This window comes from Mesocricetus auratus, unplaced genomic scaffold (assembly GCF_017639785.1).
Source record: "Mesocricetus auratus isolate SY011 unplaced genomic scaffold, BCM_Maur_2.0 Super-Scaffold_100007, whole genome shotgun sequence".
In the NCBI taxonomy this organism is placed as follows: Eukaryota; Metazoa; Chordata; class Mammalia; order Rodentia; family Cricetidae; genus Mesocricetus; species Mesocricetus auratus.
Window position 1 is genome coordinate 58739774 of NW_024429191.1, and position 121896 is coordinate 58861669.

General features: G+C 44.7%; 3 protein-coding genes across 14 annotated transcripts; 2 read left to right on the plus strand and 1 right to left on the minus strand.

Annotated features, from left to right (window-relative positions):
* The first annotated feature begins 8683 nt into the window (after positions 1-8683).
* On the plus strand, positions 8684-61825 carry Rhbdl3 (rhomboid like 3). Of its 3 annotated transcripts, XM_040749280.1 has the most exons (9): positions 8684-8815; positions 10225-10248; positions 27973-28131; positions 29868-30092; positions 37011-37159; positions 38500-38612; positions 44437-44537; positions 53970-54030; positions 59353-61825. In XM_040749280.1, exons 1-9 carry the CDS (start codon positions 8705-8707, stop codon positions 59622-59624), a joined length of 1215 nt encoding a protein of 404 aa, XP_040605214.1. In that variant the 5' UTR covers positions 8684-8704; the 3' UTR covers positions 59625-61825. The 3 variants fall into 3 exon arrangements, with proteins under 3 accessions (XP_040605214.1, XP_021086791.2, XP_040605213.1); XM_021231132.2 differs by lacking the exon at positions 44437-44537; XM_040749279.1 differs by lacking the exon at positions 10225-10248 and having other exon boundaries at positions 8685-8815.
* Positions 61826-68976: 7151 nt separating this feature from the next.
* CUNH17orf75 (chromosome unknown C17orf75 homolog) lies at positions 68977-84238 on the minus strand. Of its 2 annotated transcripts, none has more exons than XM_040749278.1 (10): positions 84049-84238; positions 82931-83011; positions 80360-80485; positions 77907-78050; positions 77052-77109; positions 73180-73299; positions 71422-71486; positions 71155-71309; positions 70165-70268; positions 68977-69342 (listed from the first exon to the last, which is right to left on the minus strand). In XM_040749278.1, exons 1-10 carry the CDS (start codon positions 84186-84188, stop codon positions 69136-69138), a joined length of 1200 nt encoding a protein of 399 aa, XP_040605212.1. In that variant the 5' UTR covers positions 84189-84238; the 3' UTR covers positions 68977-69135. The 2 variants fall into 2 exon arrangements, with proteins under 2 accessions (XP_040605212.1, XP_005077037.1); XM_005076980.4 differs by having other exon boundaries at positions 71155-71291; positions 84049-84236.
* Positions 84239-93863: 9625 nt separating this feature from the next.
* Positions 93864-115341, plus strand: Znf207 (zinc finger protein 207). 9 transcript variants are annotated; one of them, XR_005878337.1, is made up of 14 exons: positions 93864-94040; positions 95896-96022; positions 98144-98282; positions 100069-100236; positions 100347-100422; positions 100880-100927; positions 102336-102406; positions 102805-102962; positions 104103-104195; positions 105062-105304; positions 105827-105986; positions 106115-106298; positions 106516-106600; positions 109150-115341. XR_005878337.1 is itself a non-coding variant. In XM_040749282.1 (13 exons), exons 1-12 carry the CDS (start codon positions 94000-94002, stop codon positions 106273-106275), a joined length of 1485 nt encoding a protein of 494 aa, XP_040605216.1. In that variant the 5' UTR covers positions 93864-93999; the 3' UTR covers positions 106276-106298; positions 109150-115341. The 9 variants fall into 9 exon arrangements, 6 of the variants coding, with proteins under 6 accessions (XP_040605216.1, XP_040605215.1, XP_005077034.1 ...); XR_005878338.1 differs by lacking the exon at positions 106516-106600 and having other exon boundaries at positions 109150-109204; positions 112987-115341; XR_005878339.1 differs by lacking the exon at positions 106516-106600 and having other exon boundaries at positions 109150-109204; positions 112990-115341.
* The last annotated feature ends 6555 nt before the right edge of the window (positions 115342-121896 follow it).

Sequence of the window (121896 nt, forward strand, 5' to 3'; positions counted from 1 at the left end):
GAGCAAGTTCCAGGACAGGCTCCAACAAACAAACAAACAAACAAAATACACACAGAAATCTATCTCCCAGGTTCTGGGGCTAACGTGTATGTGTATTCTCATTTGGTTTTTATTTTTATAGATACAGCCTTCCTCAGAAACTCCCTTATTCCACAAAAGATGAGACTAGGAACTGTGCCTTCCCCCAGAGTCCTAGGGCTAAATAATGACAGAGCTGGAACAAGAACACAGCTCTACTGACCCGTTTTCCTGCTGTCAGGCACTAAGGAATCATATCCTGAACTGCATTTTCTCTGTCCTGTCTGGGAAAGAAGGCTTATGGGTAATGATTAGGCTTCTGGGCTAGCATGAGAGAGAGGAGGGTTAGAGAGACAGCTAGTGAATCTCAGAGCTCAGAGGGAGGTCATGGCTCATCTAGTCCAACCTCTGCATTTGCAGATGAGAAAATGGGGACTGGTGCAAATGAAGAGATTGCCCAAGGTCACATGGCAAGCTGGTGATAGAGCTGAGCATTCACGCCTCCTGATCTCTGGAGCTATGCTCTTGCCCAACTGCTACACTCCAGAGAGCTGAGAGTTAATCTTCAGTCCCGGAAAGGTGGATGGCTTAGCCCTCCCAACCAGCTGCTCTCCAAGGGGTGGGTCCCTGGAGACCTTGCCTCTTCTAGGCTTTTCTTCCTTCTCTTGGTGGCACCATGCTTAAGTAGGGTGTGTTGTGCATAAATAATAATGAACATTCTCCTTCCAGGGAGGAAGGCCACGTCTGGGCAGGCAATGTGACAGATGGTATTTGCAATGCACACTGAGGAGTTCCCCCAGAGCCATGCCTGGGCCGTGTGGATGAGACATGGAAGAAGCAGAGTTAATGCCCACTGCCTCGCTCCCTCCTCTCCTACTCTCAGGAAGCTGCTGCTGCTGCTGCTGCTGCATTGCCATCTGCAATGTCTCCTAGGTGCTAGCTGGCTCTTCTGTTCCTAAATGTGAAGGTTCAGGGTGCTTTCCCTCAGCTGCCACTGCTGCTTCCTTGTCATGAAGCCTGCCTTGTGCACTCCAAGCCATTCTTCACAGAAACCTGCACTGGCATTCTCCCTAAAAGGAGCCTGGTGAAGTCCTGTTACGATACACTGACTCTGAAATGCCATCGAAGGCCTGGCGGAGTAGAAAACAGATAGACTCATTCATTGAGCACATATTTTTGTGTGTCTGTGTACATGCACGAATGTTGTTGGCAATTGAACTCAAGACCTTGTGCGTGTTGGGTAGCACCCTACCACTGAGCTACATCCCCAGTTCAGGGCATCACTATAACTTAGGCTGGCCTTGAACTCACTCTGTAGCCCAGGCTAGCATTGAAGTTGGGATCATTCTGCCTCTCCCTCCTGTTTGCCTGAGTTACAGGTGTGTGCCACCACATCCAGCCTTTTTGTGTTCTTTCTATGTGCCAGGAACCAATTAAGACACTACAAACGGTACCAGGTCCTTGTCTTTTTGAACAGTACATTCTCTAAAGATTAACCACAGACCTTGTAACTAACTGTTCTTGGTTCTCCAAGATCCCTATCATTTCTTTACCTCTGAAGTCTGTTGAGCAACTGATACCTGGCTCTGTGCAGTGGTATATCAAGGGAAATAACCCCTGTCTTTCCACACATACCATCTAAGAAAAACAAGACAGAGGCTGAGACAAGAAGATCATAAGCTCAAGGCTAGCCTAGGCTACACAGGAAGATTTTGAGAGAGATAGGTACAAAGTGCAGTCTGGTATACAGTGGTATGCACTGATGACCCCAGCCATCAGGGACACGAAGCAGGGGGATGTGAAGTTTAAATCCAGCCTGTTCTACATAGTGAGATGCCACATCCTCCGTCTTCCTTCCTTTCTCCTTCAAGAAACAGACAAGTGACGATGTTTGCTCCGTAGTCAGGGACACACCCTAAGTTTCTGTACCTAGACCAGCCAGCCCTATTTGGCACTCTGAGCCTCTCAACCTTGTTGCTGGTTTAGGCCAAGGGCATTTATACCATCATGGACTGTAGGTTGTACTGTTTGTTTATTGGTTCACTTATTTGTTTATTTTTGTTGCAGTGCTAGGAATTGAGCTGTATATCAGGTCAGAGCTCAGCCGCTGAGCCCTAGACTTTAACTGTTACAATGAACAATTTGGTGAAAAGAATGGGTATTCAAACCTCCTCCAGTTCCAAGGGTCTTAATGTCCCTTTGGTAAAGGGGAGGCACCTTTCTGAGGATAACCTGAAATGACAAATCAGGAAGCGTGTTGAAATAAAGGCTCACACACACACACACACACACACACACACACACACACACACACACACACACACACATGAGTGTATCATTATTATTATGCAGAATCATCTTTTCTCCATAACATAAAACTTGTCTTTTGTTGGAGGCTGAGAGTAATAACTATGTAATTAGACTTTCTGTCATATCAAGCCAGGCATGCTCTGTTTTTCATTAAACAGACATTTGTTTGGCTTCCACCGTGTGTAGCCTTGTGCATTGTGATGGATGTGAAAATTGAATAAACCATAATCTTCTTCAAAGAATGCACACGCTGGTATCAGGAAGGTAAAACTTAGATTAATGCAATGCAAGGTCAAAGGATGGAAGTGCTTCCAGGGAGGGAGGGGGAAAGGCCCACCTTGGTGAGAAGACAGGGGAGAGGTTTGTTGGGCCTCAGGGCTTTCTCCAGAGGGTCAGGCAACAGGATAGGACCTTCATTCAACAGATAAGACCTAACCATTGCATAACCAAATGTCACACAGAAGAGCTCCAGCCAGGCCCAGAAATGGGACCCTGGGGACCAGCCAACCCCCAAGGAGATGGCAGGGAAGGAAGGTGAGATGAGGCAAGGCAGCTGGCAGGGGATCCGAGTGTGTGATTAGATCAGTTGGGGCTGGCAAAGTTTCCTCTGTGCCTTTTTGAGCTCAGCCTTTGGGTGCCCGCACCTCTCTTTGAAAGGGTTTGGTGTCTGTGAACCTAGACATCTTTCAATAATGATTTAAGTTACTGAAAAAAGTGAGGGCCCTGGAGTGAAGAGACGAAAGGAAAGGGAAAAACTCTGCTTAGCAGCCTTGTTCTGTTTGATCTCACAGACAGCAGGCAATAACGGAAGAATGCTGGAGTTGGGGTTGGAGGGTGGTTGGATTCCAAGTGATGGCCTCCTCCTGGAGCTTGGTCTGCTGTTTGGACTTGCAAACTTCAAACATGACTCGGGGATTCCTGGAAGACAAAAGAATTCAGGGCCGAACCTTGGATCTCAGTCAAAAATAACTCATGTCTTCATTTCAGGCAGGCAAAGGCGGCAGCCCAGGCCTGGCTTGCCAGCTCCTCAGAAGACTGGAGCTACAGGTGCGCTGAGAGGGTCAGCTTAGATTTGGTGTGGAGAGAGAAGGAGCCTTGAAGGGGTAGGGCCCTGGCTGAAGATGATAGGAAACCCACATGTAAGAGACTGTGATAAAAGCTGCCCTTTTCATCCTGCTTCTGGGTGCTGCCTGCCATTTGCTCTGAGTGTTAATTATATCCCTTAATGTTCTTGCCCTGGCTTCTCATTAACTTTAGGTATCCACAAACAAACTACTTGCTTCTATGCCTCTTCCTCCCGTTTCTCTGGGCTTCCCCTTGCCCTTCAGTACAGGGGTTGGAGCCCCAGGGTCTTATGCATGCTAGGACAGTACCATGCCAATGAGCCACAATCTGAGTCCCTTCGGGCTTTTTAATGACAGCCAGACTGTTTTAGCACTAAGGCCAAGTTTTTCTCCTTGAGAGGCTATGTTTGAGAGACAGCCCCCTGACATTCTCCCTGCTATATTATGCCACTGGGTTGTCATTAGAGGGTGGTCTAATTTTCTTCCAGGAGGGCAGGCTTGCCTCTTTTCTAACAGTTTGTAGTCTCAGCACCTTGGCCAGGGTCTGGCAAATAATGGACACTCACAGCATGTTAGTCGAAGGTGCTATTGAGCAGCTGCCAGCTTAATCCTCCTAAAATGCTGCCTGGGTTAGAAGCTTCTCCATCACCTGCCGGGCAAGGGCCAGTCTCCTCAGACCGCATGAAGGATTTTTTCAGTGCAGTCCTACACTGACTGGCTTTACCAGCCTTATTTGTGTCCATCCACTTAGCTGTTCCCACAGTCATTCCCTCCATGCAGGAACCTTTACACATGCTATCCCAAAGCTGCCCCATTCTCACAGCTCATCTCAGCGGTACTTTCCTACCCCCAAGCTTGACCTGCTCTTCCCAAGTGCTATGATTTGGATAATAAAAACTCCCCAAAGGTTGATGGATTAAAGTCTTGGTCCTAGTTTGGAGCTCTTGGGAACTTTTAGGCATGGAGTCCTATGGCAGTTTGTTGTGTTCTTGGGGCTCATTTTTTTGGTTGCAAGTTCCCAATCTCTCCTTTTCTTGTTCTTCCCAGCCATTAGGTGTCCAGTTTTACTCCACATACCCCGCAATGTGCTGCCTTTCCATAGCCCCAAAGCAACAAGCCCAAACAATAGTGGACCTCCAAAAGTGGTGAGCCAGAATGCATCTTCCCTCACTTCTATTTTTGAAGACAGAGCCTCACCATGTATAGCCTTGACTTGCCTAGGATTCACTGTGTAGACCAGGCTGGACTCACACTCATAGAAATCACCTTGCCTCTGCCTCCCAAGAGTTGGGATTAAAAGTGTACACCACCACACCCAGCTAAGCCTTTTTTCTTTATAAGGTGTTTGTGTCGGATACTTTGTTACTCTGGCAGAAAGTTGACTAACATACTCAGGACTTTACCTTCTTCTCAGTTGTTTTAGTCTGTTTTGTTGGGAACTTCAAAAGAGGTCATGGAGCTATGGGTACTTAGCGGTAGAGGACTTACCTAGAATGTATGGAATCGAGGGTTTGACCACAGTAACACACACACACACACACACAAAGGCCAACGGCTTTGTTTGCTGTCATTTGTCACTAGACTCTGCATGGACTCAAGGCAGATTCATGTATACAGTATGCCCCTACCACCTATGGCATGCTGTTGCATGAAAGTGGCCATTCCTTTCTCTGTCTTTATCAGAAGTTCCAGTGCTCTGTTGGCCTCATGTTGGAATGGGACTAAAGCTACCAAATTGACCTTCTATTCCTTGAAGGTTTCTAGGCATGGCTTCAGGCTCCAAGTCCCATTGCCTGCTGGGGGGAGGGGTAGGTGGTAGATTCCCCTGGACTTAAGAGATGGATCAGATTGTCTGGGGAAGCTGGGCATTCGTAAGGACAAAAGGGTGAACTCAGATTTACAGAGATTGGGTGTCACGGATGGTCTTAATGGTTTCCAAGTCCAAGTAGTCCTTCTCCTTCCAACAGAGGACTCCTTCTGGGGTGAATCCTGGAGAGACTCCAGGGTTCTTTCCTAAGGAGCTTGGGGAACATGGGCAAGGTTGAGCACCTGTTCCTAGGGGCAGCAGATTGTATGTATTCTCAGGTCCTTCTCCCCTTTGTCTTAACTGATGATACTCATGTGACCTCTTTTATGGACAGTACCTGTCCTCAAACCGAATTCCCTTTGAACTACTGTTTGAAGGATTTATTTATTATTGTATGTGTGTGAGTGTTTTTTATCTGCATGTATGTGCATGTACCATGTGTGCAGAGCCCATGAAGGGTAGAAGAGGGTGTCAGATCATCTGGGACTAGAGTTACAGCTATGAGCCACCAAGTGGGTGCTGGGAATCAAACCTGAGTCCCTGGAAGAGCAGCCAGTGCTCTTAACTGCTGAGCCCTCTCAGATGAGGTCTTACAGCCAGGCCTGATGTGCAGATGTATAATCCCAGCCTCCTGAGAGACTGAGGCAGGAAGATTCACAAGTTCAAGGCCAACTTTAGCAATTTAATAAGACCCAGTATCAAAATAAAAGTGAAGAGAGGGAAGGAAGAAGGGAGAGAGGGAGAAAAAGAGAGAGAGTGCTATATTGCCCTGGCCTCTAAATATTCAACATCTTCTGGGCTCAAATAATCCTCCTGGAATCTGGGTGTCAGTGAGGAGGCCTAGGTAATCTATTGAGCCTTGGGCAGCAGATCAGTACCCATCCCAAGTATACACACGGACTTTGGACTCCCATAGAACAATGTGAGGTGCACTCTCACCCTGAACTCTTGGGGAAGGGTCTAGGCCCTGCCCTATATGAAATGACAGACTATGGACACCCCCATGGAGGGCCTCACCCTCCCTGGGGGAATGAGGGGATAACTGGGGGGGTTGGGGGAGGGCACGGGAGGAGGGGAGGGAAAGGGAGAGGGACCTGGAACTGACTTGTGAAGCAACCTTGTTTCTTATCTAAATTTAAACTGGAAAATAAAATAAAAAAAATAATCCTCCTGCCTCAGCCTCTTAAGTAGCTGGGTCTGAAAGCTCCTGCCATTGCATCCAACTAGAAGGGATTTTTTTTTTCAAATGTTACTGCCTTGCTCACTGTTCTTCCATGCTGCCCTTCCAAACTCCATTTTCAGGAAACCAGCAGCCCTCACATCCCTGTCCCTCTAGGCTGGCCACTTCTACTGATGTCTTACTTTAATGTCCAACCATGCCAGACCCCTTGCAGTCCCCCTCCTATGCTGCATGCTGTCTCCTCTGCCTGAATTGCTGTGTCACCTTCCCCATGGCCTACTTATGAAAGCACTTTCTTTGGGAAGACCTCCTGGTTCCTTGAAGACCCCTCCTCTTCCTTTCACCCTGTATGACGCTGAGCTTATGGCTGTGCTCCACCCATCCCCACCTCCACATGCTTGCCCAATCAAACCATTTATAGAGGACAAAGTGTGAGTCTTACTCATGTCTGTACTTTCAAAGATCTCCCCTAGTATTGAATAAGAACTCAATAACTGTTCAGTGGTTTCATGGAGCCTGCAAAGGTACCTTCCCTAGGAGGGGGTGACTGAGTTGAGTGTGTTGCTATGAGCTGTCCCACAGGCTGGAGAAGAGAAAGTACGTGAGGAACAGCTGGGAGTCAGTGGGTGCTGGGCTGCTGGACATCTCGCAGAGTGGCCATCTCTTCCATACACCTGCCTCCGTGTCTTTCCAATTCCTCTGCAACCAGGCTTTCTGAGCTATCTCTGCTGCGGAAGTCTGAGTGTTAACAGAGTCAGCACCATGCATGTTATATCAAGTCAACGGTAGCAGGGCCAGGAGAGGCAAGGACCGTGGCCTCCGGGCCCAGCAGCTGCTTATTCTTGTAGGCTTCTTTTCACAAAGATTCCAGCCTCTCTTCTGTCCCCTGAAGGCTGTTTTCAAAATCACACCCCCATGCCGACAGTTTTATTTACAAGGAAATCTTGGCAGGATCTTGACTTGTTAGTAGAGTAGGGATGGGGGAGGGTGGTAAGAAACAAAAATAGTTGAAATGATCACACTTTCTGAAACCGAGATGAAAATTGGTGTCTGTTGCAAACTCACCTAATTAGGATGGGACTAATTTTCTTCTGTGTTTAAGGGGAGTAGTCTTTGCTGGGCGAGATGGTCACAGGTTGGATCCTGGGGCTTTGTGATGAAGTTACATTTGTCTTATGAAAATGAAGGCGTTAATTACAACTCCTGCTAATAAAACAGATGCTTCCCTCTGACAGGAGGTTGAGAAGGGTGAAGCTGATGGGAAGAGGCTAAAGGGCATAGCCTTGGTTCTATATGTGGACTGCCTGGGGGACTGCACCAGGAATGGGTCCTCCAGCCTTCCTTGGGGAGCATCTACCCCAGCCTGGGCACTGGCACAAATTATAGTCATTCCGGAAGGCCGCCTTTTCCCGCAGGGAAACTGCCCTCCACTCTTCTTTAAAGATCTATTACTGCTTTGCTAACTTCATTCCTGATTTTTAGTTTTAGTTTTTCCTCCCTCTCCTGCCCTTCTCTCTGGCGGGGCGCTTTCCTGGGTTTAACATGGTCAAGAGGCATGAGCAGGACTTGCAGCTCTCGATGGAGGTAGGGCAAGGTTAGGGTTTGGGGTCCCAGACCCTCTGACTTTTCTTTCTTACATTCCTAGGCTTCCCCCCCCCCAAGAATCCGAGACGGCAGTGAATAAAGGACGTGAGGGTGGCTGGTGGGACCCACTCCTCATCTCTCACTCTCAATTCAGTCCTGGTTAACCCTGATGTGGCCAATTCGTGGGAACCTCGCTTCTGATTCAGTCACACAATCTGCCGCCTCCAAGTGATGGTCAACCAGGTGCCGAGCTGAGAAGGCTGAGGGTAGGTAACACAGTCCCTATCCCTGGGAGAGGAGCAGCCGCTCGCTGCCCGCCCCGCCGCAGCCTGCCCTCCCTCGTTCCCTCCCTCCTTCCCTCCCCGCGGGCGGCCTGGGGGGCGGGGGCCCCGCGAGCAGCCCCGCCCCCGCTGCGCGCCGCCCCGGAGTAGTCCGTGGGGAGGAGGAGGAGGCTCGCGCTCAGAGCGGGGGCTGCGCGGAGCGGGAAGGAGCGCGGGGAGCTGTAGGGCCCGGCCGGCCCAAGGGCGCCCTCGCCTCGGACCCGCGGCGGAGGCGGAGAAGTTTGGCGGCTCGGGGCCCGGCGCCCCGGGGTCGCGGGGGCCGCGGCGAGGGCGGCGCGGAGAACAGGGCCATGGGGATGAGCGCGGAGGTGGCGAGGCGCGCAGCGAGCTCCCGGAGCGACGCGGCCGCTGTGGCGCAAAGTTAGCCCGGCGCCCCGGGACGAGCGCCGCAGCCTGGGCCATGGGCGAGCACCCCAGCCCCGGCCCCGCAGTGGCCGCTTGTGCCGAGGCGGAGCGCATCGAGGAGCTGGAGCCCGAGGCCGAGGAGCGACTGCCCGCCGCTCCAGAAGACGTGAGTGCCCCCTCCTGTGCCCCTCAAACTTTCTGGGGGTAGCCACGCGGGGAGCCGCCGGGGCCTCAGCTCCTTACCCTGGGGGCAACTTGGAGGCTTCAAGGTTATGTCACCGGAGCGTCCGGGATGAGCTAGGGGCCCCCGCGCGTAGGAGGGTTGGGTCTCCCTAAATGAACCGGCGCGTTCCCAACCCCGCTCGGATTCCCACGGCTTCCCTGCGGGACACAGCCCCGGCAGCTGCGTCGGGAACCTGTGGGCAGCGGGAACCCCCTCCCCGCCGCTGGTGCAGTGCCCGGGACACGGCGTTTTCCTGCAGAGGCGGCCGCGTCATTGTAGTGACTCCCCCTCCCCTCCCCTCGGCGACCTGCGGACTCTGCAAACCCCGGAAAGGAACCGACGCCCCAGGCTCTGGACAGCGCAGATCAATCTGGAGACCCCCCTCCCCTTCGCGGCTCCCAGATTAGCTCCCGCCCGGCATCTGCCTTGTCGCGACACTGATTGAAATTCAAAGTGGCCTTAGTCCCTGAACCCTGCCAGAGCTAGGAAAGCCAGAAAGCTGGGACGAAACGCTCCCAGCAGGGGGCTCAGGAGTCCTAGAACACGTCGGTGCCAGGAATGGTCCCATGGGGCAGGCTAGAGAGGGGCTACCCCAGAGGGTTTCTCTGCCATCTGCTGCTCAGATCTCTAGTCCGGTTGTCCTCGGATCCTAGGTAGGGAATCTGAACTGGGAGGCTCTGGGCACTTGAGTTGTTAAAACTACTCCCTCCCTGCACCCTGCTCTGACCTGTCCCTCCCCTTGGGTGAAATTAAGCGGGGAACCCCAGCCTACGGAAACCACAGCCAGCAAATCTGAATGGACCGGGAGCCTAACATCTCTCCCGCGTGTGTGGTCAAGCCTGTCACTTTCTCTTGGCCCTAACTCCTGAGAGAGTCTTATGTACTCAGTACTTACACTCAGTCTTGGAAGCATATTGGGGAGCACCCACACACACAAAATCAAGCAGGCAAAACTAGTGCTCAACGATAGCCTCCAAAACAATACAGAGAAACCCTGTCTGGTAAAGACAAAACAAAAACTAGTGCTCAAGCAGGGGTAAGTCTCTTGAGTACAGTCGGCCTCTGGGTGTGGATGTGGACCTGACCTTTTGGTAGCTGAAGTTATCAGAAACCCTGAGCCATGGTTGGGAATCATTCCTGCATCTGACTGTCCCACCCCATTGCCATTCCGTACTGTGCGTTTCTGCCTTTGCTCGGCTGGGGAATTTTCGGTGTTCTTCTGGTGGGCCCCTGAGCCTGCTGGGCAGCAGCTGGGAGGTGAATGTTGGAAACCTCAGGGGTCTGCAGAAACCTTGGTGACAAGTGCCTTTCTTTCTCTTCTTCCTCTCCTGCATGGCCTCCCTCTCTACCAGCACTGGAAAGTCCTGTTTGAAAAGGTATGTGAGCAGTCAAATCCCTCCTTCCCTCCCAGCCCTGCCTGAACCGGTGTCAGTCTCCCTGCTTGCTTGCGTGGGCTTCCCTAGCTCTGTGCTCCTAAAACGGTGACGTCCTTTGAAGGCGTGGCTTAGTATTTTCTAGGGCGGAGCCACACTGCTCTGGGTATCCAGAGACCAAGTAGGCTCCCTAGAAACAATCCTTTCCTCTCTCCAAATTCTTCTTGTATCATGCCTGGATTTACACCACTTAGGAATTGGACAACATGTATAAAGTTTTCTATATGCAAGTGCGTTGCAGAAAGCGGTGGGGGAGGTGCTTAAAAAACCATCGAGCTCCCTTTCTGCTCCTATTATGAAAAATGTTGTGTGTGTGTGTGTGTGTGTGTGTCCCGCCCCCCCCAGTAACATAAAATCTCTGTCATCCTTGAGGAGGAAGGTTTGTTCACAAAATGGGTTCTTTTGAAGGCTAATCTTGTGTCTCATTCTGCAGTGAGGATTGGCCAATGCTGAACCATTTACAAATGAAAAACAGTATGTGATTATTTGTAGTGCCTGGAGTATAGGCGTGAGGAATGGAGTTAGAAACTGGAGATGGACATTGACCTTCATCAAGGAAATAGTTCTTTTTTGCTTGGTACTTGGGTACTATTGGGTATTTCCATGCTTGTACCGTAGTGCAGGAGAAAAGATAGGAAGGTGTTCCAGTGTGGGTGGATACTGCACACTTCAGTCACAGCCCAGGGTAACTGTGCCACGAAGTTTGTGCAACTTGAAGAAATATGCTTGATTAAGCTAGGCATGGTGGCACACACTTGTGATGCCTACATTTGGGAGGTAGAGGCAGGACAGTCAGGGTCATCCTTGGCTATAGAGCTACTTTGAGGCTAGCTTGGGTTAGTGAGTAGGGAGGTGGGTACGAAAAGACATCTTGACCCAGACCTTTGTTGTAGGTGGAGAAGTTTTCAAAAGCTTCTGTCGGCTTCTTAATGTGTATGGGTGTTTTGACTGTATGTGCACCGTCTATGTGAAGTGCCTTCTGAGGCCAGAAGAGAGCTTCGGGCCCTCTGGGACCGGAGTTACTGGTGCTTGTGAGCTGCCATGGGGTTGCTGGAAACGGAACCTGGGTCCTCTAGAAGAGCAGCCATCTCCTGCTCCCTCCCCTCCTTTAAAGCAGGGTTGTTGTAGGATCCAGGTGAGACAGTCGATGTGGGATACAGGATGACAGAACTGCAAACAAGCAGCTCGTGTTAGCCAGCTTTCCACTGTCAGTATAGGAAGAGAAGAGATTTGGCCTGTAGTTTTGGATTTTTGGGGGGCAGGGGGGTGTTTCTTATTTTTCTTGACAGGAGACAGGGTTTCTCTGTTTAGCTCTGGCTCTCCTAGAACTCCATCTGTAGATCAGGCTGGCCTTGAACTCAGAGATCTGTCTGTCTCTGCCTTCTGAGTGCTGGATTAAAGGAGTGAGCCATGGCCTGGGTGGTTTTAGAGATTTTTCATGATTGGATGGCCCCTGCAAGCAGTAGACCAAAGCAGAAGTATGTAGTGGAGTGAAAGCTACTGGTCTCTTGACCGTAGGGCCAAGAGAGGGGAGAGACTGGAGTCTTACAGCTCCCTTCCAGACACACCCAGTCATTTAAAGGCTTCTTACTTGACCCAGTAGTTCCAAGCTAAAGATCAAACCTTTAACACATGTCACTTTGAAGGTGAGGTTAGAAAGGAGAGATATGGTGATAGGAGACTAGGAAGATATTAACAGACCCGGGTACCCGAGGGGAACCACATCCCCAACTGAGACTCTGAACTTAAGGGGAGAGGAAAAAGTGGGGGTGGGGTTGACAAAAACCAACAGCTTTAGTTACAGAAAAGTTTAATGTGGGGAGCCTGCCAAATGCAATTGCCCCATGGGACTGAACATGTGGGCTTATGGGGGAAAGAGTCTGGGTGAGGATTTTGGGGGATGTAAGCCCTGCTGCCTGGCTCCCATCATGAGGGCCACCTACTCTCCCTCTGGTCCCTAGGAATATCCCAGCTGCCGGCCTGACATCTCCAGGCAGGAGGGAGCCATGGTACTGCCACTGTTACTCTTCGCACCAGGCTGCCAGCCCTTCACACCTCCCGCCAGATTTAGACTGAGAACCTAGAACAGAGTGTATCTTTCTTTCCTCTGTGTCTTTCACATTTGACTAATTTACTTTGCCAGTTGCTATGTGTGTATTTACATTTTAAAACAAACCATTTGGGTGAATGGAAGAGAACTTCCAGAGGGAAGTGTGTGCAGCTGGAGGGTGTGTGGCACTCAGTATCAGCCATCAGTTGATAAAATCCTACTGGAGGCAAGTCCTGGGCATCGTGTAGAACATCCCCCTGCTTCTGGAGAGGCCCACTCAGAAAGCCTCCTAGACTGGGGATGTAGCTTAATGGGAGAGTGCTTGCCTAGCATGCACAAGGCCCTGTGCTAGATTCTCAGCACTGCAGAAATGAAAATAAATAAATAAAAGGAAAACCAATCAGTCATTTTGACAGACAAAATGAATTCTAGGAAAGCAGCCACCAGGTCTTACACTGAGCCATTTTTCTCTTGCAATAAGTTCTGTCTGATTCCTTCTTCCTTCCTTCCTTCCTCCTTCCCTCCCTTCCTTCCTTCCTTGGTTTTTGGAGACAGGGCTTCTCTGTGTAACAGGTCTGCCTGTTGTGGAACTCACTTTGTAAACCACTTTTCTTTTTTAAGATTTCTTTTATGTTATACACATGGTTGTTTAGCCTACATGCATGTCTGTGGACCGTAGAGTCCAAAGAGGGCGTTGTTTTCCTGGAACTGGAGTTACAATTGTTAGATGCCATGTGGGTTCTGGGAATTGAACCCAGGTCCTTTATAAGAGCAGCCAGTGCTCTTAACCACTAAGCCATCTCTCTAGCTCCATGCCTGAATCCTACTGTTTGCCCCTCACAAGGCATCTAAAGCCTGATCCTGCCTGTGGCTCTTCTGTGTTTTAGGTTCACTGCTTCAGAGCAGGGCTTTGGGCTCTGTCCCATGTGCGGGCCCTGTGCACTCACTGCCCTGACCTTTTGACCCTCTCTAACAGGGCTAAAGGAAGAGCTGGTGTGAAGCTCCTTCAGTAGACACTTGGCCTCAGGCCCATATCAGGTTTTTTCCAAAGCAGGTTTGCCTTTCCTGCCTCTGTGTCTGCCTAGAAGTAGGATTTTGCCATTGGTGAACTTGGTGACCACTGGAAAGAAAGTTTGGCTGGAGATGGCAGGTAGGTTGCCAAGCATTTCCTACAAAGGTCAATAGTCTTGCTAGGCTATCGGTTGCCAAGCATTTCCTACAAAGGTCAATAGTCTTGCTAGGCTATCTAGTTAGTGAATTGATGAGTTAGTGAGACATGGCACCTGTCACAGTCCCTGCAAGCCCATGGCATCCATGAATTCACCTCCCAGAGATTGTTAGTGATGTTGTTAGGGATAGAGTCTGGGCCTTGACTGTAACGTCTATTCTTTCCCACCAGCTGGCCGGGTCCCGCCACTGTCTCAGCCCCCAAATAACACATGAGAAACTGTATTAATTATGAAGCTGTTGGCTGTTTACTATGCTTTCTCTTTCTTTCTTTTTTTTTTTGTTTTTGTTTTTGTTTGGTTTTTTGTTTGTTTGTTTGTTTTTGAGATAGGGTTTTTCTATGGCTTTGGAGGCTGTCCTGGAACTAGCTATTGTAGATCAGGATGGTCTCAAACTCACAGAGATCCTCCTGCCTCTGCCTCCCAAATGCTGGGATAAAAGCCGTGTGCTATGGTTTCTTAATGGCTAGCTCTGACTTAATTATTAACCCATAATTACTAATATATATATATATATATTTGTTTTTTTTTTTTTTTGTTTTTTCGAGGCAGGGTTTCTCTGTATTGTTTTGGAGGCTTTCCTGGAACTCGCTTTGTAGACCAGGATGGCCTCGAACTCACAGAGATCCACCTACTAGGATTAAAGGCGTGCACCACCAACGCCCGGCAATATATATATATATTTTATAAGATCTTATCTTACCAAGCATGCAGCCTCATGTGTCCTCTCTTACTGGGATCACATGGTGACTCTACTCTTGACTACATTTCCCAGAATCCTCCTCAACTCCTAATCCCACCTGTCTTGCTTCCCTGTTGGTCAACAGTGTCTTATTTATCAACCAATAGGACAAAATATACACAGAAGGACTTCCCCCATTACTTGACAACCCTAACAAGCAGGACTTGGCCACTCACCCTCCATAGGTCAGTTAAAACAAACACACAGTAAAAAGTAGAGAAGGGAGCTTTATTCAAGGTGACCACCTTGGGAAGAGCAATAAAGAGATCTAATGTTCCTCAAGTTCATCTTCTGTGCATAGACATTTGGGTTTCAGTATTTATGACAGCAAGAAATATGCATAAGTAAGCCATCATGGTCAAGGTGTGTCTAGTTGTAAGGACTGTGTCTTAGTTAGGGTTTCTATTGCTGTGAAAATACACCATGACCACAGTAACTCTTACAAAAGAAAACATTTAATTGGAGCAGGCTTACAATTTTAGAGGCTTGGTCCATTACTGTCACGGCGAGAAGCATGGCAGCATGCAGGCAGACAGATGCTAGCGAGGGGCTGAGAGCTCTACACTAGATCTGCATGGGGAGGGAGAGAGAGAGGGGAAGGGAGGGAGGGGGCCTGGCTTGGGGATTTGAAACCCAAAGCCCACCCTCAGTAATATTCAAGGCCACACTGACTCCAACAAGGCCACACTGACCCCAAAAGACCATATATCAAATGTTTGGTCACCAGGGAGTAGCACTATTAGGTGTGGCCTTTCTCATTGGGACCAGACTTCAACCTTTTCTCCTGGGAAAATTCCTGAGAATTGGGAGCTGACCTGGTTAGGGTTACTATTGCTGTGATGAAACACCATGACCAAAGCAACCTGGGAAGGAAAGGGTTTCTCTGGCTTACACTTCCACGTCACTGTTCATCACTGAAGGAAGTCAGGACAGGAATTTAAGCAGGGCAGAAACCTGGAGGCAGGAGCTGTTGCAGAGGTCAGAGGTCATGGAGGAGTACTAACTACTTCCTAGCTTGCTCCCCATGGCTTGCTCAACTTACTTTTTTTTTGTCGTTGTTAATAGAAATCAGGACCACCTTCCCATGGGTGGCCCCACCTGCAATGGGCTGGGCCCTCTCCCATCAATCATTAGTTAACAAAATGCCCTACAGGCTTGTCCACAGTCCAGTCTTGTTTTTTTATTTTAATTTTAATTTTTTTGTTTTTTGTTTTGTTTTGTTTTTTGGTTTTTCGAGACAGGGTTTCTCTGTATTGTTTTGGAGGCTGTCCTAGAACTCACTCTGTAGACCAGGCTGGCCTCGAACTCACAAAGATCCACCTGCCTCTGCCTCCGGAATGCTGGGATTAAAGGCGTGCGCCACCGATGCCAGGCCCACAGCCCAGTCTTGTGGAGTCATTTTCGCAGTTGAGGCTCCCTCCTCTGATGACTCAAGCTTGTGTCAAGTTGACATAAAACTAGCCAGCACAGTAGCCATCGTTTCAGTAGACATCCAAAGGAAGGGGTGCGAAGTTCCCTTCAGAACAGCTTCATTCCCGCTGTAGTTACAGAGGTCAGAGGCATTGGAGCCTGGAGCCACCGGGGCAGGGCATGTCTTCTTTTCCCTTCTTGGGTCAGGGAACACCAGTGGTCATCTGTTTCCCAGGTATTGGAGGCTCAACTCCTCATGCCGTGTGGTTCTTTAATATGCAGGGAAGCTTTGCCAGCATGAAGCTGACTGGACCTCCAGGGTGAGAAGCCACCAAGCTAGCCTTCTGTATTAACCCTTCACGTAAATGGTCAACATGCCTTCTGGGGATTGGTGGTGAGGAGATCAGACCACCCTGGTCTTTTGGAAGCTTCTCTGTCCCTACAGGCCTGACCTTTTCTAATGTGGCCACAGTGACACAACAGGTCCTGTCCCTGACACTCTTCATACTAAAGGGAGGAAACTGGAGGCCCATCAGCCTGTCTACCTCATGTCTTGTGTGTTCATTTCCTACTTGAATCTCTCCAATAGGGAGGTTGTCTTTTCATTGGTGGTGGGGAGTAGGAGGCATCTGGAGAGGTTTTCCTAAATATTTAAACAGGTTTTTAAGTTACTGGGCGAATGAAATGGCTCAGCAGGAGAAGGCACTTTTGTCTAAGACTAATGGCCTGAGTTCAATTCTTGGAACCCACATGGTAAAAGAGAAGAACTGACTCTCAAAAATTGTTCCCTGGCAGGGCGTTGGTGGCGCACGCCTTTAATGCCAGCACTCGGGAGGCAGAGGCAGGCGGATCTCTGTGAGTTCGAGACCAGCCTGGACTACCAAGCGAGTTCCAGGACAGCCTCCAAAGCCACAGAGAAACCCTCTCTCGAAAAACCAAAAAAAAAAAAAAAAATTGTTCCCTGACCTTCGTGTGTGCACTGTGTCACATGCCTGTCCACAAAGAGTACTTGCAGTAAAGTTAGCATAGGACTAGCGGTATCATTGAGAGGCAAAATGTTACATAGCATGTGTGAAGCCGTGGGTTCGAATCCATAGTGCTGCAAACAAACAAATTAGTAGTAATAATAACTAAGGGCTCTGTGTTGTTATAATCCAGTATCATAGCAAAAATACCATATTTTTTATTGCCAAGTCATTTGGACATTTCTTTCACAAATTCCTTCTGTGGTTTTAGATCTGAGACTGCTTCTGTCTCTCCCCTAGTCTCTTAATTAATCCACTCTTCTATATGCTACTGGAGTTTAGATATGTGCTTGAGAGATGCCACGTGGGTACTGAGAATTGAACTGGGGTCCTCTAGAAGAGCTCCAAGTGTTTTTAACTGTTGGGTCATCTCTCCAATCCCAAAAGTCACTTTATTCTTGAAAGTTGAATTTAAAAGTTTAGATTTATGGCTGAGCAATGGTGGCACACGCCTTTAGTCCCAGCACTGGGGAGGCAGAGGCAGGTGGATCTCTGTGAGTTCAAGGGCAGGCTGGTCTGCAGAGTGAGTTCCAGGACAGCCAGGACTGTTTCACAGAGAAACCCTGTCTCGAAAAACAACAACAAAAAGTTTAGATTTATGTGTGTATTTATTTGTGGGAGGCGTGCACATATGTACATGTGGAGGTTAGGGGACGTCTTGCAGGAATTTGTTTTCCATTCCTTGGGTCCTGGGGATTGAACTCAGCTTGCCAGGCTTGGCAGCAAGTGCTTTAACAGCTGATTGAGCTGTTTCCTAGGTCTCCCCAAACCACTACTGAGCCCAAAGGAATTTTCTGCTTTTTTCCCCAGTGTTCCCCGGGCCTGTGGGTCTTCTCTTGGCCAGACCCAGACTCTGACCTCATTAGTAGTTTTCCTGCAAGCTGGCTGCAGGTGTGGGGGTGGTCATGGTGCATTGGTAGCTGAGAGGAAGTACAGATGAGACAAAACTGCTGAGTGGATTATGGATGAGCTACAGAGAAAAATGCCTTCCCCAGAGACAGTCACATTGCTCATGGCCCCAGAACACATGATTAACCAGCAGAGCAGGGGTCTCAGAGAACAACAACACATGATTTAGCAGGAACCCACTCTTTTTTTTTTTGTGAATTATGATCCTAAGAACAAAGAAAGTCCAGTTCCACAAGGAATGTGATGATGGCTCTATCCCAGAGAAGGGGATTGACATAAAAGACATGAAATTTCATTTACAGTGCAATCTGTGAACTTTAAAGTTCAATGGGTCATCCTACAAATATATATCCATTGCAGGATCTGTGTTAGCCAAGATTCCTCATGATAGGGCTATGCCACAATCTGTTATCTGTTAGGGAGTTCACAGACACTTGGAATACTTTCAATGACCAACTCTTCTAGGAAGATGTGTGTGTGTGGTTTTTTTTTTTTTTTTTTTTGGAACCCACTCTTGACCTCTGCATCTCAACTCCTTATCAGGTAGCCTCCAGGACTATGTCCCTGCCCTGCTTCTACTCCAGTGACCCGGTAGATCATGATTCTATTAACTCTTTGACCCCTGACCACTCACAAAAATGCATTTAGCAGTTGAGCAGCAGGGCCAAGAGATCCTAGTTTATGTACTGCCTAGTGAGTAATAGATCCACAGAAGTTTGAATGAATGACAGGTCAAACTACAGCCCCGGAGGTTAGAAAGATGGCTGAGTTGTTATGACTCTAAAAAAAAAAAAAAAACCAAAGCAAAACTATAGCCCTGTGTGTATTATTTGGGTCTAAGGTCTCCATCCTCTCCAGGAGCATTCCTTGACCACAGGGCTCCATGATCATGTCCATCCTCTTTTCCTGCCACTGTGTAGCTCCTGCTCCATTAGGGGCCACAGATTATTAGACAGTCGATGGAAGTATCTTGTCCAGTCTGTTCATTCTGCAAGTGAGGAAAGAGGGTCTGTTGGTATGATGGTGTCTGAGCTCCTGTGTGCTTGCCACCAGGTATTGCAAACTCCTTTCCTTTGTTGGTACCCTGAATGGTAATGGAAACAGGTGGAGAGATGACACCCCAGTAGCCTGGCAACAGTGGGCAAGCCAGGCAACCTTCCCAAGCCACAGACTTTTAATGGAAACCATAGACTAATAGCTAATCCAGCATTGTTGGGAGGATGGTTGGAGTGTGAAGAGCTCTTGGCATTAGTAGGAAGCACCAGGTAAGTACTTTTTTGTTACTGGCATGAAGTGAGGCCTGTTTCCCAGATGGGTATGGAAGTGTAGTGCATCTGAGGCTGGAATCAAAGTGTCCAGATTCCTATTCCAGTGAAGCTCCTTCCTCGGACGGAAGCTGAACACCACATCTCCTGCCGAACTCTCCAGAAGGAGTCTTTGGACATGGCTCTCTCTCTGGTACATGTCTGCTCACCTGGCTTGTTTGTGCACTACAGGGTCAAAGGTGAAGAGCCAGGACAAGGTATTTAGCCACCATATGGGCAGGGCCAGGCCTCCTCTCTTCCTGTTTGGCAGTTCTTACTGACCCTTCCATTGATGGCATAGTGACATTAGACACAGGGTACTTTCTTGTTGTAGGAATGGAATCAGTGTGTCTTGATCTGTAAACAGACATAATCCCAAACCCCTTTTGAAGATTTTTGTTTGAAAATTAGTCTCTGCATGGCTCACTGCCATTTTGAGATAATTGCTGTATAACTCCTGCTGACCTGAAATTTACTTAATATGCTTCAGCCTCCCGAGTGCTGGGATTACAGGAATATGCCAGGTCAGATTCCTTTGAGAGAAGAAACACAAGTGTCAACTGTGTGTGCACATGTCTATCATCTCATCTCACTTTAATTTCTCAGCAAACCCAGAGGTGAGGCTGTTGTATTCCTTGTATTGTTTTGAGACAATGTCTTACTTTGTTGCCTTGGCTCTATATGTAGACCAGGCTGGCTTTAAATTCACAGTGATCCACCTGCCTCTGCTTCTCCCTCCCAAATGCTGGGATTAAAAGTCTGTACCACCACACCTAACTCCCTGTCCTCTTTATAGAGGAGGAAATTGCAGACGCGGAGGACAGTGCTTCCCTGGAGATATGGAGCAGATTGGGAGCCTGTGCGGTGGGTTTGTTTGTCCACAAAGGGACTGTTCAAGGCTCCTTCATTCCATTTGCCTGCTCCTATTCTGCCTCCCACCCCCTCCTCTGGGCTGTTCAGCTGTCTCTGTTCTGGGGACTAGATTGATTCTGGGGGTTTCTAGGGAACGTAACAGGGAGCAAGGATTTGGGCAGAGGAGGAAGGGCAGGGCAGATGTCAAAACCCCTCCTGGTCTCACCTCCTCCTGGCTCTCCTGCCTGCTGCTCCCTGGAGGCTTCTGGATTTATGGCCATGACTTGGCTTTGGTCCCTGGGTAGCCTTGGGTGGCTGGGCCAGATGATTCAGTCCAGGTAGTACATCTATTCCGGATCCCCCCTGGGATAGTGCCTCTGAGTCACAGAGTCTGTGACATGGCCAGGCTAGAGGGAGAGCTGTCTGTGAGCCTGGCTGAAAGCTTTGGGGTGGTGCTGAAGGAGCAGGGTCTTCTGGGGCAGGCTGACAAGTAGAAGGACCAGAGCCTGGTAGAGGGAGACTGCTCTCGCACGTCAGTGTTCTCCAGTCACACTTTCCCTCATTCTGGAACAGGCCAGTCTCTTCCCTCCTCCAACTGTTAGCAGAGAAGGTGGTCTTCTGGAATGTTGTTAGTCCTGCCTCCCTGACTAGCCTGCTAGCCTCAGCCATTTTGATTTGGCTCTGCGACCCCATGAAATGAGAGGAAGGTGTTCAGGAGCCTACATCGGGGTTGGTGCCTGGAGAGGCCTAAGCTGCCTCCTCTAGCTGCCTACAGTGGCAACTGAAAGAGAGGAGATCCCTGGGGCTCCTCATGGCTCCGTGTGGACAGGCTTGAGGGCAGGAGGGCTAAAACCTGGTTTTAGGACCAGTTCCTTTCCACTCAGACTTAGGCTTGAGGTCTGGAGAGAAGCACTCCTTGCTCACCCTGGAGCAGGTCAGGTGGGACATCTCTAAGGACTTCAGTTTCTCTATCTGTTAAATGGGACTAATCACTTAATTGTGTTCTGAAAGTCAGTGTTTTGAAGAATTAGAGGAAGAAGGTCATGGAAAGGGACAAGGGATAGATACTGTCCGTCCGTCTCTCTCTCTCTCTCTCTCTCTCTCTCTCTCTCTCTCTCTCTCTCTCTCTCTCTCTCTCTCTCTCTCTCTCTCTCTCTCTCTCTTTCTCTCTCTCCTTTCTCTCTGACTGAATTAGTATCCTCATTTGCAAGAAAAAAGTAGGGAAAAAAAAGCCCCCACTCTCCCATTACTGGCCTCTTGACCTTGCCAGCTGCAGCCTGGACTTTTTAATTTATGGGGCTGTAAATATCCATGAATGGACCAGTGTTCCCTGGTGGGCTGTGGCATGCTGAATGGGGATAGCTCTGTTGAGCCAGGAACTCCCCGGTAGCCTCGTTAATTTGCTCTGCTGAGAGGCCCAGGAAAAAATAAGGAGCTGACAGATGGGGGATACCCACCCCGCAGGAGGGCAGCTGCCTGCATCTTACCCTGCCCCAGTACACATACCCTGTGGCCATTTCCTTCTGGACAGACAGGAGACACTGTAGGTGAAGATAGGAACTTACCCAGGTGCTAGGTTCCCATGTTCTAGACCAGAGGTTTACACAGGATGGCAGCTAGCTTGTTGACTCCAGGTGTTGCCTTTGGAATCTTTTGAGTACTTGCAGTTTCTATTCATCTCGATAGATGTCAAAGGACAGGGTCTTCCCAGGAGCCAGACTTGTGACCGTCCCAGAAATGCAGTCTGTGCAAATCACACATGCATAATAGGTAGGAACTAGACTTGTCCCCATCTCTCCTGCTTTGAGAATCCTGGGACATTCTGAAGCCTGGGGCAGCTTTCTGGGTGCTAGCTGGGACGCTGTCCTGGGTGCTGAGCAGGCAAACCCCTTGCTCTGTCTGGTCCCTGAGAGCTCAGCTCTGTGGCCCCATGAGCCAATCGTTGATTTCTCAGCCTCTCTTGGGACCTGGTGTCCCCAGTTAACCTTCTAGCTGGGACTAGCTCCCACAAACTTCTCATATCAGCTGCCTGAAAGCCTGCAACACTCAAGAGCTGGAGGCAGAGTGGCTGCTGGGGTTTCATGAAGGGAAGCATGCTTGTACTGTAGACTTGTGATTGTTCCTAAAGGTTCCACATATTGTTAATGGGAAAAAGTAAATGCTCTGGTCAAATGAAGTTGGTAGGAAAATGTGCGGCTGGACCAAATCTATCAGGCTTTTCCACTGCTGGGCCCGGCAGAGCCCTTTCTTTGGGTGCTTGTATCACACCCTTCTGTGAGGGCTTTCTAACCACGGGGAAAAAGAGAGTTTTTGTTTAATGCCAGATTTCCACCTGTGCCCCCCCCCCTGCCACCACACCCATCATCATCATTCCATCCCACAGCCGTCTGTCCTACTCTCAGAACCCACTGTACTCTCATGGACCACCTTGGACGATCCTGTCAGAAGGTAACTTTTGTACAACTGAACAGGACTGAGGAAAGCAAGAGAGGGCAAGGCTGGAGGGAGGAACCTCAAGTTATTTCTCTCTTGGCCACTCGCTCACTCTCTAACCTTGAGATATTCTCTCTGGCTATTTTTAGTCTCTGCTTTCTTACCCATCCATATAATGAGGGTGATGCCTGGGCCACAGTGGATCCCTAGCAAACATGGGAGATAGATGAGTGGATGGATGGATGTGTGGATGGATGGATGTGTGGATGGATGGATGGATGGATGGATGGATGGAAGGATGATGGCTGGCCAGAGTCTTTTGAACTCTTTAACTATAGTACCCCAGTAGTTGGAGGAGGTCCAGGCTCTCTGCTCTCTAGATATGAATTTATCTAAACAAATCTGTTCAGACTTGAAAAGCTCAGCCCTTCCCACCTGACTCCTGGCCCTGAGAAGTGGCTCTCATAATAGTAAATACCTTGTAGGTTCTTGTAAGTATAAATAGAAAGAAAGGAGACCGTGGAGTTTTTCAGCCACGATAGGACACCTTAGAGTAAAGGAGGCACGGTGATTCCGTGTTGGAGAATAGTTGTGAACTGGTATGGCCTCAGAGAAACCAATGTGGACGGTGAGCTGAGGACTCAGGGAAGTTACTACCTGATACCACATGCCTCAGCTCGTTATGTTGTGTTGTTCAGCTGGGAAGGAGACAGGAGGCCAGGACATAAACAGGCTCAGTGGAGCTGCTTGGCACAAGGAGGGGCCTTAGAAGGCCCTCCCAACTGCCTCTGGGTTCACAGGCCTCAAAGCCCCTGAGCATTCTGCAGTGCCCTATAGGTTCCTTCCAGAAACTTGGGGGCTTTGTTCTTGTTTTGAGGGTTTTTTTTTGTTATTGTTTGTTTTTTTGAAACAGTGGTCTCCTGTAACCCAAGCTGACTTCAATTTGATATATAGCAGAGGGTGACATTGAACTTCTGGTCTTCCTGCCTGTCTTCCAAATGTCACTGTTAGAGGTCCTCACCATTATACCTGGATTCCCTTTCCACTGTTTGAATCCAGATTTATGAGATCCAACCTTCTAACTTGCTAAATGGTTCCAGTACCTTCTCACTTCTCATTTACTCTTCAGTGGTACTGGGGCTCAGAATAGAAGGTCAGCTGCCTCCAAAGGCTTAATGGGCTATGAGTTTCTCCACCCTATCCTTGCTTCTATATCCAGGGATGGATATGGCCCCTTCCATTCCCACAAGAAGGCAAGAAGGCAGAGCTCCTACTAATTCTTTGATGGGGAAACTGAGGCACTGTAGTTGATAAATATCTCCCCCCCCCCGTCCTAGCACAGCAACTGGGGGTGAGCTCCTACCTAAACACATGGAGAATTTGGTGAATCATTTCCCCAGACTAAGTGGGCTAAGTGGCCTAGGAACCATCAGAGGGTGGGAGATGAGAGATGGAAGGGTGTGTGTGTGTGTGTGTGTGTGTGTGTCCTCAGACAGGGAACAGCAGCCACCTAGGGGATTAGCAGCCTATGAGCAGGGCACTGGTGGGATTAAAAGTCCCCTTGGAGCCTGCAGAAGCTCTTTTCAAGGCTGAGGAGGGAGGGCTCTCTGGCCTCCTCTGTGGTCAGCCTCCTGTGCGTTGAATGTGCCCCTACCCCCCTGCACTCAGTGCACCCCTGTCCAGCCCTGGGCCCTCTCCTGCAGGTCAGGACCCACTTTGACTACTGCCTTCTTGCCAGACTTCTGCCTCATTTGCTAATATATCCACTCCTCCAGCTGCACTGACTGACCATTCTAGACTAGTCCTGCGAGGCTGCCTCCAGCCCATACCACCCCAACTCATCCTTCGAGCAGCCTTGGAGGGGCAGCTTCAGGGGCTCTAACATCTTCTTCACAGGGAAGTTGTGTTGAGAGGATTTGCTCTGCCTGTGTCTCCCTCCCCGCCACTTTACTGCACTCCTAGTGAGATCTCACTCCCTATAGGCCTGAGGGCAGCTGGCAGGTAGACAGACCCCCATTTGAATAAGTGATGAGAATAGCCCCTGGTTAGCAGCTGCCCCAGGTTGACATCAGCCCACCCAACAGATGGGCCAATCAAGGCAGAGCTGTGTAAAGACAGGAGTGTGGTTTTTGCTTTGCTCCCTGCCATCTTGAGGGACACAATCTCAGTGAGAAGTCCTCAGCTTCCTTCTTTCCTCTTCTGACTTCTGTGCATGGTACCCGCTCCCCCGCTCCTCTTGTCTCCTCCCATCTCTTTTGTGACCTACACCCTATTGTGTGTCCTATGCCCATTGCCAGCTCTGCCCTTGCCCTCGTTGTCTGAGGTATTTGAACCCCAGCAGCCAGTCTGGCTCTGGCTCCCCCACACCCCCAGTCATCCTGAGTCCCTGAGGCCTCATTATTAGGGTAGTGGTGATCCTCCCCCGCATTGTCTGGCCTATCTGGCCCTGGCACGAAAGGTAGAGTTTTGGCAGAGAGCAGAGGCTCGGCATGATTCCAGCGAGTTCTCTGCAGTGTAGATAGAGCCTGTAATGTGTTTGGGGCTAAGAGGCCTGGGGAGCCACAGGGCAGCCCCTGTCACTAGGACAACAGCAGGGAGGCCTGGAGGGGTCGGGAAGGAGGAGAGCAGGTGGCTCTTTGTCTGGTGCCTGATCCCAGCCCCTACATCTTCCTCTGCAGGCAGCAGGCAGCCCTGAGGAGGCCCCTGGGAAGGGACTGTGGACTGTGTTCCCAGCATGTGCAAAACCACTGGGCTTCCTCCCTTAGTAAGGCAGAGGAGTTCCCTGATATGCAGGGGACCCTTGACCCCTGCAGGACGCAACAGACATCTTCCCAGGATCTACAACCCAGTCCTGAGGTCAAATGGCGTGAGTGCAGTCAGGGCCAGGCTAAACAGTCCCCATGTAGAGAGAGAGTCAGGACTGGCCCTTGTGGATTAGGGTAGTGGTCTCCTGCACCAAAGCCCCATCGACTGTTAGCAGTTTCAACCTTCCCTCTCTCTGATCCCCTCCCTCTCTCCCTCATCTCCCATCTCTGCCCAGTTTTCACATCTGAGCAGCAAGGAGGCCAGGCTAGCTCTGTTTGGACCCCTTTCCTACTGAAAAAAAAATCTGTTTAGGGGAAAATGGAGGATTCCTGGAGCTCTACCTCTCCCTGGTTAAGAGTACCTGTTGCTCTTCCAGGGGACCTGGGTTCAATTTCAAGCACCCACTGGGCAGCTCACAACCATCTGTAACTCCAGACACACATGTACTACACAGATACACATGCAGGCAAAAATTCATACATATAAAATTAAAAATAAATAAAATAAAAAAATAAATTCTCTACATAAAGAACATTAAACAGTATTTGGCTCATGAAAACATGGCTAATATTTGGTGCTATAACTCTTTTAAAAATTATATTTAGCCCGGTAGTAGTGGCAGCACATCTTTAATCCCAGCACTTGAGAGGCAGAGGCACGTGGATTTCTATGAGTTCAAGGCAAGCCTGGTCTACTGAGTGAGTTCCGGGACAGACTCCAAAGCCACAGAGAGACCCTGTCTCGAAAAACCAAAACCAAAAAACAAAACAAAATTATATTTAATTGGACAGTGGTGGCACATGCCGTTAATCCCAGCACTCAAGAGGCAGAGGCAGGAGGATCTCTGTGAGTTCAAAGACAGCCTGGTCTACAGAGTGAGTTCCAGGACAGCCAGGACTGTTACACAGAGAAACCCTGTCTAGAAAAATAAATAAATAAATTTCATTCAGAGTGTGGGTGTGGGTATAATGTTTCTGTGTCTCTCTGTGTGAGAGTTAGAGGACAACTCAGTTCTCACTTTTCTGTTATATTGGTTTTGAGGATTGAACTCAGATCATCAGTATTAACTGCCAAGTGCCTCTATCTGCTAAGACATCTCCTTGCCCCCCCCCTTTAAGTCTATTATTAGCTAGGTGTGGTGTCACATGCCTTTAGTCTTAGAACTTGGGAGACAGAAAGGCAGAGCTATGTGAGCTCAGTACCAGCCTGGTCTACAGAGTGAGTTTCAGGACAGCCAGGGCTATATGGAGAAACCCTGTCTCAAAAAACAAACAAAAAATCTGTTGTTGTTATTACTATTACTAGTATTATTAACCTGTGGCAGGGAGCTTGTGTGGGAAGATCAGAGGATAGCTTTTGGGAGTCAGTCACTCCTCCCTCCAGCGATCGAACTCAAGTTGCTTAGCAAGGACTGTTATCTGTTGAGCCATTTCATCAGCCCTGATGTTTTTAGTCATGAAGATCCTTTTAAATTTCCTGAAATACTTGGTGGCAATAAACAAATAGGTGTCATGTACACCTGATGTTGGGGAGGAGAGTGTGATCTGAACATGGACTTTCTTAGAGAATTCTCCTAAAGAGTTCTGGGGAGAGCTGAGGTGTCCCTGGCAGTGACTTCTGGTTGTCAGTCTTAGATTGTCGAGACACACTGTATGTATAATCTGCTTTCCCGAAAACCCTTTGTTAGCCTTATCCATAGAAAGGGGCAACACGGTTTGACCTTCCAGCCTCACCACTATACGTTCCCAAGGTCCATTGCAATTTAGCGCCCGTATCCCTAAGTGGGTCAGGATCCCCTTTGACCAGAGTACTTTTGGTAACACAAGAGATAGGGTGTCATTTTCTGGTAGGGTACAGAGGGCCGGCTCTGGGTGATGAGCTCTGTGGAAAAGGAACAAAAAGAGATAAAGGCCTTTTCTCCCTGAACCGAAGAGGCTTCTCATGGAGAATTAGTACCTGTCTGTTCATCTGAACATCCCATTTATCCATCCAACAAATGTCAATTAACTGCCCATAAGGCGGACGCCGTGACAGGAGGCACTGGCCTGGGAGGAGTTGCAGCCCTGTAGCAGTCGTAGCTACAGACAGGTTGGGTGGAAAGCCTGGCTGCTGTCTAGGGCACAGGGGAGTTTCGGGGACTCAAGTGAATGGTGTAATATACGCATGTGTCCACACAAACACAGAAGCGCTCACCCCCAAAACCAAACAGCAGAGAGCATGTCTTCAGTGAGTCGGCCACCCATGAACGGGGTGTGAGCAGGACCCTGGGACTGGCCATGAGGAAGCTGGGTGTATCTCCTGCACAGGGGAGGCTCGGGTTCTTTTGTTGTCCCAGAAGTCCTTTGTCTCCTCCACTTAACTGAACTCTGTCCCAGCTTTCCTTCCCACCATTAGGAGAAGTGGAGGCAGAGGCCTGGGGGGAGAGCTGTAGCTGGATGATAGAGTACCAGTACCACTGAAAGGAAAATCAGCTGGCCACGGTGGTGCACACCTTTAATCCCAGCACGCGGGAGGCAGAGGCAGGCAAATCTCTGAGATCGAGGCCAGCCTGGTCTACAAGAGTGAGTTCCAGGACAGCCAGAGCTGTTGCACAGAGAAACCCTGTGTGGAAGAACTGAAATCATTATCATCAGCTGATAGTGGTACACAGGCTTTGCAGGAAGGTTACTTCTAGAAACAAAATAAAAGACCACAAGAGAGTAAAGGAGAGGGGCTTTCTTCCTCCCTGTCTCAGTTTGCTTCTCCTCAGGAGGCTGTCAGATTGGATGGTCCTGACTGTGTCCTTAGAAATGTCTCCATGGGCCCTTGTGGGGAGAGGATGGGGGTGGGAGGGAGGGAGGTCTGGGCCCAACATCAGCACTGGAAGGGATGGTACCCCACTGACTCCTCTGCTCTCTGTGCTTCACCTCAGTTTGACCCTGGGAGCACCGGCTACATCAGCACAGGAAAATTCCGGAGCCTCCTGGAGAGCCACAGCTCTAAGCTGGACCCACACAAAAAGGAGGTGCTGCTAGCTCTCGCTGACAGCCATGCAGATGGACAGATCTGCTACCAGGACTTTGCCAACCTGGTGAGCATTCTGGAAGGGGAGGGGCTTAGACACTGGAAGTGGTTTAGGCAAAGGGGTTTCTTTTTTTTTGTTTTTGTTTTTCGAGACAGGATTTCTCTGTATTGTTTTGGAGGCTGTCCTGGAACTTGCTCTGTAGACCAAGCTGGCCTCAAACTCACAGAGATCCTCCTGCCTCTGCCTCCCGAGTGCTGGGATTAAAGGTGTGCGCCGCCAACGCCCAGCACAAAGGAGTTTCTTGACTGACAGCATTTGAGCAGCCACAGCTTCAACAGGTGAGAAGACACCACAGTCACTGAGGGAAACAGCTCTCACCTCAATGGAGGGGTAGGACATGGTTTGTTCTGGGGCAGTGTGAGTGACCATGGCCTGAAACCCTGTGAAATACCGTGTTTCCAGGGCACAGTTTCATATAGGCTTTTATAGTCAAAGAACAAAGACAGTTATAAACCAAGACATTTTTTAGAAACACCTTAAGTGAAAACTTCAGAGAAATGAGTTAAACAAGATGGTAGTTTTTTTCCTATAGACTTCAGATACTGACACACACACACACACACACACACACACACACACACACACACGCACACACGCACACACACACACACACAAATCTCAGGTGCTGCCCAATAACATTCTTAGCATTTGGATTGATGGAAGCTAGTGGTTTGCTAGGTTAATAAATTCCAAAAGGGTTAGGTGTGGTGGCATATGACTTTAGCCCCAGCAGAGGCCAGCCTGGTCTACATAGTGAGTTCCAGATCAGCCAGAGATACACAATGAGACTCTGTCTCAAAACAAAAACGAAAACAAGCAAAATAAAATAAATTCTGTTAATTATAGCATGACAAGAGGCCAGAGCTCTTAGAACTGCTGGTGATTGTCCCTATTCATGGGAAGGTTCATGAGTCCTGCCCCTTGTCTCTGTTACCTTTGGTAGAGAAACAACCCCCCCCCGCCTCCTGGGGGTTGATGCTGGTCTTTCAGAGGGTGCTGTAAGTGGGTACATTGGGCTTCAGGTGGCTTAGGCAAGCCGCATTTCCCCACTTCATGGATGGGACATCTATTCAAGCTACATGAACTAGCAACCACCAGGTGAAGCAAATGGCTCTCTGGGGGCCAGGCCAAGACTGCTGAGGGCATGACCCAGTCTGAGCCCTGGGCTCAGCAAGTATCATATGTCCCAGGAGACACTGGGGTGTCATGGCTTCCATGACATTGGGTTGTGATTCTGGCAGTTTCTAACAGCTGGCTGACCAAGACCTACTTGCACCTCCCCAAGCTGGTATGTCTGAGGATGCTCACACACCACTGGTCTTCACCTGGCCATCACCTCCTTCAGGAAAGCCCTTGATGACCACCTTGAGACACATTGGCCCGCATCACATGCCTTCCCATAGCAGCTGTCACTCTGAACTGTGACTGCTGATTTCCTCTCTGTCTGCTGACCACCGGCTGCCATGTCTGGGGATGGGAGAATAAGGAATGAGTGGGTAGGAGGAATGTATGAGTACAGGCCTAGGTTTGAACCTGTGTCTTCTTAGGTGCTCTCTGTACCTCAGTTCCTATTAGGAAGATGATCTGTGAGGTCAGACGTCCACACAGTGGCACTCAGGAAGTGCTACTCAGAACACAGAGAAGAGGGTGTAGGATTGCTCTAGGGAACACACAGGCTGAGGTGTGGGTATGGTGCTCCTGCTGCAGGCTCTAACCCTCTCCCCACCCCATTTCCTGTGCAGATGAGCAACAAGAGATCCAACAGCTTCCGTCAGGCCATCCTACAGGGCAACCGCAGGCTGAGCAGCAAGGCCCTGCTGGAGGAGAAGGGGTTGAGCCTCTCACAGCGGCTCATCCGCCATGTGGCCTACGAGACTCTGCCTCGGGAGATTGACCGCAAGTGGTACTATGACAGCTACACCTGCTGCCCACCGCCGTGGTTCATGATCACAGTCACCCTGCTAGAGGCAAGGACGAGGGTAGAGGCGGCTTTCTAGACCTGGGGTAGTGTCGGGAAAGGATGTCAGAGGTTCTGAGGGGAGAGGGAAAGCAGGACAATAACAGTTGTCCTGTAAGTCAGAGCCTTGCTGGGGAACCCCCAGGGTTATACCTTGGACTGCAAAGACAGTCCAAAGTTTGGGGGCTTTGGTGTGTGTGTGTGTGTGTGTGTGTGTGTGTGTGTGTGTGTGTGTAAGTGCACATGAGGGAGTGTCCACTGAAGCCAGAAGAGAGTGTCAGATCCCTTGGATGTGGAATTACAGGCTGTTACCTTGTGTAGATGCTGGCATTATAACTCCTCTGGGAGAGCAGCAAGGGCCATCTCTCCAGCCTCTTGTTTGCTTTCTGGATTTTTTGTTTTTGTTCTTGTTATTTGTTTTGTTTTGTTTTTTGTTGTTTTGTTTTTTTGAGACAGTATGTTACTCTATTCTCAGGCTGGCTGGATCTCACTAAGTAGCTCAAGCTGGTCTCTAACTCTTGATCCCCTAGGCTTGGCCTTCAGCTCCCAAGCTGGCATATGCCAGTTGCCTAGCCTACGAGCTATCAATGCGCAGTCTCCCAGGCAAAGATTACTTGAGGCAATTTTTTTTTTGCTGCAGCAAAGTCCCCATATTTCTTCACCCTTCAAAACAGCAAAACAATGTGACAAACTCATGGATTTGGGGATTTAGCCAGACAAACTCCATAAAGCCAATTTATGTAAATTCCTCCCCTGGAAGACTAGAATGACAGCTGTTAGCCTCTTGGGACTTAATTTTCAAACTGTAATGCAGGAGTTACCAGAGCTTTCCCATGCTATCACTGGAAGGACACCTCCATAGAGTGAGAGAATAACTGGGGTGCTTCCTGAACAAAGATGTGCACACTTGTTTATGAACAAGAAATGAAGTTTTTGCCCGGCGTTGGTGGTGCACGCCTTTAATCCCAGCACTCGGGAGGGAGAGACAGGCGGATCTCTGTGAGTTCGAGGCCAGCCTGGTCTACAGAGGGAGTTCCCGGACAGCCTCCAATACAATACAGAGAAACCCTGTCTCGAAAAACCAAAAAAAAAAAAAAATGAAGTTTTTAAAGAACATTTCCTCTTTAGGGAATCTGCCATACGTTGTTTAAAAAAACTACAAGCCAGTTCTTCTCAAAAACAAATCATTTCAACCAAGAGCCATTCATTTTTCCCACGATATATTGTGTGTGTGTGTGTGTGTGCGCGCGCGTGCGTGTGCGCACATGTGTGAAGCTTGTGAGTAAGAAGAAAGCTTCAAATTCCCTGGATCTTTTTTTTTTTTTTTTTTTTTGGTTTTTCGAGACAGGGTTTCTCTGTGGCTTTGGAGGCTGTCCTGGAACTCGGTAGTTCAGGCTGGCCTCGAACTCACAGAGATCCGCCTGCCTCTGCCTCCGGAGTGCTGGGATTAAAGGCGTGCGCCACCAACGCCCGGCTCCCTGGATCTTGTTGACAGTTGTGATCCTCTAATGTGAATATTGGGGATTGACCTGGAGTCCTCTGAAGGAGTAGCCCTTCTAGCCGTACTTGCTATCATACAAAAAAGCCTGCACTGACTCCCCAGGTGCTCCTTCTGTGTCTTGCCCCTGTGTAGTGAAACTCAGTTCTCAGTTCAGCAGGAACCCCAATAGCCCAGGCCACCTCTGGCTCCTGTAGGGATGCCTGGCTTCCCTTTGGCATTTTCAGTCCCTGGCCATTTCTCCTCCAAGGCCATTGCCACCTCTTCTGCATGAGGTCTCATGATGCTCCTTCTTCCTCAACTGGCCGGGTCACTCAGTTTAGTGGCATCCTTTTTTTTTTTTTTACTAAATCAGAAGTAATTGGTCTGGCTGGGCTTGGTGACTCATACTTGCAACCCCACAAAGTGCCACCATGAAATAAAGGACAGGCTGAGCTACATAATGAGATCTTGTCTCAAAAAAACAGGACTGGAGAGATGGCTTGGTAGTCGAGAGTATTGGTTGCTCTTCCAGAGACCTGAGTTTGATTCCCAGCAACTACATGGCAGCTCACAGCCATCTGTAACTCCAGTTCCAGGGGATCCAACTCCCTCTTCAGGCCTCTGGATGGCACCAGGCATACATGTGGTACACAGATATATGTGCAGTCAGAACATCTACAGACATGACATAATAAAAAAAATAAAGAAAAATATTTTAGCTGCACAGTGGTGGCACACCCGGGAGGCGGGGGGGGGACGACACAGATCTCTGTGAGTTTGACTCCAGCCTGGTCTACAGAGCGAGTTCCAGGACAGCCAGGGCTACACAAAGAAACCCTGTCTCAACCCCAGCACCCCCAAAAAGAAAAAAATATATGTAAGAATTTCTAAAAAACAAAACAAACAAAAACCAGAGACAAATGAAAACCTACACTCTCTGTTCTGCAGGTAGAAATCTGTTGTTATGGTTTCACTACAGCACATGCTGCAATGATGTTTTTCTGAGATTTTCTTAGATATGTTCTTCTACAGCCTACTGGGTGGGACTATTTATTAATGTCTTTTTGAGGACCAAGAATAATGAGATACCTTGGAGGCTTGCTTGTTGCCAGGACACCTGCATGGCATTATGTAGAAAAAAAAACAGTGTGTGTGTTTGTGTGTGTGTGTGTGCGTACATGCATGCGTACATGTGTGTATGTGTGTGTGTGTGTGTTAGACAAGCACACTACTGCTGGTCTCTATTCCCAGCTGCCCAAGCAACTATTTGGAGAACAATAGGGCACATAGCCTTTGTAGTCTAAAGCTATGTCCAAGCATGCTCCTTAATTATAGCTTCCTTCCCTGAGTGTGTGCTGCCTTGAGGTGCCCCTTTATGTTATATTATACTTGTTTGCTGTTATTGTTATTTTGTCGCTTTGAAGTTTTAAATTACATTTATTTATTTGTTTACTTGCTTTGTGTGTGGAGAGAATTCGTGTACAGTGCCTGTGTTTATGTGAGAGGACAGCTTGCAGGAGTCTGTTCTCTCCTTCAACTATCTAGACTCTAGGACTTAGCTCAAGTTGTCAGGCTTGTTGGCAAATGCCTTTACCCATTGGATCATCTGTCCCATCCCCACCCCCACCCAATTTTTTAAAATATCTCCTTTAGTTGTTCAAGATAGGGTTTTTCTATGAAGCCCTCCCTGCCCTGGTCCTTGCTTTGTAGACCAGGCTGGCTGACTTGTCTTCAATTTTTATTACATATATTTATTTTATGTGAATAAGTGTAAGTATGTCTGTGTAACACATGTGTGCAATGTCCACAGAGGTCAGAAGAGGGTATTAGATCCTCTAGAGCTGTAGTTATAGATGGTTGTAGCTTGCCATGTGGGTGTTAGGAACTGAACCCAAGTCCTTTGTGCTTTGTTTAATTAATTAATTAATTTTTTTTAATGAGTGTATGTTTGCCTGAGTGTATATATGTGCTGGCAACCCATTTTGTTTTTTTAAGAAAGAACATACTGGGGCTGGAAACATGACAGTGGTTAAGAGCACTGACTGTTCTTCCAGAGGACACAGGTTCAATTCCTAGCACCCACATGGCATCTCAACTGCCTATAACTCTAAGATCTGACACTCACACAGGCATACATGCAGGCAAAACACCAATTCACACAAAATAAAAAAATCATAAAAAATATATTTAAAAAAAGAAGGGCTGGAGAGATGGCTGGACTGGAGGGATGGCTCAGAGGTTAAGAACACTGACTGCTCTTCTCTGGAGGTCATGAGTTCAATTCCCAGCAACCACATGGTGGCTCTCAACCATCTGTAATGGGATCTGGTGCCCTCTTCTGGCCTGCAGGCATACATAGAGTGCTGTATACATAACAAATAAATAAAATCTTAAATAAATAAAAAGAAAGAACATACTGGTGCAGGGTGTACTGGTGCATGCCTTGAGTTCCTTCAGTTGAGGCAGAGACAGGCAGATCTCTGAGTTCAAGGCCAGCCTGGTCTATAGAGTGAGTTCCAGGATGATCAGGACTACACAGAAAAACCCTACCTCCAAAAAACAATAAAACAAACAAACAAACAAATAAATAAGAAAGAAGTAAAAGAAAGGGTTTCACTTTTTATGCCAGTTACCCTCAGACTTACAGTCCTCCTGTCCTGCTTCTGGAGTGCTAAGACCAGAGCTAAATGCCACCACTCTTGGCTGCAGTATCACTTTGAAGCTTGTGACCCCTGGACAGTCTAATTATTGGCACCCTTTTTCAGATACAGAAATCAAGGACCAGTTAATTCGAGTAATTTGCCTAAGTTGCTCCAAAGGATGTCCAAGACTGACTTGGATTTTAAAACTATACAGCTATATGAATTTAAGTCATTGATACAGAAAAAAAGGGAACTCAAACAGCTGATTTAACTCTCTTGGAGACCAACGCTTCTGTTTTCCATAGAGCTCTAGTAGTTGGAGTCTTTGATTCCATAACAGATAGAAAATGAAGGAACACGGAGCTGCCAGCCAAGCCCAACGACAGCAACACTACAGAAACCACAGCTGGCAGCAAGAGAAGAAATTCAGGGACATTATGTTCGGAAGGGAAACCCCACCCTCGTGGATTTCTGCACTTGGTAGCCCGGCCTTACTTTTGTCTTGCTTTGTTTTTTGAGACAGGGTTTCTTTGTGTAACAATCCTGGCTGTCTTAGAACTCACTCTGTAGACCAGGCTGGCCTCAAATTCACAGAGATCCACCTGCTTCTGCCTCCCGAGTCCTGGGATTAAAGGCATGCGCCACTACCGCCTGGCACCCAAATATTCTTTTTTTTTAATAATTAATTTTTATTTTATGTGCCTTGGTGTTTGGGCTGCATATGTAAGAGTGTCAGATCTTGTAGCTACAGACAGTTGTGAGCTGCCATGTTAGTGCTGGGAATTAAACCTGGGTCCTCTGGAAGAGCAGTTGGTGCTCTCAACTGCTGAGCCATCTCTCTCTAGCCCCTCCCCCAACATTCATAAGTGGCTTTGCATATGCTCTGATTATGAACAAAAGGACACAGTGATTATTTTTACAATGAGTTCCAGATAAATCATCAGAATAAATATTTTCTAGGGCCTGGGTAAATATACTTAGTCATCTGAACAACAACAACAACAAAAAAATCAACATATGTGCTGCCTAGGTAAAGATGCAGAAGAAACCAGAGACTGTGCTGTTGATGTGAGTGTAAAACAATACAGCCACTAGGAAAGTTGTCTGGCCTTTCTTCAGAAAATGAAGCATGGGGCTGGAGAGACAGATCATTGGTCAAGCACTGGCTATTCTTCCTTCGATTCCCAGCACCTGCTACACAGTGGCTCACAGCCACCTGTAACTCTAGGTCGAATGCATCTGATGCCCTCTCTGGCCTCCTTGGGCACCAGTTACACACGTGGTGTACAGATGTGAATGCAGGCAAAACACTAGCACCCATCAAATAATAACTTGTTTTGTTTTGAGGTGGGTTCTCTGTGTAGCCCTGACTGTCCTGGAACTCGCTCTGCAGACCAGGTTGGCCAGGAACTACTCAGAGAGATCCACCTGCCTCTATCTCCCAAGTGCTGGGACAAGGTGTGTGCCACCTCATCTGGTTTCAAATAATAATAACTTTTAAAATTTAAACTTAAGATTACAACATAGTAACAATTCCACTTCAGAGTTAAAAGCAGTGAATAGAGGAGCTACTTGTCCACTTTTTCATAGAGATACTCACAATAGCATAAAGATGGCAGCAATCCAAGTTCCCACTGGCAGAAGAACACGTTGTCAAAGAGAGGCAGATACATACACTGGAACTACTTAGTTCCGTCCAGCGTGTTAGGGTATTCCTGTGATTTTAGTACTTGGGATGCTGAGGCAGGAGGATCATGAGTTAGCAGGCAGTCTGGGCTGTATAGTGATTCTAGACCAACGTGGGCTACCTGGTAAGACCTTGTGTCATAAAAAGAAGAGGGGAAAAAAAAGAAACTGACATGTGATAAAATCAGGTCACCCTTGAGAACATACACTTTAAAATCAGCCAGTGACAGAAGAAGACCTGTGCATCCCATCAGCAAAGAGTTCCTGGTCATGGGTACAGAGTTTTAGTTTTGCAAGGTGAAAGGAGTTCTGTGGAGAAGCAATAAATAGTGCCTGTAGCTCAGCAAGGATACAGTTGGTGCCATTCAGCTGTATGGTGAACACTGGCTAAGATGCGAAATGTAGGCTAAGATGGACAGCTGGGGAAGGCACTTGCGGCCAGGTCTGGCAATATGTGAGTTCAGTCCCTGAAACCCACATGATGGAAGGAAAGACCCAAATCCTGCAAGTTGTCCTCCGATTTCTACAGGGTACCATGGCACACAAGTGTGGGGGCATACACCACACACACACACACACACACACACTAAATAAATGAAATATAAAAAATTTAGCCAAACAGTAGTGGCAAATGCCTTTAATCCCAGCACACAGAAAGCAGGTGAATCTCTGAGTTCAAGGACAACCTGATCTACAGAGCAAGTTTCAGGACAGCCAGAGCTACAGAGAAACCCTATCTCAAAAAAAAAAAAAAAAGCAACAACAAAATTTTAAAGCTGCTAAATTTTATGTCTATTCTACCACAATGTCTTTTTTTAATTTCTCTCTTAAACCAACCTATATGAAATGGGAGAGTGAGGTTTTACTAGAATTAAGGTTTAAAATCATACCCACCAAGGAAGCATAGACAAAGAGATCAAGTTACCCCATTGCACAAGAGTATCAGGTGGAAGTAGCATAGGGGATGTTTTCTGATAAGTGGGTGCTGGCTATGGACACCTTTCATGCAGGTGGGATTGCAGCCTGTTGCCATGTGCCCAGTGCCTGTCGGGAATACCCTCCTGAAGGAATCCCAGTCTTGTGCCTAGTAACTGGCCCCTCCACTCCATGCTTCATCTAGGTTGCCCTTTTCCTGTACAACGGGGTCCTCTTGGATCAGTTTGTGCTGCAGGTGACACATCCTCAGTACCTGAAGAACTCTCTGGTATACCACCCTCAACTCCGTGCACAGGCTTGGCGCTATGTGACATACATCTTCATGCATGCAGGGTAAGTATGTCTTTTCACAGTTCCTGCAGAAGTGTGAGTGGCCTGGTTACCTGGAGTGAAATTATTACATATTATATGTTACATATGAAATATATACATTTTATATATAAAACATTACATTTACATATGTATACTTTTAAACTAATTTTTTTTTTGAGAGAGAGGGCTTCTCTGTAGCTTTGGAGCCTGTCCTGGAACTCACTCTAAAGACCAGGCTGGCCTCAAACTCACAGAGATCCACCTGCCTCTGCCTGCCAAGTGCTGCCATTAAAGGCATGCACCACTACCGCCTGACTTTAAGTAATTTTTTATAGTATTGAGGATTGGATTTAGGGTCTCTGGAATGCTAGACAAGTGCCCTAAAGCTGAACCCCAAACTCTGGAATTAAGTTTTCGATTTACTTTTATTGACTTGGATGCAGATCTGAGATAGCGTCTTGAAACTCATTCAATACCAGACATACTGCCAGTGTGTGTGCTAAAGGGCAAGCAGAGAGTGGGATGCTGAACGCCAGCAATGAGATTGACACACACACTTCACAGTGCGGTTCTACGCACTTCCAGACACACACTTCACAGTGCGGTTCTACGCACTTCCAAGAGGTAGACTGAAGTGTTCTGTGCTTCCTAGTAGCCAAAGCAAAAAGGGTCATGTGAACAACCAGCCACCAGAGTGGTTCATAATTTGTGTGTGTGATTGTTGCCACAAGCCAAGTAAAGGACTAATTTATTAGAACTACTTATTTCCCATCACGGTCTGTTCCAGAGGAAGAAAGCCTGGGGTCTCTCCCCTAGCCCTGAGAAGTTTGGAGTGAGTAGAGTGGACGGGCCCCTTCTCACTCCGGAAAGAGAACTTCTCTCTGTAAGACTTAAAGAGAAAATGTTGCATTGCTAAGTTACAAGAGGTCTCTAATGCTTTGAGATGTTTTGTGAGCACTTGTGATCTCAGGCTCCATAGTGCTTGTCGGTATGGTGAAAGATTGGAGTGAGCCCAGAGCCGGTGAGTGACTCAGGTCAAGATGATCAGACACCTGGGCTGTGACTTCAAGCTACTCACTGCCACTCTCTGAACCTTGGCATTGCCCATGTTAACCCCTGGTGCTGCTAGGTCCTGGGCATGGCTAGTCCTTGTCACCGCTGCAGATGCAGACTGTACCTGTCACCACCAGGTCCCTTATGTGTATTCTGTCCCCTCTGGAAGGAATTTTTTTCCATGACAGTCGTCCCTTCCCCAGCCCATGAGCTGCTCAAAGGCAAAGGTATACCTTGTACCCTCTGGCTCCCCAGTATCTTGGCACGCAGTATTTTTCAGGTGAGTTAATGCATGTGGTCTGTCACAGGGTAGAACACCTAGGACTCAATGTGGTGCTGCAGCTGCTGGTAGGCATGCCCCTGGAGATGGTGCATGGAGCCACCCGAATTGGGCTTATCTACGTGGCTGGTGTTGTTGCAGGTAGGCTGATGGGCCCTGTGGTGACCTTCCCAAGGGAAGGTCAGAGGAGATCCCATGGGTGGTACATCTCCAAGGTTCCTGACTCTGGATTGTCCTCCAGGCAAATTTCACATAGCCACCCAGACAGGGAAGTGTGTCCTGGTAGTGGGGCAGACCACATGATTTGGAACAGAACTACTGACAGAATTCCTGTAGACAGCCTGTCATGCTCTAGCTATGTGAGCCTGGGAAATTCCTTGGTCCTTTTGGTCCCATCAAGTTTGTAGACTACCAAGAGCTGTCTGCTGTTGTTGGGAGGCCACACATGTGATAACAGGTTCCTTCTGCTGTGCAAGGTGCAGAGGGACACCTGCAGAGTGGACGAAGCCAGGCAGCTCTTAGGCCAAGGCATATCTGAACCCATAGGGAACAGCCATGGGTCCCTCGATTGACACTGAGGATAGAACAGTCTGGCCTAGGAGGTACTGAATACTCCTGTTGGGAGAAGTCTGTGTGACTGATGTGGAGAGGAGGGACGAATGAGTTGAGTGGCAGGGCTATTTCTCCAGGGAAGGTAACTGTAGCGCAGCCTCTGAGTGCCAGATCTCCCAATGATGCCTCCAACTTTACTGCTGCCTGGTGAAGATTTGCCACCTCAGCTCTTCAGCTTGACAGCTGGACCCGAGGGAACTTTGTGTGTGCGTGCCTGTGTGTGTGTGTGTGTGTGTGTGTGTGTGTGTTTAAGATCTTAATCCTTTCTGAATGTCATTAAATGTGTCATCAAGAGAGCTGGGCAGCCTTGCAGGCATACATGAAGGCAGAGCGGTGATGGTTACGACTTCAGAGCAGGAAGGACTCCACTCTACCTCCAACGGGCTAACCTGCTCATTAGTGGAACCTGTGCCAGGAAGAGCCTCTCCCTCCCAACACTGTCCCAGCATTTCTGAGCGTGTCCTTGCACCTTGGACTGCCACAAGCCTTTCCCTGAATCCAGCATCTACTGTGTTATTAACAGAGGTTTAGTGAGCACTTCCAGGTTCCAGGCTTGCTCAACCACCCACACACCTTCCAGTCATGCCACCTGGGATTTATAGATGTATATTCCCCTCCTAGATTCCCCGAGTCCCAGATGTTAAATGGCAAGGAACGGGGAAGGCACTTGTAACACTTGCAGTTAGTAGTCAATTAGACTGGGGGAGGGGGGCAATAACTTGAAAGACAGAGTGAGATTCAAAATGACTCAGCCCTCACCCAGAACAGATGACACAGTGGGGAGACAGCACAAGCATCCCTTCCCAGTGATGTCAGTGAAGAGTGGGAAGGTGCAGACAGAAGCAAAACACATCACCAGGATATGAGACTGAGGCTGCAGCCTGGAGCCAAGGGCACAGCGCTCTGCCTGAGCTATCGATTCAGGCCACAGGGATTTCTGGTCACTACAAATCATGTCATTGACCTCTGTGATTGAGTGGATTGATCTCTCTACAGTCTCCCCCTCTGTATCCCCAGAGAGAAATCCTTACAGACAGGTAGACCTTGACTAGGGAGCTAGTTCTTATCTGTGACCAGCATGTATGGTGTCCTCACCTCCAAGCCATATGGCCAGTTTCTACACTTCGCTATCTGGTGTGGATACAGAGCCTGAGACTGAGGTGTGGTGGTATATTCCTGTCATGTCAGTGCTTCAGAAACTAATACAAGAGGATCAGAAGTTCAAGACCAGCTTGGGCTACAAAGTGAGAGAGCAACAATAAAACAAACAGAAGCCAGGGTTTAGAGGAACAAGTGACTTGCCCAAGAAGACACAGCTCGTAAGTGGTAGAGATGGGTTCCCACACAGATTCTGTGACCCCAAAGATTGCCCTATGAACACCTGAGAATCAAAAGGCAAGTCTTTGCTTTTGTGCAGAAACTCTCAGAAACCAAGGGAGAACTTGATCAGTATCTGGCCCTGCTTTAATCCCTGCTCATCGAAGCTAGTCCATACCCAAGGCCATTCTGCTTTATTGAGCGATGGCTAACTGCCACAGCACATATATAGAATTCAGGCTTGTGCTACAGATCTTGTGTGTCATCACCGATACACATCACAATTTTATAAAGCCTGTAAGGTGTCCACTGTCACTCCCATTGTACAGGCCATTCTGAATGGTGATATAAACTCTAAGTAATCAAATTAGGGTAGAGCCCTGTGCACCGAACCAGCTCCTGTGACCAACACTGAAGACAGGCAGTCACATCACTAGCAATCTTTTAAAACCAGTATTTTAGCAGGGTGTGTGGTCACACACCTGTAATCTTAACACTTTGGAGGTAAAGGCAGGAGGACCAGGAGTTCAAGGTCATCCTTGGCTGGAGAGTGACATTGAGACTGCCCTGAATTATGTGAAATACTATATCAAATACAAACAAACAAACACAGCAGCATTTTTTGCATAGTTTATAGAAGCCAGTATGCATCCCTAGAGCTCCACATCTGTTAGGTAATAAATATTTGTAGAGTAGATGAAAGAATACATGAATAAATAAAGTAACATTGCTTAGAGGTAAATGTTCTGCCAGTGTTAATTTGAGTTTTTCCAAATGGCCAAGGGAGATGTTGGAGACACCCGCCTTCAAACTTTTCAGGCTAAAACCACTGCAGCTGTGCCTTAACAGCAAGGCCACCAATTCACCTGCACCATGGCATGGACTCAGAATATGTTTTGGGAACCAGCCCCTTGGTCTATGCTGGTCTGTGCTGCGCAGAGGTGAGGTGTGGTGTTCCAGCTTGCCATCGTCTTCCTGTCTTCTGTCCCTATCACCTTCACAGGATTTGTCCTGACCTTATAGACCTGACAGCCATGAGTTTCAAAACAGGTTATGAGGGGATGCTGCCTGGTCCACAATCTCCCTTGATGTCTTTTACTACTCTGTATGTGTAGATTCCTGTGTCATTTGGTCCCAGCCAGTCCCTCCAGCCCCCAGCTGATGCATGGACCTTAGGAAAGTCTTGGAAGGTAATAAGGTTATAAAAGGAGACAGTGATGCATGCTTGTTACTCCAGCACACAGGAGGCAGAGTGGGAGGATCTAAGCAAGTTCAAGGTTAACCTGGTCTACATAAGACCTGTCTTTAGCCGGGAGGTGGTGGCGCACGCTTTTTAATCCCAGCACTCGGAAGGCAGGCGGATCTCTGTGAGTTTGAGGCTGGGCTGGACCAACAGCCTCCAAAACAATACAGAGAAACCCTATCTCGTAAAAACCAAAAAAAAAAAAAAAAAAAGACCTGTCTTTAGGGGGCTGGAGAGATAGCTCAGAGATTGCATGATGGCTGCTCTTCCCAGCATCCACATGACAGCTCACAACTGTCTATAATAACTCAGGTTCCAGGGGATCTGATACCCTCACACAGACCTACCTGTGGGCAAAACACAATGCATTTAAAGATTTATTTATTTATTATGTATACAGTGTTCTGTCTGCATGCATGCCTACAGGCCAGACAAGGGCATCAGATTTCATTATAGATGGTTGTGAGCCGCCATGTGGGTGCTAGGATTTGAACCTGGGTCCTCTGGAAGAGCAGCCAGTGCTCTTAACCGCAGAGCATCTCTCCAGCCCAACACAATGCATTTAAAATTAAAACATAAAGAAAGAAATTAAGACCTGTCTTTAAAAGATACCTATATCTCAATCCAAACATCGGAGCCAAATTTGGGTCCTTGAATTCCTGGTCTGGGAAGAACTGTGGAACCCCCTCATGGGGAGACAGCTTTGCTCCCCAGCTCCACCCTCATAGCTAGAGGGTCTCCTGCTCTGCTCAGTGAATTAGAGAACCCAAGAAAAAGGTGTCTCACTGCTCGGAATGTTGGAAGCTTTAGCCTTCCTCATCTCACACATGTGAATACTGAAGGCAAAAGAATTTGGGAGCCATGCCTAAGGTCACACAACTGGTCGGTCACATCTCCCATTGCTCACTCCTGCCAGGATTCCTAGCTGGCCCCTGGCCCAAGGGTCAAGACTCTAAACATGGGGAGGGTGAGGGAAAGGTCAATGCTGAGTAAGCTTGCCCTGGTAGGACCCTTCTGTCCCTGGAGACTACCCTGATGCATCACTGGTCCTGGTGGACTGTTCTGGGGCACAGAGAAGGGGCCAAGTTGCATGGGTCTGTCGGGGAGAGGGAAGGGACCAGCTGGGTGAAGCTGGGGCTTGCTCACTGCAAACAGTAATTAATGAGGAGCTGGTTTGGGCAGCTGGCCCTGCGCTATTCTGCAGTGCGGCCCTCACAGCGGCCAGGAGAGCGTGGGAATCTTTTGTCATGCAGATCCTGCTGCCTGTTTGTTTGCTGCCCTGGGGTTCCCCGCCCCCACCCAAAGTCCCCTGCTTTGGGATATGTATGGGTGAATACTGTGGATAGGCCAATAAAAGGAGAAAGTTATCAGACAGTTGTTAGATACTAAATTAAAGCTGGAAAAGAAGAAGAAAACAGAAAAAACAAGCATGACAAAGGTAAAGAAGATTTTCAGTTGCTATGGACTGGGAGAAGGACTTTTGAGTCCTCGGGTCATGATAGCTTGGGGTTTGTCTGTTCAATTTTTTCTGAGACATTACATAGCAAGAATTAGTCATAGGGATCTGGAAAGGGGGTGCCAAGAGGCAGGCAGTCAACGGTGCTCCCATGGGGACCTCTCTCTGGGTCCCCATCTAGGTGGTCTTGGGTCCTGGTTTAGGAACTCCCTCCTAAGATGTGGGCCCCCACCTTTGTAGAACTTGCAGATTTGGGCTCTCAGCCTGTTCTCCCTCCAGCCCTCTCCAGTGGCTAATTGCCTCTTGAGCCTTCAGGCATTTTTCAACTGGAGGTTTCTGCTTGCTCACCCAGGCCAGCCGCTATTCACCCTCTGTGCCCTGGGCTCTACCTCCTAGTTATTTTTAGTCTCCTGTGTCCTTCCCTGGAAACCAAAGCATTGATCACACTTAAATGCAACCAGAACAATAAATTTCCCATCTCCTCTCTGCCCACCTTTCCTCCTAGGACCAAAGTTTGTCATCCCACACACCAACAGCCTCGGAACTGCCCTCTCCTGGAGTGTGATGTCATCACTCTCTGGACCTTTCAAGGACACTCTCCCTCCAGAGAGGCCCCACTTGGGAGGTCCCGTGGTCCTTTTGTCCTTTAGCTTGGCTGGCAGGAGGTGGGAGGTGATGCCCGGTAGGTTTATAGATTCAGCTGAGTACAGAGAAGTGGAAGGAGGCAGGGGCCACCTGAACTAATGTGGGAAGCGGCTGCCACTGAGGCCAAGAGCACGGGTATTGGTCAACGTGGTTTTCAGGCTGGGGAATTGCTCTGTGATAGAGTGCTTGTCTAGCTTATGTAAGGCCCTGGGTTTAATTCCTGGTACTGGAGGAGAAGGAAGGATTTTTGTGTCAAGGATTTTGGTTCCAGTGCTGGAATGATATCGTTTCCTGTGTCTATGGTGAGTCTCTTAGCACCTGCCTCAAAGGTTAACCTTCAGGGTAGAAATGAGCCTTGAGGGTAGGAGGGAGAAATGTTTTTACACTGCCTACCCGAAGTGCTGGCTTTTTGTCACCACCAGACCGTTGCTGAAGCAGATGACCTGGTTTGGAATCAGTCCCACTTCTCCCTTCCCATCAGTAAAATGGGAAAGCTGAACCAAGGCGTTCATTCCACCCTACACAGATCTAGCTAGTTCAGAGGAAGCTGTGAGACAGTGAGGCTTCAAAAGAGAGAGGAGATGGAGCCCCTGCTGTGGAGCAGTTCTGCTCTGGTGGCAGAATGCAAGGGCCAGGGCTGGGCTGCACAGGGAGTCCTACATTCTTGATGGTTTTCACTCTCTCTGTGCCAGGCTCCTTGGCTGTGTCTGTGGCTGACATGACTGCACCTGTTGTGGGCTCTTCCGGAGGGGTGTATGCACTCGTCTCTGCCCACCTGGCCAACATTGTCATGGTGAGCAGCCCCTGTTCCCTGTGAATCTGCCCTCTCTCTCCTTTGCCATCACTGGGCTTGGACATTAATCCCCCTGTAGTTCTTCCAGCCTGGGCCAGCCTGGCTGGAGCACGGTTCGTGTCTATATCTTTCTCTGCAGACCCATTTCTGCTGGATCCTGGATCCTTCCAGATGAGGTCCTATGTTCTCCAGCCATGCTCAGCCTTCAGGTGTGCCTGTTTCCCTGTTCCACCTGGTCCCTCAAAAATCGTTAAGCTCTGGATACTGGTGTCTGTGATGAAACACCATGACCGAAAGCAACTTGGGGAGGAAAGAGTTTGTTTGGCTTACACTATAATATCACTGTTCATCAGTAAAGGAAGTTAGCACAGGAACTCAAGTAGGGCAGAAACCTGGAAGCGGGAGCCACAGAGGAGTGCTGCTCACTGGCTTGCTCGTCATGGTACCAGCCCAGCGATGGCACCACCCTCAATGGGCTGGGCTCTTCCCCATCAATCACTGATTAGTAAATACCCCACAGTCTTGCTTAACCCATTTTCTCGGGGGCGGGGGGAGGGGTTCAAGACAAGTTTCTTTGTGTAGCCCTGACTATATTGGAACTAGCTCTGTAGACCAGGCTTGTCTTGAACTCAGAGACCCACTGGTTTCTGCTTCCCAATAGTTTGAATCAAAGGTATGTGCCGCCACCTCTGGCTAACCTACACCCAAACTTATGGAGGTTCTCTTCTCTCAGATGACTCTAGCTTGTGTCAAGTTGACATAGAACTAGCCAGCACAACTACTAAACACAGTCTTTAGAATTCTTTGTCAGAGAGTGTGCAAAGAGGACTTTTGGGCTGAGGTGATAACCCAGTCCGTAAACTGCTTTTCACACAAGCATGGATCCAAGTTTGGATCCCCAGCAGCCACATAAAAAGCTGGGCATGGTAATGATGCACACCTGTAACCCCAGTGCCGGGGCAGCAGATGCCCAGAGTTTGCCATTTCGAGCCATTCTGTCCAAATCAGTGAGCTCCAGGCTTGATGCCTCCATATGCACCACAGGATACACACAGGCACACATATGTAAAAGAGCCTTAACGATCATGTCAAAACTTCTTGTAGAAAAAGCCCCCTTGTGGGGGGTACATGATATGCCCAGCGTCAAGCCCACACCTCCTGACAGTCATCCAGTGTTGTCCCCTTCTCCAGTCCCCCGCACGAGCACTGTCAGGGTCCCAGTCTCTTTCCCTCCCTCCTCTTTGCCATACAGTGAAAAGGGTCTGAGCATGGCCCAAGAGGACAGGCAACCTAGGTCCCAATCCCTGCTGCCCACTCCTAAAAGTCACCTGGGCCAGGACACGTGCTTGGGTTCTACACCTCTGAAGTGGGGTGATATGCGATAATTAAGAAAAAATGAAAATCAACACTTAAACACTAACTACTTAATTCCTCACTCCTTACAAAAGAACCCAGGAGCCGGGCGTTGGTGGCGCATGCCTTTAATCCCAGCACTCGGGAGGCAGAGGCAGGCGGATCTCTGTAAGTTCGAGGCCAGCCTGGTCTACAAAGTGAGTTCCAGGACAGCCTCCAAAGCCACAGAGAAACCCTGTCTCGAAAAACCAAAAAAAAAAAAAAAAAAAAGAACCCAGGTTGCTGGGCAGTGGTGGTGCATGCCTTTAATCCCAGCACCTGGGAGGCAGAGGCAGGCTAGTCTCTGTGAGTTAGAAACCAGCCTGTTCTACAGGAGTGAGTTCCAGGACAGCCTCCAAAGCTACAGAGAAACCCTGTCTCAAAAAATCAGAAAAAGAAAAAAAAAACACCCCAGTAGACTCAAACTGGCATGTTGAAACCCTGTGTTGGAGGCAGACAGAGGCCTCTCTAATGGGACCTAGCTGTCTGGCCTCACACCCCCCTTAGCCCAGGAGCCTTTCTATGTTACAAACCTATTTCCCTGTGCCTGACATATTCATGCTGCCTATAAGATTTGGCAGGGAGGGAGGGGTCCAGATAGGTTACAGCTTCTCGGAGAGCCCTTCTGCTCCTGCCCTGTTCGCCTTCACCATTTTCCCACCTGGCAATTACGATGCTTGGTTGTACCAGGTTTTTGGAGTCTCTACATTCTCCCATGGTTTCATCTGGGTTTTTGCCTTTCAGTTTAGCAGGCCATTGCCACACAGCCTAGGAACTCAATCCTACCTCAGCCTTCCAAGTGAAGAGTGTGCCTTCTCTCCCTCCCTCCCTCCCTTCTTTTTGTTGGGGCAGGGCTGGGGTGGGGTTATCCCAAGCTGGCCTGGAACTCCCTGTGTCGTCCAGGATGACCTCAGACTTGCGGCAATCCACCTGCTTTGGTAGCCCAGCACACCTGCTGGGATCCTGGAATCCCTGCTTCTAGAGCAGCCAGTCCAGTTCTTACTGCCTCTCTCTGAACACTCCCCTCTTTTCACTTCCACCCCCTTTGTGAGTTGTGAGAGCCAGGGGTAGGGGTGGGGAGAGGAGAGGCTGAGTGACTACATTTGCTGCTGAGCTAAATTCTGGCAACTTCCAGTATGTGTTAGTAGAGAGATTGCAGGTGGGTGTGGGAAATCGTGTCTGAGTGTGAGGGCTCGGGGTGTGTTCCTGTTTACACACACAGCGCAGTCTGCTGAGGGTCTATGTGCACAGGGCTGCCTCACATGGCCCCTTTAAGTGGGTCATTCTCTGTCAGTGCTGTCTTTCCTCAGACACAGCTATTCCTCTGAATTCTGCCTCCTTCACCCTCCCCCTGCCCCAATTCCTCTCAGTTGGAAAAGAAAGTACTGACCTCCTCCCTACCGTTCCTGTGAGATAGGGATGGGGACAGGGACGGTGGGGGATGAGCAGGCACAGTGGAATGAGAACACAGGAAAGAAGAAAAAGGCAGGGGTGTATGAAGATCTGCCCACTCTCCAGCTCACGAGATGCTGCTGTGGTACCCACAAGTTCCCATGGGGAGAAGAGTCTACTCAACACTGACAGTCTGGCCACAGGCACATGGGGCCCTGTGAAACAGTTTTGTTCAGTTTACACTCCTGTCTGGTGAGCAACCCATAGCCATAGAGATGAGCTGTCTGCTTTAAAACCCTAGGCCATACCAGAAGAAGCAGCTCCCTGCCTGCCTCCTGGGAACTGACGCTCACTGGAGTTTGCTGTAATGGGCCTCTCTAGAGAGATGCGTTGTGCTTGTGACACTGGAGAAGGCATAGACTCATGACAAAAGTCAGTTTCCTTTCATCAAGGGACTACCTTTGCCCAAATTAGCTCAGTGCTGACATGTATCAGGCCAACCCATTTGAAATAGTACATGCCTTTTGTCCCAGCACTGGGGAGGCAGAGACAGTGGATCTCTGTGAATTCAAGTCTAAGAGTTCCAAGACAGCCAAGGCTACATAGAGAGACCATGATTTTTTTTTAAGTACCATTTCTGTGGTTGGAGAGTGTTTATTTTATTTATTTATTTATTTATTATTATTATTTTTTGGTTTTTTGAGGCAGGGTTTCTCTGTATTGTTTTGGAGGCTGTCCTGGAACTCACTCTGTAGACCAGGCTGGCCTCGAACTCACAGAGATCCGCCCGCCTCTTCCTCCCAAGTGCTGAGATTAAAGGCGTGCGCCACCAACGCCCGGCTAGAGAGTGTTTAAATGTTTGCAGTTTCATATACTTCAACCTAGTAGATATACTATTGATGTACTTCCAAAATGAGAGTGGAGTGTTTATTCATTAGACAGTATCTCATCAAAGTAAAAGGAAATCTAGATTGAGAGCCATCTGCTGGCTACATCTGTTGCTATGAATATTTGGGTCTCCAATTGTTCTCATAAGGTAGTTGTTACAAACTAGAACATGCTTTCCACATGACAAACCACCACTCAGCAGTGAGAACCTGTGTGTACATGCACATGCAATTTGTATATGCAACTCATGACCTTTATGTCTAATTTGTGTGAGGCTGGAGTGAGGGGTCATGTGTGCCACAGTTCAAGTGTGAACGTCAAAGCACGGCTTTGAGAGTCTGTCCCACTCACCTTGTGGTTCCCTAGGACGGAACTCAGGCTTGGTGACTGGTGCCTTTACCTACTCAGTCATCTTGACTGCCTTATGTGTGTTGGTGTTTTGCCTACATGTATGTCTTTGTGAGAGTGTCAGATCCCCTGGAACTAGAATTGCAGACAGTGAGCTGCCATTTGAGGGTGCTGAGACTTGAACACAGGTCCTTTGGAAGAGCAGCCAGAGCTCTTAACCACTGAGCCATCTCTCCAGTCTAGAAAATTTGTTCTTAAAGCTTCTGATATATCACAAGAAAATGTGTAGCACTTCTGTTCTCAGGTCTAGCTGTTAAGTTAGAGGTTTTCTTTACATAAATGTATGTCTTATGGTTGTAGTGATATATACCTGTAATCATAGCATTTAGGGGGTTGAGGCAGGAGTATCAAGAGTTCAAGGCAGGGGCTGGAGAGATGGCTCAGAGGTTAAGAGCACTGCTTGCTCTTCCAGAGGTCCTGAGTTCGATTCCCAGCAACCACATGGTGGCTCACAACCATCTACAATTCAATCTGGTGTCCTCTTCTGGCATGTAAGCAGAACATTGTATATGTAATAAATAAATAAATCTTTAAAAAAAAAAAGAGTTCAAGGCCAGCCTGGGCTGCATAGCAAGCCGGTGTCTCAAAAAGAAAACAAGGAGCTGGGAAGATGGCTCAGTAGGTAAAGAGTTGGCTGCAAAAACATAAGGTCCTGAGTTCAGATCCTCAGAACCATGTCAAACTGGATGTGGCACATATCTGTGATTCTAGTATTCCTCAGGTGAGATGGGAGGTAGGACAGGAGAATCCCCATTGGCTCATGGACCAGCTGGACTTGAAAATGAAGTAGCAAACAGTAAGAGACTGTCTAATCAAAGTGGGAGCAAGAGGTTGTCCTTGACCTCCAGAAGTGTACCTGGCACATATGTGCCTTCACTCACAGACATGCAGACACACATATATACAAACACACATCACATAGATCAAACCCCCAAAAGTGTGTGTGTGTGGTTTTTTTTAAACTTCCAATTTACACCAAGGAATTAAAGTGGGAAAATATTTCAACCAAGGACGAGGCTCACAAAAAAGGCTTTCAATCAAGACTTCTTATTTTAAACTCTGGAAATAGAAAGATCCACCTGATTGAATAATTTATTAATTGCCTGCTGCTGGGGCCCATAAGCCAGAGTTCCATTTTTAAATATGCAAGATATTTACTTACACTTTGCTGTGTGTTAGGTGTTTTCATAAAATATTTGAGAGCCAAATCTTTTTGCAAACTGAATTTCATTGTTAAAACTCAGGAAAGATAACTGCTAAAAAAACAGAGAAAAGCCTCTGCCATAAGGTTTATGTAATTAAATGAGTAGCCTCTTGTAGGACAGATAAATCAGGAATGATTTATATGCCATGCTTTTGCGGTGTGGGCACATACACTCGTCTGTGTGTCTGTGTGTGTTGTACTGAGATTGAACACACATGCTAAGAAAGTGCTCTTAGTTGGTTGGGTGAACATGATATTAAGGCAGCTGGTTATCTTGTTCTCTGTGACTGAGTCACCCTCTCACCCTGGGAGAGAACGGAATGAAAGGGCCTTTGAAAGGTCTGGTTCCCCGGGCTGGGCTCTTCTACATTTAAGGCAGCAGCAATGCCTATGCATGAGACTCCTCTTCTCCCCTGTTTTTTCCTTGCACTCTTATTATTGGAGGGGATAATGGGTCGTGAAATGGCCAGGGAAGACTTTCCAGTTTAACCCCTTCACTGCTGGGAGATTACTATTCACTGGGATTCCCTCAGCTCTGGGAGCAGCAGGGTAGACAACAAAGACAGATGAAATGTTTCAGTCTATTAGAGGGTGTTTGACAGAGCTGTGGACTGGGAGGACCACCATCTGCCTGTTACCCTCATTCTCTTCCTTAAGTGCATGCATGGGGTTGGGCTGGGTAGACCTGGCACTCCTGAGCACTAATTTGCAACTGGGACCAGGCAGGTTTGCATACTCGTGAAGCTAAAGGACTGGAAGCCACACCTGTAATCCTAGGAAAATATGGAGTCGAGGGCATCTTGTGGCTGCAGGGTGAGTTTGAGGCCAGTCTGGGATACCTGGACCCTGTGTCAAAACAAAACAAAACGAAAAACCATGAACTTGGCCTCAGTAGTGCTACGGTAAAGCAGAGCTTCAACTTCATCCAGGGTCACTTGGACTCTATACTTGTTTGTTTGTTTGTTTTGAGACAGGGTTTCTCTGTGTAGCTCTAGCTGTCCTGGAACTCACTCTGTAGACCAGGCTGGTCTCAAACTCACTGAGATCCACCTGCCTCTGCCTCCTAAGATTAAAGGCATGCGCTACCACTGGCCGAAATTGACTTCCTTATAACTTTTCCTTTCTTCTTTTTCCTTCCTTCCCTGCTTCCCTCTTTCTTCTTTCCCCTGGGTCTTATATTTGCTAAGGAAGCTCTCCTGCCATCCTCCTCCTTCCCTCCCCGTGGTAACCATTCCATGTGCAGTCCAATAACATCAAGTGCACTCGCACTCCTGGGCAGCAGCCAGCACCATGCTATTTACCACACTTTTTTTTTTTAAGCCATGTGGCCCACCACCTTCCTGCTGCAGAAGGCAGGAGGCTCACTTCAGGGATTGGATTGCTGGCTCCATGGGAGTCACTGACCCCTGCTTTGTTCTCTGTCGCTAAGGTCAGATGCTGTGACAGACATTAGCAGTCCCAGTGTTACCCTGCCATCTGCTTCTAAATAGAAAATTCAGCAATCAGATATTAGACATTCTAGTTCGGGGGGGGGGGGTCACGTGCTCCCCACCTCACTACTGAAGAAGGGCTTTTGTGGACAGCGTCTCAGCAAGTTTCCCAAGCTGGCTTGGAACTGGCCATCCTCCAGCCTTCAAGTGCTAGCTGATCCTCCTCCTCTTCTAGTTGGAAAGAATTTAAGTTTATTGAATACAAAGCACTTGTGATTTGCAAAGTAATTTACCAAAGGGGTATTGTTTAGACAATAAATTTTAAAATACTCCTTATTTAAATTTTTTGTCTTACTCACTTATGTGTGTATGGTGCTGGGGAGCACGTGTGCCATGGTACATGTGTAGAGAGATTAGGGGACAACCTGGAGGAGTCAGTTCTCTCGTTCCACTGTGTAGGTCCTGCAGATAACATTCAGCATACTTGGAGGCAATTCATCTAGCCAGCTGACAAATAAGTTGTGATTTTTTAAGTCTATAATTGTGCCGGGTGTTGGTGGCGCACGCCTTTAATCCCAGCACTCGGGAGGCAGAGGCAGGCGGATCTCTGTGAGTTCGAGGCCAGCCTGGTCTACAAAAGCTAGTTCCAGGACAGCCTCCAAAGCCACAGAGAAACCGTGTCTCGAAAAAAAAGTTTATAATTGCACATTTGATTTTTCAAAGTTTACATGACATCACCAGAGTGCTAATGTACACACAGATATCAACTGTAGAAAACACAGAAAGATCAGTGTCTGACTGGAGCAGGGGAACATCTTTCTTTTTGTTTTAGTTTTTTGAGACAGGGTTTCTCTGTGTAGCCTCGGCTGTCCTGGAACTCACTTTATAGAACAGGCTGGCCTTGAACTCACAGAGATTCACCTACCTCTGCCTCCCAAGTGCTGGAATTAAAGACTTGTGCCACCACAGCCTGGCAGGAGTCATTTCTTTATCTTAAGAAAATGAAACTTGCCTCTGTAGATGAATAGGCTAGCCTGGTCTACTGATGGAGTTCCAGGACAGCCTCCAAAGCTACAGAGAAACCCTGTCTCAGAAAAAAAAAAAAAAGAAATAAGAAAACGAAACTCCTACAAGTGAAAGTTCATTCACAATGTTAAGACATTAGAATACTTCAAGCAAATCCTCTTTGCCTTTAAGAAACAAGGATGTTGCCGGGCGTTGGTGGCGCACGCCTTTAATCCCAGCACTCCGGAGGCAGAGGCAGGCGGATCTCTGTGAGTTCGAGGCCAGCCTGGTCTACAGAGTGAGTTCCAGGACAGCCTCCAAAGCCACAGAGAAACCTTGTCTCGAAAAACCAAAAAAAAAGAAAAGAAAAAAGAAAAAAAAGAAACAAGGATGTTTTCTCTACAGCTTCCCCAAGTCCTGTTTCCTCCACTGTCACCACTATTTGGCCCCTGTGAAGTTATTCACTCATGTTACTACAACCTCAAAGGATCAGGAGAGCATGGAGCAGGACCTGGGAGGGAACAGAAGTCCCTGGCTGTGCCCAGTTGCCTCCTTAGCCAGGACCTGTCCAGAACCCTGTCTCATCCTCATCTCTGTGTGTGCATGTGCATGCGTCTGTAAGTGGAATTGTGCTCTGGATGCCCTGCAGGGCTGCCCCTCAAAGAAACCCTACAGAGGAGACTTTGGTTAAGGTGAAAGACCCTTCGGTAAGATGGTATTCTGTTCATCGACTCTGGAGGCTCAGAGTTTTCAGAGACTCAGGAGAGAGAGACTTGTTTGAAGCCATCTGGTCCACTCCCCTACTGAAGCTCCCTCCTCAGGTGCTGAAGCCCCATTAGGAACCTTGGTGACAGGAAACTCATGACCCACACAACTGGTCATTCATTATATTTTGTTCATATAAGAAATGGAAACTTGGCTGGGCTTTGGTGGTGCACGCCTGTAATCCCAGCACTCGGGAGACAGAGACAGGCAGATGGGTGTGAGTTCGAGGCTAGCCTGGTCTACAAAGGTCTTCCAGGACAGCCAGGGCTCCACAGAGAAACCCTATCTCGATAAACCAAAAAGGAAAGAAATAAAGAAATTTGTCTTGAGCAAGAACAATGATTACATGCTGCCATGAGAGAGTTACTGAAAAGAGAGTGTAGACCGAATAGCTCCATTGACCCCTGAGTCTGAGGGTTGTAGGACCCTCATTCATTCTTCCTAGGCATGATGTCTAACCCCGACGGTTTCACTTTGACTTTGCTGGGTTCCTGCCCCACATTTCTTATCACCTATGAGGCACAGCAAAGAATCATGCTCTCAAGGAGTTCCCTGTCTGAGGTGGGAGATAGAGACTCTTGCTGGATCTGCATGCTCAACTTACCATTGCCCAAAATCAGCCGGGTGTTGGTGGCGCACGCCTTTAATCCCAGCACTCCGGAGGCAGAGGCAGGCGGATCGCTGTGAGTTCGAGACCAGCCTGGACTACCGAGTTCCAGGACAGCCTCCAAAGCCACAGAGAAACCCTGTCTCGAAAAACCAAAAAAAAAACAAAAACAAAAACAAAACAAAGCAAAACAAAAACCCATTGCCCAAAATCCCAAAGCCAAGCTGGATCGTTGTACTGCTAAGCCCTAGCCCTCACTCAGTACATTATGGGATGGCTTCTTGTGTACCTGCAGAGGAGGGGCCTGGTCCCAAACTGACAGACCTCTCTCTTTCCTTTAGAACTGGTCAGGCATGAAGTGCCAGTTCAAGCTGCTTCGGATGGCTGTGGCCTTGATCTGTAGTGAGTACTGATGGGCACTTAGAGGTGTTGGGGTGGGGGCATTGAGGGTGGGGCTGCAGGACTACAGTGCAGAGATTCAGGCTCTGTCCTTGCCTTCCAAGAACTTGTGGTAGAAGAGAAAAGGTGAGGCATTATCAGTAATGTGCCAGAGCAGGGACATCCTGAGGAAACCTTTCTCTTTACCCTGCTTCAGTCTTCATGATCTTTTGTTGCTTTGTTTTTGGAGACAGGGTCTTGTGTTTCTCTTGTTGGCCTTGATCTTACTAAACCTTGGACTTTTGATCCTGCTTTCTTCTCAAGTGCTGGGATTAAGACTTGTGTCACCACACTGGTTTTTATATGGAACTGGGTTTTGTGCTTGCTAGCCAATCACTCTCCCAGCGGAACCACATCACCCTTTTGTGTGTGTGTGTGTGTGTGTGTGTGTGTGGCTTTTCTAGACAGGATTTCTCTAAGTAGCCGAGAACTCACTCTGTAAACCAAATGCTGGGATTCAACTTTAAAAATTATTCATTTTTATTTTATGTATATGAGTGTTTTGTCCACATGTATGTCTGTGCACCATGTGCATGCCTGGTGCCTAAGGAGGTCAGAAGAAGGCATCAGACCCCCTAGAACTGGAGTTATAGACAGTTATGAGCCACCATGTGGGTGCTGGGAGTTATATGCAATAGCAATAAATACTCTTAACCACTGAGCATCTCATCTTTCCAGCCCCACTTCTTAAACTCTTTATAGACATAAAGTGTGCAAACAGAAAAGGACCCAGTGACCACCGGGATGAAGAGAAATAGCTGCATGACTTTTTGGGTTGTGCACTTGACCTTTTAGAATGTGTTTCTTTATATGTGCACCTGTGTGTGTGTGTGTGTGTGTGTGTGTGTGTGCACATCTACACCAAGTAGGGTTTTCAGGCTGCAGAGACATCTCAGAGGTTAAGAGCACTTACTGCTGGGTCAGGCGTTGGTGGCACACGCCTTTAATCCCAGCACTCGGGAGGCAGAGGCAGGCGGATCTTTGTGAGTTTGAGACCAGCCTAGACTACCAATCGAGTTCCAGGACAGCCTCCAAAAGCCACAGAGAAACCCTGTCTCAAAAAACCAAAAAAAAAAAAAAAAAAAAAAAAAAAAAAAGAGCACTTACTGCTATTGTAGAGTACCTGGGTTTGGTTCCCAGCACCAACACAGCAGTTCATAACTGTTTGTAACTCTAGTTTCAGTCCTCTTTTTGGCCCTGTGGGCATTGAACATGCCTGGTGCACACACAAACATTCATGCAGGCAAAACACATGTACACATAAAATAAAAACAAAGAACTTTCTCTAAAAATAACTTGCAGTCTTAACCAATGGTATAGCACATGTCTATACTCCTAGCACTTTGGGAAGCTGGGGCAAGAGGGTTGGAATTTAAAAAATTTTTTTTGGAATTAAAAAAAATTTTTTTTGGTTTTACGAGACAGGGTTTCTCTGTTTTGGAGGCTGTCGGTCCAGCCTGGCCTCGAACTCACAGAGATCCGCCTGCCTCTGCCTCCCGAGTGCTGGGATTAAAGGTGTGCACCACCAACGCCTGGCGGAATTTAAAAAATTTTTATTTACTCATTTTCATGTGCATGGGTGTTTTTGCCTGCATCTTCATGTCATATGTACACAGTTCTCATGGAGACCAGAAGAGGGTGTCATAGCCCCTGGAACAAATTACAGACAGTTGTGAGTTTACAGTTGTGAGCCACCATGTGGGTGCTGGGAATCAGATCTAGGTCCTGTGAAGAGCAGCCATTGCTCTTAACTGCTAAGCTATCTCTCCATCCCCAAGAGAAATGAATTTTGAAGCCAACCTGGATGACAGAGTAAAATGATGTCCAGGGCTGCCCCAGCCCCCACACATACTGAAAAACTTGCTCTTGTAGTAGAGTCACAAACTGTGGTGATTTCTATTCTTAGCTTGTGCTGGGACCTTAATCAGGACAGGTCAGTTCTACTGACTGAGAGGACTGGACATAAAGACAAGCAGGGCTCAGCAACTGACCAAATATAAGAGGACATATCTTAAGCTTGGTGCTATACACTTTTAATGCCAGCACTTGTAGGCTGAGATAAGAGGAACTCTGTGAATTCAAGGCCAACGTGGTCTATATGAACAATTCCAGGCCAACTATATACAGTGTATAGTTGTGACAAGAAATAAAGCTAATGAGATCATAAGGGTTAGATAATGGTGGCTTTAAAGGCAAAGGCAGAAGCATGCATCACCCTACACACGCTGGGAGCTCACTGCAGGCTTTTGACAGGAGAGAACCTGAAGGGTGTGACAGATAGAAAATTAGCTGCATTATGATGTAGAAAAATGGATTGAGGGGCTAGAGAGGTGGCATGGTGGTTAAGAGCCCTTGCTATAAAAGTGAGTAGATCTGTGTTCACCCTACCACCTGCATAAAAAAGCTAAGCACAGTACACATGCCTGGGATCCTAGCATTGGGGGCTAGATAGAGGATGCTCCCAGGAGCTCACTGGCTAGCCAGCTCATCCTAAAGAGTAAGCTGTGAAGGCTTCAGGTACAATTAGAGACCTTATCTTTAAAAACAAAACAACAAACAACAAAAAACAGTGGAGAGGGCCTGGAGACATGGCTCAAGTTTAAGAGTACTTGCTATTCTTGCAGAGGACTTAGGTTCAGTTCCAAGCACCACACAGCAGCTCACAACTATAACTCCATTTCCAGGGGCTATGACATCCTCTTCTGGAATCCACAGGTACCTGGCATGCACACAGTACACATATATACATGTAGGCAAAACACTCATACATAAGTTTTTAAAAGTAAGGTGGAGAGCAATAGAGGAGGGCATGTAATGTCTTCTGTCCTGCATATGTGTGTGCGTGCACATGAACACACACAGTGAAAGGGGAATGAGACCCAAAGCTTCATGGCTTATCTTGAAATGCAAAGAGTGAGAGAGGGAAGAAAACACATTCTCCTTCACTTTCCAAAATATGTATATGGAGAGCATATGATTAGGTTTAGTGCATAAGTGTAAATGAGTCTCAGAGAATTCTAAGATCACCTAGCTCAAAGGAAATATAGCCAGAATATTGAAATATGCCATTACCAATGCTCCACAGTTTATTCCTGCTTGGCAGGGACCACCAAGGTTTTTCTCAGCCTAGGCTAACCCCCTGCAGTATAGTAAGAGGAAGACACAGCCAGAGTAAACCCTGATGTAGTCGGCTTGTGAAGGCTCTCCTCAATTTCACCTCCACAATCCCTGCCTCTTACTTTAGGCCTTTGGAACATCAAGTCTGTCTCTGGCCCACCAGGAGCCTTCTTGGATGGATGAATGGATAGATATAGATATAGATAATCACATTGTAAATGCTATAAGAGCTAGGGCTGGAGAGATGGCTCAGTGGTTAGGAGCATTCACTGCTCTTCCAAAGGTCCTGAGTTCAATTCCCAACATGCACACGGCAGCTCACAACTATCTGATTCCATCTTCTGGTGTGCAGATGTACAGGCAGACAAGGTATCCATGTACATAAAATATATAAATAAAGCTTTAGAATCATAAAAGCTAAAACAGTGATGGAGAGGTGGGAAAGGAACCATCATCTTGTACACACTTTTCCTTTATTGGCCCCAGGACCCCCTAAGCAGCTGCAGGGAAGCACCACCCAGTAGTGCCAGAGCTCAACCCCACTACTCCTTTTCCACCCTCTGCTGGCTGTCCGTGGATCTGCAAGGCCCTCTGAGGACATCTAAAGGGAAGGAGGTTCCTGGGACAAATGGTTAACGGTGGAGAGGAACTATGTAGTGCAACATTCTCCTCAAAGGGCTCTCTTTTAATCTGTCAGATTTGCCTTGGTTTCCCTCCCAGTCTGGAAAGTAAGGCTAAGAATACCTACTCTCTCAGGAACTAAAGAGATGACTCAGTGGTTAAGACTGCGTGCTGCTCTTCCAGAGGACCCAAGTTCAGTTCCCAGAACACACATCAGGCAGCTCACAATGATCTGTAACTGCAGCTCCAAGACACCTGATGCCCTCTTCTGAACTCAGCAACACCTTCTCATTCAACACACACACACACACACACACACACACACACACACACACACACACACAAAAAAAAATACCTGCCTTCAGCCAGACTTGATGGGGAGATAGAGCTCTGTGAATTCATAGACATCCTTGTCTACACTGAGTTTCAGGATGTCTGGGAGGGAGAAAGTCCTTTTGCTGCCCCTTGGGTATTGGGAAATGGGATGGCACTATTACCCAACCCTTTCCTTCCAAAGACACAACATCCTATTTGATTGACTGACCTAGAAGGTTCACAGAGGGACCATAGTTGGTTACATGCTGGAACTGGTTAAGGAAGAAATTCTAAGATATGTTGGTAAAAGTAGAGTTCAGACTATTAGTTTAATTCTTTCTTTAAGCACAGAGACACTGGCTCTCAGGATTTCTGGGTAACACACAGAAACACTCTGGAGTGTTCAGAGCATATAGGAGTTGTTGGCCATGTTCTGCTTGTGTAGTCGGGTACACTGGGGCTGAGCCTTTATACCAGTGGACAGATGAAGAAGTGGCCACAGAGATGATAGGGCCTTGACAGAGCTGTGTCTTCCTTAGGGTCTTCTAGCAAAGGCGCTCCTAACGTTCAGATGACAGTTCAAATATTTCCTTTTTTTTTTTTTTTTTTTTTTTTTGGTTTTTTTTCGAGACAGGGTTTCTCTGTATTGTTTTGGAGCCTGTCCTGGAACTCGCTCGGTAGAACAGGCTTGGTCTCGAACTCACAGAGATCCACCTGCCTCTGCCTCCCGAGTGCTGGGATTAAAAGTGTACGCCACCACCGCCTGGCCAAACATTTCCTTTTTTTTTTTTGTTCTTGTTTGTTTTTTAGACAGAGTTTCCCTATGTAACAGCTCTAGCTGTCCTGGAACTCCCTCTGTAGACCTGGCTGGCTTTAAACTCATAGAGATCCACCTGCCTCTGCCTCCAAAGGGCTGAGATTAAAGGCCACCACTGCCTGGCTTCAAACATTTCATCTTAAGAGGCTCTGTCTGACTTCCCCCAAAGAATGCCCTCCTTTGTGCCCATCATAGATCTTTATATTGTCTCTTTGCCTCGTGTCTGTAGCTCTTAATGAAATTGACTTGTAATTGATTGTTGATTTATCGCCAAGCCCTGTAGGCTCTTGGGATACTTTTGTCTCCTTGATTACTATATTTGGCCTCGTGACAGTGAATGGGTGACTGGGAGGCCAGTGTGCCCAGCCCCTGCCCAGGACCCTGCTGTGATGTCTGTCTGTCTCCTCCCCTTGCAGTGAGTATGGAGTTCGGCAGGGCTGTGTGGCTCCGCTTCCACCCATCGGCTTATCCCCCATGCCCCCACCCAAGCTTCGTGGCACACTTGGGTGGCGTGGCTGTGGGCATCACCCTGGGCGTGGTAGTTCTAAGGAACTATGAGCAGCGGCTGCAGGACCAGTCGCTGTGGTGGATCTTTGTGACCATGTACACCATCTTCGTGCTGTTTGCTGTCTTCTGGAACATCTTTGCCTACACACTACTGGACTTGAAGCTGCCGCCACCCCCCTAAGGGACTGGAGGACCGAAGCAGGGAGGGGAAGAAGCATCCAGAGGAAATACCTGCATCTGTCTCTCATCACCGGCTTGGCAAGACCGGGGGGAGCAGGACTCTCTGGGCTGGGATATATGTGTTTCAGTTTAGAAGGATGGGGGAGGAGATGGATGCAGCTGCTGTAATTGAACTGATCTGATGCTCTGGGGTCAGGGGAAGGTCTAGGGTAGGGTGAGAGTAGCTGTCCTGTGTGCTCCCCTCTCACTGGCTGAGTGAGCAAGTAGCCTTCTTCCTGGTCCTCTACCTGGAGAGATCTTGTGACACAGAGAAGTTCTGAGGGCACCAACAGCCAGGCAGGCCTTCCCCAGCCCAGAGGTAACTGCAGGCTAGGTCATGCTCTCTCTGCAGCTCAAGGTCTGGTGCTCTGGTAGTAGACATGTTGGCTTTGATCTGGGGGAGCCCAGAGCACCCCAGGCTCAGAGCCTTTCATGTGTGAGGTAGCATGGCCCCTATGGCTGGGCAGGGTGGAGAGATGCTATATTCTTGCCCTGGGGGAATCTGTGAGAGGGCCCCATGCCTGGGGCAATGAACTTCATCCCAGGTTCCCCTTGGGAAAGGCCCAGGACCAGTTTTCTCTCTTCCTGCCTGTAGTTGTGAATACTGGCCTCTTACACCATTGCTCCTGCATCCATGCCCTATGTGGACTTTGGGGTCTTTTCTTTCCTCTCTACTGCCCTGACCCCACTTTGTGCCTCTTTTGGGTGTGGAGACAGGGTTTTGGTGTTTGTGTACATGTGCAATGTCAGGCAAGTCTGAACCTGCAAAGGGAGGAGGTGGGGACAATGTCTGTAAGGGATTGCTGGAATGGAAATCGTCAGTACGCTGCTGCGTGCTTGTCAGTGGCCTTGATTTTAGCATAATTCACTTCCCTCTTTCCCATGTGGCCCTCCCAAATACCTCTTAAGCATCACTGGTCAGTGGAGAAATTGTCCACGCAAGAGGGAAGACCAGACCCCCACCAGGACCTTTAAGAGGGAAGGCCCAACTGTGTTCTGGTTTCCTCTGGGGAAGCCTTCATGTCTCTTCTGCCTCCTGAAGAAGAAAGTCTTTGGGATGGAAGAAAGTCCAGGACAGTGATACTACGACCATCTCTCCAGGGAAGCTGTAGTAAAAGGTATTTTGGTGAATTTGCCCTAGAGAAGAGCTGCTGGGAGCTTGGGTGAATGTCCAGGGTGAGAGCAGCTGTAGATTAGTTAGATCTAGAGAGGAGTTGGAAGTGAAATTGAGGGAATGGCCTTGTGCTGCCCATATCCCAGCATCCTCAGCTGCCGGGTCAGAAGTTTAGCAAGGCACCCAGTGCCTCTGGCCCTCCAAGACAGTCTACTCAAGCTGGCACTAGGAACTGCTGGGAGCCCAAAGTGGAGGCTGTGAGGAAAATGACCTTTTATATGAGCTTTGGGACTCTTCAGCCCCCAAGAGTCTAGGATGAGGAACCACAGGGCTGGGAAGTGAGGGGCAGAGCACACAGGAACAAGGACAGGAGGATGGGAACTGCTCCTGGGTCCCCTCACCATTCCAGCAACAGTTGTTACCTGCTCCCTATTGTCCTTGAGTCCCTCACCTCTTCCTCTCTACTGTGGCCGCCAATCAGGGTTGGGATTCAGAGAGCAGTGTCACTCCTCATGCTGGTGGCTGTAGGTTTGCCTCAAAGGCTGGGGAATCCCCCAAACAGCAGCTATGTAGACTCGCTTGCTTTTAAAGGGGAGAGAAGTCATGGAAACCAGGGAAGGGAAACCAAGCCTTCAAAAAAGAAATTTCACTTTAATGACACCATTCATCACTCGTTTTTTAATTAGGAAAAGCTCCCTAATGGGGCTCTTTCGACTCTCAGTTTCCATGTGAACCATTCTTGCCTACAGCATTAGTGGAGGCATTGCTCACCGGACCCAGATCGTCCTCTAGTGTCCAATTCAGTTTGCAGATAATGAGGATTGCCCAATGCTGTGTGCTTCCCAGTGCTGGCTGCAAAGTGGTGACTCTCCTTTGCCTTAAAAACAGTGCCCGACAGTGAGCTGCCCCTCCAAGGACTAAGTAAGGGAAAAAGAAAACACTAGCCGCAACGTTGGTTTCTAAATATTTTTGTATTGTGTACATTCTGTATATTTTTGTTGTAACATATTATTTGAGCACAGATTCCATTAAAGATTTTTTTAAAGCTATCAGTTATTCAGGAAGTGACCACAAAGGCTGCCATGAAACTGTTTTGTCTGGGTCTGGCTCATGGTGGATGGGACAAGGAAAGCACTGGTAGTGGTGGGTTAATGAATGGTTTTGGGCACTGGTGATTGGCACTGTTTTCCTTAGCCTTCCCTGGGTGGTTGGTGAAAACTGATTGTTCTTCCCGTAACAATACACCCATTAAGGGAGATTCCTGGACAGTGGTTAGGGAACTCAGCCCAAGTGACAGTCTCAGTGCCAGTGTCCCCTCAGGTCTCTCTTCCTCACTCTGCACTGCTCTAGGGATTGATATCTGGCAAGGGAATGAAGAAACGGCAAACACATGGACTCAAGAACAGAAAAGCCGGAATGCGATGGCCATGGATGGAGAAGCCACGACCCTGCCCCACAAGCTCAGAGAGTTTATTATCTACTGTTGAACAGGGAAGTAGGCCGGGTACCTAATCTCAGATAGGCGCAGTCTCTGCAGGGACACAGTCTTCGGGACATAAATATGTGGAGGGGCAGAAGCTGAGCTGGGCATTTTCTACATACACCGTCTGCATTCACACTCAGAGCAGAAGAAACATTTGCCATCCCTCTGAGCCTCACTCAGGGAAGGCTTTGCCACTCAATCCCTTGAGACTGGCACATTGGGGTCCTTGACATGGCCTTGGTCATATCAGCAATACACATTCACTCAGGACTTCACTCACTACACACATGCCCTCACATATGCATGCACACAGACACACACACACACACACACGATTAATATATGATTATTATTATTAGAGAAGTACCCAAAAAACCACCTTGTCTATCTCAGTAAGCCTAGTCTTTAGGTTCTCCTAGGGGCCATCAACAACTTAATCTTGAAGAACAGGGCATGCTCAAGTTCACATCCAGAAGGGGAAATGAAAGCAGCATATATGTGCTCAAGGCAAAGCCTGGGACTTCCGAAGTTTAGCAACTGTGCTGGCTTTACATGGATGAGGACTGGAAAAGCCAACTGTGTGCCCATCTTTTCCAGATCAGCATCAGCCTCCATAGCTTCGCCGTTAACAACTAATGAATGCTTGAGGATTACATTGCCCTGTTAAGTGTAGAATGGGGGTCGTTTCCCTTCACCATCAATTTCCTGTGTATTACTGAAAAATGTTCCCAAACACTGCAGGAGTCTTACCAAAACTAACAACAAAAGTGCCTTTAGGCCGGGTGTTGGTGGCGCACGCCTTTAATGCCAGCACTCGGGAGGCAGAGGCAGGCGGATCTCTGTGAGTTCGAGACCAGCCTGGACTACCAAGCGAGTTCCAGGACAGTCTCCAAAGCTACAGAGAAATCCTGTCTCGAAAAACCACACACACAAAAAAAAGAGTGCCTTTAGTTCAGGCTAAGTAAACACCCACTTTACTTGTAAAGTGCAGAGCTGAGTTGGCTGCAAACACTTAACACTGGGGCTTCCTAGGCTCCAGATAGATACCTGAGGCATCAAGGCAACTCCTTGGAAAACCAAAAGTTGTTTAATGAAATTTGCCTTTGGCCTCCTCTCATATCCCTTTACTTTTCTGTTTATTCCTTTCTGTCAGATTCTCATTCATCATATAACTTACTAAAATGTTTACCAATGATAATTTTAAAAAATGAAAACAGGTGGTGGCAGCATGACTTTAATCCAAGCACTCCTGAGGCAGAGGCAGGAGGATCTCTGAGTTGGAGGCCATCCTGGTCTACACAGCAAGTTCCAGGACAGCCAGGCCTACACAGATAAACCTTGTCTAGAGGAAACAAGAAAGAAGGAAGGAAGAAGGGAGGAAGAGAGGGAGAAAAAGAAAAGAAAACATGCTGGTCATGAAAACAAGCCAGTTGTGGTGGCACACATCTTCGATTTGAGCATCTGAAGCATGGAACAGGCAAATGACTGAGTTCAGGGACAGCGGGCTATACAGAAAAATCCTATCTGGAGGAAAGGGGACAATTTACTAAGTCCCTACTTATGCTAGATAGTGAGGTAGACATTTTCATAGCTAATGTTTTTATTTTTCAAGACAGGGTTTCCCTTAGCCTTGGCTGTCCTGGAACTTGCTGTGTAGACCAGGCTGTCCTTGAACTCACAGAGGTCCACCTGCCTCTGACTCCCAAGTGCTGGGATTAAAGGTGTTCACTACAACCCCACTTGTTTTGTTTTTGAGACAGGGTCTCACTTATGTAGCCCTGGCTTGCCTGGCTGGTTTTAAACACACAAAGATCCACCTGCTCTCTGAGTGCTTGGAATGAAGGAGTGTGTCATCATACTTGGCCATTTTCATAGCTGCTTTACATGAAGTACTTATAAACAATCCCATATTTGTACAACAGTGGAAGCCTTGGAGTTTAGTCACTTGCTGATAGTAAATAGTATCACTGGATTTACATTTAGGCAATATATCTTTGGGTAGTAGGGGTTTGGTTTTTTTTTTTTTTTTTTTTTTTGAGACAGGTTTGAGGCCAACCTGGTCTACAGAGTGAGTTCCAGAACAGCCAGGACTGTCACACAGAAACCCTGCCTCAAAAACAAAAAAACAAAAAACAAAAAAAAAGTTTACCTCTTCCTTGTGCATTCTAACAGGTGACTAGAGTTTATTCACACTTGTGTATGTGTGTGTAAAGTACAATTTCCCATAAACTTACTGGAAATTACTAGAGGTGTGAACTTAGCTCAATTAAATAAAAATATTAGAAGCTGTGTTTATTATTACAAATATGGTTACATTTTTGATACAAGACAAACATATATTTCCTGTGTGTTGCACACAAGTACTAGTTTATTCCATATCTGAACATCACTTCAAACCTTTAAAATTTACTACATTTACTTATTAAAATTTGAATACAGTACAGGTTCCTGGTCATTAGCTATTTCTTCTCAGGATCAACAAGATAATCAATCCCATAACATGTTTCTCCTTGTCTTCAGTAGCAGTACAGAATTTATCAGACTTCTTTTTAAACATAAGACTACTGTCTACAATTGTAGAATGCAGTGGGCCTACATTGCCAAGGAAGTATCTACAAATAAACAGATATACTTTGCCTATATCCCCAAGTGACTTAATGCATTAGCTTATTATTTTGGGTAAAACATTTGCTTTTATTTTTATTATTTTAGATGTGTACGTTTATGTGCACAAACATATGGAGGCCAGAGGCCAACCCTGGATATCAATCCTCCGGAGCCTTCTACCCTTTTCGTTTTCCTATGTGTTAACTGATTGATTCTGAGGGATGTGTGTGTAGGGGGTCAGAGAGCAGCTTGCAGGAGTGGGTTCTCTCCACCTTTACACAGATTCTGGAAATAGCTCTTGGGCCATCAGACTTGGTGGCAAGAATCTTTATTAACACTGAGGTATCTCTCTGGCCCATTTTTTGTTTTCAAATAAGGTCTCTAACTGGCCTGAAGCTAACCAAGTAAGCTGGGTGTTAAGGGAATTCTGCCACCAGCCAGCTAGTCAACTGAGAGCAGCACTGTGGTCCAAGAGGCGATGTTTTGATGTTTTTATTGGGGATGGATGCGACTGACCCAAGGAGAGGCGGCCCTTTGGAGCAAAGAACTAGCAGCGGCAGGTGTTAGCGGTTTGCAACTGAGTTCCATTTCCCAGTTTGCCCTTTAATATTTGTGCATGGATTTTGATACTAAACAGTAAAAACAAAAAAACCCAAAAACAAACATTTGTCAGCTAGGCTGGTTGGTAGGACTATCTTGCCTCATCAGCACTAGGATTACAAAGACAGGCTACCACATCTGACTTTTGTATGTAGGTTCTGAGGATCAAACTCAGGTCCTCATGTTTGCATGGCAAGTACTTTACACTGACCGAACTATTTCCCTAGCCCTTACATTTAGTTTTTATTTATTTATTTTGTGTGTGTGTGTGTGTGTGTGTTTTTTTTTTTTTTTTGGTTTTTCGAGACAGGGTTTCTCCGTATTGTTTTGGAGCCTGTCCTGGAACTCACTCGGTAGACCAGGCTGGTCTTGAACTCACAGTGATCCGCCTGTCTCTGCCTCCTGAGTGCTGGGATTAAAAGCGGGCGCCACCAACGTCCGGCTACATTTAGTTTTTAAACGCCATTTGCCACACACTCTTGATTGGGAACTTTTAAAATGAAGATTTTTGTCTTATAGTCTCAAGATGTCGATGTCCTAATGTTGCTCATTTTTACAAAATGATTTCCAAGTGGCCAACCAAGTACATTAGGAAAAGATTCCAGAAAAGTGCTGCAGAGCCACTGACTATCCAGTTGTCAGATGGCTATAAAATGCTACTTAAGACTCTTTTCTATACTGCCTATAATTCAAGTTATTAAACTTTAAAGGCATATGAAAGCATTTATGAAGATCCTGAATTGTACTTCCCATTAAAGAAAAAGAAAGGGCATGGTGAGTCATGTCCCTAGGCTGATGAATGGAGAGAGAAGGCAGAAGGCCACTGTCAGTCACTTTGAAAGTTAGAACTCAGCTCTTAGCAGGAGTTTACAAGCAGTTAAGAATTCCTCAGGTTTACAGTGAGAACACAAGGCTTCTGATTTTCTAAACCAAAATCATCAGCAAATGGATTCATTAATGAGCTAGGCAGAACAAATATGCGTGTGGCTGCAGCTGGCACCCATGGCAATTAGAAACGGCCACCCAAGGGCACTTACAATTAATACAGGGTAAAACAATCTAAGGCTTGTGACACAGGCCCAAACTAAAATCAACATGCAATTGTAAAAGGAAGAATGTTTACTTTTTATTTTTATTTATTTATTTATTTGGTTTTTCAAGGCAGGGTTTCCCTGTGGCTTTGGAGGCTGTCCTGGAACTAATTCTTGGAGACTAGGCTGGTCTCAAACTCACAGAGATCTGCCTGCCTCTGCCTCCCTAGTGATGGGATTAAACATGTGCGCCACCACCCAGCACATTCTTTAATTTTTTTTAAAGATTTATTTATTGTGTATACAGTACTCTGTCTGCATGTATGTATGTATGTATGCCAGAAGAGGGCGCCAGATCTCATTACAGATGGTTGTGAGCCACCATGTGGTTTCTGGGAATTGAACTCAGGACCTCTGGAAGAGCAACTAATGCTCTTAACCTCTGAGCTATCTCTCCAGCCCCCATTTTTTAATTTTTAAAAATATTATTTACTTATTAAGACAGGGTCTCGGGGCTGGAGAGATGGCTCAGAGGTTAAGACAGGGTCTCACTATTTAGCTCTAGTTGACCTGGAACTTGCTATGTAAATCAGTACACCAGGCTGGCCCTGAACTCACAGAGCTCCAACTACCTCTGACTTGTGGAGTAATGCATTCGAAGGCACCCTTTACCACACTGGCATCCAGTTTGAATTCTTATATTTGCTTGTACAAGATATTTACTGTGTTTACTTTTTTTCTTAATATTGTTTAAAAACTGCAGCATTTTCATCTTAAAAAAACAAAAGGGGCCAGGCGGTGGTGGCGCACGCCTTTAATCCCAGCACTCGGGAGGCAGAGGCAGGCGGATCTCTGTGAGTTCGAGGCCAGGCCGGACTGACAGCCTCAAAAACAATACAGAGAAACCCTGTCTCGTAAATACCAAAAAAAAAAAAAAAAAAAAAAAAGTACATCCATTTCTTTTATTTATTTAAGATTATTTTATGTGTGTGTTTTGCCTGCATGTACGTCTGTACATTACATATGTGCCTGATGCCCAAGGACAACAGAATGTGGTATCAAATTTCCTGGAATTGAAGTTACAGATGTTGTAAACCTTCATGTAGGTGCTGGGAACCAAACCTGGATCTTCTCCAAGAGCAACCATCCTCTTCAACTGCTGAGCCACCTCTACAGCCCCCCCTTTAAGATTTATTTAGTTATTTATTATACAGTATTCTGTCTGCATGTATCCCTGCAGGCCAGAAGAGGTCACCAGATCTCACTACAGATTTTTTTTTTGTTGTTTTGTTTTGTTTTTAGAGACAGGGTTTCTCTGTATTGTTTTGGAGGCTATCGGTCCAGCCCGGCCTCAAACTCACAGAGATCCGCCTGCCTCTGCCTCCCGAGTGCTGGGATTAAAGGCGTGCGCCACCACTGCCCAGCTCACTACAGATGGTTGTGAGCCACCATGTGGTTGCTGGGAATTGAACTCAGGACCTCTGGAAGAACAGCCAGTGCTCTTAACCTCTGAGCCATCTCTCCAGCCCTAGCCCCCTATTTCTTACTGTATTTATTGTATGTGCATGTGTGTCTGGGGGGTGTCAGAGGGCAACTTGTAGGAGTGGCTTCTCTCCTGCTGTGTGGGAATGGGCTCTCTCCTGCTGTGTGGGAGTGGGTTCTCTCCTGTGTGGGAGTGGGCTCTCTCCTACTGTGTGGGTCCTGAACATAGGTTGTCAGACCTGGTGGCAGGGTTCTTTACCTTCTGAGCCACCTTGCCAGCCCAAAAGCATGTATATACAATATAAAGCCCATTTTTAAACCTTTATTTTATTTTTTGGTTTTTCAAGACAAGATTTCTCTATGTAGCCTCAGCTACCCTGGAACTCACTCTGTAAACCAAGCTGGCTTCAAATACACAGAGATTTGTCTGTCTCTACATCCAGAGTGCTGGGATTAATGACGTATGTCACCACCACCCAGATCACTTTTAAATTCTCATACACTTATGATTTATTTGCATCTTGGCTTTAAAAAGGTGGCCTCATTGTTCATGCCAACCATCACTATGTATCAGGCATTCACAGGGTAAACAGTATGGTCCTGCAAGTAAGACCAGTATGATGATGATCACTATGTAGTCCAACCTGGATACAAACTTACCCTATAGCTCAGGCTGGCCTGCAACTTGAAACCTCCTGCCTCAACCTTCTGAGTAGCTGGAATTACAGGCACGTGTCATCACATCTCACTAGGATCACATACTTCAAAAAATTCTACAGTCTATTGAAAAAGAGGTACTTTTTTTCTTTTCTTTTTTTTTTTTTTTTTTTTTGAGGAGGAAAACCTGCTAAATACTACAGTAAGCTCCTGAGAAGGCAAACATCACTTTCAAAGCTTTTGAGGCGGCACATGTTTGAAGCTTAAAATATATGAGACTAGCAATGTAGTAGAATTCTACAATTGTAATAGACATTATCTGCCTGGGACTCTGTGAAGATAATCCTCAGATTTTTGTGTTTAATTAAGTTCAACAAAAAAGTACAAAAGGAAGAAAGAACCTGGGTGTTTCCAGTCACTTTAGGATCAGTATAATCCTATAAACAATGACAACTACAGTCCCACACATGCAGCCTCGACACATGTCATGATCAGAACCTCAGTGGAGTGCTTCTCTCATGAATTCTTCAAGGACTGCCACCACACTTTTGGCTTCGGGCATTTCTTCATGTTCCACTTTAACAATCTTCAAAAGAATATCTCCACTGCCACAGTTCTTAAGGAACATGTAACATTTAAACAAAGCATAGTGATTCATCTCTGCCTGTCGGATAAATCTCTTCAAATTGTTTGTGTCTTGTATGGCCTAGGAAAAAATTACCCAGTTAAATCTATTTAGGGAGGTAATGAAAAGACTAGAAGAATGCCCCCTCTCAAGCTGAACACTCAGTGTTTGTTGACAATATAGGCTTTATTTTGTTTTGTCTCTTTAGGATAGGGTCTCACTATATAGCCCTGGCTGTCTCAAAACTCACTTTGTAGACCAGGCTGACCTCAAACTCATAGAGGGTTTGCCTGCCTCTGCCTCCCATTGCTGGGATTAAAGGTATATACCACCACACCTGGCTAATGTTGGACTTTTTAATAGAATGTGTAATAGAATCTCACATTAAAAAAAAAACTTTTAAAAAAGTCTTCTGCCAGGCCTTGGTGACACAACCTTTAATCCCAGCACTTGGGAGGTATAGGCAGGTGACTCTCTGTGAGTTCAAGGTCACCTGGCCTATAAATTGAGTTTCAGGACAGCCAGGGCTGTTACAAAGAGAAGCCCTGTCTCAAAAAAAAAAACAAAAATTTTTTTTCTAATTTAAAATTTCCTAGGTGACAACATTTACCTACCAGAATTTGAAATCATTTGTTTCTGTGTATTGTAACTGATATGCATCACAAATTATCAGCTTGATGCCCCCTAAATATAAGCAAGCAATCCACCACAAAGTATTGGAAATGAAATTGCATGCATGCAGTGCTGCTGGACAGCAGGCACCTTTTGTGATACAAGAGCTGAGGATGTCTCATTCAAAGAACATTGTAACTGTAAAAGTCAATCACTGGTGCTATCACCTGCAGTAATTTGACTCAGAACAAAAACCCTGCATGTGGCCCTTGGCACATAGCCATTCATTACCTTTAGTTTAAAATTCTCCAGGACTTGTCTGAAAAGGAAAGGGTTACCCGCTTCAGCACCATGTAAAAAAGCCTGCATCCAGTCCTCACAAAAACGGTTGCTTCCTAAATAGTAAATAAACAAAATTAAATACCACAAAGCATGTATATCAGTTTTAACAGATTTTACTTTCATTTTCTCTTTGTTTTGTTGAAACATGGTTTCCTTGTGTAGCTTTGTAGACCAGGCTGGCCTCAAACTCACAGAGATCCACCTGCCTCTACCTCACGCCTCTACCTCACGAGTGCTGGGAGTAAAGGTGTGCGCCACCACCAACTGGCTCTTTCATTATTTTCAATGTGCGTGCGTGCGTGCCAGACAACAGTAGCACACAGCTTTAATTACAGCACTCAGGAGTCAAAGGCAAGTGGATCTCTGAGTTCAAGGCCAGCCTGATCTACATAGTGAGTCCCAGTAAACAGTCAGAGCTAGACAGAGCACTCTATCTTGAAAAACAAAACAACAACAAAAATTCCAAAACAAGAAAATGCCTGTAAGCCAGGCATGGTGATTCATGTTTATAATCTCAGCACTTAAGAGGCATGGAGGAAGGAGGTTTAGAAGTTCAAGGCCAGTATAGCCTACATGAGACCCTTTCTCAAAAACTATCAACCAAACAAAAACTCTTTATATGAAACACACTTGTAATCCTAGAAGAGCTAGGCAGGGGAATTGTCAGCCCAAGGCCAACCTAGACTATACCATGAGAACCTGTCTCAAAATAAAAAAAAAAAATCTAAAAATGCCTGTGCAAGCATTTTTATATTTGTTCCTGTGAACACATGTGAGTTTTCTTATGTACACTGAATGGACTACCAGGTATGACTTGAGTCCCATGTTTCTAGGATCATTAAGGTTTCAGCAAGCTTAGTTCAGCACAAGAAGAACATGTCTGTGTCATGTGTTTCAGTGCAGGAGTCCCACAAAAACTGCTTCTACGTTCCAACTCACCTGCATTGTAGAACTGAGGCTGGGGGCCACTACAGTCAATGATCACAGACTTATGTTGCTCCTCTGTCATGGCCATGCACAAAGAGTTCATGGTGCCTTCATGAATAAGTCCTTGGAGACTGGCCACACTCAGAAACCTATCACATACACAAGTCCTTTTCCACAACAGGAGAAAACAAAAGCATTCTATACTAGGGGTGGGAGGTTACAATGTAGCTGTCTGGTTTGGGCAGGGGAGGAGCTTTCTTCAGAAATTATGTTCTTTACCTGTTAATGTCTCTCTTTGTTTTTTCATCTGATTCTTTAAGTTCAACAGGAGTATAACTTAGAGCCTATGAGAGAAGGAGAGGAAACCAGTTTGATACATGCCTCTGTTCCTCACTGACCCACCACTCCCGTCCACATGCATCATCTGCGGTGTGATCATACATGGTTACTATGAACACTGCCCATCAAACCTTTTCCTCAAGTGGCTGCCTGTAACATTTGAAGGTGAAGTTGGTTTTCCATTGCTGCAGTAAGCTCAGGACCTCATATACCCTACACAATTGTTCTACGATAAAGACCTGCTCAGTAATGCTTTGTCTTTTTAATTTTTTTTGGTTTTACGAGACAGGGTTTCTCTGTATTGTTTTGGAGGCTGTTGGTCCAGCCTGGCCTCAAACTCACAGAGATCCGCCTGCCTCTGCCTCCCAAGTGCTGGGATTAAAGGTGTGCGCCACCACCACCCGGCATGCTTTGTCTTTTTTATTTTTATTTATTTATTCATTATTTATGGTTTTGAGAGACAGTGTTCTCTATGTAGCTTTGGAGCTGGCTTCGAACTCATGGAGACCCAACTGAGGGCTGGGATTAAAGGCATGCACCACCACCTGTTTTGTTGTTGTTGTTTTGTATGGTTTATTTTAAGATAGCCTTGCTATATAGCATAGCCTATCCTGGACCTCCTGATCCTCCAACCTCAGTTTTCTCTAATGTTAGGATTATGCATATGTCACCACTTTATAATCTTAATGGGGACTGCATGCATGCCAGGGAACTCATGTGAAGGTCAGAGGTCAACTTGTAGGAATCAGTGCTCTCCTTCCAGCCTGAAGGTTCCAGGGATTGAACTGAGGTTGTCAGGCTTGGCAGCAAATGCCCTTATCTATTACACTGGCTCCCAGATCTATCTATTTATTGTGTATGTGTACATGCGTGTGCTTGTATATAAAAGTGTCAAGGAGAGCATGTGGAAGTTAGGACAATTCTGGGATTTGGTTCTCTCCTGCCACTTGTGGGATCTAGGCATTGAATTCAGGTCATCAGGCCTATGCAGGACCCAAACACTTTCATACAGTTAAAATTAGTTTGCATGTTGCTTTCATTTTTCACATATTCTGGAAATGGGCCGTTTCCTAGCATTTCAAACAGTAGTTATTTCTGGCAGGTGTGGTTGGTAGGTCTATAATCTCAAGTAGCTGAGGCAGGTAAGATTGAAAGCTTGGAGTCAGGGCTAGAAATGGCTCAGTTGAGTATAAGTGCCAGCTGTTCCAGCCAGACAGCCAGCGTGCCATCCCCAGAACCCACATAAAGAGCCAGATCTGGGGGCATACAGTGTCCCAGCACTCTCACCGTGCCAAGGAGGCAGAGATGAGACAATCAGAAGAAAGCCCGAGGGCCAGCCAGCCTGTTAGTATGCCACACAGAAACAAGGTGGGAGACGAGACTCAGAAAAGTTGTCCTCTACACACACACACACACACACACACACACACACACACACACACACACACACACACCCTATGCTGAACAGCGAAGCCCTATCTTTATTTTTTATTTATTTTCTTTGGGTTTTTTGAGACAGAGTTCCCCTGTGTAGCCTTGGCTGTCCTTGAACTTGCTGTCTAGACCAGGCTGGCCTCTAATTTAGAGAGATCTGCCTGCCTCTGCCTTCCGAGTGCTGGGATTAAAGGCACGGGTCACCTCCACCCAGCTTGCCGAGGAGTTTCTACCTGGGCATGCTCTCTGGTGCACAATACTTACAGCATGTAGCAGAAAGGTCAGTTTCTCCTGAAAGAGAAGAACCACCCTTTGGATCGGACACACCACATCCTCATACCAGCTGTTCAGATAGGACTTAACATCATTCCCCAGGCTGCTTTCCTAGATCGAGAGAGAATGCCATTTGCTTTAATATCATAAAACCTCACTTAGTGGATTTTTTTCTTCAATATACTACTTCTCTGTAAGCATAGTATATCTACTTGTGTGTATGTGTAAACTCAGGGTTGACATCAGGTGTCTTCCTCACCTTAATTTTTGGGGGGGGGTTCGAGACAGGGTTTCTCTGTGGCTTTGGAGGCTGTCCTGGAACTCGCTCTGTAGACCAGGCTGGCCTCGAACTCATAGAGATCAGCCTGCCTCTGCCTCCCAAGTGCTGGGAATAAAGGTGTGCGCCCCCCTGCCCGGCTTTCCACCTTAATTTTTTAAACTACATTTTTGGAAGTGGGTTGGTGGTGATGAACACAAATGTGCCATGGTGTCTGTGTTTGATCAGAAGACAACTTGTAGAAGTCAGTCCTGGCCTTCAGCCTTGTGGGTGCTGGAGATGAACTGTCTTGGTGGCAGGCACCATCGAGACAGGGTCTTTCACTGAACCTGGAGCTCACTGATTTGCTAGGCTGACTAGCTAATAAGGTACAGGGATCTGCCTGTCCTCCACCACTTCAGCACTGGGATTACAGGTGCATGTCACCATACCCAGATTTTTATGTGAATACCGGGGGGTCCAAAACTCAGGCCTCAAAGCCACCTTCTTAGTCCCTTCTTCAGTTATTAAATTTTTATTTTTTGTATGTATGTATGTATGTATGTATGTATGTATGTATGTATGTATGTATATGTGTGTTCTTGTGGAAGCCTCCTAGAGTCCAGAAGAGAGTGCTGAATTCTCCAGGACTAGAATTATAGGTGGTGATGAGCAACCAGACTTTGGTGCTGAGAGCTGCACTTTGGCCTCTGGAAGAGCAGCAAATGCTCTTAACTGCAAAGTCATCTCTCCAGCCCCTCTCCAATATGCTCCTAATGGTTAGACAACAAAAACTAGGACAGGTAGCTTTTTTGACTATTTTTGAGATATGGTTTAGCCAAGTAGTGCAGGTCAGCCATGAACTTGCAATCCTAAACTCCCAGACACTGAGATTATAGGCATGTACCAATGTGACAGCCATACTTTCTTTTTTACTTTTACTTTTGTGTGTTTCCTTTGTTTTTTATTGGGGGGGTGGGTTTCGAGACAGGGTTTCTCTGCATAACAGTCCTGGCTGCCTTGCTGTCCTGGAACTCACTTTGTAGACCAGGCTAGCCTGGAATTCACTGAGATCCACTTGCCTCTGCCTCCCTAGTACTGGGATTAAAAGTTTGTGCCACCACTGCCTGGGTTTTTTTTTTGTTTGTTTGTTTGTTTTGGTTTGGTTTGTGTTTTTTTTGAGGGGGTGGGGTTCAAGACAAGAACCAGTGTAGGGCTAGAGAGATGGCTCAGAGGTTAGGAGCACTGCCTGCCCTTCCAAAGGTCCTGAGTTCAATTCCCAGCAACCACATGGTGGCTCACAACCATCTGTAATGGGATCTGGTGCCCTCTTGTGGCCTGCAGGCATACATGCAGACAGAACACTGTATACATAATAAATAGATAAATCTTTAAAAAAAAAAAAAAGAACCAGTGTAGCCCTGACTGACCTGGAACTCAAGAGATTTCCTGTCTCTGCCTCCCAAGTGCTGGGATTAAGTATACGCCACCACTGCCTGGCTATTCTATTTTTTTTCCTCCAACACAAGAAAGCGAATTGTGAGCCATGCATCTTTGTGTAGACCTGTAGTTTCAACACTTGGAAGACTGAGACAGGAGTATCTCAAGTTCAAGGCTACCCTGGACTTCAAAGTGAGTTTGTGAGACAGACTACAGAACAAGACCCTATCTCAAAAAAAAAAAAAAAAAAAAAAAAAGGAATTCTGACACAGTGTTTCTGGGATTGGACTGAAGGAACAGGGTTCTATGCAGTCCTTCACCCTCACTGGAGAGATGCTTCAAGACAGAGGTTCTCAACCTTCCTAATGCTGCAACCCTTTAACACAGTTCCTTGTGTTATGATCACCCCTCCAACAATAAAATAATTTTGTTGCTACTTTATAACTGTAATTTTGCTACTGTTATGAATCATATGTAAATATTTTTGGTGACAGGTTTGTTAAGGGGGTCTCGACCCACAGGTTGAGAACCAATGTTCCAAATAATCTAATTTCTCCATCTTTTTTTTTTGGTTTTTTGAGACAGGGTTTCTGTGTAGCTTTGGAGGCTGGCCTTGAACTCACTTTGTAGACCAGGCTGGCCTCGAACTCACAGAGATCCGCCTGCCTCTGCCTCCCAAGTGCTGGGATTAAAGGCGTGCACCACCAACGCCGGCTCTAATTTCTCCATCTTGACTTTGAACGCTTTAAAAAGTGCAGACAGTAAGTTCGAACTCAGAATCTGACTAAGAAGGGAGACAAGGAACGAGTTAAAGTATGGAAGCCCACTAGTGATATCAGACACGGCCCCATGAGCACACCTGGCTCTCTAGATCCTGCTGCTCTCTGGGGACAACTGTCACACAGGAAGAGCTCCAAACTGGGACAGTCCAGGACCCCAGGCTCAATCCCTGGCTCACAGCTCTACTGTCCTTTCCTCTCCTTCTGCATTGGCTTCTAAGTCCAAGAACTATCACTACATGTGACAGGAGTCTTAACCAATAGTTGCTGTAAGCTAAAGGTGTAGTCTTTTCAGACAGGGTCTCACAAAATTCTGGTGGGTGTCAAACTCTGCTGCTGTGGCTGGCCTTCCACTCCCTGAAAGCACAGTTTTGACAGGTTTGGATAAATTAGTCAATATAGACATGTCTGATTTATAAAAGAGTAATAAAGATGGAATAAAACTTGGTATCTGTAGACCGTGGCAGAGCATATCTCTGATGTCATAACCTGCATGGACCACTAGTACTAATCAAAACATAGATCCTATGTGCCTAGAAATGAGATAAAAGGCATCTTCTCCCCCAGCACTGAATTTTGCCTAGATTTGTCTGTTTTTACACTTTACTTCTCTATTTATTTGCATGCATGTGACATGAATACTCAGAGGTCAGAGAACAACCCATGGAAGTCAGTTCTCTTTCCACAGTGTGAGTCCTGAGTACCAAACACAGACAGACTTGGTGGCAGGTACATTTACCTTTGAGCCATCTCACCAGCTATGCTTGGTTTTTACTTATTTTATGTATACTGGGGTTTTGCCTATATGTACGTCTGTGTACCACATATGTATAGTGACTGCAGAGGTCAGAGGATGGTGTCTGATCCCCTGGGATTAGAGCTACACATGGTTGTGAGCCACCACGAGGGTACTGGGTCCTCTGGAATAGCAACCAGTGTTTTTTTTTTTTTTCAAGACAGTGTTTCTCTGTAATTTTGGAGGGTATCCTGGAACGTGGACCAGGCTGGCCTTGAACTCACAAAGATCCGACTGCCTCTGTCTCCCAAGTGCTGGGATTAAAGGCATGGGACACCATCACTGGCTACATCACAACCAGTGTTCTTAACCACTGAGCAATCCTTCCAGCTCCTTGTTTTCCTTTTGAGACAGGGTCCAGTAGGCTTTACTCATACTCCAGTGCAACACATCAAAAGCAGAGCCATAAACCCTTCAGCACTTCCGACACAGCTGCATCCCTGCTTGTGTCCCACATCACCTATCTACTGCCCATTAGGTGAGGAGTGTAGAACTGAAGTGTCTGGTGGCCACTGCCCAGTGACCAGAACCCCATCAGCACAGCAGTCCTGGTATGTCCATCACTTTAGTCTTTTAAAGTTAGTTATCTTACCTCGCAATTCATGTTATTTTTCAGCCCTTGAATATATTTGTCCAATTCAAGCCTGAAAGTATGTCCTTAAGGAAGAGATATGGAATGATCAATCAATATTTTACCTCTCAGCAAGAAATACAAGGTTGCTGGGCAATGGAGATGCACACCTTTAATCCCAGGACTTGGGAGACAGAAGCAGTCAGATCTCTGAGTTTGAGGAGGCCAGCCTGGTCTACAGATCGAGTTTCAGGACAGGATCCAAAGCTACACAGAGAAACCAGGTCTCGGAAAAAACAAAAAAACAAAAAATAAAATAAATTCAAGGTCTCAGCTGGGCATGTTGCTCACCTTTAATCTCAGTTCTCAAGGTCACAGGCAGGTGATCTCTTTAAGTTTGAGGTCAGCCTGGTATACACAGTGAGCTCCTTGCAAGTCAGGGCTATAAGATTACAAAGAGAGACTGTGTCTCAAAAAAAAAAAAAAAAAGAGAGAAAGACAAAGACAAAGTCTCTCAAATGCTACAAACTCAGTTCAAATAAGCCTAGGCGAGGCTGGAGAGATGGCTCAGAAGTTAAGAGCATTGACTGATCTTCCAGAGGCCCTGAGTTCAATTCCCAGCAACCATGTGGTGGCTCACAACTATCTATAATGAGATCTGGTGCTCTCTTCTGGCCTGCAGGGATACATGCAGACAGAACATGGTATAAATAATAAATAAAATCAATCTTAAAAAAAAAAAAGTCTAGGCAAATGGCCACAAATGACATTCAGACACATCCTTATGGGTAGAGAAGGTGGTAGCAGGGTGAGAGCTAGTAGCTCCTTCCCCAGGTGTTTGCCCTCCTGATACCCTCAATACCAAAGAAAGGATATAGCTCCAGTCCTTTTTCAGACCCTCCTAAGAAGCAGACCACATACTCAGGAGGGTTATGTTCAGATTCCATTGCTGCTGTTTCAGGAAGCAGTTTTTCCCGTTGGAAAAGGCAGTAATAACAACCAACTCGGTAACCCGGAATTCTAGAAAAGAAAGAGAAAGGCACAGTGGCATATCTGGTCTTCATGCTCCTCACTTTGAACCCTGGTCTTGATCTGGTTAACACTTTCAGATCCCACTCACAAAGAGATTCCCAACCTCCTTGTACTCATCTTAGCAGAGGAGCATGACTGTGCACCCAGGTGAGGTTTAAACAGTTTATAGACTAGGTGTGGTGAGGTACCCCAATCCCTATACTAGGAGGCAGAGGCAGGCAGATCTCTGAGTTCAAGAACAGCGTGGTCTACATGGTGAGTTCCAGACCACTTGGGTTACACAGTAAGACTTTGTCTCAAAAAACAAACCAGCCTCTAACAGAAATTTGTTCATTGAATTCTGCTGTCTTGTGTGAAAAATCTAGGAGCTGGAGAGATGGCTAAGCAGTTAAAAGAGCATTGGCTACTCTTCTAAAAGGCCCAGGTTCGAATCCCAGCACATGGTGGATCATAAACATCTGTACCTCCTATAGGGAAAAGGGGCCAGTCAAAGAAACATACCCTGAGCAGAGCCAAAGAAACACACTTTGGCCATGCAATCAGAACCAAAGAAATGCACCCTGACCCTGAAACCAGAGCCTAATCTGACCTTAATTCTGTGCAGAAAACTAACCAATCCTCGAGCAGAGCTCTAGCCAATCTGAGCTCAGAACTGAAATTGGACCAATCTCTACCCTGGAAAAACTTCCCCACCCCCAAGAATCCCTATATAAACCCTGTATAAGTTCAGCTTGGCTGGTCCAGCTGCTTCCTTCCAATAAACCCCTTCGGATGAGCTTTGGGTGAAGATCTTCTTTTGCGGCGGTAACCGAGCAGAGTAGAGCAGAGCAAGCAGGGCTGTAACTCTTGCCCAGGAAACCTTCCCTTGGCAGAGCAGAGTTGTTACACTCCACTCTCCACTCTCTGCTCTCAGAGCTGAACTGTAGCAACTTCGCCCAAGAAACCTCCTGCCGAGCAAAACTGATACACTAGGCAAACATCCTCAGCTGGAAGACCCTGTCCTGCCAAAGCGGAGCCAACACACTGGGGAAGCCTTTCTCTGAGGCAAGGCTGTAAGCAGCTAAGCTTACTGCAACCTGTGGTGGTCCTTGGCTCCCGAGTTCCAGGATACCTTTCCACCTGAGCTGTGTAACACTCAGTATTCTGTTGCTCCCAAGCTCCAGGATACCTTTCCACCTGAGCTGTGTAACACTGAGTATTCTGTGGCTCCCGAGTGCCAGAATACCTGACCCACTCCTGTTCCATCCATCCCAATGCTCCCGAAACGCTTACACCTCCAGTTCCAGGGGATCTGACACCCTCCTCTGGCCTCTGCAGGTACCAGGCACACACTCTGTGCACAGACATTGATGCAGGCAAAACAACCAACCATATACATAAAATAAAAAGAAATTAAAAATTGTTTAAAGAAGCCGGGCGTTGGTGGCGCACGCTTTTAATCCCAGCACTCGGGAGGCAGAGACAGGCGGATCTCTGTGAGTTCAAGGCCAGCCTGGTCTACAAAGTGAGTTCCAGGACAGCCTCCAAAGCTACAGAGAAACCCTTTCTCGAAAAAAAAAAAACAAAAAAAAAATTGTTTAAAGAAAAATCCATACAAAGTTCAGCTTTGTTCATAGAATACTCATGTTTACGTAAAAATTAGCATGTTCCCTATCCTTTAAACCTTCACATGTCATGGATGTTCTAGGCTGATGTGTTAGGCCTATCCTTTAGTCACAGGGGCACACTTGTAAGGAAACCTATATCTGAACAAATGCCTGGTCTTCAGGAGTGCAGTGGCAAGACAGTTGGGATTAGGCTGAGAGTGTCTGTGACCTGACCTCCCTGTGACCTGTGACCGTGGGCTTCCAATTTAACTTCTCTGTGTTTACTTCCTTACTGGAAAATAAAACAACTGCCCCATTTCCCTTTATAAGAACTATATCAGCATTTGTGAAAGCATGTTATAAACTGTAGGCATACAATTTCCACTTTGGTGATTAACTTCTTTAAATGATGCTATGGGGCAGAGAGCTCTGTACACACCAAGTATGTGCTCTACATGAGGACTACATCTCCAGCCCTGCAATCTATTGTCTAAGTATAAAGTAGACTAAAGTACATCGAGGTGCCAGAATCCCAGTCAATCTAACTTTATGTGTGAGATCCATTGCTCTGGCTGAGTAGAAGGGGAGGAAGCACTGAAAAACAGAAAACAAAGATGTTTTCTACGGGTCTAGATCTTTTCAACTTTCTCCACACTTCTCATGTTTGGCTCAGAAGTAAAAAACACAGGAGACAGCATATTTTATACTTACCTCAGCTCTACAGATGCAACATTACCCAGCCCTTCAAAGAACGCTCCTTTGGAAAGACGCTTAGCAATGAAATTGCGCAGCTCTGGCTCCACTTCAGATGGTAGATTAGTATCCAGCAAGGAGAGGCTTGACAAATCAGAGACACATATTCCTTACCAGCAGTACATACACACCCATAAATCACATGGAATACACCAGATCCAGGGCCTCAGTCTCTCTCAACAGGGTCCCTACGTAGCCCAGGCTGGTTTGGAACTAATAACATACCCGAGGTTAACCTCAAACTTGCTCCATGCGCTTAAGTGCTGGGAATCACAGCTTTGCACTGCCATACCAATTTTAGGGTCTCTCTTAGGAATGCTGTTTACTTTATGATCCCTGTTGGTGTTATTGTTTGGATTTGGAATGTCCCCAAAAGTCAGGTTTGACTCCCAGACCATAGTGCTATTAGAAGTATTACAACTTTTAGGAGATGGGAGCAAGTTAAGTCACTGAAGTATGCCCCTTAACAACATATCAGGACCCTAACTGGTTGGCAAGCTGGCTGGAAGCTTGCCTGCCCCCCCCTTTTCCCCTTTTCCCTAGCTGCCATGAAGTTAACAGGCTCTTCTGCTACATGCTCCTGCCACAGGCTCAGAGGCAACCGGGTCAAGAAACCGAAGGCTGAGACATCTGAAACAGTCAAATAACCTTTCCCCTTACAAGTGACTGCCTTCCCAGGTGTAGAGACACGAGTCTTCAGTCCCAGCAATTGGGAGTCAAAGGCGGGTAGAGCCATGTGCGTTTTCTCTTTCCACCTTATGAATTCTGCATATCAAACTCAACTCAACTCATCAGGCTTGGCAGCAAGTGCCTTTACCTGCTGCATCATTTCACTGGACCTATTTTGGTGGGTTTTTGTTTATTGTTGATGTTTAGAATTTTGGGGGAGGGGTTCAAGACAGGGTTTCTCTGTGACTTTGGAGCCTGTCCTGGAACTAGCTATTGTAGACCAGGCTGTCTTGAACTCACAGAGATCCACCTGCTTTTGCCTCCCAAGTGCTGGGATTAAAGGCGTGTGCCACCAATGCCTGGCCAGTGTTTTAGAATTTTTTAAAAAATCTATTGCGATTGCTATTTAAGTATGTGTGTATGTATGTCTGTGTATCTGTATGAATGTGTACCACATGTGTTTGGGTGCACTCGGAGTCCGGAGAGAGTGTCAGATAACCTGGATCTGGAGTTAGAGGAGGTTGTGAGGTACCTGACATGGGTGCTGGGAACTGAACTTGGGAACTGAAAAGCAGTATGTGCTCTTTAGCCATGGAGTCATGTCTCATGTCTCTACCCTCTTTCTTTCTTTCCTTTTCAGTTTTATTATTTTAGGTGTAGGGGTGTTTTGTCTGCATGTTTGTGTTCCAGATGTGTGTCTGGTGTCTGTGGAGGCCAGAGGGGGGCATCAGCTTCCCACAACTGGAGTTACAAATGGTTGTGAGCCATCGTGTGGGTACTAGACATTGAGCCTAGAAGAACAGCCAGTTCCCTTAATCACTGAGCCATCTCTCCAGCCCCAATCTCTTTTTTTTTCTTTTTTTAATGATAGAGTATCATGTAGCTCAGTCCTCTTTAAACTCAGACTTCAACTGCTTTTGTGTGTGTACATGAATTGCATACACATGTGTGTGCAGGGACATCTCTGTATGCAATTGCACATACTTATAGAGTAGAAGTTAACCTGTTCCTCACATGCTGTTCACCTTACTTTTTTGAGGCAGGGTCTTTCACTGGGCTCTGGGGCTTATGGTTAGGCTAGGCTTGCTGGCTAACAATACCCAGGGATCTTCTCTCTCTGCCTACCCTTGGCTGGGATTGCAAGTGCACTACTCTGTTCAGCTTCTACCTGGATTCTGGGAACTGAAGTTGGGTCCTCATACACTTTATAGACTGAACTATCTCCCCAACCTGATATTGAACTTCTAATCTTGCTGCATTTCACCTCCCAAGTGCTGGAATTAAAGATGAATGCCAGCATGTTTGGCTGCTGTTTTTATTTCTTTTTGTTTTGTTTTTGAGACAAGCCTTCTCTGTGTAGTCTTGACTATTCTGAAACTTGCTCTGTAGACCTTGAAAGGTTCAGGCATCATACTGGCCTGCCCGTTACCTGGCATAATGCACTCAGGCAGCACTCTGGCTAACCCAGGGTTCCATGAGTACAAACTGCACACAGGTGCAAAGGACCCCTTTAAAAGACAGACCCCCGCTGGGCAGTGGTGGCAAACGCCTTTAATCCCAGCACTCGGGAGGCAGAGGCAGGTGGATCTCTGTGAGTTCAGAGGCTAGCCTGGTCTACAGAGCGAGTGCCAGAACAGCTTCCAAAACAATACATCTGGCTAATCACAGGGGCATTATCAGTATTTGCATCTGCCCCTGCCTAGAGTAGAAGAGCCAAGGAGGGAATCAGGAGAGGTTCCTAGGGGACAGGAGGAGCTAATGGTTGACTCAGAGAAAGCTCAGTAACAACAGGACATCCACTGATATCTATAGATATGCACAGATCATGAAAACACATGAATTACACTTAACTGTTTTTACCTGAAATCATCACCAGAGGGGGTTTCTGCATTTGTACCACTTGAACGGGCATCATCACTCTCCCCTCGATGTTGTGTCAATCTACAAGACACAATACAACAAACAGTACTATCAGTTATAGGCTGTAAATCAAGCAGAGTACCCAGCCTTCTAAAGCTGGGTAAAAGCAAGGAAACAACTAAAATGCTGCAAGGCCAAAGAAGTCCCATAAAAGAGTGCTGAAAAGAGCCCCTTTCTCTTCAGGGGTTTTAATATGTGGAGAAAATACCTAATGTTCCAGAATTTTGAAGAAACTGTCCTTTATAAACAAATTAAGGGGTAGAGAGATGATGGCTCAGCGGTTAAGAACACTGGCTGCTCTTCCTGAGGACTTGGATTCAATTCCTAGAACCCATATGCCAGCTCACAATTGTCTGTAATCCTTGTTCCAGGGGCTCAAATACCCTCTCACAGATATACATGCAAGCAAAATACCAACGCACATAACTTTTTAATAAAAAATTAGCTAATTAAAATAAAAAAAGCAAACAGAGTCTGGAGAGAGATCTCAGCAGTAAAGAGCACCCAATGCCGTGGGGAGGGATCCATATTTAGTTCCCAGCACCCACTTATGGCACCTCACAATCACCTGTAACTCAGGCTCTAGGTGTATCTAATCCCTCTGGCTTCAGGGGGCACCTGCATGCATGTTCGAATACTCACACACAGAGACACATAATTAAAAATGTAAAATACATCTTTAAAAATTCCGGGACTCCTGGAAAGTCAGCCGGGTGGGTAGTGGGTACCGAGAGGAGAGAAAGGCAGCAAGAATCGAGGAAACTAGAGAGTGGGATAAAAGTGTGTAGTAGAAACGAAGGCAATTGGGGACAGCCACTGAGGGCAGGGAACAGACCGCGCTGGATAGACGTCAGGTGGTGCGGTGACAGGAGTTAAAAGAGGGCCGGGGGCTTGGGAGTGCAGGGCATAATAGCCCAGACGGGCCGTGAAGAGTCGACTGAGGCCAGGAGGGCCCATCGGGCCAGAGACCTTGGCTGGGAGAGGAGATGGCCAGTGGGGGCTTCGGGGTGCAAGGCCGGGAGGCGGGGCGGCGGGCGCAGCGGGCAGGAGGCGGGCACCTGCTTCCGCGGTAGCTGTACAGGCAATAGTGTCTGCTGGGTGGCGGCTCGAGTCTCCGCTCCTCTGCAGAGCCACCCTCCTCGCTGCTCTCCAGCTCCTTATCATCCCCATCCAGCGATTCTTGCAAAGACGGGAGCATCGCAGCAACCTCCTCGCGGCCCTGTGTCTCCCTCAAACCGTTCCCCCTCAGCTGGGCGGTCCTCTGTGCGCCGGCTCGACCTCCTCCCGGCCCTCGCACACCTGAGTTCCGCTGGCTTTCTGAGTCCAGGGCAAGAAAGCCCATTTAGAGAAACTGGCTCTTCTTAGGTTGGCTCTCTTACTAGTGTTTTTAAACTATTTCTTTTTAACTGACTTTCCTCCACCAACTGACGCATCAAGGAGACAGTATATGCTGAAGATGGTACCGCTGCTCTCTTGCCTTCTTTCCGTGTGCAAAAAAGACGTGCATATAATACAGTTTGATCAAAGACACGAAGTTAGCTGGACCTGGTCGAGTGTCCCTATCCTTTCTTTACTTTAGAGGCAAAGACAGGAGGATCTCTGTGAGCTCGAAGCCTCCTTGGTTTACATAACGCGTTCCTGGTCATCCATAGCTACACATTGAGACCCTGCTACAAAAATAAAATTACATAAAGAAAGACTAGACAACTGGAAAATGCTGGCACACTCCTTTAACCCCTGAAGACAAAAGCATGCAGAACTCTGAATTCCAGGCCAACCTGGCCCAGGATAGCCAGGGCCATACAGAGTAACCCTTTCTCAAAAAACCAATAATAGTAATAACAATACACGGATTTCATCATCAATCATCATCATCATCATCATAAACAAACTTAAAATACAGTGTGTGAGAGTGTTAAATTCTTGTATTTAGCCAGGTGGTGGTGTAGGTGCTGGTGCACACCTTTAATACCAGCACTTGGAAAGCAGGTGAATCTCCGTGATTTCAAAGCCAGCCTGGTCTACAGAGTGAGTTACAGGACAAACTCCAAAGCAATACAGTGAAACCCTGTTTTGAAAAACCAAAAAAAATTATTTATTCTTATTTTATATGCCTACATGAGTTTTGCCTGCATGTATATCTGTGTGAAGGTCTCAGATTTTGGAATTACAGACCATTGTGAGCTGTCCTGTAGGTGCTGGAAATTGAACCCTGAACCTCTGGAAGAACAGTCAGTGCTGTTACCCACTGAGTCATCACTCCAGCCCTTGTAGAAAAATTGAACAAGTAGGTCACCTATGTGGCTTGAAGGGAAAATATTCCACAGAATTTTAATTTATTTTGAGCCAAAATGAGTGACCCTGGCCATAAGGTCAAATTACCCAGAATTACTTAGTTTTCCCATGAAAGAGGTTGCACAAACTTTTATGCTCCCAAAAGAAAATAGGTAGAGCCGGGCGGTGGTGGGTGACACACGCCTTTAATCCCAGCACTTGGGAGGCATAGGCAGGCAGATCTCTGTGAGTTCGAGGCTGGGCTGGACTGACAGCCTCCAAAACAATACAGAGAAACCCTGTCTTGTAAAAACCAAAAAAAAAAAAAAAAAAAAAAAAAAAAAAAAAGAAAATAGGTAGAATCATCAAGTAAGGGAGGCTCTTCTAAAGGACAAAGATGGGCTCTTTAACCAGGCAATGAAATGTTTTACAATATTCCAATATTACCATTCTTGGCTTTGCAATTGAGGGGAGTCTGGGTCTGCAAAGCTTTTCATTCCAAGAGTTGTACTAGTATTTACAAGATGCTATCTCATATACAGAAGTTGATAATAATTGGCTGCTAAAGGCCCTAAAAGATAGGCCAAGATGACTTTGGCTTCACTATCTGACAGATTCCATCTACGTAAGATTGTAGGGCTCCCTACACTCAGCCAAGTCAATCTTCAAGCTCTTAGTGTAGATCAGGCATTTTAGGAGAACTTCAGTTCACAACATAAATGGTAGTCTTTGAAAAATTCTTCCCACATTTATATTAGGTGACGGGCTTTCATTTATGAGAGGCAGGGAGAGAGGAGAAGAGAAAGGAGTGGAAAGAGGAAGCAGCTGGCTGAAGTAAAAAAAAAAAAAGACTATATAAATAACCCACTCAGTATCAAAAAAGTATGATTGTATACGTGGGTGTGTGAGTGGTACCCATAGGCTCGTGTATGCGAATGCTTGTTCCCCAGCTGGTCGAGTGTTTGGAAAGGGTTAAGAGGTGTGGCCTTGTCAAAGGAAGTGTGTCACTCAGGTTTGGATGTTTCAAAGGTTCACACTACTCCAGTGTGCTCTAACTCTAGACCAATTAAACATCTTAAAAGTTGCCTTATCATGATGTTTTATCACAGGAACAGAAAAGTAACTAAGATGAGCACTATGTGAAGATGAAGGGAGACTGGAATGATGTATCTACAAGCCACAGATGATAGCCGTTGCCTGAAGCTTTGGAGAGAAGCATTTAAACACATCATCCAAGCCTTCAAGAGAGTATAGTCCCACTGATACCTTGGTTTCAACTTCAGATCTCCAGAATGGGAAGAATGTAGAGAGAAGCCTTTTCCTTGCCAGCGGCTTTGGTTTTGTTAGCCACTAGTCGCCTGGGCTCTGCCGCGTTGCAGTCCCCAAATAACACACAAGATGCTGTATTAAATTGAAGCTGTTGGCCTTGATTGTTTCTTACTGGCTAGCTCTGACTTAAGTATTTATCCCATAATTGTTAATCTAAGTATTTCTCTTACCGGAGAAAAGTTCTAGACATCTTACTTCCCTGGCGGGCTACATTGTGACTCCCTTTTTTTCTCCTACCCAGAGTCCTCCTCAACTCCTAGTCCCACCTATCTTGCTTCCCTATTGGCCAACAGTGCTTTATTGACATATACACAGGACTTCCCCATCAGAAGAAAAAAACTTCTGGCTTTTTGTGTGTGTGGTTTTTTTTGTTTTTGTTTTTGTTTTTTGCTGTTTTTATTATTGTTTTTTATTTGCCTGCTTTTTTGGGTCTTTTTGTTGTTGTTCTTGAGTTAAGGTTTCTCTTTGTTTCAGCTTTCACCATACTGAACCTACTTTGTAGATCAGGCTGACTTTGAACTCACCAAGATCTTCCTGCCTCTGCCTCCTGAGTGCTGGGATTAAAGGCACACACCACCACTGCCTGGCTAATTTCTGTTTTTTTAAACTGCCTAGTTTTGGGTACTTTGCTAAGTTGACCCAAGAAAACCAATACAGAGAAGTATTTCCTCATAGCCCTTCGTCCTGCTCCAGTAAGTAATGTTTATTCACACCATTTCCTAATGGATTGGATTTTTTATCTGGTTATGTGTGACTCACTCTCCCAATTCACTGAGTTCTTCCTCCAAGACCATCTTCTGAAAGAATGTCTGAAGAAAATTTTTAAAATTTTATTTCATGTGCATTGGTGTTTTGCCTGCATATATATGTCTATGTAAAGGTGTTAGACCTTGGAGTTACAGACAGTTGTGAGCTGTCATGTGGGTGCTGGGTATTGAACCCAGGTCCTCTGGAAGAGCAGTCAGTGCTCGTAACCAATAAGCCATCTCTCCAGCTCCTGTGAAGAAATTTTAAAGTCCTTAAATGTCTTCATATATCTGAAAGTATGTTCTCAAATATCTTTACTGTATTCTCCTACTTGGATAGATCCTAGAAATATGAGCTTCGATCGATATTATTGGACATTGAATTCCAGATTGAAAAAAAGCTTCCCTAAGGTTGTGAAGGCTTTTCCTTGGTAGAATATTCTCTTTTTAAAGATTATTTTTATTTTTTTGTGAGCATGTGTGTGTGTGTGTTGGCTAATCTTGTCAACTTGACTAAGTTTGTAATCAACTAAAGCCCAAACTGCTGGTCACTCCAATGAGGTGAATTCATCATTAGATTATTTGAAGCAGGAAGACCCACCCTCCTCAGGGCAGCTCAGATAACAGGACTTAGATGAAGGAAGTGTCACTTTTGTCTACTTGCCCTCATCTTGCTAGCAAGTTTATTGACCTGTTACTTTAGCTGCTATTTAAACCGACTTCTCCAGGATTCCAAGATAGACTAGAGACAGAGTAGTTCTCTAGGAATCCCCCAGGGCTCCAGCCTCAGATTGGGAGTGCTGAGACACCCAGTATAGTGGACTAAACAACCACAGGGGTCTCAGCCTTTCCATCATGAGTGAGTAAGTCACTGTTGGAATACCCAGACCACAACCTGTGAGCCAGCCTGATAAGCCCCTTTTAATCTGTGTGTTCTGTGCCTTTAGAGATTCCTGACTAATACAGTGAGTGTCTCTATGTGATTATGCCACATGTATGTAGGTGTCCAGAAAGGCCAGAAGAGGGCCTAATTCCTTGGAGTGAATTTATAGGAGGTTGAGAGGCACTTGATGTGGGTGCTGGAAACTGAACTCAAGCAGTCTGAAAGAGCAACAGTGGTCTTAACCACTGAGACTTCTCTCTAGCCCCCAATTGCATGAATATTCTTTAAAACGTATAGACACGCCAGTTGGGCATAGTGGTACACACCTTTGATGCCAGCACTCAGGAGGCAGAGGATCTCTGCCAGTTCAAGGCCAACTTAGTCTACAGAGTGAATTCCAGAACAGTCAGAGCTACACAGAGAAAACCTGTCTTGAAAAAAACAAACAAAAAAGTATAGACATGCCTAGTGTGGCAGGGCATGCCTTTAACCCTAGCATTTGAGAGTCAGGAGAAAACATATTTCTATGGCCAGCTAGGATTATATATAGTGAGACTCTTCCTCAAACAAATCACACACACACACACACACACACACACAGAGAGAGAGAGAGAGAGAGAGAGAGAGAGAGAGAGAGAGAGAGAGAGAGAAACATAAACACACATACATACTCACACACACTGAGCATGGTTCATTCCTGTAACTGCAGCTCTTAGGAGATGGAAGCAGGAGTATCAGGAGTTCAGTGTCATCACTGGCTACATAGCAAATTCAAGGGCCAACCTGGGGTACTTGATACTCTATTTTGAAAAACAGAAACAAAACTAGCAATTACAAAAATTAAATTACTTTTTAATTTTTAAATATTTGCTTATTTATGTGTATGAGGTGGGGTTTTTTTGCCTGAATGTACATAAGTGTCTGATGCCTGTGAAAGTCAGAAAGCATTGGATTTGCTAGAACTGAAGTTACAGATGGTTGTGGACCACCATGTGAATGCTGAGAATCAAACCCAGGTCCTCTGGAAGTCCATCAGGTGGACTTCTCTCTAGCCTTTTTAGAACAATTTTAGATGTACAGGAGAATTAAGAATACCATATGGTTTCTATATAGTGCCTCACCTAGTATCATGGCATATTAGTAAGATAAACTTGTTACAATCACTGAGCCTGTATTGATACTTTGTTATTAACTAAAATCCACAGTTCAATTTCCTTTTTTTTTTTTTTTTTTGATTTTTCGAGACAGGGTTTCTCTGTGGTTTTGGAGGCTGTCCTGGAACTAGCTCTTGTAGACCAGGCTGGTCTCGAACTCACAGAGATCCGCCTGCCTCTGCCTCCCGAGTGCTGGGATTAAAGGCGTGCGCCACCAACGCCCGGCTCACAGTTCAATTTTCTTTACTTTTCATGTAGTATCAATTGTGTCCTGAGATATTCTTACAGAACTGTGCCAGATTTGGTGAATATTAGTCAACAGTGTGGTAGAATTCCTCTCCATTGGTTGATTTTTTTTTCTTCCTCCTGCTTTAGCTTCCTGAGTGTGTGTAGGCATACCCAGCCCCACTATTAGAGCTGCTGTTATCTAAGAGGGGTGGATTTCGGTTATCAGTTTGTGGGAGGAGGACCACAACTGGCACCTGCTAAGTTTCATGTAATGTCAAGGATACATGTCCTCAATACCTTAGTGACTTTGTTCTCCTGACTCAAGTCCAGTTCCTTTACCCCTTCCTCCTTTACTGTATTATTTGGATTGTTTTCCCATTTGAGGTTTCCACAGTTCAGGGTTGGGGATGAATATTCTCCTTGAGTGTAGAGTTTCTATTTAAATCTGTGTGCTCTTCAAAGGACAGTGTGTTCTCCACAGCCATCTATCCCTGGCCTTTCTCTTTCCATGAGTATGTAGCCCAGCTGACCTTGAACTCACAGCAATCCACCTGCCTGTGCCTCCAGAGTGCTGGGATTAAAGATGTGTGCCATCCATACCCCACTACAACAATCTCTTTTTCCTCAGATGTCTTCCCCAAATACACCCAGTTCAATTTTTAGTTTATTTTTGTTATGTATATAAATTTTGTATATAGGCCAGGCGTTGGTGGCACACGCCTTTAATCCCAGCACTCAGGAGGCAGAGGCAGGCAGATCTCTGTGAGTTCGAGGCCAGGCTGGACTGACAGCCTCCAAAACAATACAGAGAAACCCTGTCTCGTAAAAAAAAAAAAAAAGAAATAAGAAAAACAAAAAAATATATGCATATATAATATAATTTAAGTTTAAGTAGGACTGGAGAGATGGTTCAGTAGTTAAAGAGCACTGACTGCTCTTCCAGAGGACCCAGGTTCAATTCCAAGCTCCTACATGGCAGCTTACAACTGTCTGTAACCCCAGTTCAAGGGGACCCAACACCAATGCACATAAAAAAAGAATATTTTTAAAAAATCCTATATGTGTAATATATGTGTGTGTGTATGTGTGCACATTCAAATTTTTTTTTTACAAGACAGGGTTTCTCTGTATTGTTTTGGCAAATTTGTTTTTTTTTTTTTTTTTTTTGGTTTTTCGAGACAGGGTTTCTCTGTAGCTTTGGAGGCTGTCTTGGAACTCACTTTGTAGACCAGGCTGGCCTCGAACTCACAGAGATCCGCCTGCCTCTGCCTCCCGAGTGCTGGGATTAAAGGCGTGCGCCACCAACGCCCAGCTGCAAATTTTTTAATAATAATATTTTTAACTTTTTACACGTTACTCCCAGCTCCCTCTCCCTCCCCTTCTCCCCCTCCCCCCCCACATTCAAGTTTTTGAGACAAATTCTCATTGTGTATCCCTTATTGGCTAAGGACATACTATGTAGATCAGGCTTGCATATATGTGGTGATCAGAGAGCAACTCTATAGAGTCAGTTCTTGGGCTGACTTTGTGATACATGTCTTCAGTCCCAGCACTTGGGAGGCAAAATGTGACAGATTTCTTTAAGTTCAAGGCCAGTATATTTTATCTAGTGAGTTCTAGGACATTCAGGGCTACATAGAGAGACCCTGTCTCAAAAAGAAACAAAGTCAGCTCCTTTCTACCACCATGTGGGCCACAGAGTTGAACTCAAGTTGTGAGGCATGGTGCCAAACACCTTTACCTATAGAACCATCTCCCCAACCCTCTAATCATATTGGGTTACAGTAAGCGATGTTGTCATAATACAATATGTACTAATGGTTTTGCTCCGACTGTGACTTATACCAGCTTTGATCATTAAGAGCATTTTCACTAGGCGGTGGTGGCTCACGCCTTTAATCCCAGCACACTCGAGAGGCAGAGGCAGGCGGATCTCTGTGAGTTTGAGGCTGGGCTGGACCAATAGCCTCCAAAACAGTACAGAGAAACCCTGTCTCGTAAAAACCAAAAAAAAAAAAAGAGCATTTTCAGTGATGCTTTTATTTGTGACACTATCACTTGGATGGTAGAGGCAGCAGGATTAGGAATCAAAGCCATTCTCAGCTATATATCCAGTTCGAGGCCAATCTGTTCTACCTGAGACCAACACTCAAAAAAAAAAAATGTGGGGCTGGGGACTGGAGAGATAGCTCAAGAGTTACGATCACTGTCTGCTCTTCTAGAGGACCCGGGTTCAATCCCCAGTACCACAGGAAAGCTCAAAACCATCTGTAACTCCTGTTCCAGAGGATTTGGCATTCTCACATGGATATACATGCAGGCTGGCCTCAAACTCACAATGCTGGGACTAAGGACATGCACCACTACCACCTGGCTTATTCTATATCTCTTGCTTTCCTTCTTACCCCAAGTCTGGCTGTGTTGCTGGGTTGCTGGTCCCTGGCATCCTCTTCTCCTTCTCCTTTTCTTGATCCTCCTTCTCTTTCTCATTTATTCTTTCTGTCTGCCAGGCCTGCCTACTTCTCTGTTCTGCCTAGCTGTTGACCATTTAGCTCTTTATCAGATGTTTTAGACAAGCAAAGTAACAAAGCTTTATAAAGTTAAACAAAAGCAACATAAAAGAATGCAACACATCTTTGCATCATTAAACAAATATTCCATAGCATAAACAAATGTAACACATCTTAAACCATATTCCACAGCATTCATTTCTTTTTCCCTCCCTGCCCCCTGCTTTTCTCTCTCTCTCTCTCTCTTTTTTCTTTTGTTTGTTTACTTTGAGACAGGGTCTCACTCAAATAGTCTAGGTGGTACTTGAACTTACTATATTATCTGAATATGACCTTGAATGTCTCATCTGCCTGCTCCCACCTCTCAAATGCGGAGGTTACAAATGTGTCCAACCAATGGTCCGTGGTGGCTATGCCTTAAATCCTAGCACTCAGGAGGCAGAGGTAGGCAGATCTGAGTTCCAGGTCAGCCTGGCCTACAGAGTGAGTTCCAGGACAGCCAAGGTTACACAGAGAAACTTTGTCACATAAAACCAAAACCCAAAACAAAACAAAACAAATGTGTCCCACCTTGCCTGACACTTCATTACCATTCACAGCCAGAGAAAATTCCATTACATCAGCATACCTATTCTTTCTTTCCTTCTTGTTCTTTTTTTTTTTTTTCTTGTAGTGGGGATTGACCCCAGATCTTTGAGTATAATAGGCAAGCCTCCTCCATTGAGTTACAACCCCAGTCCTTGTTTTACATTTTGTTTCCAGATAGTGTCTCACTTGTGTTTCAATAATGCTGTAAGAAATGTTTTACACAGTGAGTGATTAGTATTCTAAATCTGTGTGCTCTCCTTTGAACCACAGATAATGTTTATCACTTAGAAGGGAAAATGAATGGCTCTAGCACACCCTGTCACTCACAGTAGGATTGCAAAGTGTGGTTTGCCTCAGACAGTTTATAGGAGTTTAATGAGTAACTTGGAACAAATCTGTTAGATGGAAGAAAGGCAACAGGAGAGACTAGCAACTGCAGGGAACTGCTCTTTTTTTTTTTTTTTTTTTTTGGTTTTTCGAGACGGGGTTTCTGCGTATTGTTTTGGAGGCTGTCCTGGTACTTGCTCTGTAGACCACGATGTCCTCGAACTCACAGAGATCCGCCTGCCTCTGCCTCCCGAGTGCTTTTAAGGCGTGCACCACCAATGCCCGGCTCATGTATGAAGACTCAGAAACACAACGGACAGTGTCCAGGCCTAAGGCCTAAGGAATCCATAGTAGAAGTGACCACAGTAAAAAAAAAATGGTTTTAGTCTATTAGCTCTAAAGTTTTACATCCTCTTGCTTGTTTTTGTTCTTTAAGACACAGTTTCTCGGCCAGGCGTTGGTGGCGCACGCCTTTAATCCCAGTCTTCATACATATCTTTTGGATTCAGGACTCTCATAGCCTGACTTTCTCCTGCCTTCTTTCCCTAACTTACTCTATCATCAGTAAGACTAGTTCCCTGCAGCCGGGCATTGGTGGAGAAACCAAAAAAACCGAATTGGTCATGTCCCAATTATTCATTTATTTATAACTTATCCTTAATTAAACTGATTTTTCCCCCCGCCCTTCAATTTGCGTACGCCAGGGGCGACCTACAAGCCAGATAACCCCGTAAAATGGCGGTAGCGCGACTCCACCCACTTAGGGCCGAGCCTCACGTCACGTGACCCTGGCCAGCTCTCGCCGCGGTGGCTGACGGGAGGTGGAAAGAAAACGAGGGTGTGTCGGCCATTTTGTGTCTGTTTCCTGTGGGACGCGGCGGTGGCGGTTGGTTCCGATACTTCGGCGATTTTCTTCGGATTTTTCCAGCTTCTTTTCGCCTCCTTTCTACCTGGTCTGTAGAGCGCGGTTATGGGTCGCAAGAAGAAGAAGCAGTTGAAGCCGTGGTGCTGGTATCCTTTGTGGGCTTGAGGTGAAGGCCGAGCGTGGGTGTCGCTTGTTGAGGACTGGGTCTGAGAGGCCTGGGTTGGGCCTGCGGCGGGGCCCGGCCGGGCCCGCGTGCTTGGGTGTCTGGGTCAGGGTTTGAGATGGTCTCTTTGGAGATGGGGTGCCCACGGCGCAAAGGCTCGGGTGGCGCAGGAGGCGCTTGTGTGGTTGGGCCGGGAGCCCTTCCCCGAGAGCCGTCGCCCCTAAGGACCCTCCCCTCCGTTGTTTCCTGGAGGACCCCAGAAAGGGCCTTGAGTTTGGGGTTACGTGCTAATCGACTCCTTGGAGACTTGGATTGCGGAGCGCCCCCTCCCCCAATGGCGGAGGGCGGCTTTCCGCGTCTCTGGCGCCTTAATCTTCAGGAAGCGTTCGCTTCACTGGGTGGAGTTTCTAGTATCTGTTACTCAATTTTGCTGGGCTGGGGAAAAAGGCTGTCGGAAAGGAAGCTATCTTTCTCATGTTTTCTGGAAGCGTTTAAGTGTTTTACATTACACTTGATTTTTTAAAATCTATTACATTTAAACGATTTGTCTCAGGACCCGTTATTAAAATAGGTAAAAATCGGCCACGAATTTTGGTCAAAATTTATAGTATTGTGGATTAAACATGTGAGTTTACATTCCCTGATGGCATAAAGTAATAGGCAATTGGAAGGCATTTATTGGATTGTTAGTTGAATGTGCTGTTTGCCGGGAAGGTGATCTTAGAATATAAATATTGATGAGTTCCCAGTTTCGATTCTTCTGCACATCTAATGAGTCCTCGTGAAATTGCCCCCCCTTTTCTGCGGCGGCGGCGGGCGATGCGGTGCGTTTATCTGGCTGTCCTGTAGCTTGCTCTGTAAACCAGGCTGTCTCTGCTTCGCAAGTGCTGAGATTAAAGGCATGGGTCACCAGAACCCCGTTTGAAATTGTTTTTATCTTTTGAAAAAAATTTTCGAGACTCTTTGACTGGCTGACCTGGTGCTCACAGCATTTGCTTTTGTATCTCGAGTGGAGTATGTCACGCTAGAAGATTTTTATTTCTCGGTCTGCAAACCTGGCTTGCCTGGTTTGAATATATCGTTGCCACAGACTGACTGCATACAGATTGTGCCACCTCTCATCCCTTGGGAAGAGCTTAGACGTCTTCACATGTACATTTGTAAATGTTGAGATACAGAATAATTTAAAAGGTCAAAAAAATTTTTTGAGGAAGGCTTTTATGTTGCCATGGTTCACAAAACTCCTAAAATCCAGATCGATCCTGCCTCTACTTAACTAGTGTTGGGTGTTGAACCCCTGGCCTGTCTTGCATGGCAGACAAGTACCTTACTGATTAAGCTATATTCAGACCAGCAGGTACATGACATGTAATCTCTGAATATAAATACTAAAACTAAATTATATTAAGTCCCCTCCTTTTTTTATTAGTATTCTTTGTGTGTGTGTGTGGTGTTTTGCCTATATGTATATGCATGTATTGTACACGTAGTGCTGTTGGAGGCCACAAGAACATTTACCCTGGAGTTGTTATTACATTGTGAGCTGCCTTGTGGGTACTGGAAACAGAATCTGTTTTGTTTTTTTGTTTTTGTTTTTTTTTTTGTTTTTACGAGACAGGGTTTCTCTATTGTTTTGGAGGCTGTCCGAACTCACAGAGATCCGCCTGCCTCTGCCTCCCGAGTGCTGGGATTAAAGGTGTGCGCCACACCGCCTGTCAAACCTGTGTATTGTTAAAGAGCAGCAGCAAGTGCTCTTAACACCTAGATAGGTAGGCCTGACGTGTTTGTTTTGGTAGGGATCATTTTTGTGCAGTGTTTTATACCTTAACTTTGACTAGGTATTGTAACAGAGATTTTGATGATGAGAAGATCCTTATACAGCACCAAAAAGCAAAACATTTCAAATGTCATATATGCCATAAGAAGTTGTACACGGGACCTGGGTTAGCTATTCACTGCATGCAGGTAAGTAAGCATTTCTTTCTGTATTTAGTTTTTGTTGCCTTGTGATTTGTAACCACGTAAAGAAGAATTTTCAGCACTCAGGAGGCAGAGGCAGGTGGATCTCTGAGTTTGAGGCCAGCCTGGTCTACAGAGTGAGTTCCAGGACAGCCTCCATACAATACAGAGAAACCCTGTGTCAAAAAAAAAAAACACAGAAGAAGAATTTTCAATTTGTTTTTGCAAATTTGTCTATCACACTAGATAAATAGCCAAATATTCCTAAAAACTTAATTTATGCTGGGCACAAGTTCTCTCATTGAGCAACTTCTCTGAAATCCACATCTGTTCTGTGACCAATAAGAAGATAATTGGAAACTGGGCATTGGTGGCACATGCCTTTTGTCCCAGCACTTAAGACAGAGGCAGGCCAATCTCTGTAAGTTCCAGGCCAGCCTGGTCTACAGACAGGACAGGCTCCAAAACTACACAGAGAAACCCTATCTTGAAAAACAAAAAAATTTTTTTTGAGAATGTTTTGGTAGTATATTCTTGCAGTTATAGTGCTTTAGAATCATTTTAAAAATTTATTTTTATTTTATGTGTTAGATTTTTTGCCTGCATACGTCTTTGTGAGTGTGTTTGATTACTTTGGACTGGAGTTACAGATGGTTGTGAGCCACCATGTAGGTGCAGGGAATTGAAATTGGGTCCTCTGGAAGAGCAGTAAGTGCTCTTAACTGCTGAGCCATCTCTCCAGCTCCAGTGCTTTAGAAGCTTAAGGAAATAGGCTCTTGAATTTGAGCCCTGGGCTACAGTGAAACTTTGTTTCTCAGCCCCAAAAGAGCTGCTATCTTTTAGACCCATAGCTGTATACTATAACAGCTTCTAGTTCTACGTAGATGTTTAATGAAGATTAAGGTAAAGAATAGTTTTCCATGTGTGTTACAGCCATATTTTTTGTGCTCTGTAGCTTCATGTGACATGGGTGACTATTGATGGGGAGGTTAGAGCTAACATTTCCGTTAGTCACAGAAAATTCCTATGGAACAGCAAGCACTGTGTTAAAACACTTGTTTTATATACTTGGGTATACAGCACCCATAGAATTTAGCTTTACAATGAATAAAAACAACAATGTAGTTTGTCTCATGATAAATGATAGAGAAAATGAAAACATAATAAGAAATAAGACTATGAAGCTGTCTGAGATCTGAGAAGCAAATAATTTATTTAGTGTTCTGCCTCCATGTATGCTGCAGGCCAGAAGAGGGCACCATATCTTATTACAGATGGTTGTTGGCCACCATGTGGTTGCTGGGAATTGAACTCAGGACCTTGGAAAGAACAGCCAGTAACCTTTGAGTCATCTCTCCAGCCACACTTTTGATGTTTGTGTACACCTGTAGCATTATGTTGACAGTCTAACTTTGAGCCTTTCACTTCCCAGGATTCCTTTTCACGTATTCTACCACTGCTAGGAAACATCCTTAGCCTGTCTTACACTTTTTTTTTTTTGTTTTTTGTTTTTTGTTTTTCGAGACAGAGTTTCTCTGTGGCTTTGGAGGCTGTCCTGGAACTCACTTTGTAGACCAGGCTGGCCTCGAACTCACAGAGATCCGCCTGCCTCTGCCTCCCAAGTGGTGGGATTAAAGGCGGCGCGCACCACCAACGCCTGGCTCTGTTTTACACTTTGTAAATAGACTGTGGTGTACAGTGAGACCAATTAAGTCTTGGAGGGTGCCAGGCAATGGTGGCCCACACCTTCAATCCCAGCACTCGGGAGGCAGAGGCAGGCGGATCTTTGAGTTCGAGACCAGCCTGGTCTACAAGAGTTAGTTCTAGGACAGTCTCCAAAGCCACAGAGGTCAAACAACTGGTGTTAAAAAACTGTAGGTGTTAAAAGGACTTGAATAGCCAGGCGTTGGTGGCACACATCTTTAATCCCAGCACTCGGGAGGCAGAGGCAGGCGGATCTCTGAGTTCGAGGCCAGCCTGTTCTACAAGTGAGTTCCAGGACAGCCTCCAAAGCCACAGAGAAATCTTGTCTCAAAAACCAAAAAGAAAAAAAAAAGGACGTGAATACAGAAAGTTTTAAAGTAGATCCATTAGTTTATGTAATAACTTTGTTTTTGTTGTTTTTAGGTGCATAAAGAAACTATAGATGCTGTACCAAATGCCATACCTGGAAGAACAGACATAGAGTTGGAAATATATGGCATGGAAGGTATTCCAGAAAAGGATATGGATGAAAGACGACGACTTCTTGAACAGAAAACACAAGGTAAAGTTTGCAATGTGCTATAATATTTGTTTATTTAATGTTTTTTCAAGACAGGATTTCTCTGTGTAACAGTTCTGGCTGTCCTGGAACTCATTGTATAGATCAGGCTGGCCTTGAAATCACTTAAGTTCTGCCTGCCTCTGCCTCCCAAGTGCTGGGATTAAATTAAAGGCATGCACCACCACTGCCCGGCATGATCTATTTTTTTAATATTTTATTTATGGTCTGTACAGTCTTCTGCCATCATGCCAGCAGAGGGCACCAAATCTCATTCAAGGTGTTTGTGAGCCACCATGTGGTTGCCAGGAATTGAACTCAGGACCTCTGGAAGAAGAGTCAGTGCTCTTAACTTCTGAGCCATCTCTCCAGGCCCATGATCTTATTTTTTTGTGATTTATCTGTCGTGTATACAGTGTTATGTCTTCAGAAGAGGGCACCAGATTTCATACATGGTTGTGATCCATTTTATTTTTTTATGTATGTATGTTTGTTTGTTTTTGGTTTTTCGAGACAGGGTTTCTCTGTATTGTTTGGGGGCCTGTCCTGGAACTTGCTGGGTAGACCAAACTGGTCTCAAACTCACAAAGATCTATCAATGCCTCCGAGTGCTGGGATTAAAGGTGTGTGCCACCAGTGACTGGCAACATCCATTTTTTCATTTTTTCTTTATGTGCATTGGTGTCTGTGTGAGGATGTCACATCTTGGTGTTAGAGACAGTAGTGAGCTGCCATGTAGGCACTGGGAATTGAACACTGGGTCCTTTGGTAGAGCAGTCAGTGGTCTTCTATGAGCCATATCTCCAGACCCTTAAATTTATTTCTTGCCGGGCAGTGGTAGCACACACCTTTAATCCCAGCACTGGGGAGGCAGTGGCAGGCGGATCTCTGACTTCAAGAACACCCTGGTCTACAGAGTGAGGCCAGGACAGCCTCCATAGCCACAGAGAAACCCTGTCTTGAAAAAAAATTTTAATTTTTTATTGTTATGTATACCATGTCATATGTGGGGAAGATAATAGGGCAACTGTGCAGTTTGTTATGAGGATTGAACACTGATTGCTGCTTGTACCTTTATACCTGCTAAGTCATCTCACTGTTCTGGGTAAATGATAACAGCTGTGCTGTACTACTACACTCATCTTCCAGTTCTAGTCTTTAATACGTGTTTTGCTTGTACATATATCCGTATTCCACTAGGTCTGGTCTTCACAGGCCAGGAGAGGGTGTTTAATGCCCAGAAACTGGAGTTACATGTGACTATGGGCTGTCTTGTGTGCTGGGAACTAAAACAGCCATCTCTTCAGCTCCTCCAATTCTAATCTTTGGTTGTGTTTTCCTTTTATGTGTTCTGTTTATTAGTGTCGTTTGTCTTGGGATCACAAGCTATGCATTGTGCAGATAGTAGAAAATAATAGCAATCTGATTTTGAGATTTGTAAGTTGCTTCATGTGTATGAAAGAATTTGTCTGTATCATTTGGGTGCCCAACCCATTAGAGGGCTGGAAGAAGATATTGGATTCCTTGAAACTGTAGTTGATTCAGAGATCACTTTGCCTCTGCCTCCAGAATATGGTTTAAAGTCATGGGGCAACATTACTTTTTTTTTTTTGGTTTTACAAGACAGGGTTTCTGTATTGTTTTGGAGGCTATCGGTCCAGCCCGGCCTCGAACTCACAGAGATCCGCCTGCCTTTGCCTCCCGAGTGCTGGGATTAAAGGCGTGCGCCACCACCGCCCGGCGTTTTTTTACTTTTAATGTGTGAAATGTATTAAAACTTGTCTTGCAGAGAGTCAAAAAAAGAAGCAACAAGATGATTCTGATGAATATGATGATGATGAATCTGCAGCCTCAACTTCCTTTCAGCAACAGCCTGTCCAACCTCAGCAAGGTTATATCCCACCAATGGCCCAGCCAGGATTGCCCCCAGTTCCGGGGGCACCAGGAATGCCTCCAGGTAACAGATTGTTTAAAAATTCATACTGAGGAGTTACTGTTATAATGCAGGTGTTATTTCCTTTTGTTTTAAATTTCCAATTCTAATTTTGTTGCTGAAACGCATTGTAGGCATACCTCCATTGATGCCAGGTGTTCCTCCGCTGATGCCAGGGATGCCTCCAGTTATGCCGGGCATGCCACCTGGGTAAGGAAACTTCAGTTGGTTTGTGGGCTTGGGCCAACTTGGGTGCTTTGAATTAAATGTTACTTTTCAGTTTTTTCTTCTTAAAAATATGGGTTCTATAAATCTTTTCCTATTAAGGGGTCAGTAAATATGAGACAAATATATTTGCCTCTGAGGAGAGTAGACTTTTGGGTTTTAGGATGAATGTAGGAAACCATCCTTTAGTTGAATATGCTGTAATTAAAGTGTTCCTTATATAGATTTGAGTGTCATAGCCTTGGGACTATCAAGGATGTTTTGTAGTTGTTGAAAAAGAAAATGTAAATGATTTACCAAAGCATCAGAAACTAAAATGAAGTTGAGGTGTGTGTTGCCCATCTCTTTTACTTAGAGTTGGATGTGAAAGGTGTACAATACACTTTCCCTCTGTATTCTGAAAATCACAGTTAGATTTTGATTTTGTCATACATTTTCACAGATTGCATCATCAGAGAAAATACACCCAGTCATTTTGCGGTGAAAACATGTAAGCATCTCATTCATAATGTAATTCAGGAGGTATAATATAATCATAATGTCATTTGTGTGTGTGTTTAATGATATCTATTCAGTTGACTTAAAATTTTTCTTTTCTTTTTTTTTTTTAAAGCTGTTGTTGCTAGATTTTTTTTAAAGATTTATTTATTTATTACAAACACAACACCCTGCCTCCATCTACACACCAGAAGAGGGCACCAGATCTCATTACAGATGGTTGTGAGCCACCATGTGGTTGCTGGGAATTGAACTCATGACCTCTGGAAGAACAGTCAGTGCTCTTAACCTCTGAGCCATCTCTCCAGCCCCGACTTAAAAATTTTCTAATCTCAATAAAACTGTTTAAGTTTGTCAGCTAATTGACACATCTCTTTAAAGTAGAAAATTAACACATTTCGGGGCAAATAGACACATTAAAATAATTTTTTCCCAGGCACGTTAGCCCGTGCTTTTAATCTCAGAACTTGGGAGGCAGAGGTAGGACTATCCCTTTGGGTATGAGGCCAGCCTGTGGTGCCTAGTGCCTCTCTAGGATACATAGATTCTGTCTCAAATGGGGGAAAAATTCTTTTCTAAAGTGCAGATGCTTTCTCAAGTTATTATTAGGTAGTAAGACCTAATATAAGATGTGATACTTAGAAATCTATAATCTGCCATCCTATTTTGTTATAGAAGATAATCAGATTTTCATTTAATTAGGATTAATGTGTAGAAGGTAAATTTCTGATAAAAAGTTTTAAGTTGTAGAAGTAGAGGAATAATGGTGGCTTAGTTGTAGAGTGCATGTGTAATATGCACCAGGCTCTGGGTTTTATCCCCAACACCAGAAACCCAAAATCAAGCTTATGTTTGTAATACAATGTTTTGAAGTAAATTGGACACTGGCTGATCTTGGAAGGTGAGCTGTGTTTTATTTTTTAAAGGGGAAAATATAAATATGGGTTATGTTTAAGTAATGGTTTATTGTTAGGAAGTAAAATTTTATGTAATCTGAGTTTATATTTGTTAATGTTGGTGATTGGCTTTCCTTGTCCCTTCCAGACAGAAATTTTTACTCTCAGGTGGACAATTCAAATAGAAATGTTTGCATTCTGTGTGCATTTTTTTTAAGTGGAAGATTAATTAGATAGGTCCTCCCGTATATATTCTCAAGAATACCCTTAGATCTCAGAGACCTTGCTTAGTTTTTTTTTTTTTTTCCCTTTTTTTATGGGTCACCTGAAGAGTTTGGTTTTTTGGGTGTTTATTATTGTAGTGTATGGTAGATCCTTGTGGTTTGATTGATTTCAGTATTTGAGATATTCAAGTTTTTTATTTAGTGTTTTATAATTGCCAAAATAATTATAGTGGTTTATATTGTTAATTAAATTTTTTTCTTAAATTTTGCTTTTTAATAGAATGATGCCAATGGGTGGAATGATGCCACCTGGACCTGGAATACCACCTCTGATGCCTGGGATGCCACCAGGTATAAAATGTTATTTTCCCTTTGTAATGTGACTGGTAGTATTTATTCCTTACATGTTTCTAATTCTCTTACATGTTGAAAGAAGTTTGCTAAGTAGAATGGGTGTGCTTACATATAGCCATCGCTTTAATCCTAGCAGACATAGGCAGATTTCTGTAGTTCCAGACTATAGCTTGTACATGGTTACTCAGCTGGCAGGGATGCAGAGCGGTGGAAATTCAAGCTTTTAATTCCCAGAAAGTTTATAGTTGGGATCTAAATTTGTAAAAAGACAGTTTGAGAGGTGTGATTGTTGCAAGGAACAAATGGTCATGATCATAGACTTTGTTTAAACTGAGTGTTTTATTGACTTGGGTTCCTTGGAGACCGACCATCCCTCCATCCGTCTGTTGCTGCAGGTATGCCCCCTCCTGTTCCACGTCCTGGAATTCCTCCAATGACTCAAGCACAGGCTGTTTCAGCACCAGGTATTCTTAATAGACCACCTGCACCAACAGCAGCAGTACCTGCTCCACAGCCTCCAGTTACTAAGCCTCTTTTCCCCAGTGCTGGACAGGTAAGGTGAAAATCCTGATAAAAGGAGTACATTTACGTTTAAAGTGGACTTGTTTACTTATATCTTTAAGTTGTCAAAGATTTCTCGAATAAAGATTCAAGTAATACACCAAAATATAATTTGCTATGTTAATCTCTTCTATTCACAACAGAAAGGAATCATGTTGTTTTCTCATGATTGTGTATTCTTAGTTGTAGCTAGAAATGAAAGTTGAGTTTCCAAGGAATTAAGTATATGATGTTTCCAGGTCCTCCATTGTCTTGCTGAATTTGGTCAGAGGCAGTGATGAAATTTCTTAAAAAAGACTTGAGTAGGCCTGTCAGTGGTGGTGTATACCTTTATATTAAACCTAGAACTGCAGAGGTGGGTGAATCTCTGAAATCAAGGCCAGCCTGGTCTACAGAGCAAGTTCCAAGGCAGTCACGGCTATACAGTAAAATCCTGTGTTGATAAAATGAAAGGGAAAAAAAAGTGGGTGGGTGTTTTTTGCTCATTTAGAGAAAACCATGGTAAATTGCAGTGCCACTCTGGAGTTGTATGAGCATCATTTAACGGCTTTTAGTCATATTTCCTTAGCCTTTCTTCCATCAAAACTTTAGAGGTGAGTAGGCTAGATGGTCAAACTATTGTGCATTTCATTTAGAAAAGTAGATAATATTTTAAGGGATCCTTTTTAAGATTATCGCTCAGATGTTTTCTTAATTTCTTATTCTATCTGGGTGCCAAATTTTTAAGTGCCTTTAAAGCATATTAATTTACATTTTTGTGGTGGATAGAGATTTTAAATGTGTTAATCTTTTATCAGGCCCTATAGTCTTATAGTGTAGAGCATCTGCATGGAGAACAGTGTGTCATTATTTTCAATTTGATAGTCTTGAAATACTGCAATGCAAAACAGTAAGTTTATCAAAGACGCTTATGTCTAACTAGTTGTATTGGTATAGAGATTTTTTTGAGGCATGTGGTTATATATACTGTTTATTGAAAATGAAATTACTCTGCCTCTTTAAGTGACATTTGATTGCATTTCAAACTGTATTTACAAAAGAATGCAATCTATACTAAAAAAAAGTGCCACATAGCATATTTTTACCCATTTGTTCGGAGACGGTTCATTGTTTCCTTTCTTTTATGCTACAGATGGGGACACCTGTAACAAGCTCAAGTACAGCTTCATCCAATTCAGAAAGTCTGTCTGCATCTTCTAAAGCTCTGTTTCCTAGCACAGCACAAGTACGCAGGAAGTTGCAGTTTAAATTTTTTAAAAATGGCTTTACAACTTAACCCTTTGGACCCTTTATAAAAGCTAAATCTTACAAATATATTTAGTTTTTTAGAAGTAAAACATACTAAAACTCAACTGGTGTTTAAAATTTGAATTCATACTAATGTCTTCAACAGAACACTCTAAACTTAAGTGGTTCTAAAGGGTTAAAAGCATGTGAGCAGTAAATGAACTATAGTGGCCAATGGTTAGCCTGGCGCATGGTTAAGCTGTGTTTAATTTATGCTATTTAATGCATCACGTCTTTAAGGAAATTAGCACTCTGCATTTGGTTCTAAAGTTGACCTAGATTTTTAAAACATTTGTATTATGAAAGTAATGTGTGCTCTTGGTAACTTAGAGCCTGTGCTATTAACCCCCTTTGTCTATACTGTAATCTAGGCATTACTAATTTGGAGGGTAGTATGTTGCTATCTCTAGAATATTTGTGTTGGTAGTAACATAAGTTATTATATAAACTCTTATATTCTGTGGTTTATCTTTTGAGCTGCTTTTAAGATAAATTAAGCAGAGAATGTAGCAGAATAAAAACAGTTGCATTGAATACTATTTCATGATTCTATAGAAAACTAGAAATATATAGCATTGTTTATGGAGAGGAGCTGTAAAACAGATCTGAGAAGTATAGTAATTAAAACCCACTATCTTGATATTCTTACAGATTGAATTTTGTGGAACATATATATGCATTAACTTGGTTTTAGTTTCATTTTAAGTTTGCTGTATTTGATGTTGCTGCCTTTTCTAAGTACATTTTCTGTTATACTCAACTTTGGGTATTGAAATTTATTGGTAAAGTATTCTTATTTTACAGGCTCAGGCAGCTGTCCAAGGACCTGTTGGTACAGATTTCAAGCCCTTAAATAGTACTCCTGCAACAACTACAGAACCCCCAAAGCCTACATTCCCTGCTTATACACAGTCTACAGCTTCAACCACTAGTACAACAAATAGTACTGCAGCAAAACCAGCAGCTTCAATTACAAGTAAGCCTGCTACACTTACAACCACCAGTGCAACCAGTAAGTTGATCCATCCTGATGAGGATATATCGCTGGTAAGTTGTTTATGGGTTTTACTAGTATTTGATCAAATATCATTATAGCAACTTGCCCATTGAAGAGGTTTGAAGTTGTACTTAGATGGGCTTATCTGATTTTTAAAGTTCCCAAACATTATACTATAAAAGGATGTCCCACCCTTTCTGTATCTAAGAATGAAGACAGTAAGCTCACTTCTTAGACTAAAAATGTTTAGGCATACATTTGCTTGTACTGATTGACAAAAATGTTGCCTGTCAGAGTCTAGAATTTTTGAAGCCTGTTTTATTTGACAGAAAGTTAATAATCTCAAAAACCAAAAAAACAAAGTTAATACGTAGATTTGTAATTTTATGAACTTAGGTAAGATTTTTAAGGACTGGAGATTTTAAGTAGTAGCACTGATTTATAAGAGCAAAAGGAGTTACTGGAGAGTAATTGTACTTTTAAAATTAGCAGGATTTTGGATGTTTGTCTTTATTCTTGAGGAACCTTCTTTCATTCTTACCTTAGCCATTATACATTATTTTTATTCTCAGGAAGAAAGAAGGGCACAGTTACCTAAATATCAGCGTAATCTTCCTCGGCCAGGACAGACTCCAATTGGTAATCCACCAGTTGGACCAATTGGGGGTATGATGCCACCGCAGCCAGGCATCCCTCAGCAGCAAGGAATGAGACCTCCAATGCCACCTCATGGTACTATTTTTGTTTGTGTTTTGTTGTGGGTGGGAATTTTGAGTACATATGAAAATGTTAATGTAAAATGTATTTGTTTAAAGGCACAATTCACAGACTAATTATGTATATTTTGTTGTGTGTTTTAGGTCAGTATGGTGGTCACCATCAAGGCATGCCAGGTTACATTCCTGGTGCTATGCCACCTTATGGACAGGGACCACCAATGGTACCCCCTTACCAAGGTGGGCCCCCTCGACCTCCAATGGGAATGAGACCTCCTGTTATGTCGCAAGGTGGCCGTTACTGATCTTACTTCATCAAGTCTAATAGGTTTGGAGATTAAACCTTTTCTCAACTTGTGCTGTTTATATAGACAAGCTTCCGTCTATAAGGCTTCATTGTGACTTTAACAAACATTATCTTCCCACATACCAGGAACTATTGGACATTTATTTGACATGGGAGAAATTATTTGGAATAATAAAACAGGAACTTTTCCTGAAGTTGCAATTTATACTGTATGGCTTCTTTTTCATGTTTCATCTAGGTTTTTAGAAGTGAAGTAATAGTAAATTTGGTTCGTTAAATTGTGAAGGCGCTGGAATTACATGAACATACCATCTTAAATAAAGGCAAGTTTTGTAAGCTTACATTGCTATTTGTAAAGTTATGCCTTCACAGCATTTCCAATGCTGTTGGACTTAATGTCCCCAACCTAGCTTGGTGAGGGCGGTAACTGTTTCCAAGTACGTGTACATTGGAAGTCTGAATGTATAACAATATTTAATGTATTTAGAGAGTTCCTCGTGTTGCAGGGTTTAAGAAATCTGGCCCGCTGAGGTCATGTGACTTTTCTGTACTGTTAAATTTCATTGTAATAAAACGAGAGAAAGATTTATGCCTTTTTATTCATAACCCAGCTGTGGACTACTGACTGAAAGGTTTGTACAGATGCATGCCACAGTAGACGTCCACACAATAAAATTCAGTTACCAATACGATTGGATTCTTTAAGTTGTAGATTTTTTTCTTAGCTGCATGTTTTAATATTATATATAGAATTACTCTTGTTAATGTTGCATTTGACAGAAACACATGAATCGATACAAATGGGTATAAAGTCTTTATGTGTCATTGTTTCACATCATTTGGTATCAGATGTAACAAATTTAAAGTGTAAACTAAGGTTGTTTAGAGCCTAGTGCCAGACCCATTCATTTTCTTTGATTAATTTTAAGACCAGTTACGTACTTTAATGGACCTCAGAAGCATGCCAGGTGCAAACTAGAAGCTTAGGTGCATGCTTCTTCATTCATGGCTTGATATATGTTAATTTTAAACATTCATCTATTACAGTGTTTAATTAACAGATTATTAGCTACATTTTATTATGTTCCTTGGGTTGGTACTTGGATATGTGTCCTCTGTTTCTAAAGCCAAATGGTTAATTACGATTCTGGGAGTCGTACTGTGTTCTCATAGATAATTATACTTTAGGGGTGACTTCTGTTGGCGATTTTGTGTTGTCTCATGATTGTAGATCTTACTAATTTTGTTGAAGTTTTGCCAGTCTTTTGGGGGGGGGGACCTTGAGAGGGTATGGAATGTTTTAAGAATCATATAGTCTACATAGAGTAATTACCCATATAGCAAATACAAGTTGATTTGATTTATTCTGAATATGAACTGATTATGAACTTAAAACTTCTGTGAAGGTATGAGATGTGACACCACCAAAAATGGCTTTAATTTTATAGGAATATATTGAAAATGCTTGACTTATTAAAGGGGAAAGTTAACAGATAAAGGTTCTTCTATGGGATGAAATGTGACAAATAATTGAAAGCTACGGTCCATTGTCAGTATTGTATGTCTGCACTGATTTGTTTTATGCCTCTTCTACTGAGGTGCAGAAAATTTCAGTTTGTAACAAAAACATCCATATATTGCCAGAGATGCATTATTTTGCCAGCAGCTAATCTATTATGTATGCAGTGTTCTGCCTGCAGGCCAGAAGAGGGTACCAGATCTCATTAAAGCTGGTTGTGAGCTTCCATGTGGTTGCTGGGAATTGAACTCAGGACCTCTTAATCTCCAGCCCTTGGTACCACAAACCTTTAATCCCACAGAGGCAGCTGGATCTCTGTGAGTTCAAGGATAACCTGGTTTATAACACTACAAAGAGAAACCCTGTCTTGAAAAAAAAAAGATAGAGAGAAAGAAAAATATTGCAGATTAAAAAAAATTCCAAGGTTAACTTTACATTGAAGAAATGCTTCTAAAAATAAATCTCATGATTTCATGTATTGATAGAACTTCATACTTAATTCAAACTTCTATTTTACACTTGTATTTTGTTCAGACAAGAGCAATATATTAGGGTTAGTTCTGAAGTCTACAACTTAAATAGGTAAAGGAATTCTAATTAAAACTTGTGTGTGGTGGTAAATAACATTTAATTATATCTCCTATGTTTTGTAGATATATGACACAGGGGAGCTATCTATTTAGTATATTGAAAGTATAATTTTTGCATGCATCAAGGATATTAAGCTTCTAGAAAATACCTTTTACCTAATTGCTTCTGAGGTCCTTAGTGTAGTTAACTCACAAGTGTAACAAATTTGAAACAACTTACACTTCTTTAATGCCATTAAAAGTGAATTTCAGCTCTGCTCACTCACAAAAGGCTGCCTTTAGTTTTTTGGTATGTTCCTGTGAACACACCTTAGAATATTTAAGGAAGTTATACAATCAATGTACTTGTCAGCTTTGGCTCTACCTTCATACTCTACCTTCATCCACTGTGGGTCAATTAAAAATAAACTGTCTGGCACTAGTTTCTATTCTGTTTTGCTACTTATAGTGAAAACATCAGTACAGTTTTCAATGAGTGCTGGAGTTACCATTTAATTTGAATCCCTACTATTGAAGTAATCAAATACCATTTGTTAGGGGGAGTAATTACCTGATCAGGTTACATAATGAACTTAAACTTAGTTTAATGAATTACTTATGGAAGTCTCCAAAACATAAGTGTGGACTCAGAATGTAATTGTAGATTAAAAGAGCTGCTCCTTTTCTGTTGCTTGCTTGATAATTGGGACTTAAAAATTGATGCATGTCTTTTTAATTAATTGGGTGATGTTTTTCTAAAATTAAAATTTTCTTCTTCCTATAGCCCTGCCATAGGACAGGCTGAGGCTGAGTCTCAGTGTTGCCCTGTTCAGTCTGAGGCAAGTGGGATTTATTTTATTACTTACAGGGGCTTTCACAGCTTTACGGCTGTTGGATATTCATGTCCCCAAACTTGCAGCAAGTTTGGTGAAGGCCCCTAAATTTAATTAAACTTAGGATTTTTATATTCCTTGGGCAGAGAAGGCTCTATATTAATATTCACGTTTGACTGTGGTGTAAGAAACATATAAGTATTGCTTTATTATATACTATCTAAAGCTTTATAAACCTTAATAAATTGATCATTTTATATTTGTGATTTGGAGGCATGAAATGTTTCATTCAAATTTTTACTTTGACCTCTAGGAAAATAATACTGGTTGTTTTCTGTTCAAACTTAAATTTAATCTCAAGGATAAGCTTAATTATTTGAATGCCACAGGATAATGTTTGTTCTCAATCCCAAGCTTATATTGAACATGAGGGTGGTAAGGTTATCTGGAAATGGCTTAATGACCTTTCTCAAATCTCACCACACTAGAGCAAATGTTAATGTAGAGCCCTGTAACGAGTGGGAAGGTGATTTGTCTGTGCTTGTGTGGTGTGTATGGGTGTAGACTACAGGTGTGGTATGGGTTTGGGTATTACATGTCTCAATGGATAGATAACTAATTTTCAGGCAGCCAAATTGAAATTGGATCATGTGATAAGTCTCAAACTTTGGAATGTTTCTTTTTGGAACTTAAGTTTTATCTTTTACTGATGAGTGCTTTATATAATCACACACCAGTAGTATATCCACATTTGTTTTAAATTAGAATTTGCTTTGATTATGATGGCCTTTAAAAACTTGTATGTTGGGAATGGGGATGATGGAAAAAGGTAACTTATATTTTGTTTATTCCTTGCACTAGACTAGAAACATTTTAAAATCTTTTGTGGTTATCTTGGGGTTTTGTCTGTTTTATTTATTTTTCCAAGACGGGGTTTCTCTGTAGCCCTGACTGTCTGGAATTTGTTTACTAGGCTAGTCTCAAACTTACAGATCTGTCTGTCTTTGCCTCATGCATGCTGGGTTTAAAAGCTTGCACCAGCACACCTGGCTAGATTTTAATTCTTAAGAACTACTGTTTACATGACAATATTTCACTGAAGTGTTTTATTACTTTAGTAATTACAGTTTTAGGTTTACTAAGACTTAACTATAGTTCAGTCATAGAAGGCTTATCTCTAATGCTCAAGGCTCTGAATTTCATTCCTACCACCCACCATTTAACAACTAATTGGAGATACATTGTATTTTTGTAACCTTTTCTCCTGACCCAATTCTACATTAATAGTAAAATGTTATTTACTTGAATAATAGGGCTGGTGGAGAGATTTAACAGATACCTAATCAAAGGTTTTAGGTCCTGATGAAGTCTGCTGGTAAAACTAACTTCACCTTAGTGAGATATTATTTGAATAAGCTACTGAATATGGGATTTGTATTGGTTAGAATTTACTAAGTAAGTCAGATAGGTTTTTTGGGGGGGTTTCGAGACAGGGTTTCTCTGTATTGTTTTGGAGGCTGTCCTGGAACTAGCTCGTATTGACCAGGCTGGCCTCAAACTCAGAGATCCTCCTGTCTCTGCCTCCCGAGTGCTGGGATAAAAGGCATGCGCCACCAACACCTGGCCAGATAGGTATTTTTTAAAGGTAATATTTGCCTATGTAATCCTGAAGTTGTATATTCCAAAATGAAACTAAATTTCCTCTAAAAGGAAGTGGAGTGTATGAGTAAACTTTATTGGGTAAAATACTCCCCAATTTTCTATGCTAGTTTCCTCATGAATGAAATTGAGGGTTTCCTTAATATTTAGTGTTTTTTTCTTATCTAAGTCATTTTAATAATCTTGTTTTTATACTAATCTAGCTTTTCTCTGTGATAACTGTAAAATAAGCACCTTACAAATATAGTATGTAGACTCTCATGTGGTATGTCTGAATTAGCATAATAATTACTTTTTAAAACTAGTATCTTAAGCTCTTAGACATTGTCAATAGACCACTATTAATACATAAATTGATAGTAAATAAAGCTTGACTTTAAGTTGCCAAGAAACACAAGAGCAGCTGTTCTAAGTCCTTGTGTTGAACTTCAGGGGTTTTATTTGTTTCAAGGCCAGGTGTGGTGACACTTGTGTAATTCAGCATTCTGGAGGATGAGATGAGATAAGGGTCTTCCTGCAAGTTGAAGGCCATCCAGAGTTAGAGGGATAAAGGCTAGTGGGTCTGAGTTCAGTTTCAGCCTGGTCTGCCTATGTATAATTTCAGACCATCCAGTTCTATCTAATGCAATGCTAAATAATTTTTTTTATTCTGTAAGGCTAAGAAAATTGTTTTTAATGTGCACTATTTTTTTCTCTTAAGTGCTGTGCATTTCCTATTCAAAATATATTTTTCCTTCCATTAGTTTGAATGAATTGAATTAATTTTATGTAAAATATACTGTTTCATTTCCAGTGGAAAATGTTTTAGTAAGAAAAATGTTAGGCTACGAGAGATACACAGTCTAAAATTTAGTAATTGTTAAAGCCAATTTCAACTATTTTTGTTTAAGTTAAATATATTGAAAACTGTGTAACTGGCTCTGTAGGTTTTCACTTTGATTAGGGTCTTGAGAATGAATATGACAATATGTTTTTGTATGTGTTGTCATTCTGCATAGGGTCCCAAAAAGAGGATGTGTATACATTGCCTTAAAGGATTACTTGGACTCCAGCCATTATTTTAAATGTTGCTATGATTTGTAAAGTTTTTGGGCAGTATAATGACTTATTTACTGTTTGACATTTTCTAAGCCTATTTTATCTGGAAACTTTGTATGTGTGTATGTGTGTGTATCTGTGTGTCTGTTTTTCTTTTGGGCTTTTAAAAGTCTGTCTTCACTATTTGACAATTTGCGGGATTGGTAATGAAATTCTTGTTGCCCTACTTGAGTAAAAATGAAGAATGAAGCTGGAGGTAGCCTAGTGGCAGAGTGCATGTTACGTATGCATGAAGCCCTGGATTCAATTCCCAGCACCAAAAAGAAAAGAAAAAGAAGAATGAAGACCTGTTTCCCCAATATAGTATACATTAACTGACACTGGTTATGTGAGAAACTATTGTATGGTGGGTTTAGATTTAAGAACCTAAAATGTTATAAGAATAACTTTCTGCTTATTTTTTGTTCCTTTGAGGTTTTACCCTCTTATTTTGGTGAAGATCATTGACATTTTTAAGATGATCTGCTAATCCCATGTGAAAATAATCGTTTCTACTATCTTTCTAGGGTTGTTTAATTGCCCAAGTTGTCCAAGAGAAGAATTATTTTATAGTCTTTCCAGTTTAAATCAGAAACAGGGTATCTATTTAATATTTAAGAGTTAATTCCCCTTTACTTCTAGCTGGTTAATATAGGTGGAGGAGAAGTAACAAAATTTATAGCCATCCCCTTTTTAATTGGAGATTAAAAATAAAAGTTAGAATTGCCTGTAAGGTTTGCCTACATGCTAATTGAAATTTAAAAGTTTATCACATTTAAATATATATGTCCCTTTTTAGGGAAAATAAAATTTCCAGCACACCTTACACATTGAACACATTATTGATTGGACATTAAAGCTTGTCCAAGAGATACTTCAGTGTTCTAGCTCATTATCAATTTCAGTAGCCAATGTAAAGCAAATTTTGTTAGGCTAAGGCAAACTTTTAAAATGTACTGCTATCAGGCTCTGAGGAAATTAAATGCGCATTGACTTTTTAAAGTATGGGTTGAACTCCTCAGCTTAATACAATTTGTGTTTTTGTTAACTAGCAGCAGAATTTCAGCATTTCCTACTTACTGGTAGAGAAGAAAAATCCCACAGCCCTGCCAGTACAGGTTAGTTTAATCTGTAAGTACCTGATGTTCCTTTTTTTTTTTTTATCCCCACCCCCAACATACCCATTTAAAGCACATAAGGAAGAAAACTGCTATGCAGTTACTTAAATGTGAGTATAAATAATAGATCCATTGGATAATCTCAAACACTCAGTTCTTGGACCAGAGTGGGTAGCTCTAAGTTTGCCGACCCTAGTTGTTAAATGGCGTAATGCTGCTCTTTTATTATCTGGTTGTTCCTGAACCTATGTAGGTATGTGCCTTTTAAAAGGCAGGGGGGAAATAGTTTGGTTAGCTGAGTCCATGTAGTCCAAAACTTCAGGTCCATGATCCTTGATTAAGGAACTCATGGTGTTTTCAGTTACTCTTTACCTTTTACAGACTTTCTCGACTATTAGCAGTGAAAGATGTGGTGCACAATTGTAAGCTAGGGAGTTTTACTTTTGTTGTTTTAATTAGATACAGTAATACTTGTACATAATTTGTTCATCTGTAAGCTGTAAATTAGCGTGCCACTGTGATTCATCACTGACAAGGAAGTTCACTGCATAGTCTTGCACACTTTTCATCCCAGAACTCTGCAGGTAGAGCTAGAAATGATATAATTTTAAGCCCAGGATGGTCTGTGTAATGATTTCCTGGCATAAAATTAGATTCTTATGTAGTTCTTGGAGTTTAATGAGAAAGTCATACACTAGAGATTTAACCAGTGGAAATAGTAAGTTGGAAGTTAATTAGCCATCCTTCAATTGGATCATTATTTTATTTGAGAACAATATGATTTGTCTAAAAGTTTAAAGACCCATATCTAGCAGCCAATAATAAAAATATTGTGAATTTTTTTCCTCCACTTTGATTTTTGATTGTAAAATTGCCTGAGGGCTTAAGTTTGATTGCCTTTCACAGTTTAATCTAAGAATGGCGTAGATACAGTGGAAATGGTTTTCCTTATCTCTTTAGAGCTGCCTTTCTGGTGAGTACTGCTTTATAATTTTCATATCGTGGTTTTATTTTTTTAGCCTAGCTGAAATGTGACAATGATCAAAGAGGTGAGCAGTAAGAATTTTCATAACTTGGGTACTAATTGGGTCAAATCTTTGACCATTACTCCTGGACATTTCCCTATGTGTGCCCCCCCCCCCATTTTTCTAAAGGGCGATGAGCACAAATATGTTAACACAGATTATTTCAGTATTTCCTTTGAGAATTATTGCTTTACTTAAGATTAGTGATTAAGAAAATCTAGGGAAGCCGGGCGTTGGTGGCGCACGCCTTTAATCCCAGCACTCGGGAGGCAGAGGCAGGTGGATCTCTGTGAGTTCGAGGCCACACTGGTCTACAGAGCGAGTTCCAGGACAGCCTCCAAAGCCACAGAGAAACCCTGTCTCGAAACCCCCCCCCCCCCAAAAAAAGGAAATCTAGGGACAGGACAGATGTTAAGACCATGTCTTTACTCTAGGTATGGTGGTGCACCCCCTTAATCCTACCACTCAGGAGAGAGGGGCAAGTGGATCTCTGGGAGTTCCAGAACGGCCAGGACTATGTAGAGAAACCCTATCTCAAAAAATAAAATAGTGAATAGTTCATTCTCATTGTTAGGTGATTCAACCACCTATGTCCATGATTAAGAATACTTAAAAAATTTTTTTTGTTTCTCACTGCATAGGTAAATGATAGAATTGTATTCTGTTGCTGAACAGTTTAAATCATTCCAACCATGCATGGAAAACTTGTGTTACAAATACTGATTTCTAGCATATGTTTACCTGTGAAAATTAGCCCATAAATATATTTATTTCTGTCTTGTTTAGTCATTAGCCTGTGACATAAGGGTTTCTTTCCCTCTTGCTTTTAGGCACATTCTAGATAATGCTAGTATATTTGTATATACATTCGATTTCTGCTATAACCTTTGTGAACCAATAAGGTCAATCCTGTTGCTTTTAGTATAAACTTAGTATTCTAAAATCTGGAATTTAATCTGAGCATGTATGGTAATGTATTTTAGATGAGCCCTCAACAAAGTCTTGAGTCTGAATTTGTGTCTTTAAGATTTAAAGTGAAATAAATTTCTAAGGAACTCTGTCCTTTCCTAGCACGGATAAACAGACTGACAGTTGGTAAGTATGTAACTTTACATGCATGTAGTGGTAAGGGTGAGTTGCCAGACTACTCCAAGATAATTAGAAGTGAACAGAAATTCCTGAATCTTTCTAGGAACTTGATATGTATATCTAACGTTTTCTCCAAATATGTGTACTCAAAATGATTAAAGTGAAATGTACCTTACTCGTTTGTCTGATTTGTTTTTGTTTTTTTTTCCATTGGGTTTTTTTTTAGAGGGGGTGGTAATTTAAGTGATAGAAATTTTTTGGTTTAAACCTTTTCCTTGAGGTATTAAATACATGACTATTGAAATTAACCTTATTATAAGTTAAGGGAAGAGGGGGCTTTCTTCTCATTTTTTTATGTAGTTGTGTGCCCCTGTTACATTGTAAGATCTATCTTAGGGTATGTAGTTCTTAGGCAGATCAGAGAACAACTTCTTGGAGTTTGTGTTCCTCTTTGGGTTCTGAGAAGCCATCTCATCATCCCCCTGGTATTGTATTAGAGAAGGACTAAAGTAAAAAGTGCTAATAGAAATGGTTATTTCTGCCAAGTCATTTCTGTACATTATTTTTTTTTTTTTTGAAAAGTTACAGAAATGGGTTTGCCTATCTTTATTTGTTTTGTTTTGAGACAGGGTTTCTCTGTGGCTTTGGAGGCTGTCCTGGAACTCACTTTGTAGACCAGGCTGGTCTCGAACTTACAGAGATCCACCTGCCTCTGCCTCCCAAGTCCTGGGATTAAAGGCGTTCGCCACCAACGCCTGGCTTGCCTGTCTTTATTCTCCAGGTTGTTCTTGCCAAGTGTCAGTTGCATTTGGAGAAAATGAAGAGCAAAATCACTTGGGGGCTGTAATTGTATGGGGGATCTTAGCAAAGCACCAGAAGGAATACATTTATTACCATGTGTGTAATTACATGGTGCATGAGCAGACATCTTTTACAATGTAAGTTCACTAATGATAATTTCATGCTAGCCTTTAATTCACTAACAAACCAACTTTACAAATGAACTTTGTGAATAAATAAAATTTTCCTACACAAATAATAGTCTATGTGATATTTTGTATCTCCTGGCTCAGGAGCATTAGTTTATAGTGTGTTCTTTCAAAACCCTAGTCTGCATATGTATGCACACTTGAAACTATTGGATTTATACTTACAACATTGTAATTGAATCCAGCATATATTTTCAGTGTATATGCTAAGTAGGATCTGTGTGTCCTTGGCTGTCCTGGAACTTGATGTAGACCCTGGTCACCTGGAACTCCCAGAAATCCTGCCTCCCCAGTGCTTGGATTGAAGGTGCACACCACCTAGATAAGCACAAATTGCATTCTTTTCATCCTCAATAGTTCGTATCATTTGGTATCTCCCCATGGTGTGCCATATTTTACATAGCAAACTAAATAGCTCACTAAATTTTGCAATTATTAACTGTTTTATGTATCCTACAACTAGATAATGTCATCCTGCTTCAGTTCTAGCCCATAACCCCCCAAGGCAGTGTTTCTCATTGTAACCCTGGTTGTCCAATCTGTAGAGCACGATGGCCATGAAGGCAGAGATTCTTCCCTTAGTTTAATACCAAGCCCAACTTTAAAACATTTATTTTTAAAACATCTGCCAAGGTTTAAAGAGGTGGTGTGAGCTATCAGGAATTGCATTGGCAAACAAACCCAGGTCCTTTGCAAGAACACCCACTGGTCTTAACCACTCAACTTTCTTCAGCCTAATAAAGGAACTATTAAAAAAAAAACCTTAGGCCCAGAAGTGGTGTCTGAGCTTTAATCCCAGCTCATGGAGAAGTCAGAGGCAGGCAAATCTTGAGTTCCAGGGGAGCCTGATGTACAGGGCTATTTGGAAGCCTTGTCTCAAGAAACCTGAATAAAGGGGCTGGAGAGAGGTAAAGAGCACTGACTGCTCTTCAAGAGGTCCTGACCATCTATAAATCAATCTGGTGCCCTCTTCTGGGATGTAGGCAGAATACTGAATATGTAATAAATAAATCTTTAAAAAAGAAACCTGGCTCTGCTTTTTCAGAGGATCCAGTTTCAATTTACGGCACCCACATGGCAGCTCCGAACTGTCTAACTCATGTTCCAAGGGATCCACCGCCTTCATTCACGAAAAACACCAAAAATAAATTATAAATAAGTTGATTGAATATGTGTGTGTGGATCATTTTCCTATATAAGTTTGTACCACATGCATGACTGGTTTCCACAGAGGCCTGAAGAGGGTGTTAGACATCTGGGTGTCCTGTATTCAAGAGCAAACAATATTAACCATCTCCAACCTCTTTGACCAAAAATTGATTTGGGATACATGATTTCTATCCTTGCCTGTCCTGGATCTCTGTAGATCAGGCTGGTCTCCAACATTCTTAGTACTGAGCCAGCACCTACCTGCTGAGACCAAATCTTAAAGGGTCCAGACTTTTCTAAAATTTGGAATTACACTTGTTCAGTCCTCCAAATAACAGGTCACAGACCTCTGCTACCAGATCTTAAAACCCATATGACATATACAAAGGCACTTAATTGTGAGATGTAATTCAATGGCCCATTATTTAACCGATTTCATTTTCAGTGTAGATAATTCAAGAGTACTTCTATTTGTAGGATTTAAAACATGAATGAGCTGTGGTGGGTTTGTTTTTGAGTTATGCTTGTAAGTTGTCATGTGGGTGAATCCAGAACCAATGGAAGAGCAGCCAGTGCTCTTAACTGCTGAGCCATCTCTGTGGTCTCCAGTAGGTCACTTTGGAATCGTGTGTATGTGGTGTGTGTAGATGTGTCAGGATTTCTCTTGTGTAGCTCTGCTGTTCTGTCACTGCGTCTGTAAATTAAGCTGTCTGCAAAACTCAGAGATCTGCTTGCCTTTGCCTCCCAGGTGCTAGGATTAAAGGCATGGGCCACTACTGCCCTTCCACTTTTGGAATCTTACTGAGGAAACGTCCCTGCCCAGCCACAAAACCTAAGAACGGCTCTGAACTATTGACATTTCTTAGTATGCTTATGTCATTCTTCGTTAATTTATAAATACTATTGATTTTTTTAAAAAAAGATTATTGATTTCTGTCTTGGGTGAAGGGGTTAGCTTACTTCATTTACTGTACTTTGGCTCTTTGTAATTATATCATGTTTTGTTTCATTGTTGGCATTTGTCAATTGGTTTAGTAATAGAGGCTGTCTCAGCTGAGAACAAAGGACTGCTGTCACTTCTTAGATTACATAAATAAGCCAGCCTAGGTTGGGGCATAATGTATTTTCTGTAAGCATGATTGTGTTTTGTTTATACAATGAAAGTTTCGTTTGTGTAGCCCAAGCTGGCCAAAAACTCAATATGTAGGTTACTAGTACTTTGTTGATTTATTGTCTTTTTTTTTTCTCCCCAAAGAGAAAGATGTCTATATGATCCATAGATTAGGTTGGCCTTGAGCTGTTAGTCATTCTGCCTCAGCTAGGATGTGTGCCATCTCAACTAATAGGTTGTTTCTTAGCAATTAATTTGTTTTCAGGAATCACCTGAAAATCTTACTAAGTTTATTGTTATACTTAGTGTGTGAGTGTGCCTGTGTTACTTTATGTGCCACATGTCTCCTGAGGACAATAAAGTATGTGATCCTCTGGAACTGGAATTACAGATGATTATGATCTTTGAAGCAAATCTAGATCTACTTCAAGAGCAGCTTCTGACCTCTTTCTTTGTGTGTTTACATTCTTACTGCTGGGATTACAGGTATGCACCTCCTGGCCGTTACAACTTCATCTAAAAATTTCTACTCCCTTAACCTTGTTATGTGTTAATCTGAGTTATTTTAGCTGGCAATTCATGTGGCCATTAAGCCTGAAGTCCTGAGTTTGATCCTTGGGATTTCCATTTTTGGTCTTAAAAACTGGACATGGTAGTATACACGTTTTAATTCCGGCATTGGAGAGGCAGAGGCAGGCAGAACTCTTACCAGTTATCCTGATATGCATAGGAAGTACCAAACTAGCCAGGGATATATCAGGAACAGGGTAGTGCCTGGCAGTAGTGGTGCATGCCTTTAATCCCAGCAGTGAGTACTAGGATAGCCAAAGATAACATAGAAAACCTGTCTCTAAAATAAGTAATGTACAAGAGAAGCTTGATAAAAATTAAAGACAGATTGCTAACAAAGTAACAGTATGTTAAAATTATAATGATCTGGGAACATAAACACATTTCTTTCCTCAGAATTACTCAGTGGCAAGTACAAAGCTCTTGCTTTGTGGTTCACAGCTATATTCTAAACACCCAGGAGGCTGAGGATTGCCATGAGTTTAGACGAGCCAGGAATACATGAGAAAATTTACCTCAAAGCAAAAAACGAAACACACACCCCCCAAAAAAACTATTTGTGGGCTTTTGTATCTGCAGGTCCTTCAATTTAGCCTTGGCTTTCTTAGATTTCAAATGTAACTTCAGTAAGACAATTCTGCGACAGGGTCTCAGTAGTTATTTGGACTGAAACTCACTATGTAGACTAGTTCATGAAGTTCTGCCTCCTGGGTGCTGCGGAAAGTGGAGTATTCCACCACAAACTGCTGAACCACCTTCCCAAATATATTTTAGTGTGTATGTGCCTGATGCCCATGGAGTTTAGAGGATGACATCGGATCCTCTTGAAATGGAGTTAATAGATGGTTTCAGGATGTCATGTGGTAGCTGAGAATTGAATCCAGATCCTTTTGGAAAGAATATCCAGTGCTCTTAACCACTGAGCCATTCTTCCAGCCCAGCTCACCAATGACTAGAATTTAATCTTAAGGAAATTGGGAGATGTTCGTTGTTTTACCGTGGTCTATGTGGCAGTGCGTAACTGATCCAAAGGCAATACATAACTTACTAAGCAAATGAGTGAATAGTTCAATATTAGAAAATCCTTTAGTAGTAGTGACATTTTGAGAACCTGTGGCAGGAGAATCTTTTGTTTAAGTCCATCCTGAGTAATGGTGGTAGTAGACATGCTAAGTAAAGGAAAATGTCATTTGCTGTAGCTGTAGATTGAGCTTAAGAATACTGGTTGCTCTTTTCAGAAATCTGGGTTTGATTCCCAGCACCTATGTAGCAGCTCACACCCATCTGTTAACTCCAGTTCCAGGGAATCTAATACCTTCTGGCTCCCACAGACTTCAGGCCTACAAGTGCAGATAATCATGCAGGCAGAACACCCAAGCACATAAACATATTTGTTGTGGCTGGAGAGATGGATCAGCAGTTAAGATCACTGACTGCTCTTCCAGAGTTCCTGAGTTCAGTTCCCAGCAACCACACAGTGGCACTCAACTATCAGTAAGAAGATATGGTGCCCTTTTTCTGGCTTTCAGCAGTATATCCAGACAGACCACTGTATAATCAGTTTTCAGAAAAATTTTGTGGACCAGAGAGATAGCCTTGCTGGTAAAAACATCTGCTTCCATCCCTGAAAACCTGATTTTGATACTGAGTGTTCCCCCATGGTGGAAGGGGGAGATCCTATTATTGAAAGTTGTCCTCTGACCTTCACGTGCACTGTGGCACACACATAAGGGATGCCTGTCCATAGTGTTTACTAGCATTTACTGCTCTTGAAGAGGACCTGGGTTCAGTTCCCAGCTGTCTTGGTACTGGAACTTGCTATGTAGACCTTTTTTGCCCAGTTTCCATTGAAACATTCTAGAATGTATCTGGGTAAGGGAGACAGTGCCAATACAGCCTGAACTAATGTTGTACATACTCTATTAGCAAACTATTCTCTGAAACTTTCAGGGGGAATCTTGGTTATTTTATCTATACGCATAACTAGTGCATGTGATTAAAATCAGATGCATCATGGGAAAAGCACCACAAGGGCCTACATAATGCAAGCCTATCTAAATAGAAACCACCCATTGTTAACACCCCTGAACAACCACTTTCTCCTCTATGACTTCAAAAATGAGAACATGAAGTCAGCCCCTTGGGAACTCCTTAATAGGGTACTGCTGGCTTACAGTTTATCTGACCTGGAATGTTACTTTGCTTCTGAATAAAGTTTTACTTTCCACATTTCGGTCTGTGTGCACTTTGTCAGTTCTTTCAGTAGGATGACATCAGGTCCAGGTGGCGACCGCAGGTGACAAAGCAAACACTTTGTGAGCTTTGGGTTAACAGCATTGGGGTGAGTGACTGCAGATAAGAGTGCTTGCTGCACAATAAAGACCACAAATGAGATATGAGTAGTCCCACAAATCCAGTTCTGAGTGATCTGGTACTTTCAGGCAAGTGCATGCACACACATACACCCACAGAAACAAATATTTGTTTTCCACCTCCTTTAATTTTTTTCCAAGACAGGATTTCTCTGTGTATCTTTGTCCTGGAACTCTGTAGACCAGGCTGGCTTCGAAATCATAGAGATCCATTTGCGTCTTCCTCAGAGGTGCTGGGAGTAAAGGTGTGTGCCACCACTCCCAGCTGTGATTATTATTTGTGTGTGTGTTTTCCAAGACAGGGTTTCTGTGTTTTTTTGGAGGCTGTCCTGGAACTTGCTCTGTACACCAGGCTGGCCTTGAACTCACAGAGATCTGCCTGCCTCTGCCTACGGAGTGCTGGGATTAAAGGCATATGCCACCAGCATGACTATCTTGCACCACTTAAGTACCGTGCCCAAAGAGGCCAGAAGAGATTTTCAGATCCTTTGGAACTGGAGTTTCAGGTGGTTAGCCACCTGGGTCCTCTTAGCTACAGA

What these genes read in the sequence shown, in the direction of transcription:
- Rhbdl3 (XM_040749280.1), top strand. Translation starts at nt 8,705, where the DNA reads ATGGGCGAGCACCCCAGCCCCGGCCCCGCAGTGGCCGCTTGTGCCGAG. An exon ending in ACCTGGCCAACATTGTCATG is followed by an intron (nt 44,538 to 53,969) that starts GTGAGCAGCCCC and finishes TCTTTCCTTTAG; the next exon opens with AACTGGTCAGGCATGAAGTG. An exon ending in GGCTGTGGCCTTGATCTGTA is followed by an intron (nt 54,031 to 59,352) that starts GTGAGTACTGAT and finishes CTCCCCTTGCAG; the next exon opens with TGAGTATGGAGTTCGGCAGG.
- CUNH17orf75 (XM_040749278.1), bottom strand. Translation starts at nt 84,188, where the DNA reads ATGCTCCCGTCTTTGCAAGAATCGCTGGATGGGGATGATAAGGAGCTG. An exon ending in TACAGCTACCGCGGAAGCAG is followed by an intron (nt 83,012 to 84,048) that starts GTGCCCGCCTCC and finishes TGTGTCTTGTAG; the next exon opens with ATTGACACAACATCGAGGGG. An exon ending in TCTGAAAAAGGACTGGAGCT is followed by an intron (nt 77,110 to 77,906) that starts ATATCCTTTCTT and finishes TTAAGGACATAC; the next exon opens with TTTCAGGCTTGAATTGGACA.
- Znf207 (XM_040749282.1), top strand. Translation starts at nt 94,000, where the DNA reads ATGGGTCGCAAGAAGAAGAAGCAGTTGAAGCCGTGGTGCTG. An exon ending in TCTTGAACAGAAAACACAAG is followed by an intron (nt 98,283 to 100,068) that starts GTAAAGTTTGCA and finishes CTTGTCTTGCAG; the next exon opens with AGAGTCAAAAAAAGAAGCAA. An exon ending in ACCTCCAATGCCACCTCATG is followed by an intron (nt 105,987 to 106,114) that starts GTACTATTTTTG and finishes TGTGTGTTTTAG; the next exon opens with GTCAGTATGGTGGTCACCAT.